This window comes from Stomoxys calcitrans, chromosome 5, assembly GCF_963082655.1.
Source record: "Stomoxys calcitrans chromosome 5, idStoCalc2.1, whole genome shotgun sequence".
NCBI classification, from domain to species: domain Eukaryota; kingdom Metazoa; phylum Arthropoda; class Insecta; order Diptera; family Muscidae; genus Stomoxys; species Stomoxys calcitrans.
This window is the reverse complement of record NC_081556.1, coordinates 28,095,641-28,239,819: the sequence shown is the minus strand read 5'-3', so window position 1 is coordinate 28,239,819 and position 144,179 is coordinate 28,095,641. Positions and strand designations below refer to the sequence as shown.

General features: G+C 35.7%; 5 protein-coding genes across 19 annotated transcripts in view; 3 read left to right on the top strand and 2 right to left on the bottom strand.

The window, feature by feature from the left end:
* LOC106081501 (protein hu-li tai shao) overlaps positions 1 to 7,804 on the top strand; it is a 102,865-nt gene extending 95,061 nt beyond the window's left edge. For 7 of the 10 annotated variants that reach the window (XM_013243501.2, XM_013243499.2, XM_013243500.2 and 4 more), the window contains 2 exons: positions 3,242 to 3,309; positions 4,979 to 7,804. In XM_013243501.2, the coding sequence (XP_013098955.1) occupies positions 3,242 to 3,309; positions 4,979 to 5,092 (182 nt within the window). In that variant the 3' untranslated portion in view covers positions 5,093 to 7,804. Of the gene's footprint in view, positions 1 to 3,241; positions 3,310 to 4,978 lie in introns of those variants that run through there. The other 3 variants (XM_013243505.2, XM_013243503.2, XR_001220375.2) reach the window with 2 other exon arrangements.
* A 12,256-nt stretch (positions 7,805 to 20,060) lies between these two features.
* Positions 20,061 to 25,215, top strand: LOC106081512 (U4/U6.U5 small nuclear ribonucleoprotein 27 kDa protein). The gene is made up of 3 exons (XM_013243518.2): positions 20,061 to 20,189; positions 20,271 to 20,691; positions 24,414 to 25,215. The coding sequence occupies exons 2-3, from the start codon at positions 20,432 to 20,434 to the stop codon at positions 24,703 to 24,705; spliced, it is 552 nt and encodes a 183-aa protein (XP_013098972.1). The 5' UTR covers positions 20,061 to 20,189; positions 20,271 to 20,431; the 3' UTR covers positions 24,706 to 25,215.
* LOC106081511 (eukaryotic translation initiation factor 6) lies at positions 20,888 to 22,107 on the top strand. Its single transcript, XM_013243517.2, has one exon. The coding sequence runs from the start codon at positions 21,170 to 21,172 to the stop codon at positions 21,905 to 21,907; it is 738 nt and encodes a 245-aa protein (XP_013098971.1). The 5' UTR covers positions 20,888 to 21,169; the 3' UTR covers positions 21,908 to 22,107.
* A 14,061-nt stretch (positions 25,216 to 39,276) lies between the features above and the next one.
* On the bottom strand, positions 39,277 to 44,444 carry LOC106092191 (1,4-alpha-glucan-branching enzyme). Its single transcript, XM_013258968.2, has 5 exons — positions 44,242 to 44,444; positions 41,912 to 42,081; positions 41,078 to 41,846; positions 40,334 to 40,505; positions 39,277 to 40,263 (listed from the first exon to the last, which is right to left on the bottom strand). The coding sequence occupies exons 1-5, from the start codon at positions 44,331 to 44,333 to the stop codon at positions 39,397 to 39,399; spliced, it is 2,070 nt and encodes a 689-aa protein (XP_013114422.2). The 5' UTR covers positions 44,334 to 44,444; the 3' UTR covers positions 39,277 to 39,396.
* Positions 44,445 to 50,807: 6,363 nt separating this feature from the next.
* LOC106092188 (uncharacterized) lies at positions 50,808 to 138,566 on the bottom strand. Of its 6 annotated transcripts, none has more exons than XM_013258960.2 (11): positions 138,395 to 138,563; positions 138,027 to 138,271; positions 84,494 to 85,025; positions 82,385 to 82,723; positions 82,135 to 82,283; positions 81,892 to 82,059; positions 81,489 to 81,799; positions 80,901 to 81,392; positions 75,703 to 76,389; positions 65,920 to 68,395; positions 50,809 to 54,634 (listed from the first exon to the last, which is right to left on the bottom strand). In XM_013258960.2, the coding sequence occupies exons 3-11, from the start codon at positions 84,938 to 84,940 to the stop codon at positions 53,131 to 53,133; spliced, it is 6,573 nt and encodes a 2,190-aa protein (XP_013114414.2). In that variant the 5' UTR covers positions 84,941 to 85,025; positions 138,027 to 138,271; positions 138,395 to 138,563; the 3' UTR covers positions 50,809 to 53,130. The 6 variants fall into 6 exon arrangements, 5 of the variants coding, with proteins under 5 accessions (XP_013114415.2, XP_013114414.2, XP_059224879.1 ...); XR_001222117.2 differs by lacking the exon at positions 50,809 to 54,634 and adding exons at positions 58,061 to 58,140; positions 61,180 to 61,547 and having other exon boundaries at positions 138,027 to 138,566; XM_013258961.2 differs by having other exon boundaries at positions 50,808 to 54,634; positions 80,919 to 81,392; positions 138,027 to 138,563.
* Positions 138,567 to 144,179: the final 5,613 nt, after the last annotated feature.

The window sequence follows — 144,179 nt, the reverse complement described above, 5'->3', positions numbered from 1 at the left end:
CACCTCCAATAAAAGAGAAAATTATCTACTCGTCCACACAATCCCTTAGATCGAATAGTGGTGATAATAGACATGTCACCCTAACACTAAACTCTTTAAAGCGCCGTGCCTCTTCGCTTTCGACGGATCGCAAGGAGAAGGCAAGAACACGTCCCAAATCTTCTCAGATAATGGCTTCGTTTAAGACTCCCTCAAACTCTAAAGCACCGGATGGTGGAGGACTTTCATCAAGCGAGAGCAGTTCGGCAGCAACAGCCATAGAAATACACATCAATGTCAACATACGCAATAGTGACTGTATGAAAAATATACAAAACCACGAACAAGAATTCAAATTGAAACTCGAAAAGGTTATAGACAATGAAATTAATCTCATAACACGTCAACTAGAGTCTCAGGAAAATGAGGATGACGAGCATCTACAACTAGGGGGTGGAGCTACGCCCACCGCTAACACCGCCAACATATTTATGTTAAATCCCCAACAAAGATGTCTATCAGCACCAGATGCCATAGGCCTATATGGCAATCAACCAAATTCAGCCTATACGGAGGCAGATCGTCATTATACTTACGAAGATAATTTTAATTCAGCAGCGTCTACGCCATTACCCCAAACATCTGTGTCGCAGGATAATAAAAATTTGCATAATTTGCGCTATCGCCATACCTTAGCTTTGTTGGAACATGAACTGGAAATGCTGCTTAATGGCATTATACGTAATATGTGCGATTGTAAGACAAAAATCTCCCAAATATCAGAAGAAATTCGAACTGCCACCTTACATGTGGGCTCTTTGAGCAGTGCATCTCATATAAGAGATAAACGAAAACGCCAACCGACTGCTGTTGCAAATGATTGGGCACAGTAAATGATAGATATACAGATAGATTATTGTGATTGTTTAAGAAAGTTTGGGGTTTTTTGATAGAGCTGGCAAAATATCCGATGGATACTATCGCAACACTAAACAAACATAAGCAATTCGACACTGAATGTATGCTTTAAGATACATTGCGCCTATAGAGGGTGCAATTTTCATCCAATTTGACTAACATTTTGTACAATGATTTCTATCATGACTTCCAACAGACTTTATTAACCTTAGTTTTATTTGGTCTGTGTATTGACACCTCGAAATATGCGTCTAAGACACTGTAAAGTATATATATTTTTGATTGTCGTGACATTTTAAGTCGATCTAGCCATGTCCGTCCGTCTATATGTCGGAAGCACGCTAACTTTTGAAGGAGTAAAGCTAGCCAGCCCCTTGAAATTTTTCACAAATACTTCTTATTAGTGTAGGGATTGTAAATGGGCCAAATCGGTCCATGTTTTGATATATCTTCCATATAAACCGATCTTGGGTCTTGACTTCTCGAGCCTTTGGAGGGCGCAATTCTCGTCCGATTTGGCACAAATTTTGTACAACGGGTTCTCCCATGGCCTTCAACATACTCGGCAATATGATCAGAATCGATCTATAGCTTGATACAGCTCCCATATAAACTGATCTCCCGATTTTGCTTCTTGAGCCCCAAATCGGACTATAACTTGATATAGCTCCTCCTCCGTCCTTATTCATTATTCTTTGTTTGCCTAAAAAGAGATACTGCGCAAGAACTCGACAGATGCGATCCATGGTGGAGGGTATATAAGATTCGGGCCGGCCAAACTTAGCACGCTCGTACTTGTTATCGTTTGAAATATGGATGATGAAAAATTAACGATAGAATCGATATTTATCATTAAAACTATCGAATGTTGCGATTATCGATCGTTTGCCAGCTCTATTTTTTTTTTTTGATGAAATAATATATTTAAGTTGCCTTTAGAGTTTCATTTTAAGGTTTTGATTTCTTCTCATTTTGAGAAATATATTGTCTTAGATTTTAAGGTTTAAGGCACTGCCTAGGATTACCATATTTTATTTTTTATAAAAATTTATAAAAATTGAAATCAAGGATATAATAAACCACATTGTGTTATATGTAAACGAAATCACAAAGTTTAAAGTCTTAGCAACAAAGAAAGCTGAAAATGGTTTTTATGTTTGTTCACAGCAATATATCCTAGATTCTCTCCCATCAGAACATTTATAAAGTAAAAATTGATTGAACGAATATGTTGTTCTCAATCGTTTATAAAGAGTATTCTAGAAAACAGAGCTACCATATTTTTGTTTAAAATAATTTTTTAGTTTTTTATTTACAATTTTTGAAGAATGTGTTAAGTTCTTTTCTAAGCAAACATATTTACAAATTGTTTTAAAATAATATATATACATATTTTGTTGTCTTAAATAATAAAAAAAGTTTCCAGAAACGAATTTTTGTTGAATGTTAATAAAAAGCTTCAAAGAATGCATTTTGAATTTAATGGACTAGGCCAATGAAATTATTTTGTTTTTTAAATATATAAGCCTTGGTTTTGTTTTTCTAAAGTATATGATGGAGATATGAAGCTTCTAAGTTGGGAAGCCATACCAGCATTCTAACCAACAAATGTGTCATACAATCCCTTTGAGTTCTAAGTTTAACAACCCGTTTCAAAGCTGTTCTGAATTTAATTTCTAAGATAAGTCCATTTTTCGTTTTAATTTAATCAAGGTAAACCTAATTTAATTTATTGTTTTTTTTTTATTTTGTGTAAGTTTGTACTGTTTTGTTAAGTATATCAAATGTTAATTTGAAAATATAGATTTTTAGTTTTAATGTAATTAAGTTTTTTTTTTTTTTTGTTGTACAAAGAAAAACTAGATACTCGTAAAAGTTTTTAGAACTAACAAAGCTTTTGGCTTCTTGCATAAAACCCCGTTTACACTGCACTTTAAATCCGGACTTAATGGCTCGATCATCTGTTTCCCCTTTAATAAAATCAGCTGACGAGAGCCTTAAATCCGGATTTAATGAGCAGTGCAAACGGGGTTTAACACATTTTGTTTAGAGATTAAAATATTTTTTTCTTTTTGTTTTTGAAATATTAGTTTTAATTAAACAAGCATGCACTTATCCTTTTGTTCTACATTGTTTTGTTGTTTTTCCCTTAGAGACCATATCATTTCCTAACACTCCATCTCATATAATCGTTCATTCATACATCTTTCGCCTACATGTCATATTTTTGTGTTAACTATTTCTCCATCTATAGCATTCATTAACACTAATTTACAACAACAACAAAATAATAATTAAAATTAATCAAAAAACATTTTTTTTTCTATTTCTCTCAAATTTCTAGGCGAAAATGTACAAAACGGCGATCATTCTGAAGCTCATTTGAGCACTTTTTCACACAGCAGTAAAGAGGTAAGTGGATTAAGCGCAATTTCATAAACTTTTCTTGTTGGCTTTTTTTGGACAGTATGATTTTGAATGAGAATAAAGTAGATGCCGGCGAAACCGCATGCGTGCAATACGCACAAGTAAAAAAATCCCCCTTAAATGAAACATGAAAACTTGGAAAGAAATGTTTATTTTTTGGTGTTGTTAACAGCAAAGAGGTTCTTCTCACTCTCTTTGGTTCACAGCAACTGAAGTCATTATTTCCCTTGTTGTAGAAATCCACAAAAAGCGTTTTTTTACAATAAAAAGACATATATGTTCTACCACCAGCGTTGTGCTTTGTTTTTGATCAACAAAGAGAGTGAGAAGAAGAGGAATGGTACGGGTGATTTACGGGATCTCAAGAAACCACTTTTAAACACAATACATGTATGAATCAGGTGTTTACTTACTTTTCCAGTAAAAATTTGCAGGAAAGTAAGAGCCATTTTACTCTCTTTAAAATATTTGCAAGCAAAAGTACGCGAACGACTTCCAGCGAAAATTTGCATAAAAATAGCTGATTTTTGTTTTGGTTTGTTTTTTTTTTTTTTTTTTTTTGCTTGCTTGAAAACATTTTTTTTAAATAAAAAATGCTGGCGATATTTGTAAGGTATTTTCCTTAAATAAACGTCAATTTATTGACCCAAGAGTGAAAAGGCTAGAAGGGGAGCCATTTGGTGCATATAAGTGATCTCGATGCCGCTGTAGAGCCATAACAAATTACCGTCAATCCCATGGCAGCCGGTTGTACGTACCGTATTGGCCCGATGGAGTCTTTCAGTGTATAATACACTGCTACAACAACAACCGTGCATTATCCGTAACGTCAAGTCGAGCAAGGCGCTGGTCCCAGACCGAATCTCTACACTGATGCTGACGAATCTGGATCTGCCTGGAGTCGAGTAACTTACAACTGTCCTCAGCCTGTCTGAACACTGTTATAGTACCCGATGTTTGGAATATGGGTAGTGTGATCCCACTACTGAAACCTGGGAAGGACACGAGCAAGGGGAAGTCGTACAGACCGATCTGTCTTCTTTCATCAATAGCCAAGACGAATGAGGGACTACTCCTTCCGATCCTCCCGTTGGACAATTTCCATTGGTCGAGCATCTTCTGCTGGAAAATAAAGTACGCGAACGACTTCCAGTAAAAATTTGGGCAAATTTGCACAACACAGCTATTATTTTCATGCTTTTTCCTGTATTTTTATGTGGCGCGCACATCTTGTTTACTTTTGATTTTTGACAAACGTCAAAATTTGTCAGTGTAAGAAAAAATGGTCGATTGGCACAGCAAAATGAAAATTTTTTTCTCACCAGTGTAAAAAACAACCCCTACGTCATTTTTACATCTTACCCTAGGAGATTGCTATCATTCGACACATGCTCTTAATGTTCAAACAACTTATACTAAGTTCCGATCACGTTTCTTTTGAGCACTTTTACAGGATCTGTCGTATTGTATTCGTATAAACTTGTTCTCATTCAAATCAACTCCTTGTTTTCATACATTCTTTATTTTATGCTCTTAATCATGTTTATATCTAACCCAAAATTCATCCATTGCTTCATTATCTAAGACACTTTTGCGCGGTGTTGTGTACTAACAAAACCACAAACGATATTCTCATTGCAAATTTCTATTACGGTTCCAGGATATTTCAACGGACGGTTCGCCCAAGAAAGACAAGAAAAAGAAGAAGGGCCTCAGAACACCATCCTTTTTGAAAAAGAAGAAGGAAAAGAAGAAGGCTGAAGCCTAAATGATGATGTATTACGACCACAACAACAACACCACGCCCTTAAAACATCCTTTTTATAGGAAGAATAAAAAAAATGATATTTTTTTTAATAAAAAACAAAAAGAAAAACGGAAACACATAAGAAATACATATAAAAAAAAACTACCTAAACACACTGGATATAAAAGAAAGTAAAAAGTGGAAGAAAAACGTGTTGTTCAATGCCGCTAAACACACGAATAAAAACATAAATAAGCGAATGCGCAGTTACCGAGTGCCGACAACATTTTCAAATAACAAAAAAAGGAGGAACAAATAAATCCACGGGATTTATTATTTCAATGATTATGTACTAGTGTTTAAGTATATGAAAACGTGCAAAACAAATCAACCCCCCCATACACGCCCATACCCTTTTTATTATGTGTTAAAAATTATTTTTGTTTTATATCTAAATATATATATTTATATATATATACACACATACTTTATATATATTATTATATTTTTTTTTGTTTGTTATCCTAAAAACAAAAAAGTGCAAGCTAAATATTGAAAAAAATTAAAACCTAAACGTATGAAACGATTAACGAAAAGAGAGGCATAATAGCGAATAGGAAAAACAGTGGAAGAGACGCAGTTGTAGAAACCAAGGTAGATTAATAGAAGGTAGAATCTATTGCCTAACAACAAGTGCCGTTACTCCAAGTATCATATACGTCTGTGTGGCCTGGAATATAAATTTAGTTGTTTCAGCTTGTATCTCGTGGTATTGTAGTATTTTCTCATTAATATAACAATATTGTGATGCTTTTTATTGTGCAAGAACAATTATAGGTCGATGGATGGATTGCAAACCCAACTTCAATTGTGTTGCCATCAGGCAAATTTGTTACATCTATTTTCCATATCTGGAGCTGAGAAAATGTCAAATTTTATACTTATTTTTATTTCATGGTTTTATCTCCTGGCAGCGCACCTCTAGTTAAGCAATGGTCCATGATCCTCCCCTTAAGGCCTGGTTATGCTCTCGTAAACATACCGTAAATGTAGGAAAACGAACGTCTGTCAACCGTAAACCGAAAGTAGAATTCAGTAAAAACAAAATTTTACGTTCCGTTTTCGTGTCAGGTGATAAAATTTGAAGTTTGAAGAACAAAAAATGTGGCAATTATTACAATTTATTACAAATAATAAAGCTTAATTGGTTAGCCCACCATGAAAAGGTGGCCAGTCTGAACTCTTGTATAAAGTAAATGTTGTGAAAAAAGTGAGACATATGTGATAACAAGAAATCACAAGAAGAGAGTAGGAGTAAGCGCCAATACGGCGGTATCGTATTCGCTAATGCATGTTATCACTATGTCATGAAACTAAGGTTTATTCAGAGATTCCCCCTCCACGCACTTCGACCTCACTGTACTAGAGCCCACGACCTTGAGGGCCGCCATATACACATACTGATTTCGACCCGGCACACGATGATTATAAGCACCACATCAATTGAAACTCTGAGCTCCAATTTGTTTGGTGTTCATTGTCATTGCGAGAAGCTCAGCTTAGAGCTACCGGGGAGTCCACAGGTTGCGATTAATGAAAGGTTTTGTATACGGAGTAGCTGCAATTGAAGTCGTGGACAATCAGCGGTATCGAATGAAGAGTCTAGGTCGGAGGCAGGGCGGCAACGGCTCTTGCTTAAATACGGAGAGCCTGTGATACGCCATCTATTGGCGTCTTTTAATAACCAATAGCCATAACGTTCCCGCGGCGATCGGTGACCGGAACGAGCTTGAAGAGAATCACTACCTCCACATACCTACAAATGTGGCTACAACATCATCAACAACAACTGATTTCGAAAACTGTAAATCCCTTCCCAGAATTTCTTTTGCGTCTATCGTAATGACCATAGTTCTCCCTGAAATGTTGTGTTGTCGCAGTATAGTCCCAATCCGGTCCCTGTCTCCTGAAACTCTCCTCAGTCGGACCACCGCATCCATAGTGCCGTATTCTGTCTCCCCGTGCGGCAAAGGGCGGTGACTGTCGGACTCACCTCTTCGTTGTTAAATGCCCTCTCAATATTGGAGTAGGCCGCCATTGCGAACTCCTTCAGTTGGAGAGACGTCTCAACTTCAAGCATCACTGCGTGGAGGGCCGTCTTCTCCGACATGCCCTTGAGTTATGCCTGAAGTCAGACTCTCCCACCTTCAAGTCTTTTTTTGTTAAAAAAAAACTGTTTTGTTTGAAATGTCAAATGCTACGTTTGGTAATAAGCATAATTGCCTTTTTACATTTATAATACATTTGTTCCACATTTACACTACATTTGCGAGAGCATAACCAGGCCTTTAGAGTTCTGGCAAAATAAAAACCTTTTGGAAAATGGCATTCAATTGAACCTGCCATCTATTGATCTACCTTGTATTGAAACGAAGAGCAGCTTATTAATTTAGTTGCCAAGATGCCACAAGGTTTATGTGAATCGTTCTAACGGCTTTTTAGTTACTATTAAAACAAACTCAACAGTCTAGGGCTTTTATCTTTAAATTCAGCTCAGAAGGCCTTTGGTTCGATAAACTAAGCTTATGTGGTACTGGCATACGTTTTTTTTCGGACAACAAACCCCATTCTATTTAATATAATATTGACAGATGATATAAAAAACAACAAACATATACATACAATCACCCACCCTCACTTACACACCGCCACCCCCTAAAACCCAGTAACAAATGAAAAGAAAAACACAATTTTTTATATAAAAAAACAAAATATTCAAAAACAGTTCAGCATAAAACACACAATGTAGTAGTTCTAAAATACATACAAATGATACCATCTTTATAACGAAACCCAGCATAGGAGTATACATAATGAGAAAAAAGTGAACAATTGAAATAAATTTATTCTATACAAAAAACACAAACACACACACACACACAAACAAAACTGAAAAATTAAATGATTATTATTATTACATATATATTAAAAAAGAGAGTATATATTTAAACAAATTATTAAGATTAACAAACAAAAATGTATAAAACAAAACAATAAAACAAGAAAAAAAAAGTACGCTTTAGATATTTTTTTCAAAAAAGCTCTAACAAATTCAAAATAACAAAATCCAATTTCACCAACAGTTTGAAAAATTATAGCCCAGAATGATATAATACCCCACAATATTAAAAATAGACAGTTAATAATTCGAAATTAAATTCCCTTTTCTACATTTTTATCGTTCCCTAACACTCTCTAAATGGCCATTTCCTTAAAACTGCAGCTAGAAAATACCCCGCCAGTCACATAAAAAATACACCCTTTGACACAATCACTGAATGCCCGATAAGTATACATATATATATATATGGAAGAAATACATATATATATTTAATAAAGGAAAACATCTAATAAAAATAATTTAGTGTATGTAATATATGTGCTATTTTAAGTAAAACCGTGAAAAATCATTAAATTTTTGCAAATATTTATATATTAAATAAAAAAAAACAACAATCACATTTTTATATATTAAAATCAAATGAGAATTAAACAAAAAACAAAAAGAAAAAAAATAAATAAATATTTTTTTTGATGCTTCAAAAACAACAATTGCAATAATTTATATAGTTGAAACTTTTAATTTAATTTGCCCTGAATCATTACTAGTTTTGATTTTTTGTTTTTTGTGGAGAAAACAATTGATTGCTTTTTAATAAAATTTTTGTTGTTTCTCTAACTGCTATCAGTAAAAAATACATTGTTTGGTCAGTTGATCATCGTCGCTCGGTTATCCCGACTTTTTGTGGCCGTACCGAGTATACCGGTTTTTGAAATACTGTATACTTAATATTGTTATGATACAACGGTTTATGGTTAGGTAGGTTTATAGTGGCAGTCGCCAATCAAAGTCCCTTGATAAGTTAAGTCCATAATGATAGCTCAGGAACATGAGATGAAAAAAAATGCCTTCTAGTTTCTAATATAGAACAAAACACATCGCCAATTCAAACAGGGCCTTATTCTCACATCCGTTATCAGCTAATACTAATACTAATTGGTTTATGGCTTATGGCCATTTTAGACCGTACATCATGATCGTACTCATTGTGTGTACGTGATGATTACAGCTTTTGTCTAAAACGGTACATCGATTTTTTCTTTTCTTTGATTTTATTTAATTTTTCATACTTTACTTCTCATTTCTTAACCTGATTTGCCACAGAACGTGTTTTTCAATATCTGTCAATTAATGATTACACACTTATTTGCAAACGGTAGTCAATTGACGTCATTCATCGAAAAAAATCAAATGATTTTGATTTTTCAGCCATGACTGATAGTTATGTGTACATGTGGCGAATACACCTTTGTTTTCACCAATACTATTACAATGATCATACATCAGATGTGGTCATTCAATTGTGACATTGAATCTTCTTATTTTCGATTACATTGGGATGTAGTGTTTCGGTTATCGATTACTTCAAAGAAACTTAGAAATATGGTTATTGCATTCTAATACACAATGAATTAGTCTACTTGCTACATGCTAACGTATATGAATAAAAACCAAAACAAAATTAATAATTGAAATTAAAGACATCCTCTTGGTCTTTACTATCGCTTACAGAGCATGGTGGTCTGTAAAATATAAATAACTTATAACTAAATAACATTTAAAACGAGATAAAAAAATACTCTTTTACATAACGTTGACGTACAGTGCGGTATGGTATTACCAAATAATGAAAGAAAGTTTAAAATATGTTAATATCGCAGATGTGTGTGTGTATATAAGCAATCGAGGGCTTACATGCATAAGGCAGTTCGTTCTACAACTTTGTTTTGGTTTTTAATATAGATATAACGATGTAAAGTTGTCAACTGACAACGCAATTGAAATATGGTTGCCATCCATAATCGATAAAAAAAAGATAAACCAAGCAAATGGTGGTTGTTTGAAAAAGTTACAACATGTTTTAAACAATATGCTAGTGTTTTTTTAACGAAATGTAATTTTTTACAATAAATTGTTGTTTTAACTGAAAGAGAAGTGAAACACATGAGGCTTACATGGCCTTTATCACAGCCAAAGGTGCTTCTCCAAAGTAAAATGTATAACTGGATAAAGTTAAGCCTTTTCTTGAAAAATATCCTACCGCAACAAATTCAGTGGGTAATAGACACGTTTTTTTTTTTTTTTTGTTTGCTTTGTTCATGTTTGTAGACTGTTTTATCATTTGGTTTGCCAATTTTTGGGTTGTTTTATTAACTAGTCTAGCGGATTCGCTAACTTATGGATAAATAAAACGCTCTTCCCGCTAAATGCTTTGTACTTCAGCGTTGGCTACACTGACACACATCAGAAATAATCGGCTGTGTTCTGAAACTCACTTTAGCTAGTAAAACGAAAACTTTTCACTTTGAGTTGTAAAAAGAAAAATCATGATTTAATTTTTCGAAGGGAATTCGACAAACTGCTTTTCCCCGCTATCACAGAGCAGCAATTTTGCCTTTCCAGAACGTTTTGTCATACACAAGTTTTAGTTTTGTCATACACAAGGAATGATGACACCATTAACGGTGATTTCAAGGTAAATTCATTTACAGGTACCGTACCGCAAACAGCTGAGTACAATTTTTGTTTTCACGGAGTACACTAACTGTCAACGAGTTTTCGTAACATTCGGTTGCATGTGTGCATTATAGTAAAGAGCCATAACACACACAAACTCAAAATCAGAGTTGCACCAAACACTTATTTTGACACTTGTATGAACATCCATCTATACGCATGTACGCTTGTGTGTGTCACTTAAATCCCCAATAACTCAGTGTAAACGGATAAGATTTGTTTTTGGATTTAGTTAAATCCAAGTCATAAAATTTTCAATGTAAACGTACTATAAGTTAATTTTTGTCCAAAATAATGGATCAAAAATGTAAATATTTTATAATTTTTTTTTTATTTTCAAAATAACTACCTCAATGTCCTATTTTTTACCTCATTTCTCGAAAATAGTCGAAAATTGGTTGTAAATTGTAAATTGGTGCTGGCAAAAACTCGCACATTTCTATTCGAAGTTTCGTATAGAATTTTTCGATAACGATCGCAATAAGTCGGTTACGGATTCGGGAATTAGGTCTAGGTCTTTCTTGAATCGAAAGATTAAAGCTGAATTAATTCTACTTATCGATATGGGGCTCCCGGGGCTCTCCTGTTTACATCAAAATCGTGCAAGTATGCTTCGCAGATGGCATCTGTACATTTCAGAGTGTATCTGTACATTTCAGAGTGTATCTGTACATTTCAGAGTGTATCTGTACATTTCAGAGTATATCTGTACATTTCAGAGTGTATCTGTACATTGCAGAGTGTATCTGTACATTGTAGAGTACAGATGTACATCATAGGTGGTATCTGTACATTTTAAAGTGAGATTTTTGTTTGTCTACAATTGGCTTTGCCTAATCGGCTCTCTCAGGTATAGACGATTTTTTTTCCGAAAAAAACATCCACCACTGCCGTATATAGATAGCTTTGCAAAAACCTTTGTTTCTGATCCACTCAAGAGCACAGCTAATACGTGTGTATTGTATAGTGGGATAAACTACTTACTTAGTCCAAAATAGCATCTAGCCAATGTGGTTCTCCTTATTATCTCAAAACTGATGTCTTGTTTTTTTTTTTGGTATTACCAAGATGAATAATGTCACTGCCTATCTCAAAGTTCTAGTTGTCAACATTCTGTGTTTGCTTGGTTCTAGCTGACGCATTGAGAGTGTTTACACTAACTATAGTAGATATTTACGAAACTAAGACCACAGGCACACTAGGCAAGTTTACTTGAAGCAATTCTCGTGAATTCTTTTGTGAAAAAAGATAAAAGGAAAGGTTAACCTTTCAAATCACATTGCAAATTGCAAATTTTGCCCACGCAACACTTTTTATACCCTCCACCATAGGATGGGGTATACTAATTTCGTCATTCTGTTACTCCTCGAAATATTCATCTTAGATCCCATAAAGTATATATATTCTTGATCGTCATGACATTTTAAGTCGATCTAGCCACGTCCGTCCGTCTGTCGAAAGCACGCTAACTTCGGAAGGAGTAAAGCTAGCCGCTTGAAATTTTGCAAAAATACTTCTTATTAGTGTAGGTCGGTTAGAATTGCAAATGGGCTATCTCGGTCCATGTTTTGATATTGCTGCCATATAAACCGATCTTGGATCTTGACTTCATGAGCTACTAGAGGGCACAATTCTTATCCGATTTGACTGAAGGTGTTTTACTATGTTGAGTTTGGTTTAAATCGTTCCATAACCTGATATAGCTGCCATATAAACCGATCTGGAATCTTAACTTCTTGAGCCACTAGAGGGCGCAATTCTTATCCGATTTAGCTGAAATTACGCAAGACGTGTTTTGTTATGACTTCCAATAACTGCCAAAAATGTTTCAAATCGATCGATAAACTGATATAGTTGCCATATAAACCGATCTGGGATCTTGACTTCTTGAGCCTCCAGAGGGCGTAATTATTATCCGATTGACGTGTCAAATATGGTCCGAATCGGTCTATAGCCTGATACAGCTCCCATATAAACCAATCTCTCTATTTTACTTTTTACCCCCGTAAAGGTCGGCCGAAATAGTATACAACGACTTCTACTATGGTCATCAATATTCAATTCAATTATGGTCCGAATCACCATAGCTTGATACAGCTCCAATATTATAGCAATTATTTTCTTTAGTCCTTTGTTTGCCTTGTATGGCTCTACCTTGAACTCATTTTTCAATATATATTGCATCCTTTAACGGGATATTTTCAAATCTTTAGCTATTAGATTGCCACAATGGTGTCGATTGCGTTCAACTCCAGCCTTCACTCGCCACACCGATTCAGGTGTTGTTGTTATTTGTTTTAGACATTATTATGACGATTTATAGTTGAAATACACAAACATTTTGTTCACTTTGATATGTTAAAGTTCGCCAACAAAAGCCGGTTGTGATTTTCCAGCCAAATATAACGCAATCACACTTTTACGCTTGAACTCTTTTTTTTAATTCAGAAACAAATGCTGTTGGTGTCTTGTTAATAATGTAATGAGCTGTCAATAAAACAAATATCATGTAGCTGTAATTTCTAGTTTGAACTTAAAATTTCCACAAGTAGAATTGCCTAGTGTGATGAAAGACTTGGCAAATCTATCAATCGATTTAGGATAGTTTTATTTGTGAAAACTTTTTATAAGTCGTCATTGAGCGCTTCGCTTAAAGGCTGGTACTATAATCGCTTTTCGCGATATTTTTCACCGATAAATTTTTTTTAGTTAATAGATATTAAGCTGATTTCATTCAGTAGGACTTTCCCTCTTTACTTATGGTAAAAAATTTAATAAAATTGTTATTTTATCATTGTTCTTGTGTATCGTTCAAAAAAGTAATCATGAAAAACCTGGGTTTTCAACGGTGAAAAACGAACATAGTACCAGCCTTAAATTGATAATATCCAAAAAAAAAAAAAACAAAGTAAAATGCTATAGTATCCAAGATATATTCATTTAGAGGTAGTGGCAGTTGCCCAACAACAAAATATTGAGTGCACTATCTGTCAAAATCAGCGATTAGTGCAACTCTGATTTTGTGTATGTGTACGCGCCATTTTTCATTGTTTGTGTGTGGTATGGTTCTTAACTACAATATAATACACACACAACCAAAAGCTGTCGAATATACCTTACCTAACGCATATTGTAAACTCGATTTAGCATTAGTTTTTTACGTTATGATATCAAAGGAGAAAGGTCACTTTGCAATAACGTTTGGTTTTAAATAACCAAATATGTTTCCATCTTAAGGTTATTAAATCCATTCTATAACTGCCATAGCATGTAATTTGAGAAGAACAAAAATCCATCGTGTTCTTGAAACCGACAATTATTAAAATATACATACCTATTTTAAATTTTAGAACTATGGAAATTGTGTTTTATCAAAATTAAAGAGCAACAAAACAAAACAATTTTCTTCTTTATTATTATTATCTTTAGGTAAGTGAGAATAAATCATAATAAAGATTTCAAAAAGACTAATACAAAGCATTTATATTTATTTTGCTTAAAGGTGGGTAGGTATAATAATAAAAAATTAAAAAAAGAAAAAAAAAACTATGAAAAAGTTTATATTTTTGTGGGGAAATTTGGCATTAATAGTGCTAGCACATGCTTACAAGCTCCTTTTTCAATTTATTCACGCAAAACTTTATGCCTTAAGCTGAATATTCGGTTCTGCTTTTCAGGCGGAATGCTGTCAAACTCCATATAAAAAAAATCGGCGAAACGTTGGCTACAAATAGGCGGAAAAGTGGTACTCCGCTTATAGTGAGGAAAATGGTAAAAAAAACTATTATAGTGGCATCACTTAAAGCTATTGCGGGCATCATTTCTGTGTGTTTCAGTGGTTGCTTTTCTTTTTTTATTTGATACAAAGTATATAAAATAGAGAAAACAATAAGTGCAGATAAAGAAAAGTGTTTTGGTAAGGAAACAAAAAACATTTGATTGTTGTTGTAGCAGTTTATTGTGTACTATCTTTCGTCTGCTTGATTCTGTTGAGTGTCAAGACCCAGGAACTCCGCGACTAAGATGGGGTGCGTCCACAGGGATCTGGGTCTGAGTCGAGTGGGTCTGGCCGGGCATTTAAACAGGTGACGTGTATCGTGCGGTCCCTGGTTACAATCGGGACATACATCTTGCACGTCGGCATCAATCCTAGCTCTGTGGGAATTGAGGCGGCTGCACCTGCCGGAACGTAATTGAGCCAGAACCACTCTGGTTTGCCGGGGGAGGTCGATTTCTTCGGGTGCAATGGGTGGCGGTCGTTCTCCAAGGACTTCTTTCCCCCGGTAGCTAATTAACGCGTCTGCTACCGTGTCTGGTATTCTAATTTGCTTTCGGAAAAGCCGCTGACATTTTTAATGGTTTCGCGAGCGAAATTTAACAGCAATCAAACACGTCCTCAGTGTACGTGTACGTGTTTGATTGCTGTTAAATTTCGCTCGCGAAACCATTAAAAATTTCAGCGGCTTTTCCGAAAGCAAATTAGAATACCAGTCCTTACTGCTGAAAATGCTGTACTAGAACCACTTACAATGTTATATTCATATAAGAGATTGGCAAAAATATGCTTACAATACCAATACCCGGCACGGGAAAACTATTAGTAGCACACGGGCTGGAACTCTGAGCCCCGATTTGTGCGGTGTTCATCGTTATTAAAAGAAGCTCATCTAAAAGCTGCCGTGAGCGTCCACAGGTAACTGCAATTGCAGTCATAGACAATCAGCGGTATCAAGTGGACGGGGTGACACCGACCATTGCTTAAATACTGAATGCCTTATAAAAATAGACATACCTATTTTAAATTTTAGAACTATGGAAATTGTGTTTTATCAAAATTAAAGAGCAACAAAACAAAACAATTTTCTTCTTTATTATTATTATCTTTAGGTAATTGAGAATAAATCATAATAAAGATTTCAAAAAGACTAATACAAATTCCCACTAGGCAGCCAAATGTCTGGACATTTCCTAATTGACATTTAACTTTTTATTTGCAGTATCATGTGTTTATTTCCAGACATATATGGCCTAATATAGACTTGAAGAGGTCTACTGTTTTGCTGTCATTGGCTATAACAGACGTCTCAGTCATTGCGCCCGTCATGACAGGTCACTGTCTAATCGTAATAACATGCTGACAGACTAAAGGTTGCCAGCAACGACTTTTGCAGAAGCCGTAGGAACATTGAAGAAGAAGAGACTATAAAACACCTTCTGTGTGTGTGTCCCGCACTAGCAGTTAGGAGTACCACTTTAGGTTCTCATTTCTTTGGGAACCTGTCTGATTTTGCGGATCTAAACATTCGCAATTTATTGGGCTTTTTAAAGCGATCCGGGTGGTTCAACGGTAGTAACTAGAAGGCATCTCCCTTCTTCTATTCCTGTGGTATCACAATGGACGAAAACGTCTAAGTGAGTCTGGTGGCAGACTGCCACTTAAACCTAACCTATCATGTATAAAAGCCACAGGAACAAAAGATTCATGATTATAAACGTGTAAAAAAAATAAGCCAATTAAAATTTGAAAAAATGAGCAAAATGTGAAAAAATGTTATAATCCAAACAAAGCAACTCTGTAATTGGAAAATTCCATCAGCTGGGCAAGTGAGCCAACCTTGTTAATTCAACCATGGGCAAACCGTTTGTTTTCTGTCAGGTAATCCGTACTTCGCAGTTATTTAGGCCGAAATTAAAAACAGCAATCATATTTCCAAAAACTTGGTAACCCTGATTGTCATTTTATAAATCCTGCATTTTAAACGAAATATGATAAAAAATAAAAGTATATATTAATTAAAAGCAAAAACTCGACGGCAAATGAAATAACATTCTACTACTATCGGTAAAAAAAAACTACATATATAGCTATGAAAATTGAGGAAGTCGGAGCTGGAGCTGATTTAAATGAATTGGCGCCAACAGCACGGCATATGATATTGTGCCAAGATATAAAAAAAGAATTAACATCACAGCCCCAAGATGTAAAGCCAGTAGTTATATCCGATATAATAATATCCCAAGGAGATATTGATATTCAATTCAAATTAAAAGATACTAAAGATTTTAACAGTGTTGCAACGTCTCAAGTGGAGCTTCGAGATCTTATTAGTATTCAAAATATAAGCAATCCTACAAACCAAAGCGATCAGGAAAACACCATTGCTACTGAAAATAGTTGCAAGGTCCCTACAGCTGTAAAAAAGTCTCGAAGACAAAAATGTAATGAAGGACAGGGCGAGTATTTGGAAAAAATGTCTGTACGAGGTCTAAGTATTCAGCAGTACCAATGTATAATAGATGGTGTAGCTTATTGTTTGCCATGCTACCAAAATAATATGTTAAAGTCTTTCAAAAATAAATACAGCTTTCAAAGACATGCTTATCTCTTCCACGAGGGAAATAATAGAAAAATTTTTGCATGTCCAATATGCAAGACTGAGTTCTCTCGACCTGACAAAATGAAATTGCATAAAAAGGATAAGCATGGCGACACAGATTCAGAAACACCATCACTAAATGTTCCAAAAATTTCCATAACTGGCAAAACTCGTAATAGGAAAACTAAAAAATCGCTACAACATAATGGAGAATGCGAGGCAAAGAATAATCCTGAAAAATACCATTCAAATGTGGCCATGCAAGGGCATACACACCAAGCATCCATCTCAGAGCCTTTATTTAGTGCTGGTGTTTTACCAGGAGGAGCAGAAATACATGTTGCATTGGGTAATGCTTTAAATCAAGACCATCAAGCAAAGAGCATAAACAACGTGAACCAAATGGCTACCGTAAGTAGTAATTCTCCTTCATCCACTCAACGCCAATATACAACCTTGTCAAATGTGGCATATTTACCAACACAAAATGTAATGAGCAGCTCATTGCAAAACTATCATGTTGTTGCAACAAGCCCACTTCAACCCAAAACCCTAAACCATCAAGTGCCCAACACGATTCACGCCAATTCATACAATATGCCAAACTTAATGCCTACATACACAATCAATCAAGTTCAGACTCCAAATGGAGTCCAGTTGTTGCTGACCTCGGCTCCATTAATTGCTTCGCAAAACCAGAACATCACGAATGGATCTCATTTGGGGAACAATATTGTCGCCAATGTTTCATCGCCAACAGCTAATGCTGTTATAAAGATAGAACCCGAAACACAACACGATTTAAACAACTATATTATGGTATCCAATGATCAGTTATTGAAAATCGACAATAGAAAATCTTCATAGGCAATTAAAATTTCTCATACCATATATAAGCATCAATTAAGTATTAAGTCCTTGAAAAAATTGACTGTAAAATTATATATTTTTTTATTATATATGGCTTTAATAGATTCTCAGGTTAATACAGCTCTAAGCTGGATTATATTTTCGCCGAATGTTCTTTTAAATAAACCAAATTCTCTACAAAGTATTTTAAAAATAACCTCAAATAACGACAAACGAAGTTAAAATATGCATATTAACTAAAACAATTTTCGAAAAAAACATTATAAAATTGGAAATGTTTACTAGAAATTAGATAGAAATGGCTTCATTTGTTAATAAAATCGTCTGCGCATGAATCTTTAGAGGAAATTTCGTTTGTGCTGCACTGGGGGTTCGTAGATTGGACATTAAAGTACTGTGAAAGATCACGCTATCAGTAGCTATTCAGCACAATGTTGTACTGGATAGCTCAGTAGAGAGTCCATCTGACTTGGCTCTGCATAGAAAAGCGATCGGGGCTAAACTTGAATATTTACCATGAATTCTGCCTCAAATTCATACAAATTAGCATAGTAAAATTAAAAAGGTGTGCTTTATAAAGTTCAGACGCTTTTTAAGGAATAGCGGGGTTATATTTCTCTCATATCATAGAGTGCTGTCCGATAAAAGTAAAAGCTCAATGATAAGAAACCTTTTTAGAGTCGAGTCTGAACGGCTTGCCGGAGAGCGACACCAAAATGTAATCACTTGGCTTAACCTTATTCGGCGAATCCTGGTTCATGGCTGAATTATTGAATCAATGCATTATAAAGGCAAAACGAGTCGTTTGCCTTTATAATTTGTGTGTTCATGTACTCAAAAATTTCTGCAAATTTATACAAATTGTTACTGGAAGTCGTTCGAGTACATTATTTGCCAGCAGAAAAGAGTCGGAGATTGCGTGAGCAAAAGAGAGTAAAGGCTGTTCTCACTCTCCTGCAAATTTTTACTGGAAAAGTACGCGAGCAGACCTAATATCAGCTGACTAGAGCCTTAAATATGGATTTTATGAGCAGTGTAAACTGAGTTTTTGATCTGAACAATGGCTGAATTATTTAAAAGTTGTCTCATAAAAAAAAACCATATGGTTGGTCTGTTCGCGTACTTTATTCGTTCGAAATTTGTGTGTGTGTGTGAGTGTATACGTGTGCAGAAAGTTTGCATACATGAACAGAAAATATGCGAGAAAAAAGATAACAAAGAGAATGCAAACAAAAATTTTACATCTTAATACGATGATTGAATTAAGAAGGTTGGGTCACTTGGCCAACAACAACGAAATCAACGATACAACCCTATAAGGTCCCACTAGGCTGTCAAATTTCTGGACACTTTCTATTTGACATTCTGGTTTTTTTTTTTGCATTATCATGTGTAGCAGCCACGATTATAAACGTGTAAATTATAAATTAATACAGTTAAAATGTGAAAAAGGAACAAAACGTGGATACAATTTTGGAATTAGACGATTCCATCTGCAGGGCTAGTGACCTAACTTTCTTTTGTGAACCATGCTTCATACCACCTAATCTCGTTGGCTGTTAACAGCTGCTCGCTTAAAATAAGCTTTAAATAATTCAGCCATGGGAAATGCTCCAAACGGTCCATCATCTTCACCACATGCCCTACACATGGTATCACTTGCCGCACGTATTCTCAAAAATACGCGAATGAACTCTATACAAAGTTTAATGGCTAAGGTACTATGTTCGCTTTCCGCGAAAATTTTCACCGATTACTTTTTTTAAATATTACATTTTAAAGCAAAAAAACTTAGTGATTTCATTCAGTAGGGCATTCCCTCATTACTACTAGAACAGTATTATTATTTTATCATTTATATTTGTGTTGTATTTCAAAAAAGTAGTCGCAAAAACGTGGGGTTTCAACGGCGAAAAAGGAACGTAGTACCAGCCTTAAGACGGAACTCGTGCAAGCGATTTATCATTCGATGTGAACGGTACATAAATGCGCTATAATACGCAATAAATTAATGCGCTCCACGCAAATGTTTAGGCTTACTTAAATTCTTACATTGGCAACACTGTAAAATCATATGGTTTGTATTAGTTGTACTTCTTCACTTTATAATTTTATAGACCGCTGTGAAAACGCGCGTGTAAGCTGTAGCATTATTATTTATTAGTTTTAAGTACATTCCTTAATTAATGCCGGTGTCATAAAACAATTCTGTGGGACACGCATTGAAAGAAAGGTAAGTTTAATTTTGTAGAAATGATTATCAATTGCAAAATTTAACTTTTGGCTTTCCTTCAAATTTTATATGGCTTATCAGAAGAGCATAACAATACGAAGAACACAACAAAAGAAGCAGAACAAGCATAAACAAAAGCAACCAAACGTTTACCTAAACGGCGGCAAAAGCTGTGGCCTGCCAGTCTGTATTTGCAGCAACAACAAGAACAATAAAACCCACCACCATACATATTCAATACAATGGGTCGCAGTCCCTCCCCTTCACACAGACGGCGTGAGAAAGAACGTACGGAACGTAAAAAAAGACGGGAACGTCGTTCACGAGAACGCGAACGTGGTGGCACTGGTGCTGATAGCGATGTGGAAATAGTGGCATCCAGTAGCACCGGTCGTAATTTAAGACGTCGATCACCACATCATCGTGAAAGGGAGAGGGGGGACAATAGAGAACGTGATCGTAGCCGTAGTCGTAGCCGTGGGCGTGGACGACGACGTTCGAGGTGAATAAAGCAAAGTGTAGTGTATTGAAAACCAAACAAAACAACGATAAGTATACTGATTTCCTTTTATATATATTTATATGCATGGATACACATTACTGTATATTTAAAAACATTTGCGCTTTAACGGTATTTAACAGGGTAACCCAGGTTTTGAAAATATTTCTTTTAAAACAACTCTGTAATTGCCTGTGTTCAGTGTTGGAAACTGTAAAGGTTTTGTTGTGAAATTTAAATTTCATCAAATTGCGAGAGAGAGAGTTTTGCATTTACTCTCTTGTCTGCTCTTCAGTGTGTCATTTATTCAGTGTTGTTATTAAATTGGACCGCCTCGGCATTACCACGTGAAGTGAAAATACACTCAGTTTTCCTTTAAAATACATAAATTGTTTCCCAATTGAATTTCATATCAATTGGAAAGTTTATCTGAAAGCGGAAGGACAAATCAGCGTAGATTTTATTTTGGAAAAGCATCAAAATGGCTTTGCGTGTGCAGTTTGAAAACAACGACGACATTGGCGTCTTCAGCAAATTAACAAACTCTTATTGTCTGGTAGCCATAGGCGGCTCAGAAACATTTTATAGCATTTACGAAGGTGAATTAGCCGAGACGATACCAGTTATTCATGCCAGTATCGGAGGCTGCCGCATTATTGGTCGTCTTGCCGTTGGTAATCGTAATGGGCTTTTGGTGCCCAACTCTACAACAGATGTGGAACTGCAGCATTTGCGAAATAGCCTACCAGATGCAGTGAAAATTCAACGTGTCGAAGAACGTTTGTCAGCGTTGGGAAATGTCATAGCCTGTAATGATTATGTGGCTCTCGTACACCCGGATCTGGACAAAGAAACAGAAGAAATTATAGGAGATATTTTAAATGTGGAGGTGTTCCGTCAAACTATAGCGGATAACACACTTGTTGGCTCATACACAGTTTTAAGCAACCAGGGTGGCATGGTGCATCCTAAAACAAGCATTCAAGATCAAGATGAACTTTCATCGCTCCTGCAAGTTCCATTAGTTGCCGGCACAGTGAATCGGGGAAGTGAAGTACTGGCTGCTGGCATGGTAGTTAATGATTGGATTTCATTTGTGGGCATGAATACTACTGCTACAGAGATTTCGGTGATCGAAAGTGTCTTTAAGTTGAATCAAGCACAACCTGCTACAGTCACAACGAAATTGCGTGCTGCCCTTATCGAAGACATGTCGTAAAATGTGTACGGAGATCAATATTCATGGAACCAAAGGAATGCAAGTTTTTCCTTATTTTGGAATTGTTTTAAATAGATTATGTTTTCCTTATATATTGATATAATTATACATATGACTTTAAAATTTCTGTTGTAATGAAATTTTATTTTGTAGAAAACAAATACTTTAAAACAATAAAATGTTGAATTTTTCTACTTCAATCTTGTATGTATGTATAACAAGTTCTGTTACTGTTTATTTGGCTATCCAATATTTAGCGCTAATTTTGGCACTTATTAAAGACCGGTTTTTTCATTTATTATGAAAAATATTTTATGTATTTAACCGAAAAGATGACCCTTATCTTCGTAAAGATTGCTTAGACATATATCCAATATTAGTCATCCTATATATATCGTGCTGTTTATTATAATACAGCTACTCAGTTTATGCTGAGTCGCAAAAAGCATGTCTGTCCTTGAAGTGGATTCCTGGCCTCGAATACTGTCGGGGAAATCAGCACTGCATTAGCTGGTGTGCTCAAAATGTCACTTTCCCCACACTCCTTGAAACAACTAACGATATATTTTTAGGGAAAATGTGAAAGCCAGAACACAAACGTATATTTATTTTATTCTTACTTAGATTACACCAATTTTTGTACAACTACGTTGTATTCGACAAAACTATCTAATTTTTGTGTAGACAATTGGGCTGGAGTGTCACCAATTACTCGCCTTGTTATTACGATTGTCTTAAGCATTCTAAATTGGACCCGGCCTCCCACAAAGATCAACCACTCTATACCGCTGACATTCTGCGACCGCGACTATCCCCTACTTTTGGACTGTAGCTCTCTGTTGAGCTTCCCATGATACCGATGAATAGTCAGGTCCGGTACTGCCGAGATAGAGCTATACAACATATACATATCGCCGATTGGCTGTTGTGTCCTGCGCATCACGTTTCATTACATTCTCACCTTGGTAACGACCAGCGGGGCATAGTTTGGCAGAACAGATTGAAGTCTCTTCGTTTTGCGCGATGAACGAGGATGCCCCCGCTAGGATTACGAGGAGGTGCAACAGCTCACCAGACATTTCCATTTCATCTCCTGATCTCCTGGGTGAAGTATCTGGGGAAGGCGTCATTTTTTTGGGATCAGACCACCTCCCCATAATATTCACCAACGATCGACCACTCGACTTCATAACCTCTGAGCACCGGATGTTTATCAATCAGAAAAAGGCCGATGGGGTCGGTGTCACAGAGTACACCAATTGCCACTTTAGTGACCTGATACTCCCCTCAGATGTGCTAATGGCTGAAAGAAAATTCCGAGAGATCATTAACACAGCAGCCTCTAGCTTTATACCAGCCGGCCATATTCTCCAAGTGCGGCCCAATTTCTCGGCGCAGGCATTGGTTCTCGCGGACGAGCGTGATGTGATTCGTTGCACGGCCCTACTAACCCCATAAAGCCAAAATCAGCGAGCTGAAACTGGAAATTAACAGGGTAGTCAACGAACATAACGGAATAAGTGGCTGGAACACTTGAAGGAATGTAACTTAGGTACCGTTTTAAGCAAGTTTAGGTCTACTGTTAAGTCAATATCGAACACCGGTAGACATGACAGGACAGGACCTCAGTCACTTTTGGCGACGTAACTGTGAGTGACCCGTAGAGATCCGTAGGTGGTTCAACCGTCAATTAATTGAGCATCCCGAGAGTCAAAGAGGTGATCCATCGATCGTATCCGTGGTCTCCGAGCCGATGAGCAGGCATCACAATTTACCGAGAGGAGTCGTACATACCGATTCTAAAGCAAAAACAATATTTTGATAATTGTCTCTATTATTTTTCCAAGTGAATTCATCGGAGATTTCACCATAATGAATTAAATTAGATTTTATGTACAAATTTAGTTCACCATTCTGAAATCAACAGTTCTACGAATACTCTGGTTCAGCCTTTCATTGAGATATAAATATTTGCCTTATCTTTTTTGTTCAATATAAGTGACCATTGTTCCTACTGTTTTGTCCACCACATTCTAAGTCGATCTAGTCATGTGCGTCTGTCTGTTAAAATCACGACTGCGGTCTAACGCGTAAGGCTACCCGCTTGAAATTTCGCACACACTTCTTGTCGATTACCAAAATTCAATATAATGAAATATAAATGAATGTTAAACAAGGAAAATAGAAAATGATACTTAATCTACTTGTACGGTGTGCTCAACATTATGACTTCTAACATCCATGATAAGTATTGTCCAAATTTGTTTAAAACCTTATAAGGCGATCTCCCAGTTAGCTTTCTACGGCCCCTAGAAGATTTAATTTTTGCCTGGTTTGGCAGAAATTTGGTATGTAAACTACAACTATTTATGTCCTTCAACGAAGTGCATTTTGTGTAAACTTTAAGCAAAATCCATGGTTGTGGGCTCCCAAGATTCGGCCCGGCCGAACTTAGCACTCTCCTAATTGTTTTATAATTCCTTTTTAACTTTAATTTCTATTGTAGATCACGTTCATACGGACGAGGTGGTTCCAGCTCAGCATCAACATCATCACGCCGCCGTGGTGGTAACACACGTACCGAACGCCCCAAAATCAGTGAAGCTGATTTGGAGGGCAAATCGGCCGAAGAAATTGAAATGCTTAAAACCATGGGTTTCTGTACGTTCGACACAACAAAAAATCGTAAAGTCGATGGCAATGATGTCGGAGAAGTACATGTAATCCTTAAACGCAAGTATCGTCAATACATGAATCGCAAGGGAGGTTTCAATCGTCCCTTGGATTTTGTAGCATAGCATTGCCATTTATATGGCATTTGTATGGCTACAACTATACTCATTGCTGCTTAATAGTTTTAATGTTATTTTTTGTTAAAGTTCATATCAATGTTATTGGCCACAATGGAATTTCTTGGTTGCTTTTATATTCCGCTGTGGCCACTAGCATTGTTGTGAACTCCCATAACAGATTACCTGCAATTTTATGCAATAGACCGGTTTACAAAATTTATCCATTTTTTACAAATCAAAATTTCCACCACCATACACACCTACCTCTCCTTCTCTCATAGTTTTATAGATTATAAGTTAGGATTTATTACTGTTTTCATTGTTTCTCCACAAAATTGTCTGAAACAAAAGAAAAAGTTTGATATTGATTTTGTTTATATTATAGTTATGTTATTTATATATATCGACTTAAATATAAACACGAATATGGATAAAGCGTCAAAGAATTGAAGATGAAATATCAAAAATTATATAGAGAATTGAAAAGAAATATTGAAAATTCCTTAGAGCGCACCTCTTTTTCTTTACAAAATTCGTAAAAAATGATGAAATAACTTTTGGTCTGTGATTTACTTTCTCTTCTCCCCTCAAATCAATTTGTTATTATCATGCAAACAAAAATCCCAATTAATTATTTGTTGTAAGATCCTTTTTTGGTTTTATCTACGAAATCTCATGATGAAAATTTGGGAAATTTTGAAACTTTATTAACCTGATAATAAGCAGTTTATTTTAGGGGAAAAGCGAAGCCCAGAACACACAAGACTGTTTTTTTTGACTGAAAAAATGCAATTATTTATACAAAAAAGTTGGATATTTAATTCACAAAGATCATTAGGACAAAGAGACAATTTTTAATTTCTCAAAAGGTTAGCGGTGGTACCAGCTGTTACAACTTTCTCGTTTGTTTCTCCTTTGAGACGAGCTTAATGATCGAATATTTTTCTTGCTATGTAAAAGGAAAGCCAGAGATCACAACACACCAACCACTGTGGGTGATGCGTTTCGTCCTGTATAAGGGAACTTTTCAACCATATTAGGTGTGAAGGAAATACGTGTGCAGAAAGTGTGCGTACAGGAGCAGAGAATATGCGAGAAAGAAGAGAACAAGAAAGAGAATGCAAACAAAAATCTTACATCTTAGTACCGTCAAACCTGGCCGGCTGTTAACAGCTATTCGCGTGAGACCACCTTTTTGAATCCGCCTTGAGTGATCAGATAACTTTCATGTAAAGCCCAGTCCCAGTTTTTTGGAGCATACACCAAAACTCACATTACAATATAATTTGGTACCGCCTAAGTGAAGGCTAAAATGTAATCTTTGGCTGAATACTCTTTGAAAAATCATTGAAATAATAATATATTTATTTTTCATCAAGTTTAAAACATTTGTTTTAAACAAGAACAACTGTATTCAAATACGTTGAATGATTGAATATCCTTTTTTGAAAAGAAGGCTTAGTAAATTTTGACAAGCCACGGCTCAATATTATATCCAGTCGTTTATTGTTACAGAACTATGGTATTTCATCTTTCAATCTACTTCAAAGGCTCTTTAAACATATTGTTATTAGACGTTACAGTAACTTTTTAAACATATTACTAACAAAACAATGCTAACTTGTTTTGAATTAACTGAAAATATGTATTCCGAATACAAAACAAATCGGTACTAAATATTACTAAACACTTACACCACATTACATTTCCACTTTTTTTTTTTACAAACAACACTAACCCCTCACCTTAACTCACACATCTCTAACAGTTACATACACACTCACACACAACACTTTATCCTCCATACACTGCAATAGTACAATTTTTTGTTAACTAGATTTTAATAAAATTGTGATCTTTTTACATATTTACACACACAAACCCCCATCCATAATCCTTAAATCCTACCCAACATCTTAAACCCATTTTCTCCCAATCATCATACACCACACCTACAATAGACCAAATATGCAATAGCCAGGGAATTTTTATATTTATACACACAACAACCATTGTTAAAATAGATGAAAAGATTTTTTTATATAAAACCACAAGAAGAAGAAGAAGAAACAACTAAAATATATTTACATAAGATATAACTTTCTATACTTTGCAAAAGTAAAAAAAAACTGAATATCTTATTGAAAAAAATGTTTAATATTGTTAAATATAACAAAAAAAAAAATAACAGTTAATTCAATCACAAGTGCCGTTCAATTTAAGATTATAAGAATATGCGGTAAAAATCAACTTGAATTCTTTTTAGGGTTTTCTTTTTTTATTAACTGATATATAGAGTGTTTTATTTTGTCTTTTGTTTTCCTTTTTTTTACGTATACACCACTTCACAGCAATAGTTATTGTTTGGCTTAAACAGGGATATTAACAAAATTTAAAACATTTGGCTTTATCCACACACACACACACATAAATAGTAATTACATAGCTTTTAAAACGAAATTGCAGGGATTTTTCATGAATGTACTTTCTATAGAATATGTAAAATGTATTTTTTCTATTCTGCTCAATAAAAACCAAATAATTACTAATTATCATTATAAATATTTTTAAATATTTTTTTTTGTTGCATTTCAGTTTGGAGACGAGTCAAATTTTACTCTCAATAAATCACTCATTACAGGGACATCGAAGCAATTTAAGGGGTATCGGAGGCAACTGATGTAATTAAAGGAAACAAGTGAAAAAAAGCAAATTTTACCCATGAACATTCCACTAAGGAACAGGGGCAAACTTCTCGCATATCAATGAGTGCAGTCCGATTCAAGTTTAAGCTCAATGATAAGGGGCCTCCTTTTTATAGCCGAGTCCGAACGGTGTGCCGCAGTGCGACACCTCTTTGAAGAGAAGTTTTACATGGCATAGTACCTCACAAATGTTGCCAGCATTAGGAGGGGAAAACCATCTCTGAAAATTTTTTCTGATGGTCTTCGCAGGATTGGAACCCAGACGTTCAGCGTCATAGGCGGACATGCTAACCTCTGCGCTACGGTGGCCTCCGGAAACTTGTTTATTTAAGAAAAAAAAAAAACACTAAAATTTGTATATAAAAACAGTAAAAACCTGTTACATCAAATTTTTTATTGAAAACTGTCTTCGCTACTGGGTGCAGGAACTAACCCATCGGCGGAGAGATTTGGTAATAAAATCAGAGCTAAATTTTGTAATGCTTGCCAACACTCCTAACCCATCGGCGGAGAGATTTGGTAATAAAATCAGAGCTAAATTTTGTAATGCTTGGCAACACTCTATTTAAAAGCCGACCCAAATGTTTCAAATCTTTGAAAATGTGCTCGTCCTTGACAAAATGTTGCCATTGGCCAAAAGTTTGCCATTTACATATAAAAACCAGTAAGGAAAGGCAAAAGTCGGGCGGATCCAACTATATAATACCGTACACCTACCCAACAATTATAAATTCGGGCAATATATAAATATACATGTACATGAGGGCTATATCTAAATCTGAACCGACTTTCAAACAGATCGTTTGAAAATTGTTGTTCCTACGGCCATATATGTAAGTGCAAATCCGGCAATAAATATGTATGGGATCTACATCCAAATTTGGGCCAATTTTAATGAAATCTCGCAGATATGTTAAGATCAGTAACAAAACAATTCGTGCCAAATTTTGCGTAGATCGGTTACAAATTGTGTTTATTGCAGCATTATAAGTGTAAATCGGGCTATACACATACATGGGAGCTATATCCAAAACTGAACCGATTTTGATGAAATCTTGTCGGTATGTAAAGATCAGCAACAAAACAATCTGTGCCAAATTTTGTGCATATCGTTGGAAAATTGCTATGGCCGTTTAAGTGCAAATCGGGTGATACATATATATGGGAGCTATATCTAAATCTGAACCGATTTTGATGAAATCTTGCAGATATGTTATGATCAGTAACAGAACGTTCCATGCAAAATTTTGTGCAAATCGGTTGAAAATTGTAGCTTCTACGAAAAAAAACAACATCAAGCAATATTCACTCCGATTTATCCTAGCCTTTGCTAAAAAATGCAAAAAAATTTGAAATTTTACGTAATTCTGTTAATTGTACGAATCGTATTTCGAAGTGCCGAAGTTCCAGCTATTGCAAACTCACGTTAATTTTTTTGAATTTTTGGATATGAATTATGCGATTTTAAAGCAATACTTTAAAGTTTTCAAGGAAATTGGAAAGAGTATTGCTTCGTCCAGCACCATTATTTTTTTATGAATTATGCGATTTTAAAGCAATACTTTAAAGTTTTCAAGCAAATTGGAAAGAGTATTGCTTCGTCCAGCACCATTATTTTTTTTAGCATTTTTCGGATATTAATTATGCGATTTTGAGCTTATTTTTTGAAGAAAAAACATAGGAGTTGCACTAAACCGAATTTTTTGCCGTAATCTTCAATACTGTATACTCAACTCGAAAAATGTTTTCGCATCAAAAATTGAAAATTTTCAAAAATTGAAAATTTTTGCTAAAAAAATGCAAAAAAAAAAATAAAATGTGAAATTTCAAGTAATTCTGTTTATTGTTCGAATCGTCTTCGAATTTCGAACTGCGGAATGCTAGAAAATTTTCGAAATTCGAAAAAATGAAGGAGTTACAGCATTTTTGGGCTCAAAAACGACCTTGAATTTTTACGCCCAAAAAATATTAGTTTTTGCGATGTTTTTCACAGAAAACTTTACAGTATTGTTTGGAAAGAGATTTTCCTCACGAATCCAACGATGTCTGAAAACTTTTGAAGATTGCAAAACTAAGGAAGTTCCAGCTATTGCAAACTCACGTTGCTTTTTTTTTGAATTTTTGATATGAATTATGCGATTTTGAAGCAATACTTTAAAGTGTTCAAGGAAATTGGAAAGAGTATTGCTTCGTGCAGCACCATTACGGAAAGAGATTTTCTTCACAAATCCAACGGTGTTTTCAGAATTTTGAAATTCGCAAAACTAAAGATGTTGCACCAATTTCAAACTTCCCTTTATTTTTTTAGCATTTTTCTTCATGACATTCGCAAAACTAAAGATGTTACACCAATTTCAAACTTCCCTTTATTTTTTTAGCATTTTTCGGATATTAATTATGCGATTTTGAGCTTGTTTTTTGAAGAAAAAACATAGGAATTGCACTAAACCGAATTTTTTGCCGTAATCTTCAATACTGTATACTCAACTCGAAAAATGTTTTCGCATCAAATAGGAAAGAGTATTGCTTCGTCCAGCACCATTACGGAAAGAGATTTTCTTCACGAATCCAACGGTGTTTTCAGAATTTTGAAATTCGCAAAACTAAAGATGTTACACCAATTTCAAACTTCCCTTTATTTTTTTAGCATTTTTCGGATATTAATTATGCGATTTTGAGCTTGTTTTTTGAAGAAAAAACATAGGAGTTGCACTAAACCGAATTTTTTGCCGTAATCTTCAATACTGTATACTCAACTCGAAAAATGTTTTCGCATCAAATAGGAAAGAGTATTGCTTCGTCCAGCACCATTACGGAAAGAGATTTTCTTCACGAATCCAACGGTGTTTTCAGAATTTTGAAATTCGCAAAACTAAAGATGTTACACCAATTTCAAACTCCCCTTTATTTTTTTAGCATTTTTCGGATATTAATTATGCGATTTTAAGCTTGTTTTTTGAAGAAAAAACATAGGAGTTGCACTAAATTGAAAATTTTCAAAAATTGAAAATTTTCATAAGGGGTTAGCCTTTGCTAAAAAAATGCAAAAAAAATAAAATGTTGAATTTCAAGTAAATCTGTTTATTGTTCGAATTGTCTTCGAATTTCGAACTGCGGAATGCCAGAAAATTTTCGAAATTCGAACAAATGAAGGAGTTACAGCGTTTTTGAGCTTGAAAACGACCTTGAATTTTTACGCCCAAAAAATATTGGTTTTTGCGATGTTTTTCACAGAAAACTTTACAGTATTGCTTCATCTAGCACCTCTACGGAAAGAGGGTTTCCTCACGAATCCAACAGTGTCTGAAAACTTTTGATGATAGCAAAACTAAGGAAGTTACAGCTATTGCAAACTCAAATTGGTTTTTTTGCATTTTTTGGATATGAATTATGCAATTTTGAAGCAATACTCTAAAGTTTTCAAGGAAATAGGAAAGAGTATTGCTTCGTCCAGCACCATTACGGAAAGAGATTTTATTCACGAATCCAACGGTGTCTTCAGAATTTTGAAATTCGCAAAACTAAAGATGTTACAGCAATTTCAAACTCACCTTAATTTTTTTAACCATTTTTCGGATATTAATTATGCGATTTTGAGCTTGTTTTTTGAAGGAAAAACATGGGAGTTGCACTAAACCGAATTTTTTGCCGTAATCTTCAATACTGTATACTCAACTCGAAAATTTTTTTCGCATCAAAAATTGAAAATTTTCATAAGGGGTTAGCCTTTGCTAAAAAAATGCAAAAAAATAAAATGTTGAATTTCAAGTAAATCTGTTTATTGTTCGAATTGTCTTCGAATTTCGAACTGCGGAATGCCAGAAAATTTTCGAAATTCGAAAAAATGAAGGAGTTACAGCGTTTTTGAGCTTGAAAACGACCTTGAATTTTTACGCCCAAAAAATATTGGTTTTTGCGATGCATTTCACTGAAAACTTTACAGTATTGCTTCATCTAGCACCTCTACGGAAAGAGGGTTTCCTCACGAATCCAACAGTGTCTGAAAACTTTTGATGATAGCAAAACTAAGGAAGTTACAGCTATTGCAAACTCAAATTGTTTTTTTTTGCATTTTTCGGATATGAATTATGCAATTTTGAAGCAATACTCTAAAGTTTTCAAGGAAATAGGAAAGAGTATTGCTTCGTCCAGCACCATTACGGAAAGAGATTTTCTTCACGAATCCAACGGTGTCTTCAGAATTTTGAAATTCGCAAAACTAAAGATGTTACAGCAATTTCAAACTCACCTTAATTTTTTTAACCATTTTTCGGATATTAATTATGCGATTTTGAGCTTGTTTTTTGAAGGAAAAACATGGGAGTTGCACTAAACCGAATTTTTTGCCGTAATCTTCAATACTGTATACTCAACTCGAACATTTTTTTCGCATCAAAAATTGAAAATTTTCATAAGGGGTTAGCCTTTGCTAAAAAAATGCAAAAAAAATAAAATGTTGAATTTCAAGTAAATCTGTTTATTGTTCGAATTGTCTTCGAATTTCGAACTGCGGAATGCCAGAAAATTTTCGAAATTCGAACAAATGAAGGAGTTACAGCGTTTTTGAGCTTGAAAACGACCTTGAATTTTTACGCCCAAAAAATATTGGTTTTTGCGGTGCATTTCACTGAAAACTTTACAGTATTGCTTCATCTAGCACCTCTACGGAAAGAGGGTTTCCTCACGAATCCAACGGTGTCTGAAAACTTTTGATGATAGCAAAACTAAGGAAGTTACAGCTATTGCAAACTCAAATTGGTTTTTTTTGCATTTTTTGGATATGAATTATGCAATTTTGAAGCAATACTCTAAAGTTTTCAAGGAAATAGGAAAGAGTATTGCTTCGTCCAGCACCATTACGGAAAGAGATTTTCTTCACGAATCCAACGGTGTCTTCAGAATTTTGAAATTCGCAAAACTAAAGATGTTACAGCAATTTCAAACTCACCTTAATTTTTTTAACCATTTTTCGGATATTAATTATGCGGTTTTGAGCTTGTTTTTTGAAGGAAAAACATGGGAGTTGCACTAAACCGAATTTTTTGCCGTAATCTTCAATACTGTATACTCAACTCGATGCTATGCAATTTTGAAGCAATACTCTAAAGTTTTCAAGGAAATAGGAAAGAGTATTGCTTCGTCCAGCACCATTACGGAAAGAGATTTTCTTCACGAATCCAACGGTGTCTTCAGAATTTTGAAATTCGCAAAACTAAAGATGTTACAGCAATTTCAAACTCACCTTAATTTTTTTAACCATTTTTCGGATATTAATTATGCGGTTTTGAGCTTGTTTTTTGAAGGAAAAACATGGGAGTTGCACTAAACCGAATTTTTTGCCGTAATCTTCAATACTGTATACTCAACTCGAAAATTTTTTTCGCATCAAAAATTGAAAATTTTCATAAGGGGTTAGCCTTTGCTAAAAAAATGCAAAAAAATAAAATGTTGAATTTCAAGTAAATCTGTTTATTGTTCGAATTGTCTTCGAATTTCGAACTGCGGAATGCCAGAAAATTTTCGAAATTCGAAAAAATGAAGGAGTTACAGCGTTTTTGAGCTTGAAAACGACCTTGAATTTTTACGCCCAAAAAATATTGGTTTTTGCGATGCATTTCACTGAAAACTTTACAGTATTGCTTCATCTAGCACCTCTACGGAAAGAGGGTTTCCTCACGAATCCAACAGTGTCTGAAAACTTTTGATGATAGCAAAACTAAGGAAGTTACAGCTATTGCAAACTTGGTTTTTTTGCATTTTTTGGATATGAATTATGCAATTTTGAAGCAATACTCTAAAGTTTTCAAGGAAATAGGAAAGAGTATTGCTTCGTCCAGCACCATTACGGAAAGAGATTTTCTTCACGAATCCAACGGTGTCTTCAGAATTTTGAAATTCGCAAAACTAAAGATGTTACAGCAATTTCAAACTCACCTTAATTTTTTTAACCATTTTTCGGATATTAATTATGCGATTTTGAGCTTGTTTTTTGAAGGAAAAACATGGGAGTTGCACTAAACCGAATTTTTTGCCGTAATCTTCAATACTGTATACTCAACTCGAACATTTTTTTCGCATCAAAAATTGAAAATTTTCATAAAAATGAAAATTTTTGCTAAAAAATGCAAAAAAAAAATAAAATGTTGAATTTCAAGTAAATCTGTTTATTGTTCGAATTGTCTTCGAATTTCGAACTGCGGAATGCCAGAAAATTTTCGAAATTCGAACAAATGAAGGAGTTACAGCGTTTTTGAGCTTGAAAACGACCTTGAATTTTTACGCCCAAAAAATATTGGTTTTTGCGATGCTTTTCACTGAAAACTCTACAGTATTGCTTCATCTAGCACCTCTACGGAAAGAGGGTTTCCTCACGAATCCAACGGTGTCTGAAAACTTTTGATGATAGCAAAACTAAGGAAGTTACAGCTATTGCAAACTCAAATTGGTTTTTTTGCATTTTTTGGATATGAATTATGCAATTTTGAAGCAATACTCTAAAGTTTTCAAGGAAATAGGAAAGAGTATTGCTTCGTCCAGCACCATTACGGAAAGAGATTTTCTTCACGAATCCAACGGTGTCTTCAGAATTTTGAAATTCGCAAAACTAAAGATGTTACAGCAATTTCAAACTCACCTTAATTTTTTTAACCATTTTTCGGATATTAATTATGCGATTTTGAGCTTGTTTTTTGAAGGAAAAACATGGGAGTTGCACTAAACCGAATTTTTTGCCGTAATCTTCAATACTGTATACTCAACTCGAACATTTTTTTCGCATCAAAAATTGAAAATTTTCATAAGTTAGCCTTTGCTAAAAAAATGCAAAAAAAAAATAAAATGTTGAATTTCAAGTAAATCCGTTTATTGTTCGAATTGTCTTCGAATTTCGAACTGCGGAATGCCAGGAAATTTTCGAAATTCGAACAAATGAAGGAGTTACAGCGTTTTTGAGCTTGAAAACGACCTTGAATTTTTACGCCCAAAAAATATTGGTTTTTGCGATGCTTTTCACTGAAAACTTTACAGTATTGCTTCATCTAGCACCTCTACGGAAAGAGGGTTTCCTCACGAATCCAACGGTGTCTGAAAACTTTTGATGATAGCAAAACTAAGGAAGTTACAGCTATTGCAAACTCAAATTGGTTTTTTTGCATTTTTTGGATATGAATTATGCAATTTTGAAGCAATACTCTAAAGTTTTCAAGGAAATAGGAAAGAGTATTGCTTCGTCCAGCACCATTACGGAAAGAGATTTTCTTCACGAATCCAACGGTGTCTTCAGAATTTTGAAATTCGCAAAACTAAAGATGTTACAGCAATTTCAAACTCACCTTAATTTTTTTAACCATTTTTCGGATATTAATTATGCGATTTTGAGCTTGTTTTTTGAAGGAAAAACATGGGAGTTGCACTAAACCGAATTTTTTGCCGTAATCTTCAATACTGTATACTCAACTCGAACATTTTTTTCGCATCAAAAATTGAAAATTTTCATAAGGGGTTAGTTAGCCTTTGCTAAAAAAATGCAAAAAAAATAAAATGTTGAATTTCAAGTAAATCTGTTTATTGTTCGAATTGTCTTTGAATTTCGAACTGCGGAATGCCAGAAAATTTTCGAAATTCGAACAAATGAAGGAGTTACAGCGTTTTTGAGCTTGAAAACGACCTTGAATTTTTACGCCCAAAAAATATTGGTTTTTGCGATGCTTTTCACTGAAAACTTTACAGTATTGCTTCATCTAGCACCTCTACGGAAAGAGGGTTTCCTTACGAATCCAACAGTGCATGAAAACTTTTGATGATAGCAAAACTAAGGAAGTTACAGCTATTGCAAACTCAAATTGGTTTTTTTTGCATTTTTTGGATATGAATTATGCAATTTTGAAGCAATACTCTAAAGTTTTCAAGGAAATAGGAAAGAGTATTGCTTCGTCCAGCACCATTACGGAAAGAGATTTTCTTCACGAATCCAACGGTGTCTTCAGAATTTTGAAATTCGCAAAACTAAAGATGTTACAGCAATTTCAAACTCACCTTAATTTTTTTAACCATTTTTCGGATATTAATTATGCGATTTTGAGCTTGTTTTTTGAAGGAAAAACATGGGAGTTGCACTAAACCGAATTTTTTGCCGTAATCTTCAATACTGTATACTCAACTCGAACATTTTTTTCGCATCAAAAATTGAAAATTTTCATAAGGGGTTAGCCTTTGCTAAAAAAATGTGAAATTTCAAGTAATTCTGTTTATTGTTCGAATCGTCTTCGAATTTCGAACTGCGGAATGCCAGAAAATTTTCGAAATTCGAAAAAATGAAGAAGTTACAGCATTTTTGGGCTCAAAAACGACCTTGAATTTTTACGCCCAAAAAATATTGGTTTTTGCGATGCATTTCACTGAAAACTTTACAGTATTGCTTCATCTAGCACTTAATTTTTTTAACCATTTTTCGGATATTAATTATGCGGTTTTGAGCTTGTTTTTTGAAGGAAAAACATGGGAGTTGCACTAAACCGAATTTTTTGCCGTAATCTTCAATACTGTATACTCAACTCGAAAATTTTTTTCGCATCAAAAATTGAAAATTTTCAAAAGGGGTTAGCCTTTGCTAAAAAAATGCAAAAAAAATAAAATGTTGAATTTCAAGTAAATCTGTTTATTGTTCGAATTGTCTTCGAATTTCGAACTGCGGAATGCCAGGAAATTTTCGAAATTCGAACAAATGAAGGACTTACAGCGTTTTTGAGCTTGAAAACGACCTTGAATTTTTACGCCCAAAAAATATTGGTTTTTGCGATGCTTTTCACTGAAAACTTTACAGTATTGCTTCATCTAGCACCTCTACGGAAAGAGGGTTTCCTCACGAATCCAACAGTGTCTGAAAACTTTTGATGATAGCAAAACTAAGGAAGTTACAGCTATTGCAAACTCAAATTGGTTTTTTTGCATTTTTTGGATATGAATTATGCAATTTTGAAGCAATACTCTAAAGTTTTCAAGGAAATAGGAAAGAGTATTGCTTCGTCCAGCACCATTACGGAAAGAGATTTTCTTCACGAATCCAACGGTGTCTTCAGAATTTTGAAATTCGCAAAACTAAAGATGTTACAGCAATTTCAAACTCACCTTAATTTTTTTAACCATTTTTCGGATATTAATTATGCGGTTTTGAGCTTGTTTTTTGAAGGAAAAACATGGGAGTTGCACTAAACCGAATTTTTTGCCGTAATCTTCAATACTGTATACTCAACTCGAAAAATGTTTTCGCATCAAAAATTGAAAATTTTCATAAGGGGTTAGCCTTTGCTAAAAAAATGCAAAAAAAAATAAAATGTGAAATTTCAAGTAATTCTGTTTATTGTTCGAATCGTCTTCGAATTTCGAACTGCGGAATGCTAGAAAATTTTCGAAATTCGAAAAAATGAAGGAGTTACAGCATTTTTGGGCTCAAAAACGACCTTGAATTTTTACGCCCAAAAAATCTTGGTTTTTGCGATGTTTTTCACAGAAAACTTTACAGTATTGCTTCATCTAGCACCACTATGGAAAGAGATTTTCCTCACGAATCCAACGGTGTCTGAAGACTTTTGAAGATTGCAAAACTAAGGAAGTTCCAGCTATTTCAAACTCACGTTGGTTTTTTTTTGAATTTTTGGATATGAATTATGCGATTTTGAAGCAATACTTTAAAGTTTTCAAGGAAATAGGAAAGAGTATTGCTTCGTCCAGCACCATTACGGAAAGAGATTTTCTTCACGAATTCAACGGTGTTTTCAGAATTTTGAAATTCGCAAAACTAAAGATGTTACACCAATTTCAAACTCCCCTTTATTTTTTGTAGCATTTTTCGGATATTAATTATGCGATTTTGAGCTTGTTTTTTGAAGAAAAAACATAGGAGTTGCACTAAACCGAATTTTTTGCCGTAATCTTCAATACTGTATACTCAACTCGAAAATGTTTTCGCATCAAAAATTGAAAATTTTCATAAGGGGTTAGCCTTTGCTAAAAAAATGCAAAAAAAAATAAAATGTGAAATTTCAAGTATTTCTGTTTATTGTTCGAATCGTCTTCGAATTTCGAACTGCGGAATGCTAGAAAATTTTCGAAATTCGAAAAAATGAAGGAGCTACAGCATTTTTGGGCTCAAAAACGACCTTGAATTTTTACGCCCAAAAAATCTTGGTTTTTGCGATGTTTTTCACAGAAAACTTTACAGTATTGCTTCATCTAGCACCACTATGGAAAGAGATTTTCCTCACGAATCCAACGGTGTCTGAAAACTTTTGAAGATTGCAAAACTAAGGAAGTTCCAGCTATTGCAAACTTATGTTGGTTTTTTTTTGAATTTTTGGATACGAATTATGCGATTTTGAAGCAATACTTTGAAGTTTTCAAGGAAATAGGAAAGAGTATTGCTTCGTCCAGCACCATTACGGAAAGAGATTTTCTTCACGAATCCAACGGTGTTTTCAGAATTTTGAAATTCGCAAAACTAAAGATGTTACACCAATTTCAAACTCCCCTTTATTTTTTGTAGCATTTTTCGGATATTAATTTGTATGCGATTTTGAGCTTGTTTTTTGAAGAAAAAACATAGGAGTTGCACTAAACCGAATTTTTTGCCGTAATCTTCAATACTGTATACTCAACTCGAAAAATGTTTTCGCATCAAAAATTGAAAATTTTCATAACGCAAAAAAAAATAAATTAAATGCGAAATTTCAAGTAATTCTGTTTATTTTTGAATTCTGTTGAATTTGTACGCCCAAAAAATATTGGTTTTTGCGATGATTTTCACAGAAAACTTTACAGTATTGTATCATCTAACACCACTGCGGGAAGAGGTTTTCCTCACGAATCTTATAAAGCCCTCATATTAATAGATTTCTTGAACTGATTACTTGAGCCTCTAGAGGGCGCAATTCTTATCGGATTTAGCTGAAATTTTGCAAACCAGTATGACCTACAATATTTTAGCAAAATTATAGTCCCAATTCCTCCATAACCGTTTATAGCTCCCACATAAACCGATCCGCCGATTGTACTTTTTGAGCCCCTGAAGAAAGCAATTCTAATCCGATTTGATTCAAATTTTGCGGAATTTCTATTACGGCCTCCAACTCACGCACAATTCGACCTTCCTAAGCGTCTAGAGGGCGCAATTATTATTCGATTTGACTGTAATACATAGTGATTTTTCCTTTAACCTTCAACATTCATGCCAAGAATGGTCTGAATCCGTCTTTATTGCTTATATATAAATGGACTATCCGCCTTTACTATGTAAGCATATACCAGAAGCAATTCCTAACCAAATTTTAAAAAGTAAGTTAAAAACGCATTAAATTCAACCGTGCCCACCACCATAGATATATTTTTTTATCCTACTTTATTATAAACCTACCATATCTATATTATTTCCAAGTATGTACCGATTTAGATCATATTCAGTTAAGTACTGAGAAGCCTTATATAAGTCACAGTTTAAAACTTCAAGGAAATCAGGTTATAAATTTGATGGCTTTAGATCGCAGATCTGGGAAAAAATAATAACTTAAAAATCTTGCCTACTTTAACAAATTTCCTAACATGTCCCTTCCTATTTTAAAATTTTTTGTAAACATGTAGTGGGATTAGTGTCTTATTTGAAGCATATTTGAAAGAGTTTATATTTTTTAATGAATTTTGTAATTTATGACATTTAACGTTTATTTGCTACAAATTTAACAACTCTAATTTTTTAATAGAAGTTTTTAATGCTTTCTACGCTACTATACAATATTTCTTGTAATCAAGGGTTGACCTTTTTTGTTGTATTTTTTAAAAGAAAAAAAAAACATTTTTTATATCAAAAAATATTCTATAAACATAGTTTATAAAAATACATGTATATTTTCATTTATATACCAAATATAACAGTTTCAAAAACAAAATTGCTCATATCACTTCCATTGGAATAGGGCTGATGTTTTTTTTTGCACAATTCCTCTTAATCACTAATATGTTCATATACTACTGCAGTACGCGCTGGAGTATATACTTCGAAGAAATTTTCCCTTCCACCATAGTGTTCGTTTCTGGTAACGTGTTTACAGTTCTTGTCAAGCCGATTGAAGCCGCCAAATTGTTCATCGTCCGAGGAAAGAACAATCTTATAGGTGCCAGCCCAATTAGTGCCAACGCGATAGCCGGTGAAACTTTGTGTGGGATGAAAATTGAAAACAAATACCAAGCCACCTCTTTCAAAGGCTATAATTTTGTCACCCTCGTGCTTCCAGCTAACATAGGCTGGATGTGCATGTAACCAACCAACACGTTCTTCCAGCTCATTCATGGCCTTATCGAATTCATTGAGAAATTTATATTTTAATAAATTATCATCGACCAAATTCCATTGTCGGCGAGCATAGTGGTATGAATCATTGTTGCCTGCCCGTGGAAAATCCAACCATTCGGGATGACCAAATTCATTGCCCATAAAGTTTAGATAAGCCTCTCCGCCCAAAGCATGTGTAATCAGCCGTATCATTTTATGCAAGGCCAGACCACGATCAATAATTAGACTGGGATCTGACATAGTGGACATGTGCGTGTACATCTCTTTGTCCATTAGCCAAAAGGCTATGGTTTTGTCGCCCACCAATGCCTGATCGTGGGATTCGGCATAGGCCACAGTGTTTTCTTTCCATCGCCGATTGGTGAGAGCATGAACAATATCACCCATTTTCCATTGATCATCTTGGAATTCTTTTAGTAATTCAATCCATTTGTCAGGTATTGCCATGCCCAAACGGAAGTCAAAGCCTATGCCACCCTCAGCAATGGGACGACAAAGTGAAGGCATGCCAGAAACGTCCTAAAAATTTGCAATAGAAAAATTAAAAGAAGTTTTCACACAATATTTGCATAGATTTGAATCGCCTTACCTCTGCTATGGTCACACATTCATTGTTAATATTATGCAGCATGTGATTGGCTAAAGCTAAATAATTCAGGGCATCCGTGTCCACATTTAGACCGAAGTATTCATTATAATCTCCACTGAAACCCTCGCCAATGCCACGAGAGTGATACAACATAGATGTAACGCCATCAAACCTATATTTAAAGTTTTAAAAAGAAACAATTTTTGATATGTCCTTTTTTTATTTGTTTGGAGAATCGCTGCATATAACACAAAGCAGAGATTGTTCTCAAAGTTCATTTGAAAACAATTTCCCCTTTGTGTTTAATATTCGCCTGGTAATTAAAAGAGTCCGGATTTTTATGCAAACTCGAATTTTGACATCCATTATTTGTCTGTTAACCGACAGCAGTCGCTCTACAATTCACTATTCTCATGCTTTGAATTACAGAGCATGTGCAGACCAAATATGGAGTGGGAGCAATGATATTGGTTGGGTGGTATGCCATTTACTTATATTGTAATAAAATGTAATTTTGTAAACATATTGTGACATATAGTCTACATAAAAAACCGAACTCTACTCAAAAACATTAAAACCCCGTTTACACTACTCTTTAAATCCGGATTTAATAGCTCGATCATCTGTTTCCCTTTATAAAATCAGCTGACGAGAGCCTAAATACGGATTTAAGGAGCAGTTTAAACGGTGCTTAAGATATTTTTCGAGAAATTTAAATTTATCATGAAATGTTTTCTTACTCACCTATAGCCATCAAATTTATACTCATCATGCCACCATCTCAAATTTGACAAAAGGAATCTCAGAACTTCATATTCCATATAGTTGAATAGGCGACTGTCCCACAAGGTATGTTCACCACGACTGCCATCGTGGAAGTAACACGCGTTGGTGCCATCAAATTGATTCAAACCATCTTGGACATTTTTGCTGGCATGTGAGTGCACGACATCAAGTAGCACATATAAACCATGGGAATGGGCCACATCGATCATGCGTTTCAACTGCTCAGGTGTACCATAACGGCTGGAGGCAGCAAAGAAACTAGTTACTTGATAACCAAAACTAGCGTAGTAGGCATGTTCCATTATAGCCATAACCTGTATGGCATTGTAGCCCTGCTTCTTAATGCGCGGTATAATATTGTTGGCAAAATTGTCATAGGATCCAACACAAGGTTCCTGAGAAGCTATTCCAACGTGACATTCATAGATTCGCATAGACTTTGGTTTTTTTGCCTTGGGATACTGAAAATGGTAACGTTCGTTCTCTGGTGGATTCCAAACATATTGCTTGAAATTTACACCTTGATTGGCTTCTTTGGGTGGCTGTTTAACATAGACGGCCCAGGGCGATAAACGATCCAGAAGATGACCAGCTTGATTACGCACAATTACTTTGACCTCACTCAAATGTTTAATAGGTGCCGAACCATCAGGATTGGCAGGTAAGTGCAGTTCCCATTTACCAAAATCAAGTTTTTTGTATGGTGTTGCTTCCCATTGCCAATTGTCTTTTTGGATAAAGAAGATGCAGTTAGAATGGTTTATTAAAATAGCCATAATTTAAAAGACTTACTAAAATCGCCGGTAAGATAAACATCTTTAGCTCCAGGAGCCCATTCACGAGCCACCACCGAGTTGTCGGGCAAAAAGTGTAAACCAAAGTATTTATAACCTTGACTAAATGTTTCCATGCCACCTTCTAACTTTTCAATTTTTCCAACCCAGTCCTGAAAAACACCATGTCTAAAAATCGTATAAATTTTAATTGCAAGAAAAAGAAAGAGAAAGAGAAGAGGGGTTAGAAACGACGCTATCCTTTTATATGTGGCTTAAACTATGTTTAGTGCCAAGGCGGATTTAAAAAGGTGGTCTCACGCGAACAGCTGTTAACAGATAGGGGAGAAGTTTTTACATGGCAAAGTACCTCACATATGTTGCCAGCATTAGGAGGGAATAACCACCGCTGAAAATTTTTCTGATGTACCTGCCAGGATTCAAACCCAGCCGTTTAGCGTCATAGGCGGACATGCTAACCTCTGCGCTACGGTGGCCTCCAAGTAAAGCGATAGACATATTCAAGTATAGATTGGGCCACATTATTTTGCAACTATCACAACCCGAACTTTCGGACCATCTATGATCCAGAAGACTTGCTTATATGTCGCTAGAGACATATTCACAGATTCCACTTGTCCGGGAATGGCCAACTCGTCTACATTACAATTATCAGATGAATTTTCAACTGTTCTACCAACTCGTTAACAGATCTTCGAGTGTCGTGCGGGGTTTGAATCAAAAATTATCGAACGTTAGAGCTTTGTTCTTTCTTTTCTTCTCTTAAATAATGTATATTTTTACTTTTTTTTTATGGAAAGAGCAACAGAATACCAGCCCTTAATATAAGTATATACAAAGTTCTACACGTTTTTGCCTATTTTTGGTTTAGTATTTCCTGAAGAGTGTTGAGAGATAAAATATTAGGTCTCCATCCCTCTTCGTTGTATGAGAGATAAAAGTTAAAACATACGCCAAATCCCTGCAAACATTTTCTATCGTGCGAGTCACTAAATCTGCACTCAAGGAAGTTGAAAACAATCTGAGGCGATATCATTTTTTACTCTAATTAGTGTCTCGGTACGGGAGAAAACGTGCCACTTGACGATATATACCCATGAGTGACTAAATAGGGACTAAAAAGAGTTTAAAATTCGATTATCAACGTCATTAATAAAAATAAATTTATATTCTCTAATATTTTTTTACCTTCTAGAGTGAGGCATATTTTTATTTGTCTTTCTAATTTATTTCTTTTCCAAATTACCGGCTTTTCTTCATATCAGAAGCCTAAGTAAACATACATTCTGTTGTGTGGGGTTTTTTGAGTTAGTATCCAAAACAACAACAAAGATCTATCTATTCTGTTTTGATTCGGGCATTCGTTCGAACATTTTTTCGTATTTTGCTTTGTTTCTTTGCAACCGAAAGTTGGAATAAAGGAAAAAGGAAATATAGCAACCAATGCAAACATGTTGTGTCTTTAAAATTTTCCACTTGTCTACCCGTATTGGGTTCTAACGCCAGCTCTTACTATTTCTTACGCTCTTTGTTTGATGCCGGCACACATTCTCTCAATTGTTTATAAACAACTTTCCATTAATTGAGATTTGAAAGGAATTAGAACCAAGCAAAACAAAAACAATAAAGAGATATGCGAAAAGCAAACCGATAATTATGTTTTGGACTTTGTTACTTCGTTGCACTCTTTGTGTTTCTTAGCCACCCTACCACATTGGCGGCTTCTTTATGCAATGTACCGATACATGATCACGAAGTAATGAAGAAGCGTCGTATTTAAAACACAAAACAAAATTCAATTAAGGACGTATGTATTTGACCTTGATAAGAAAAAAAATGCCGGGCCTTACATACAAAACTAAATAGAGGAGATAAGTCTATAAAAGAACAAGATTAGGATGCAAAACATTTTTGAAGTGGTTTGTATTTATTTAAAAAAAACAGGCAGGAATTTCTGCCAACACAGCAATGTTCGTTTTAAAAAATCATTCATATCTTTGTGCTCTGGGCTTTCAACTATTGCCATTAACCCCAAACCTCAGAAAATGTGTATGGCATCTACAGTTTTGTTAAATTTCTTTAACCTTCACTTGACATTGTCCGTAAGAAATAAATGCCTTGGTGCATAAAAATTACACAATTTGTAGAATTTTCATCTGCAGCGAATTTTTATATTCATATTCTACTCATTTCCATTTTCATATTTCAAACTGTTGCTTTCAGTTTATTTTTTCATACACAAATTGGCGCTTAAACTATTCCTTTCGCCAAAGAAAAAACATCATTACGATATCCGCCCTATTCACTTCCAAATCTGTTGGTTTATACCTGCGACGTATTTCCCTTTCGAAGGGTTTCAAATATGGATCCAAATTGAAAAGACTTTCAATTTCTTTAACTTCCACCTTCATGGGATCCATAACCAATTTTCTTTTATTTTATTATACCGTGCAACCGAATGTTTGAACTTTATTGATGGCCACACCGGCGACCTTAACGTATGAGAATTTGTCGACGACTAGCAATGAATAAAATTCGTTAGTTGTCAGGCATCATCAATGCTTAGTGTTGTGGTGTGTGCTTTCTATCTATCAGCTGTTTATTTTTCGTTGTTTTTTTATTTGTGACTGCGAGTCTCTTGATAAAGGTAGACTTGAATATACACTTCATAAACATAGGGGTTGTAAGAAATATTGTTATTTTTGGGGTAGTTGGGTTTGGAGAGTAAGCAAGTCATTATATTTATAACACCTCGAAGTATTTATCTGCATTCTGAAACATTCTAAATCATGCTAGGCATGCCTGCCGAACCGTCCGTCGGTCGAAATCACAAAAGCCAATCCCACGTCGGCCGGTTGTACATACCGGATTGGCCCGAGGAAGTCTTTCTTTGGCAAGGGCTGTCGCCTAAGTGTACAACACACTGCTAGAACAATAATAACAACAAAATCTATTACACGTAACGAAATTATGTGCCCGAAATGTTCCACAGATACTTCTTATAAATTAAGGTTGTTGTTGAACTGAATGATATGAGTTCAGATTAAGCTTACCCCTAAATAGGTGTCGCACTGCGGCACGCCGTTCGGACTCGGTTATAAAAATCATTGAGCTTCAAACCTGCATTGCACAGCACTCATTGATATGTGAGAAGTTTTACCCCTGTTCCTTAATGAAATGTTCATTTCCTCTGAACCAAAAAATATTCAGCCCAATTCTGAATACTCTCTGGAAATAAACTTCCAGGGAATAAATTTCTCCCTCGAACATAATCCTCCTTTCTGATTGAATGGGTAGAGGGAATTTCGAATTTTCGAAAACAGCTGTTTTGTCTCAGCAATTTTATTGTGGCTAAATATTTGACTATTATTTTTTTGGAAAAATTATCATAAAATGGAAAAATGAGCAAAACGAATTTGTAAAGGTTGCTAAAAAAGTTTAGAAACATTTTTAGTGTTGCTTTTGTAATGTTTGTTTTAATTTTTGTTTTGAATAGTATACAATTATGGCCATATTTCTGTGTTGTGATAACAACTTTCCGTTTTCATCCAACAATAAGATACTTCCAGAGTGGTCTGATGGGCAGATAAATAGATTAATTGTGTCGGGTTGAGTTGCAGTTACTCCGCATGGAGCATTTCACTATCCGCAGACTGTGGACGCACCCAGTCGCTCGCAGCGAAGCATCTCGCGAGAGTAATGAACAGTACACAAATCGGAGCTCAATGTTCCGGCCATACACACCTACCGGATCGTTCTTGGGCAAAATACTTTAGTGTGTAGTATAAAGGTTTGCTTCTCCTTCGTCGTCATAAATGCTGTGGTGGTCTGCGTGATACGCCGCTTTATCTCAAATCCTATTTTATGGAACTACAATAGAACTTGAAGATCTATTCAACATTTCAGGGCGGCGGCCGCTTTCTTGGTAGTTGGGACGGCTGCTGAACATATTGCTTCTGAAAAGCGACTTATGGATTTATTCCTACTCCTGTGGAGTAAATGGCACTGCTCATTAAATCCGGATTTAAGGCTCTCGTCAGCTGATTTTATAAAGTGAAAACAGATGATCCAGCCTTTAAATCCGAATTTATAGAGCAGTGTAAACGGGGTTTTACGCCGTCTCTGAGGATGGCATGATTCGCATCGTATGGTTGACGGGTCATAGCGGAGTAACTGGGAATGAGAAAGCAGACGAGTTGGCAATGAATCCCAGAGAACTGCCGTCAATAAACTTGGTTTACCCGAAGCCTTTCGGGTCGACGCAGTCCGAGTCAAGGGCGTGGGCGACGCATACGCATGTAACGCTGTGGAACAGCGAAACGCTCGGTACGACGGCGAAAATCCTATGGTGAGATCAAGATCGTGAGAAGGCGAGGCTATTACTGAAAGGAAGTAAGAAGGAGGTATAGCTTTTGGTATCATAACGGGACACATAGGACTACGAGCTCCCTTTTATAAAGGGAAAACAGATGATCGAGCCTTTAAATCCGGATTTAAAGAGAAGTGTAAACGGGGTTTTACCGAACAGTCTTTCAGTGCTTTAATAAAACCAAAGGTGTTTTTTTGCCACGAGGAATTAAGGGGTCAATTATGGGTCGCAACCTAACTTCAGTTGAGTTGCCAACGGGAAAATTTGTTATTATGTCTCCATATATATTTACCTTAGTTGTTTTTCATGATTTTTTTGTTTAATTTATTGATTAAGATTTCAAAAAGTAAGTTTCGTATATAGTGCAAAGGGAAGTGTGTATGCATGCATCATAAGAGATGTTGTGTTGTATATTGACGATGCTACGAGTTTAGGGATTGGAAACTCATTGGTTGTAAGCATCGTTATTCAAATCAGGTATACCTTATTCTCCATACACATATGTACTGAGATTAAGTTTTCCACAGACAAAAACAGCTGGGGAGACGTTTAAATCTCATGGGTTATTGGTTAAGATTATAACTTGAGTTTATATATACATAGCTATAATTACCTTATCAATTTTCTGTATGTTTGTTTGGCGGGCGCCTAAAGACTGAGTTAATATTGAGATTAATTAATAGTATAGTTGATGTGTGAAGATGCAATAATACAAATAATAATTCTTTAATAACACGAAATTTTAAAATAGTAATTAGTTGTCTGTTTCTCTTTAGTGGACGCTACAAATATCAGGTCACAAGTATAGACTAAGCCAAACTTTCGATACCCTATATCATAGAGGGCATAAGGACGTAAAGTTTATTGGATCGATTATGGATAGAAACTCAACTATATTTGAGTTGCCAGGATATAAAATTAGGAAATAAAACTTAGTTTAATGTTGGAGATTTTTGTCACTATCATTCAATATCAGTTTTTTGAATGGCACGGAAAAACTGTGAGCACCACACGGGCTGGAGCTTTGAGCTCCGACCAAAGCCCAACATCAGCGTCTGTTCCATTTGAAACAAAATAATAGTAAAAAGGAACTCCCCTAACGTTGACTACCCACGGAAAAGAAAAAAGAATCATGATCTGCGGATATGCACCTGAAATTTCCGGACATTTGTTGTTGTTGTAGCTGTTTGTTGTGTTCTATTTTTCATCTGCTTGATTCTGTTAAGTGTCAAGACCGAGGAACTCTGCGACTAAGATGGGGTGCGTCCACAGGGATCTGGGTCTGAGTCGAGTGGGTGGGCAGTTAAAAAGGCGACGTGTATCGTGCGGTCCCTGGTCACAATCGGGACATACATCTTGCACGCCGGCATCAATCCTTGCTCTGTAGGAGTTGAGGCGGCTGCATCTGCCGGAACGTAATTGTCCAGAACTTCACTGATTTGCCGGCGGAGGTCAATTTCTTCAGGTGCAATGGGAGGCGGTCGTTTACAAGGACTACATTCACCCGGTAGCCATTTACCGCATCTGCTACCGTGTCTGCATGAATGTTGTCTAGATCTGCTTCATATGCCGCTTTATCTAAAGGTTCTCTCTTGTAGCGCTGAACCTCTCGCTCTAGATCATGTAGATCTACCTTAAGGCTTATGGGCGGTGTATATCTAACCACAAGATGGTTATTTGGATGTTCTCTGCGATAACAGCCCAAAAGTTATTGCTGAGACAGCATGTAGTTATGTCTTCGCACTGGTAGGATCTTTGTCTCCTGAAGGAGGTGTTTCACATGAGAACTGAGGAGACAGCCCGTCACAGTTCGGAGGGCGGCATTCTGACAGTTATGAATATTATTCCACTGCGTGTCACAATCCTGACGATACCACACTGGCGCTACATAACTTAGCACAGACCGGAAAATTGCTTTGTACGTGGTCAGCAAGGTTTCTTTGACTGCATCCCAAGTGCTGCCAGCAAATGACTTGAAGACCTTGTTTCTACTTTGACTTTATCGCAAATTGCTGTGGCATGTGTGCTGTCAAATGTGACCCCAAGAAATTTGAGACACTTAATGGTCGGAATCATTTCTCCATCGACCATCACAGTCAGCTCAGTATTCATCTCACGCGTATTTGTAGTGAACAATGTGGCTGAAGATTTGATGGCAGATATCTTCAGATTAGCTGAAAGCGAAATAGGAGGCAAGTTCGTTGAGGTAGACGTTCAACCTATTACAGATGTCAACAATGGGTGGGGGCCTGATGCCATGATCGTACAGTCGTCCGCATATGATACGAGCTCTATGCCTTCTGGAGGGGATGGAATGGAGGATAGGTAGAGGTTTAACAGTGCCGGAGATATCACCCCATCTTGGGGAACTCCATGTTTCACTCTACGGTGCTTCGACTTCTTATCCCTAAATTCCATAAATGACTGGCGACCACACCGATAATTCGCGACCTAGCGTTTCAGGCCTGGCTGGAGGGACGTGTTGGCGATGTCCTCAAATAGTTTGGCATAGCTGACCGTGTCGAATGCCTTCGATGGGTCCAGTGCTGATTGAAGCCACGGCAAATGTGTGCGGTGATGGCATGCAAAGCAGTTGTTGTGCTATGCAGTCTTCGAAATCCATGTTGATGCTCGGCGAATGGAAATTTTTCTACGAGGCTCGGAAGGAGTAATGCCTCAAGCGTCTTTGCTACTGGTGGGAGAAGGGAGATCGGTCTGTACGACTCTCCCCAAACTCGAGTCCTTTCCAGGCTTCAGTAGCTGGATCACTATAGGTCACATAGGACCCATATACATAGAACGAAAAAATGATTTAGGATTTTGTGAGTAACATGGAATTCCTAACATATACGGTGCTTGCTCCTCAGGCATATTTTTTGGATTTAGAGCGCACGACAAGCCCATTAGTGGCTTAGTTGTGTGTGCATGGGTGCGGACTTTTCAACCTGGCAAAAAATTACTGCAAATGCAAATTTAGCCATTAGCATTCCATTAAGGGCAAACTTCTCACACATGCTGTCCGATTCATGCTTTAGCTCAATGATAATTGGCCTCCTTTGAATAGCCGAGTCCGAACGGCGTGCTGCAGTGCGACACCTATTTGGGTAGAAGTGTTTACATGGCTGCCATACAATTTTTATATCCACCACCGAAGGATTCATTCATTTTCATTTTATTCATTTTATCATTCCGTTTGCAACACATCGAAATATCCATTTCCGCACCTATAAAGTATATATATTCTTGATCAGCGTAAAAATCCAAGACGATCTAGCCATGTCCGTCCGTCTGTCTCTTGAAATCACGCTACAGTCTTTAAAAATAGCGATATTGAGCTGAAAGTTTGCACAGATTCTTTTTTTTTTGTTCATGATCAGGTTTAGTTTAAAGATGGGCTATATCAGACTTTATCTTGATATAGCCCACATATAGACCGATCCGTCGATTTGGGGTCTTAGGCCCAAAAAAACCACATTTATAATCCGATTTTGCCGAAATTTAGGACAGTGAGTTGTGTTAGGCTCTACGACATCCTTCTTAAATTTGGCCCAGATCGGTTCAGATTTGGATATAGCTGCCATATAGACCGATCTCTCGATTTAAGGTTTTGGGCCCATAAAAGGCGTATTTATTGTCTAATGGCGCCGAAATGTGGGACAGTGAGTTGTGTTAGGCCCTTAGACATTGTTCTTTAATTTGGTACAGATCGGTCCAGATCTGGATATAGCTGCCATATAGACCGATCTCTCGATTTAAGGTTTTGGGGCCATAAGTCGCATTTATTGTCCGATTTCGCCGAAATTTGGAACAGTGAGTTTTGCTAGGATCTTCGACATTTTTCTGCAACTTAGCCCAAATCGGTCCAGATTTGGATACAGCTGCCATATAGACCGATATCTCGATTTAAAATCTTAGCCCCATAATAGGCGCACTTATAATCCGTTTTTGTTAGGCTTGTCGACATCCGTGTCGTATATGGTTCAAATCGGTTTATATTTAGATATAGCTACTAAAAAGGCCAATATTTTGTTATACACAATTGAACAATGACTTGTACTTTAAGTATTTGGTACAAATCGGAACATATTTCGATGCTTTGGGGCATAAGGTATGCATTTTTCACCGGATTTTGACGAATGGTGGTTTACATATATACCCGAGGTGGTGGATATCGGCGTGGCCGAACTTAATGTCGTTTTACTTGTTACAAATGGCATAGTTCCTCACAAATGTCGCCAGCATTAGGAGGGGATAATCACAGCTGAAAAATTTTTTCTGATGTTCTCGCCAGGATTCAAACTTAGGCGTTCAGCGTCATAGACCAATATGCTAATCTCTGCGCTACGGTGGCCTCCAACGATACTTACATATTGTCAGTTAAGCGTATACTTTTTAGACGTGGGGTAAACATGAAAAATAAAAGCGACAAACACGTTTTTTTTTTAATTTTTCTTTATTTTTAATTTCATTTATGAAATACGTTGGTTGGTTTGTTTGTTTTGCTTATATTTAAAAATATTTTTAATAATTAAGTTGTAGATCATTCAAATTTGTCTGTTTTATATTTGAAATTTAATATTATTTAATATTTTTTGTTTTCCTCAACAAAAAGAAAAAATTATATCTTGTGTATCATAATGAAAAATATCATATATGCTAATATAGTATGTATATGTTCATATAATTTCCGGGTGTTTTTTAGTGTTAATATTATTTAATAGTATTTCAATAACTTAGTTAAATAGTATAAGTAATAGTATAATTAATATTTTTCTTTTTTACTTTTTTCTTGTTGATGTTTTCCAATAAATAAAAGGGAGTTTTGAGAAGATAGGAATAAAAACAAAATGCAATAAATATAGAGAAAAGACAATATAATTTACAAGAAAAAAACAAAATATTAGAACATAATAAGTAGTAGAAGTTATGTGATGGACATATTCAACATAGTTTGGTAATATAAAAATTTCTCCAAACACCAATAAACGTATGGCTTTTTTGAAAATTTCTTTAAACAAAATTAATTTTGGGGTGTATATATAGGGTTGGTTTTGTTTTACGTTTTATGATGCTAAATAAAGGTTTTTAGATAAAATGAAATTGTATAACTAAAGCTAAAATGAATGATAAAATAAATCCTAGGGTTTTATTAGTTTACGGATGGTATAATGTATGGGTTGTGGGTACGATAATTGTTGGTTTGTTTGTTTGTCTTGCTTAAGAACATAGAGGCTAACTAAGTTATTAATAAAACACAATTGTGATATAAATTATAAAAAATATGTTATAATTATTAAGTTATTAAAAGGTTTTTTTTACAAAAAAATCGCATAAATGATTTTTAAACACAACTACATACATACTTAGCTATAAGCTTTGCAAGCCAGTTTCTCATCTAGACAAAAAGGGGGAACGCCTACAAAAGACCAGTTGGCCTTATATCTATTGTGAATATGATAATATAAGTCAATATGGATCTTAGAAAATCCATCAATTGCAGTTTAGTTACATCAAAAGATATTTTTTTTTCTTAAAAAGTAAAGAATAAAACAACTTTTTCTTTTCTTTTTTTTTTTCTTTTCTAAAACAATAAACATTCTTAAATCTACGAAAATATGTAATAATCCCACATTTTTCTTGCACTGAGGCTCTGGCTTGCCATGCTTTTTTATTTTCGGTTTGGTTTTGAAGATCATTTTGTTTTACAAAATAAAAAGAATACTCTCGATTGAATTTTTGAAGAAAAACAAAGAAAACTAATTTAGTTTCTTTAGTCATTAGCTTAAAAGTAATAGCTAAAAGTTTCCATAGCAACATTATCTGTCTAGAAGTTTATAATACCCACACTCTCTCTATTGATTTAGACAAGTATGTAGGTATTTGTCTTCATCGTCGATCTTATATAAATTTACATTTCTATCATTATTAAACCATCATCAGAGCATTTAGTTACAGGTCTACCCTCATTCATTAAACTTTTTTATGTTTGCTTTTATCAGACTTTTCCAGTTTAGAGATTTTATATGATTTTCAATCACATGTATGGACACCATACATATATATTGATCGCTATAAATACGTATATGTAAATGGTGTGCTTGTTAGTTTACCATTATTTGTTTACAATAAAAAAGTTTCATCAGTTTAACTGAATTCCATTTTTTGTTTAATTTTACAATTGTACACCCCTTGCTTGTATCTACAACGTTTTTTGGCGGCCAAATGGAACGATTTTATTTACATGGATTTAATTAACATATTGGATTGCTCAATATATTTGAGAGGGATGTAACGAGGATTTTTTCAAAGTCTTTCTGATACTATTCTTATTAATTTTTCATAGGTTTACTCATAAAAATTTTTAGTTATTTAAGAAAAATTACGGAAATATTCTTCTTCTTGGGAATAAATTTGAATATAATGAAGAGCAATTGTCTCAATTCCTGTCAATTATATTCATTTTTGTCCTATTTGCACTGGTTAGCTATCTTGCGTTAGGTTAAGCTATACTTAACATAAGCATATGTTAAGTATAGCTTATTTTGACTATACAGTACCAACTACTGTTACTGCATTATATCGATAACTATCCAATTCAATTGTGCTTTGGATACAGTACAATATGCAGTAAATCTCACCTGCCCTCTTTTATGCAAAAGTTGCAAGACGACATCGATATCATGTCATAATCGATTAATTGCATTAGCATTTATCCAATACCAGAGAATATTTCAGTAAAATTTGTAGAAATAAAAATTTGGTTTTTAGAAAAAATATGTTGTGGGCAATATAGTTGCGGGGGGATTTGTTAAAAATCGTGCAAATTGGCCGCCGCCATTAAGTAGACCCTACGCCAATATCTGTTGTTGGGCCTTAAGCAGTGATTCGCTGGTAGTGGTAATGACAGCCGGATTAGAGGATGAGGCATTACTGCTAACACCACCCCCACCACCACCACCACTGATAACCGGTATTGCCGTACCATCGGCGGTTAGTATAACCGTTGTTGTTGCAGTTGGTGGTGGCGGAGGTGGTGGGGGTGGTGCCGTTTCTGTGGCCGCTGAGTTTAAAGCATTTAACTGTGCACTTAGACTTTGTATGGCCACAATTTGTTGCTGTCCCGGCTTGGTTGGATGCGGTGCTGTCGTTGCCAATAAGGGTCCCTGGGGAGATTGTAGTAATATGGTATTGGCGGGCAGCTGGAAACATGTAACCGTACCATTAGGCTGAACTGCTTGTATTATTTGGCCATTGTTATTGCCTACTTCTTGTTGGCTTCCTTCTAGCAGAACTCGAGACTGACTATTGTCATTTGAAGTCTCTATGAATTCTTCAGATTCACCACCGGATATTAACAACTCCTGCTGTTCCGATGACTCAACTTCTTCGATAAGTTCATGTTCCTCAATCTCATGCAACATCTCATCTTCCACTCCTTCCTCTTCAGCATCCTCAATAGTTTGTTCTTGGTATTCATGTATCTCACATTCTTCCAATTCTTCAACAGCTTCTCCCTCATCATCATAGATTTCCTCTACGTATTCCACTAAGGCCGAAGAATTGTCGTTTTCATCGTTCGACGTCAATGGCGGTGACATTAAAGTGGTAGGCATTTGGGCAAGTGTGGCACTTGTATGCTCGGAGGTGGATATTTCTATAGCATTGTCACTCGTTAAGCTATGGGCAAATTTAGGTGTAAGAGCTATACCTTTAGGTATGCGGAATTTTTTAATTATCTCCTCTGTGGTTATAACACCACCAGACGATGAGCTGTTGTTTGGCGCATTTGAATTATTTGAATTCGTAAGAACTAAATCATTGTTAGCGCTTTTTATTATTATTGAGGAGGGGGAGGAATCATTTATATGGTGATTCTGATTCAGAATAGTCGAATGCTTTTGTATAACTCCTCCAGTTTTAGTTGAAGTTATTATTGTATGGGGATGATGATGTTGCTGTTGTATAGTTTGTATGTGGTGGTGGTGGTGGTTAGTTGTTGTTGTAGTTGTAGAGGTGCCGGTGTTGCTGTTGATCAAATTCTCGTTGTGACTGTTGCTGCCAATTTTGCGGGTTAATAAAATTTGCACTGGCTGGCATGTAGATGCTGATGCCGCTGCCGCCGTTGATGTTGTTACTGGCGTTGTTGACATTTTCTTGATGCTGTTGATTATGATAGGCGATTTGTGGATTATATTGCTGCTGCTGTTGTTGTTGATGTTGTTGCTTTTGATTGTGGCCGGCGAACCTGTTGTTATTGCTTTGATTACTTTTATGCTGTTGTTGCCGCTGCTGTTGTTGGCCACCACCAAGGGGGTTGTTGAAACAATGCTGCCTATTGTTTGATTGGTATTGCTGGGTGTTGTTTTTTTTTTTTGTTAGAATGATAGCAAGCAAAAATATATCATGTTAGAGAATATGCTTTTAAAAGTTAAAGTTAATACTATATTTTTTTTCTTTTTAAAGGGCCCATATAGGAGAAATTTGGATAATGAGAACGTCATTTAAATTAACTATACCTATATACAGTTGTATAGGGAAATCGAGTTTTGAATGTAATGCATGTTAAGAAACGTGATAAGTATAGTACTTGCCTCAAATTTTCTACACTGTTGGTGTATTCAAAGATATAACCGTTAAATATTGTTTGTTCGTTTGATGACAACAGCTGTTCTAATTGAATTTTTTGCAACCTACTTGATACTATGCGCTTTACCGTTATACATAAATTTGAGCAGTTGATATACATAAGGTCTGTTCGGGTACTTTCCAGTAAAAAATTGCAAGAGAGTTCGAACAGTCTACTCACTTTTGTTTATTTGTATTAAACATCCAGCTCTTCGATATTGCAAATTCTCCTATCGGATATGGAAGATTTAAAACAGCAATTTCGGTTTATTTTACTACTTTGCTTTCGAGTTGTTGAAAGATTAAAGGGTCGATTATGGATGGTCACGCAACTATAGTTACGTTGCCAGAAGATGAAACCATGTAATAAAAATTAGTACAAATTTGGAAATTTTTATTGCATGGTTTCTTCAATATTAGTGTTTGGGCGTTTAGCTCCTAAGTTAATGTAAAAAACATTTGCAACCTAATACAGCAATGGAAATTTCTATAAAAAATTTGGCCGTTTGAAGTTGAGTTGCAATTCATAATCGAAGCGTCTATGATTAACTTTGTTTTTATGTTCTCACAGAACGAAAATTGCAGCTGTGATTTTCTAATCAAACGACAAAAAAATTATATACTTTGACTGTTATTGGCGACGTAAAGTAGGTTGTTTACAAAAATATAAACCCACTTCAAAGGCATATATTAACCAAAACACTTTATGTTGTCCAGTGATGACAACAATTTATCAGCAAAAAAAGTAAGAAAAACTGTAAAAATGATTGTAATTGTTTTTAAGCATTTGGATTGTACTAGAAATTATAGTATCAATAGTATCAAAAATTCAAGGAACTTATGACCATTGTAAGAACTTATCCATGGTACATGTCACCATTGAATGTTTCTGCTTCGATCGGCCATCCAATCGTTTATTCGATAAATTGTTCCACCGAGTTCAAAAAATATGGAAAATCATAAAGGTTTTTGTCATTTTGGAACAGCCGTTTTTGATAAAAATTTGTTGTATCCACATTTGCAAGTGGAGGTCGCGACTCTCGTAAAGTTCCTGTAGTGGAGCAAGCTCGTCCCGGTTCAAAGGACCGACCGCCGCAGGAACAAGGTCGTCATTGGTTATTTAAAGTCGGCGATAACTCGCCTTGTCATGTCGAACATTTTTAGCATTCAGTACTTATGCAAGAGCCCGTGCTGCCCGGTCTCTCACTGAGACCCCGCTCGATACCGCTGATTGTTCGCGATTGCCGTTGCAACTATTCCGTTGAAGTATTCCATTACCCGCATCCTTAAGACGCATTCATTAGCTCGCAGCTAAGCTTCTCGTGACAACGATAAATACCACACAGATCGGACCTCAAAGTTCCAGCCTGTGTGGTGCTCACAGCTATCCCGTGCTAAGGATAACTTCAAAATATTGAGCTGCAAGTGAAGTTTAAAATTTAGCAAACAATATTTAATTATTTTGGCCGAGCTGACGTCAACGATATGTAAGGGTACACTTATTCATATTACCATGAATAATATAAAATAAGATAATGCTTAAAATGCAAATTTTGCCTTGCCCATGAACATTCCACTAAGCAACAGGGGCAAACTTCTCACATATCAATTAGTGCAGTTCGATTCAAGTTTAAGTTCAATGATAAGGGGCGACACCTCTTTGGAGAGAAGTTTTACATGGCATAGTACCTCACAAATGTTGCCAGCATTAGGAGGGGACAATGGTATCTACAATATAAAATTTGCAAAAGGGTAAAAAGCGCTAACAAAAATGCAAACAGAGTCCGCTTATTGCCTTTTTCGCATTAGACACCAGTTGTACTCATACGAGTTTTACATGTCCGAAAAAGCATCAAATCTAGTGCGAAAAGCACTAAGTTGGCATCACTGGTACTGTCTGTAGTTGAATGGGAATCATTTGCTTTAGTTAAATGATTCTAAAGTGTATTACGATCAGCTGAAGAAATTGGGTGTTGCACTCAAAAAAAAAAAAAAAAAAGAGGTCAAAATTTATCAATAGAAAATGTGCAGCGTTTCAACAGCATAATGCGGTACCTTAAACAGGTTTTTTAACTCTCCAGCAACTTTTGCAGCTTACATGGGATATTCTACCACTCAATAATCTCCGGACTTGGCACCGTGGAATATAACTTGTTACGGTATCAGCAAAATTTTTTGAGTGGGAGAGAATTTCCATTAAATCTAAACGTCGTAAACCACGTGGATCAGTTGTTTGCCGGCAAGAATTAAACATTTTATGGTGACCCAACCATCCATGACGAACAAAAATTATTTAACTATTTCTAGTCAACCACTATATGTCTGTTCTCTAGCTCGAAAAAAAAATATTTTTAAGGAAAAACTAAAAGGCATGTGCCGATATATAGTTTAAGGACGAAATCTAATTATTCTAGACATTGAAAATATAATTTTTCTAAACATTGGCTAAAAAGATAAGTGCAAGCTTTTCAAAAATTTTTTGTATAACATGGGTATGTACACAAAAAAAAAAATGCTTAATAAGTATGACATATTAATTACATTAATAAATAATGACACAATATGAGCCCTTTGTGTTTTTTAATAACTTAAAAAAGTATTAGTAGAAAAAAAATAATGGGAGTTGAATAAAAAAACACCTACAAGGTTGTTCATAACAAAATCGTTAAATTTTTCACTGAAGTCAAAGGAGTTTGGCTTCTTTTTTTGATTATAAAGTCTGGCTTGAGCTGCTGCCTTTCTTTGCTTGGCTAAAACTTCTTCATAGAAGATTTTAGAGTCATCATTATTTGAGGAGAAGGTGGACGAGTTTGGCAGCGATGATGTTGCAGCAAATGCTTTCGATTTATCATTGTTGCTACTACTATGACCGTTACTATCCAATAATTTAGTATTAGTTACTGAAGAGTATATCAATGGGGATGATGATAATAGTGGAGGTGTTGTGGGTGGCGGTATACTTATCGATGATGATGTTGATGGTGTGGTTGGTAACAATAATGATGATATTGATGTAGAGGAACAAGCAAATAAGGACGATAATGGTGTTGTGTTGTTGTTGGTGGTTGTGGTTGTTGTAGTGTTATTATTTGTGTATTTGTATTTGGATGTTGATCCATTTCTGGGCATAGGCATTTCTAAAGGCTTAACAAATTCATGGTGTTGGTTGTGGTTCTTGTTGGAGTTGGAAGTGGCGATGGTATGGTTGTTGTTTGTGTGATTTTCAGAAAAACCTGTTGGTTTCAAGTTTTTCATACAAACAACGTTTTTTTACAATTATTTTGACAGGGGTGGCATCCAATGTGATGGCAAACACACATACATGTAAATTATATGAAACCATAAAATGGAAATTATACATGAAAATAAAAAGAAGAAAGAAAGAAAAATTGATTTTGGATTAGATTTTTTGTACTTAATATAAAGACAATTTTTACTACATTTAAACTGGCTTATAACAAATAAAACACCTAACGTAAACAAATTTAAAAAACAAAAAAAAATACAATTTTCAAAAGTTTTTAATGGGGATGATTAAAACGAAAATAATTAAATCAAAATAAAAATATATAACATTTGTGCCTAAAATTGCTTTGAATAAAAAAACTTAAAAATTGATAAGCATGGGCTTTTTTAATATATTTTGAATAGTTTTCTCGGTATGAAAATAAAAAAATTGCTTATTTTGAGGCAAAAAAGGCAACTCAAAATGTACCTCGACAGCAACAGCTAAGACAGCATTGAGGTATGAATTATCCACACCGCAGTTTCCGTCTAGCAACCTAAGGAAGAATGATGTCACCGATTTATCTACTTCGCCTGAATGCGTTAGGAAACTCATCATGACATATCAAACGAATCTTTTGAGGATTAACTTATGTTGGGCATAGTCAATGAAACTAATGCAAAATTGGTGTAAAATCGGAACCATGTTTTATACAGATCTAAACAGATTTGCAAGCGTTGCTCGTTAGTAAGTCTATTCATCATGAAATGTCAAAGCATACTGAGCATCTTTCTCTTTAACACCATGTCTGAAATCCCACGTGATCTGTCAAATACTAATGCATGAAAATCCTAACCTCAAAAAAATCACCCTTTATTTCTAATATGTAGCCAAGCGGGTCACTGACGCCTTGAACGACCCGCTTGAGTCTCCATGCCCTAGGACTAAACCATAATGGTCCCAAGAACTATTTGACCTAAAAAAAGTTTGCAAAAAACTTCTATAGGGCGAAAGTCACAAGGGCATCACTGAACTCGTACATCTTTTAGACTGAGTTAAGAAAATACAAGTGTGAATTGAAACAAATGTTCTGTCATAGCCAATTGAAGAAAGAAAGAAGAATTGAAAAATATATTTTCCAGCTTCGTAGAAGATACATTAACCCTAGGTACACAAGGGTACATTGTGGAAAACTTGTGAACGATAAAAAAGGGCGTAAACACTAGAATTAATCCTGTATACATATATTCCAAAATAGAGATCCTAAGGCTACAGCTACATCGTCATTTAATTACTGGAGAACACATTTTTAAATCAAACAACCGTCCTCAACTATCGCAGGTCTTACAACGAGGTGCTTGTACAGTTCACGCTATACGGATGAATCTAGATTAGAGGACAACGGGTCTGGGCGTCTATATTGCGGACCCAGAGACTGATTTCTGTTTCGTTTGCATGATCATAACACAATCATGCAGGCATAAATTCTGAGTATGTTGTTGTAAGCACATATTCACAATCCTCTTCAAGCTTCATAGGTGAGCAAGGTTTTATTGGTCCATAGAACCGATCGACGTGATGTCAATTAATTATTTTAAAGGATGAGGTGGGACGGTACGGCACGGCACTCGATCACGTATGCGGTAATTCGGCCTCAGCATGGTTTTCATTATCATTACGGGACACATAAGACTACGGACGCACATTTGCAGAATAGGTTGAGAAAGTGCCAACGTAGGTACGTATGCAATAACGACACGTTGAAACATTTTCTAAGCCAATGCCCGGCTTTCGGGGCTAACAGACTTAAGTAGTAGTGAAAATCTTTTAGTTAAAGAACGATAACAGAAATTTTAAAGAATTTGGTATTCTGAGTCACTTTTAACGATAAACGTAATTTTTAAAATCAGCTGTTTTCGCCAATGAAATCAACTAAACTACGAGCAATTATTTGGGATTTACATTAACGACGAAAAAAATCATTATTTCCAGTGGCTCTTGTTTTTTTCTTAAAACATTTCGGATGGGTGTACACAATCTATTAAAAAGCGTGTCAGCGTTGAAAAATATGAAAAAATTTCCGCAAAAGTTTTATACAAATAAATTGGTATTGATAACACTTTTCCTAAATAATTGTGTACATTTTATTAAGATATTTATTGTCGATTCCTCTTTGTGTTTTGGTTTTTTTTTGTAGAGTTGCCAAAGGGAAAAAAAGGAAATAATTTCTGTTAACTAGGAATTAGAGAATAATATAATTGTTAGCGCAAAAGATTTTTTGTCGGCAAATGGAACTAAACGATGTTCGTTAAAAGTTACAGAATTGCAGTACAGAACTACAGAATATCGGTTTTGAATCATCTTGGGAGTATATAATGAAAAACGTCAAGGATTTTGCGAGTAGCACGGAATTCCTGATTCTTTCTCGTTAACGTATCATTATTTAGAGCGCGCAACAAGCTGATTAGTTGTATATCTATAGTGGCATACCCTCTTCAATCTAACCTTACACTTCTTGTTGTTTTCAACATTTTCATGGCGCCTGCTAAAAATAAAATAAGTTTAGTGATGCGAGCCAATGCTATAACAAGTACCGTCGACAAGAAAATATCTCGTGGTTATTGTTTTTTTTGTTTAGTTTTTTGATTTTAGTACAAATGTCATATATTTGTTAAATAAATAAAATAAATTAAAACAAAATAAAATAAAAAAAATCCACATACCTTGTCTATATAAATAAGTCATATTTGATAAAGAAAAAAGTTTGTTTTGTGTTTAAAACAACAAAAAACAAGCCTTAAAAGTATGATAACCCATGTGTTTCTCACAGCATACGCACTGTATCAGAGCTGCGCTTGAAGAGAATAGGTTGTCGTTTTGAGATGACGCTGATGATACTGATGATGGTGGTAGATGATGATGGTGTGGTGTAAAAGAGGTGCTAATGTTAGGTTTTTGGGAAGGATGTGTTATTTTAGGTGAAACAAATAATTGTTGACCACCACTACTACACAAATAACAAATTAAGCTTACGGGACATACACACATTTTATAAGGTTAGTAGATGTTAGGAACTGGTCATCACTTTCAGATGGCTCTGGTGTGTAGTACAAAAAGTGTGGTGTGGAAATTTCATGCCACTTGTAGGTGGCGAAATAATTGGACTGGTTGTTTATTCGTTGGTTTGTGTTCTAATATGAAGGAGAAGTTATTTTTATGTACATGACACTACATATTTTCCTTCAACACGAAAAACTTAAGACAAAATGTTTGGAGAGAAACGCTACAGAAATCCAGTCGCTTAGATAATAAACCATTTTCATGATTTCCCAGGCACGTTGATGGGAAGTTATCCTAGAAAACACCTATGTATCTTTTTAGAGGGCTAACAGCACGGCTTCGTTGATATCGTAGCTATTTAGGAGTTACAACGTTATGTCAGAATGTTAAAAATTGTTGTATTGTGGTGGTATTGTGAATTTTTTGATTTGTGGTAAAATGAAAAGAGAATAAAAAAAGAAATGAAAAACAGAAAAAATAAATTAAAAAAATATTTTTCTTTAAAATAAAACAAAACGTAAAATTATAAATATTTCTTAAAAACAAATTGGTGAACAAAAAATGAAACTTGCCAGCTAAGGAAAAAATTAAATTGAATTTCATCAAAAAGCATTGCCAATATAAATTCTAATTTCAAATAAAATGCACAAAATTTTACAAATTAAATTAAAAAAATTAAGCATTTGTAGATAAAACTAAAAATATATATGTATAAAAATCACTAAAATACTTATAGAGAGCAGATGGTGAAACTTTTGGGCATTGCAGATTTCTTTAAACACTTTCCTGCTAAACCTATTTAGGCTCTAAACAATGGCATACAAGTTCGATTAACAGTGAAAATTTGTTTATTGGTCTTTGTAAATGAATGTCATTAACTAGATGCCAATATTTTCAGCTTTATTTTTATTATAATATTGAGCTATGTAGATTAACAAGTGGAAATTTTAGGTTGTATTATTTCCAAAAAAAAGTAGTAGCAACAGTAATACGTTATATTGTTGTGTTTTTTGATAAAAGGCGTTAATATACTTTGTTTATTTGTTGCCACAATGTGGCAGAAAATACAATTTAATACATTGAAATGATAATTTAAACATGTATATATAGTAAATTAACTAAAATTTAAAGACATTGTTTAGATTTGTTATTAAAATGTTTGGAAACCAAATTTTTTATAATATGTAAAATAGACAAACAAATCTGTCATATGCATCCTATTTGTATTATCTTTTCTTAAAACCCTAATCTGGTCGCTGAGACTTGAGACTTAAGTCACTTGCGCAAACTTAATCCTCTTGCCATTCTTTGGCAATCTAACTATACCCATCTCTCAAAAGCTTTGTAAGTTCAAATTGAACGAAGCTTTCTACTTGAAATATTCCGCAATACACATTAAACTTTCGGGCACTTTTTATCCCATCAAAAGAGAAAGTAAGATAAAGAGAGAGAGAGCTAATTTTGAAAATTTGATATTGCGAAGCTGCAAACTCAAAACACTGATTTACTTAAGAGATGTCTCTCAGGTTAGGTAGTAGAAAAATCAGACAGCACTGCAAATGGAATGTTCTTTTAATGCCCAGTTTACACGGCGTATCATGATGTATGGTCATTATAATAGTATTGGTGAAAATAAGGGTCTATGCGTCACATTTACATATGACCATCATTCATGGCTGAAAAATTAAAATCATTTGATTTTTACGATGATTGGCGTCTATCGATTACCAATTACACAGAAATGTGTAATCAATACTTGACAGATATTGAAAAACACATTCTGTCCAAAATTAAATTAAATAAATTCAAAGAAAGAGGGTGTTTCGAATGATAGCAATCTCCTATGGCGAGATCTAAAAATGACATAGGGGGTTGGTGAGAAAAAAAAATTCATTTTGCTGTGCCAATCGACCATTTATTCTAATACTGAAAAATTTTGACGTTTGTAAAAATTAAAAGTTAACAAGATGTGCGCGCCACATAATAATACCGGAAAAAGCCAGAAAATTATAATTATTTGCGTAATGAATATTTTTCAAAAATATTTTCCATTACTGCTAGCAGTCGTTGCAATATGGAGATATTTTGTTCTTGCTTTGGAAAAGAGGAAAACACGGACATCTGTATTAATTATTTCCTAATTTTAGGAAGTTTTGTACATGGAACCTTCTTTACGAACCATTACTTCACGAAAAATGAATGCAAATGCAAATTTGCTTCTATTTTTTTCTATTGCATGAAAATGATGAACGAAACTCATGCCAGTTAAACAAACTATGGACGCCGTTATAGAAAAATCCCTAAACGGCGGCACCATCATTTCAATAAACTATTCGTTGTTTGTGTGTGTCATGGTTCGTAACTATAATACACACACAACCAAAACAGGTTGACAGATAGTGCACTTCGCGAGAGAAAATTGTACTCAGCTGTTAACGGTAGACTACCTGGTAATTATGTTATGATTATTGTTAAATAACAACCTTTTAGAATCACGTTGCCAATGATAATAAACAATAGGTTTACTTATTTTATGCCAAATAAGTGGATTAAATTTAGTGACTTCTGCCTACATTGCCTACATTGTGGTAGGCGGCTAAGTTATGCCGCACGCAAGTTGGTTACCAAAAGGCAAATGAATTAAACAATTACTGACATGGGACTTTGCTCAATGAAACGTCAAAATTTGCTGTGCTGTCAAAAATCTTACTAGCCCCTGGGCTACTCAAAAATTATTCACCACGCTTAACGTCATATTTTTACTATCCCTGCAACTTTGCTACCATTCGAAACACAGCCAAAAGAAAAAATCGTGGTACCGCTTTTGTCAAAAGCTGTAATTGACACGTACACACGATGAGTACGAACAGATCACGAGATGTGAAATTGTACATGTATAAGATAGACTTTGTTTTTAGTCCATTAGGAGGCATAGGCTTTAGTCCATCGTACTAAAGCTGGAAATGTTTCCAACTATTTAAGGTCGGCGAAGATTGCGGAATCTAAAATACTAAGATAAAGTTTATAACCAATACCATAGGATGGGGAGTATACTAATCTAGTCATTCCGTTCGTAAAAATGCTAATTTGCCCATGAACATTCCATTAAGAAACATATCAATATGTGCTGTCCGATTTAAGTTTGAGCTTAATGAAAAGAGTCCTCCTTTTTATAGCAGAGATCGAACAGTGTGCCGCAGTGCGACCCCTCTTTGGGGAAAAGTTTTCACATTGCATAGTACTCCACATTAGGAGATCACCACCGCTGGAAATTTTTTCCTCATGTTCTCAGGATCGGTTGGTTACACCTCGAAATATTGATGTTCATACCCATTAGTTGCATATATTCTTGATTGTCTACATTCTAAGTCGATCTATCCATGTTCGTTCGTCTGTCAAATCACGACAATGATCGAACGAATGAATTTATCTCCCTGAAATTTTGGGTCATTTAGAAATGGATGGTTCAGATTCTATGTAGCCAAACCTGTTTGTAACCTGATATAATAGCTCCCGTATTGCAAATTTTGCCCATGAACATTCCACTAAGGAACAGGGGCAAACTTCTCACATATCAATGAGTGCAGTCCGATTCAAGTTTAAGCTCAATGATAAGAGGCCTCCTTTTTACAGTCCGAACGGCGTGCCGCAGTGCGACACCTCTTTGGAGAGGAGTTTTACATGACATAGTACCTCAAAAATTTTGCCAGCATTAGGAGGGGAAAACCACCGCTAGAAATTTTTTCTGGTGGTTTCGCCAGGATTCGAACCCAAGTGTTCTGCGCTGCGGTGGCTTCCAAGCTCTCAAATATACCGAATAAAACTATCTTCCTATTTGACTCTTTGAGACCTTGTAAGCCGCAATTGTTATCAGCTGACATTTTGTACGTTGTTTTGTTGTGGTTAGGGGCATAAAACTTTTTTTCTTTAGGGGATTTTCTTAGGGGAAAAGCATTTTAATTGGGGATTTTTTGGGAAGTTTGTTTGGAACTTTGGGGATATGTTTCAAAAAAAAAATCTGGCAACCGTGAGTGCGATCATGACGTACCGTATAAATTGCCTATAAAAGTATATAATACTCGCAGTAATGAAATTTTTCATGGTTCAGCTGCTGCGCAGTACGGATTTACATGCTCTTTAACCTCTTGTAGCAAACATGGAATCCAAACATTTTATAACAAATATTTTGTTCTTTGTACGCCATATGAAAGTTTAAATAAAAATTAACAGAAAAGACTAATATACAAAATTTAAATAAATATAATATTTAAATAAATATAATAAAAATTAATTTAATTATAAATAATAATATAGTGACAATTTACTTTCTATGGCAATGTTGTTGCCTTCTAGCAACAACGCTTCAAATCTACTCAAATACATCAAAATCTACATTAAATCAATGGTAAATCTCGGCAAATTACTACAACATTACACAGCCATTTTCTTTCGCACAAACTTAATCGTAGTAGAGTAGAGTGGAGTAGAAGTTACGGTTAAGGTATTCGTAGATAGATTTGATGATGCAACTCTACATATTCTACAGTTCATACAATCTAGACTGCTTCTGATGTTCACTTGGCGCTGTTGGACAGGTGAACGAACGATCGCAGCTGGTGATCGCTTGTGTTTTTTTATTTTTTTGGTTCGATAAGAAGTCAGCGAAAGAAACGCAACTTGTACTCAAAAGTAGAATTAAATGATGGAAAATCTGTTCAAGCTTTACCTAATTTCTTTGGTTTCCAACAGTGAGGATGAATTAACATCGCTCACTGCGTTTATCATGGATGTGGGGGAGAAAGGCAGATGATACATAGAGGTGGCTGCATCCAATGAATAGGCATCTGTACTTTTGATCAACAAGTCGTTTTTGAGTTCCATGAATTGATGGTGTGGTCCCGCCAGCGAGGGCAGCGCATGGTGATGCGTTGTCGTGTGATGATGTTGTTGCACTTGGTGGTGATGATGATGATGCTGCTGATGCTGGGCGGTTTGGTGATGCGTCGGTGGATGGTGGTGTATAGTTTGATGTGGTGCCGTTGATAAACTATGTTGAGCGGCTGCCCCACTGTTATTTGTAGTTTGATGATGTTGCGGGTGCAACGAGGGGTCCGCGTTTGATGTCAGGTGACTGCTGAAGGAGTAGTGCGGAGTTGTGGTCGCCATGGTATAGGGACCTAATTCCAGTTCATTGGATTCCAGTTTTGTGGCCGCCTGATAGCTTTGTAGGCCATCGGGTGTAAGGATTTGATAGCTTTGTACAGTGCCAATCACATGTTGTTCAGGTAGAGCCGTAGCTGTTGGAGTGGCTGCCGTCGAGGAAAGATAGGCAACATTTTCCAATTCATAGTGGTGCTGTTGCTGCTGTTGCGACTGTGTAGCATGACTAGCTGTATTGTTTGAGGTTGGGGTGTTATTGCTGCTCTGTTGTTGTTGCTGCGTTTGGCTTGGTGCTGTGTTTGTCTCCACTTTAATATGTGCTGGGTGTGTTGTTGTGGCACCGCTGGCAAGTAAGGTTTGGTGTGTACTTTGCTGTGGTTGAGTTTGTGTTTGAATGATCTGCTGTCGTCCACCAGGTGGCGTCTGTGATGTCGTCGTATAAATTGTCTGTGTGCCATCTAGTGTTTGTAGCGATTGCAAGGGTACTAGATTTCCAGCTTGATCTTGTATCATTATGCTTTGGCCATGTAATTGTTGTTGCAGCAATGCTTGTTGCAAATCAATCTGATTTGAGTAAATCAAGGTGGTGGTGCCTGGCGAATGATTCTGTGTGGCAACTTGAGCAGGTTGTGGAGCGCTTATCACTCTTTGTTGGGCTTGCATTATGCTGGGGGTGGCACCTGGATTAGCTAAAGCTAGTTGGGCGCCACCGGGCAAAATCATGCCACTGAATTCCAATGAAGGTAATTGCTGTTGCTGCTGCGGCTGTTGTTGTTGCTGCTGTTGTGCTGGCTGTTGCTGATGTGGCGTGGCGGGTGGTTGGGTTGCAGTGGCAGGCTGTATGATTGTGGTTTGCTGTATATGTATGGGCCCATTTGACTGATTCGAATCGGCGTTTTGAACCTCATCCAGTACACTATCGATTTGGGCGAGACGTTTTTTAACAGCTGCATCTTTATTTGGCACTGGCAAATCACTGGTATTTGCCAAACTGTTTCGTGGCTTGCGCACCCTGGGGGTTTTAGATGCACTACCTCTCGACCGCTTCGATGGGGGTGGAGTGTCGGCGTTATTCTTTACCGGCGTGCCGCCACCATTTGCCTCGGGCACTGCCATATCACCATGTTTGTCTTTTTTATGCATCTTCATTTTGTCCGGGCGCGAAAACTCTTTATTGCAGATGGGACAGGCAAATATTTTCCTATTGTCACCCTCGTGGAAAAGATAGGCATGCCTTTGGAAACTATATTTGTTCTTGAAGGTCTTGTATATGTCATTTTTTGCACATACCAGACAATAGGAAACCCCATCGATAACATGTTCATAACGCTGTATGTCCAGGCCACGCACAGACATTTTTTCCAAATATTCCCCCTGCTCATCGGCACAGACGGAACGGGTTTTCCGTTTTCGTTTTTGCTTAGCTGGAGGCACAACATTCGGGGTATTATTCCCATTGGCGGGTATGACTATTGTTTCCGTTATTATTTGATTGGTCTCTTTGTCGTGATGAGTTATGGTTTGATAGGTTACACCACTCTGTTGTTCCTTTTGGGGTGAAGTAACACTCTGAAATTCTTCATAGCTATCATCGTCCAAACTTTGATCTTCATATTTTACAACCACCTCCTGTTGCTGCTGATGTTGCTGCTGCTGTTGGCTCGTCTGTATCATATGATTATCATTCACTTCACTTTTGATCACTTCATATTCGCCACCTTCAAATTTGATAATCGTGCTGCCAACATCTGAGCCCTCTTGTTGGATGACCTCACCCTCGTAGGGCTCATAGACAATTGTTGTTGGCGTTGAAGACGTGTGCTGTGTAATCTCTCCATTAGCAGCTGTGGTCGTGGTAATATAGTGGTATTGCGGCTGATGCGCCTCTGCGCCCGACATCTCACTGATGTTGGCAGCAGCATTATTCGATGAGGTTGAAGTTGGTGTGGGTGGCGGCGCCGGAGATGTGGACGATGTTGGTGTGGCCGACGTTGTTGTGGTGAGCAGTAGAGGGGACGAACTAATAGTGGTGACCACATTGTCTTAATTTTTAAAAATTTGTTTATTTTAAAAATTAAATGTGTATTTTTTCGAAATAAATTGGAAAAAAGATTGAATTTGTTTCATGTAGAGAACCGAAGAGAAAAGAATAAAACAAATTAATATACAACTCAACAAAACACAATAAAGATTGAGATATATGTAGGTATGTATGTTTCTCTTTTTAACTAAAATCTTTGCAAAAATCTGCGTTTGTTCGAAAATTCATGGAAACGTTCTTCTGCGCCTTCTTCTTTTCCATACATTTTTCGTTTGCAGTAATCATGGTCATCGTCTGTCAATTCTAGTCCACTTTTTTTTTGAATTTTGCAATGAACAAACACGACGACTTTGGTAATTTGAATTGAAAGATTTTGTTGTTGCTTTGTTTGTGTTGCTAAAGTTATAGAGTGTACAAAATTAAAAAGAAAAAGAGTACTACAAAAAAAAACTTAAAAATAAAATATTGGCAAATAGAAAACAGGACCAACAAATTTTTGAAGAAACATTTCTCAAGGGTGCGCCTAAAAAAATCGGCAAATCTTCCATAATACTCTACACATCATCCTTATCTAAACGGTCAACAATAGCAAATTAGCAAACAGTAAAAAATCATTTCTCATAGAAGTAAGGGACAAACTCAATGAGTGCTGTCAGATTCAAGTTTAAGCTCAACGATAAGGGGCTTCCTTTTTATAGCCGAGTCCGAACGGCGTACCGCAGTGCGACACCTCTTTGTTTTTGAGAAGTTGTCTTTGAGAAGTTTTTACATGGCATAGTACCTCACAAATGTTGGCCCGGCACAGGATATCTTTGAGCACCACACAGGCTGGAACATTGAGGTCCGATCTGTGTGGTGTTCATGGCTGTTACGAGAAGCTCAGCTGCGGACTACTGGGCGCGTCAACAGGTTGCGGATAGTGGAATGCTCCATACGGAGTAGCTGCAACGGCAGTCGCGGACAATCAGCGGTATCGAGCGGAGAGTCTCAGTGAGAAGCCGGGTGGTCACGGCTGTTGCTTTATACTGAGAACCTATGATGCTCGATATGACAAGGCGGGTTATTGGCGCTTTTAAATAACCCATGGCCACGACCTTAATCACCGACAGGAGCTTGACGAGGATCGCCACCTCCATGCCAGGTTTTGAACCCAGTCGTTCAGAGTCATAGGCGGACATGCTAACATGCTCTTGGTATAGAAGTTATATTGAAATACTTTAAAACCCAGTGACCAACCTCATAATCATCACCCCTGGCGATGATGAGATCGTTAGTTGATTATCGGTTGTCATATGAACCACGATCTGTATCACCTATTATACACCGACATATTTTGACAACAGGGAAGGCCAAAACTTGAATGAATAAAGTGGAGGAAGACTTGTCGAAAAAAGATTTGTTAAAATTGGAAAGATCGAAAGGAGAGGCACAATTTCCTTCGCTCGCCCAGTGGCAATCTTGGTATAGCAAAAGTTCTTACATATACGGGAGATCGGTCTTTATACACACTCCTTTTATGGATCGAGGACCACATTTATCATATATGTATATTGAGAACTCCTATACAACTCAACACTGTACTGAATCGGATAACTAACGTGCCTTTTACGGGACTAAGACCTAAGTCAGGAGATCGGTATATGCAGCATCTATATAGGCGTGGAATACAAATCGCCGTACCATCTTGTTGTTGCTGCTTTTGTAGCAGTGTGTTTTACACTGAGGCGGCAGCCCTTGCCGATGAAGGTTTTCATCGGGTCAATCCGATACGTAAATCCGGCTGCTATGGGATTTCCGTACCATATTTCAGTGAAAACGGTTAAAAACGTCATTTTTGGGTCCAAGGCTTCAAATCGGAAGATCGGTAAATGTGGGGAGTATGTCCAAATGCATTTCAATCTGAACCACATGCGGCAGGGATATCGACAAGCTAATACAACGCACTGTCCCAAATTTCCCTATGGAGGTGCAAGAGCTTAAATCGGATAGTCTGTCTATGTTGAGGGCTATATTCAAATATGACCAGATCTAGACCATATTCGCAAGGATATGAAGAGGTCTAATAAAAGCCACACTACAAAATTTCAGCGATATCGGTTGTTGTAGCAGTGTGTTGTACACTAAGGTGGCAGCCCTTGCCGATGAAGGTTTTCATCGGGTCAATCCGATACGTACAACCGACTGCCATGGGATTGCCGTGCCATATTTCAGTGAAAACGTTTTAATGTGCCTTTTTTGGGTTCAAGGCTTTAAGTCGGGAGATCGGTAAATGTGGGGACTATGTCCAAATACATTTCAATCTGAACCATATGCGATATGGATATCAACAAGCAAATACAACTCACTGTCCCAAGGTGCAAGAGCTTAAATCGGATCGTCTGTCTATTTTGAGGGCTATATTTAAATATGGCCCAATCTGGACCATATTCGCAAGGATATGGAGAGGTGTAATAAAACAAGCCCTACAAAATGTCAGCGATATTGATAAAAAAAAATGCACCTTCAATTGATACAAGACCTTAAATCGGGGGACCGTTCTATATGTGGCTATATCACGATATAGTTCATCATTGAACTTAACCTGTCTTTGGTAAAAAAAATTGCCTTTTCATATGCTAGAGCTCTGCAAATAAACTGCGAACAATTTTTCTTTACATGGTAAGGCTCGATGTAGTGCAGATAATTATTGTGTTTTTTATTTAAGTACTGGATGGACAAGACGTGAAGGGCAAAAATAAAACGCAAAAAAAATTTCCAGTGCAAGTCTGTACTGCAAGTACTAATCTAGTCATTTCGTTTGTGACACCTCGAAATATTGATATGCGACCCCATAAAGAATATTCATTCTTGATCGTTTTGACGTTCTAAGTCGATATGGCTATATCCCTTCGTCCGTCCATCTAAATGTGGAAATCATGAACGCGTAAAGCTAGCCGCTTGAAATTTTGCACAGATACTTCTTATTCATGTAGGTCGTTGGGGATTACAAATGGGCCATATCGGTTCAGATTTGGATATAGCTTCCTATAAACCATAGATGAGCAACAACATACAACCGCAAATAAATTCTTATGCCTGCGGGCATAGAAAAACCAAATCGAAGCCCACGGATAGTGTAAGCAGCACATGTGCCTTCGTTCAGTTGACGTATTGTTGTAATTTTACATAGCATTGTTGTTATTTTGTACTGGTTTCGATGGTCGCGATTAACTGTCTCTATAGGTTAGGTTAGGTTGAAAAAAGGGTGCAGATATTAAACTGACCCATGCTACTATAGACATACAACTAAGCCAATAATCGGTTTGTTGTGCGCTCTAAAAACTAAAAAGTAACCTCGAAAAAGAAAATTTTAAGTTAGGAATTCCATGCTACTAACAAAATCCTTAATTTCCATACCCTAAGTTGGTTCATGTCTGGTACCGTGTCCCCACCTAACTACCGGTGTCTGCCCCTATACAAACACAATTTATTATTTATAACTGTATTAGTGTATACATCACTGCTATAAACCCCTGGAAGCTGCAATTGTTGTCCGATTGAGCTACAATTTTGCACGCATTGTTCTGTTACGACCTCCAACAATCAATATAAGTATGGTCGGAATTGATCTATAAGCTGATATAAGTCCCATATAAACAGATCTCCCGAGTTGACTTCTTGAGCCCTTAGAAGCCCCAATCGATATTCGATTGGGCTGAAATTTTTCACGAAGTGTTTTGTCACGACTTCTAACAATCGTGCCAAGTATAATCCGAATCGGCTTATAGGGTAATATAGGTCCTTTATAAACCCATCTCTCGATTTGACATCTTGAGGCCTTAGAATCCGCAATTGTTACCCGAAGTTTTGCACGTACTGTTCTGTTACGACTTTTAACAATCGTGCCAAGTATGTTCTAAATCGATTTATAATTTCAATTATTGCCTGATTTGCTGGAAAAATATTCTTATGTAGAAGTTATTAGCAGAATCCAGGGTGGTGGGTTCCCAAGATTCAGCTCGGCCGAACTTTGTACCTTTTACTTGTTCTTTCTCATTTGAAAAAAAGAAGAATCATAGAAAAGGTAAATAAAATACGAGTTATGGGATTTGGTTTTGTGAAAATTACAGTTAATAGCAAATATATATTTCAGTAAAAAATTTTCAAATTTGTGGTCCAATTTATAACTACAAAAAATAGTAAAAAATCTACAAAAAATAATTTGTTGTCTTAAATATTAAAAAAATTACAAACAATTTAGCAATTTTATGTCGATTGATATCATAGCCAATACATTGTGATAATGATAAGGACTATAATGCCTATCTTTCGAGTTTACATAATACATTAAAAAAACTAAAAAAAAAAGAAAATTAAAAATAATACCTAAAGAAATAATAATAAAATAAGGTACATTCATGTTAGAGGGCTACATAAACTTATATTAAATTTAAAAGAAATATATATAAAAATTATTACAAAATTAAGCTATTTAAGAAAAAAAAAAATAATAGTTGCCTTTTGTTTATTAAACAGTATTAAATGTTCACAACTCCCAACCAATTTTCTTGTGCATAAAAATTCAATATGCTTTGGAATCGTTTCGTTAGTCAGCTGTCGGTATGAGAATTTACTTATGATGTTTTCTTTTCAATTTTCTATCATACATATTTCAATAATAATTTTGTGCATTTTATTTTAAAAAAATCTTTAGCATATGGTTGTTCCTTTTCGTTAGCGCTTCATTGACGAAAGCATTTTATTTGAAATTGTTCAGTTCAATGACGACAAACACCCAATAATGTAAACCAGGGGGCTTGCTTTTTGTAGATTTCACAGATTGCAAAAATATTTCAATGAATAAAAAAAATTATTAAAAAATACATTATGTAGATATGGAAGAGAGCAGGTACTATTTAAGTAAAAAATGGAAAAACACACACAATGGAAAACAATAATATTACGGGGATTTTCTAGGGATAACTTAGGAACCATTTACATACAGTGGATGAGAGAAGGTTCTGTGAGTGGGGCGGTAATGAAATGAGAAATATATGTTGTGGGAATCTTGTGTGGAAATTTCAAACCAATTTCAAATGTAATTTTGTAATACATAGATGCGTTAGATGTTAAAGGAGAAAATGAATTATGGGATTACTTTATACCCTCATGCCTAGTGAAGGCGATCTTTAACTAACCTTTTACATATTTATATGCAAAAATTTGGCAGAGTCCCGCCGGGTTTCGAACCTGACCACACGGAGCAACAGTGAGACCCGTTGCCGTTGTCTAGCGTTCGAAGCCATCAATACAACTTCCAACAGATGCACAGAATCATGTGCACCATGGAAGTAGTGTAATTGTCGCAGACAAAAAATCTGTCATTACACGAAAATACTTGCATGGGGAAAAGTACACCTAATAGAGACGGATATTGAGCGTAGTTAATGTGGTATTTGTATCATAGAGGCGTTTTCACAATAAATACAATACAAATACCGCATACCAACGTACTGTACTTGAAGCCATCACACCTTATATGGTTGAAAAGTCTTCTAACCGAAGACCGTAGACCATAGTGGTTGGCGTGTGTTGAGATCTCTGGCTTTCCATTTCCATTTGCAAAGAAATTCTCCGATCATTGTGCTCGTCTCGAAAAAGAAACAAACAAGAATTGTGAAATTTAATGATCTTCGCTCTAAAAGACAAAAAACTTGTAAAATGAAAGATATTGCAATCATTTGTTTAATTCATATTAAACAAAGTTCGAATCTTATATACCCTCCACCATGGATCGCATTTATCAAGTTATTTGCCCGGCATCTTATTATAGGTAAACAGGTTCTTTGCCCGGCATCTCTTTATAGACAAACAGAGCATAATGATAGAATCGCGTCCTATATGGTATCAAGAAGTAAAATCAGGAGATGGGTTTATATGGGAGCTATATCAGGTTATGAACCTATTTAAACCAAACACAGTTGTTGAAAGTCATAACAAACAAAAATCTCATACAAAATTTTACCCAAATTGGATAAGAATTACGCTGTCTAGAGGCTCAAGATGTCGTAATCCATATCAATTTATAATCAGCTATATCAGGTTATAGACCGATTTCAACCATACTTTGCACAGTTGTTGAAAGTCATAACAAAACAGCTCACACCCAAATCGGATAAGAATTGCGCCGTCTAGAGGGTCAAGGTGTCATAATCCCCGATCGGTATATATTGCAGCTATATCAGGTTATAGACCGATTTCAACCATACTTTGCACAGTTGTTGGAAGTTATAACAAAATAACTTACACAAAATTTCAGCAAAATTGGATAAGAATTGCTCCGTGTACAGGCTCAAAAAGTCAAGATCCAAAATCGGTTTATATGGCAGCTATATCAAAACATGGACTGATATGGCCCACTTACAATCCCAACTGACCTGCACTAATAGGACGTATTTGTCCAAAATTTCAAGCGCCTAGCTTTATTCCTTCGAAAGTTAGCGTACTTTCGGCAGACGGACAGACGAATAGGCGAACGGAAATCGCTAGATTGACTTAAAATGTCATGACAATCAAGAATATATATACTTTATAAGGTCTTAGACGAGGTGTTACAAACGAACTGACGAAAATTGTATACCCCCCATCCAATGGTGGAGGGTATAATAACCACTGGTGAAATTTTTAAAAAAGACGCCTATAAGTAGGCAACAATAAATGTATGACGATTGAAGACGTCACAGAATATTTTTTTTGTAAAGGTTCCTTTAACCTCCTTTCACAACTAAAGTAAGTGCAGTCAATCTGGCTTAAAATAGGAAAATTCTTTATTGGCAGTTTCCTAACTCATCGTAGAAGCCTTCTTCTAAGCATAAGGGTAGACAAACATCGAGGTAGACCCAATACTAATTTTAGCTTTTTTTATGTGGACAAATGGTTTTAGATTAATTTTCTAGGGTAAGGGAGTTTTTTGGTGTTGTGATTTTTTTCTTGAATAATTGTAGGCAGTTTAAAAAAAAAACAAACAAAAATGGCTAAATACAAATCAGTTAAGTACAAAAGGAAACAAAAATTGTTAATATTAATTAACGATGATTTATGATGAGTGATGACTCGGAGAATTGTTAAAATAAAAACAAAAATTGGTTAATGCAACACATTGTTAGTATATACAAAAATTAAAATGAAACATATCAAATACTCAAGCATACTATCTAAAAACGAAACGAAATGAAAACACAAAACTCAATTGAAACAACAAAACTTATTCCTTTTCACATTTGTTAAAAAAGACATTTTAATTTTAAACTGAGACAAGTATGTTCTTACCTGATTGGCCCACCATCACCTCATGCGAGGTGCTAGTGTGTTGTTGTTGTTGCTGCTGTTGCTGCTGCTGCTGATACGTTTGACTATCGCAGATAATTTCGGATTTATACTGATAGACAGTGCCATCAGTAGTGGTGGCTGTGGCCGACATGGGACTAGTTGTGGTATGTGATGAAGGACTTAAAGTCGTTGTGGCAGCTGCCTGCATGGTAATATACTGAGGCTGATGGTGGGATGGAATGCCATTGAGTGTGGTCACGGCTGGTAACATGGTGGCAAAAACAATGTGGGAGCTGTTGGGCGTGCTAGTGGTGGATGTTGTATATATTGTTTCTTCCTTGCTGTCACTCTCGTCTTTGACTTCTACTTTCACTTGACTAGAATTTAATAATGGATTTATTACTGATACGTTGTTGTTGGTGGTGGTGGTGTTGGTATCAGTAATTGTTGTTGTGGCAATGATGTTGCTGATGTTATTATTGAATGATGCGGTAGCAGTAGCTGCAGTAGTTGCTAGTGTTGTAATCGTCTCAACTGCGGTCATTGGTGTTTGTGGGCGTTGCTGCTGCTGTTGCTGTTGGTGCGGCTGCTGATTGATTTTTGGTATTTTCCCTTCGAATTTACGTTGCTGTTGCATAAATTGTAATGAAGGATGGTCGTTAGATGTTATTGTCGTTTGTGATTTTTCTGTAATAACGTTTCGAAAGAATTCTATTAAACGAAAAAACATTACATTTTGGTGGAAAATAAAAAATAAAGCAAAATAACAAAATAAAATCACAAATCATAAATCATAAAAAGAGCAAAATAATTGTGTGTGTATTGAAATGAAACAAAAATCAAAAAGAAAACAATATATTTTAATAACAAGCATAGAAAGTTAGGATAAAAAGGAAAAGACATGCAACAATAAAACCCATATTGACTTGGTTACCCAAAAGATATTGTTAGATATTTTATGGTGGCCAAACACTTTAGTCTTATAGAAGTGGCCAAACGTAAACCACTTGTCCTTAAAAATTATTGAATTTGTACATTTTGATTGAATATTATTGTATTAGATTAATTGCCGCACCGCTCTTATTTAGTTGTAAGTTTACGCCAGAATTGCTGAACTATGGTGAATTGTATAACGTAACGTCTATTATGAATTACTAAAATAACTTGTTAAGAACTATATGAGTGCTTCGGCCACTTACTAAGCAGACCGAAAGCGGTAAGCATCTCCTCTCATTTTAAAACTACCTCGTACTTTCATTTTTAGTACCTTGTACTTTCATTTTTACTTTTGGGAACCAATTTTGACATCTTGATCTTAACATTACCCCTTCTTCCCGTAAGGAGTAATATTAATCCACCGTTAAAAAACAGTCCACTTCAAGCAGAGCATTCCATTGGAAAGACACTTTGAAACGTCACCACTGTCTAACATCTGCCTCCTGTCATCCTATTGGAAACCCCTCAAGTCTCTTCAAGAAGTGATGGGCAAATATACACACACCATAACAAAATATTGTGTACATATAGAAGACCATAAGCCCATGGGTTTGAAATTCATTTGAACATGCTTTGGTGTGCCCATCACTGCTTTATAGCTTAGGCAAAGTTGTGCAGCATGAATTAAATTTAATGTAAGATAGGCCTGATCATCTCCTTCCATTTTCTAAACCAGCAAATATCGTTCTGGCTGTTCGTATTGACACTAACTTTAAACAGAATATGTTGTTGTACACTTGAAATCTTGTACGGTAGGTTTGAGCCTTTATAAAGCAGAGTTTTTAACTGATTTTAATGAAATTTGGATTGATCCATTATAATCCTAGTAAGTATATATGGCAGCGCACAGTGAGCCAAAAGTAATGCAAATTTACCCATGAACATTCCATTAAGGAACAGGGGCAAACTTTGCACATATCAATGAATTATGCCCGATTCAATTTTATGTTCAATGATAAGGGACCTCCTTTTTATAGCTTTGTCCAAACGGCATGCCGCAGAGCGATACCGCTTTGGGCAAAAGTTTTTACATGGCAAAGTACCTCACAAACGTCGGCAGCATTAGGAGGGGATAAACACCGCTGAAATTTTATGTTGTTCTTGCCAGGATTCGAACTCAGGCTTTTAGAGTCATATACGGACATGCTAACCTCGGCGTTATGATGTCCTCCGCGAGGGATAACCACCGCTCAACCCTGGGTTTGAAATAATTCATACAATTGGATATTGTTCGACTGGGCCTCGAAAAAATGTAAGACGTTCTGAAATAGTCTACAGTCTTTTAAAATTAAGATATTGGGCTCAAACGTTGCACAGATTCTATGGGACGAAACGCGTCCCATAGTGGTTGGTGCGTGTGGCTATCTTTGGCTTTCCTTTTCCATTTGTAATCTCCGATCATTGAGCTCGTCTCGAAAGAGAAGCAAACGATATTTGTAAAATTTTATGATATTCGCAAAAAAATTTGAAAAATTAAAAAAAAGGAAAAAAATAAATTCGGCAGAGCCCGGCTGGAATTCGAACCTGGTCTAGCGTTCGAAGCCATCAGTACAACTTCCAACAGATGCACAGAATTATGTGTACCACGGAAGAAGTATAATTGCCACAGGAAAAAAGTCTGTCATTATACAAAAAACACACGCATTGGGAAAAAGTGCAGCTAATAAACAGGGTTGTCGAGCGTGGTTAATGTAGTAATTGTATCATAGATGCGTTTTCGCAATTAATACGATTCAAATACAACTAATAGGGTTGAAAAGTCTTCTAACCAAAGACGAAACGAGTCCCATAGTGGTTGGTGTGTGTTGCTATCTTTGGCTTTTCTTTTCCATTTGCAGTCTCCGATGATTGAGCTCGTCTCGAAAGAGAAACAAACGAAGATTCTTTCTTTCTTCATAGGAAGGTTAAATTCTAAGATGGGCTATATCAGACTATATTTTTATATAGCCCCATATAGACCGATCACCCGATTTGGGGTCTTAGGCTCATAAAAAGCTGTATTTATTACCCGATCTGACTGAAATTTCATTTGTGTTTGGATGCACGACGTCTTTGCCCAATATGGTCCAGATCAGTCTGTATTTTAATACAGCCCCCATATAGACCGTTCTCACGATTTCAGGTTCTAGGACCATTAAAACGGCATTTATTTCCCGATTTAGCTGCAATTTGGAACAATGATTTGTGTTAAGATGCGCGGCATCCCTGTCGAAAATGGTTCAAATCGGTTTGTATCTTAATATAGCCCCCATGTACCCGATATCCCGATTTAGGGTCTAAGGCTCATAAAAACTGAATTTATTATCCGATTTCGCTGAAATTTTAAAAATTAAGCGGTACTCGACGTCCGTTTCGGTATGGTTTAGTTCGAACCATTGTTGGATATATGTTTATAGCCCCCATATAGACCGTTCTCACGATTTAAGATCCTAAGCCCATAAAAGCCGATTTATTAGATGATTTCGCTGAAGGTCCAAGGACCATAAAAGCAGCATTTATTATCTGATTTCCTGAAATTTGGCACAATGATTTGTGTTAACATCTGTGCTAAATATGGTAACGACCGGTTTGTATCTTAATACAGCCCCGGTTTGGTCCGATCTCCCGATTTAGCGTCTTAGGCTCATAAAACTGAATTCATTAACAGATTTTTCTAGGTTAGGTTTAAAAGAGGGTGCAGATATTAATCCGCCCCATGCCACTATGGATTTACAACTAAGCCAGTTATCGGCTTCTTATGCGCTCTAAATACTAAAAAAGTAACCTCGAAATAGAAAAATTTCTCTAAAATTTAACACAGTGAGCTGTTCGGCCCTTTGACGTTTGTGTTAAGTACGGTTAAGATCGAACAATTGTTGGGTATAGCCCTCATAAAGACAGATCACCAGATTGAAGGTCGATTTTGCTGAGATTAAATGGAGTGAGCTATGCTAAACACCTACACCTCCTCAAGTATGGTGCTGATCGGATCATATTTGATATAACTACTATAAGTATCGATCTCCCGATTTACGGTATTGAACCCCTATAAGACTCATTTATTACCCGATATTGCTTAAATTTGAACAGTAAATTGTGGCGTTTTTGTGAGTTTTGTCCAGATTGGACCATATTTCGATATAGCTGCTATAGGTTCAGAAATGTTTATATATACCAGAGGTGGTGGGTATCTGATCGAATTAAATGCCTTTATCTTGCTTTTTTTCTACTCTAAAGAGTAGATGGCAAACTATCGATAATCGCAACATTCAATATTTTCGATATATCGATAGTATTGATACAATCGTTAATTTGCCATAACCTATATTTCAATCGAAAATGAGAAATAAAAATCAAGAGATCGAAGTCATGAAAGAAATCATAGTACAAAATTCTAGCTCAATTGGATGATAATTAGGCCCTCTATAGGTGCAATGTATCTTATAGGTTACATTTAGTGTCGGATCGCTTATTTTTGTTCAATTTTTGCAAAAAAATCGATATTCTGACAAAAAATAAAATACCGATAGTGTCATCGATATTTTGCCAGCTCTACCAAAGAGCTGTTGGAGAATCAATGACTTTATAAGTTCAAGATATATTTCCCAAAATGAAATCATTAAACGGAGTTTTATATAGTCTTCCGTTTACACACAACTGAAATGAATAGAGAAATGCATCTTTCCAAAAAAAAAAAAAAAAAAAAAAAACTTAGTAAAAATTACTTAACAAGAAATCATGCAATAATTTATAAAAAAAAATAAAAACAAAACAATATAAAACAAACTAATCAAGAAATATATCTAATAGCTAATATGAAATGAGGGTAAAGTGTTAGCTACATATACATAACAGCACGATAGTGATTTTAGAGATGAAAGAAAATTGGACATACACGAAGGAGTTAAATGTGTAATTAAATATGAAGGGGCGTTAATATGTTAATTACACAGGAGTGGAGAAACTGATTGTGGACATGTTTTTTTTTATACAGAATGGTATAAGAAATGGATGGTTGGGAGATGTGATGTTCATGGTGGTAGTGGTAGTGGTGGTGGTGGTTTTTGTGGGATGCTATCATGATAATGTGATTATAAAAAGCTTAGAATGTTCCAAATCGTTTTCTATATCTTTTCTTTGGTCACTGGAGTTTTTTTCTTTTTTTGAAAGGAAACACAAATTCCAATCACACTATCAATCGGAGGCTTTCAATAAGCTCTCACCTCCTCCTATGCCATTACCACATGATGCTGCTGATGTTGATGATGATGCCAAAGCGCTGGTTGTTGCTGTTGTTGTTATTGTTTCCGATTTGGCCAATGTTGTTCCTGATCCATTAAATGTCGATGACATATTGAAACATACAGGGCTTGTAGAAGCCGATGACAATGTTTTCTCCTCATTTTTCTTTTTCTTCACCGGTGTTTTGCGTGGCGATTTTCCGGGTGTTGTAACTGTGGATTTTTCGGTTTTAGAATTTGTTCGTCTTCGGTCACCCTTACCCGTTGTCGTCGTTGAGGACGATGTGGACGAGGCTGGTGATATTGAACGATCATCTTTTGTTTTGTCTTTGCCACGTGGACTGCGGCCTTTACTGCTGTTACGTGAAGTGGATGTGCGTCGTTTTGAGGCCAACCAATCATCATCGTATTCAGCGTCGGTTTTACGTTTATTCCTACGTTTCTTAAAATTTCGTTCTTCCTCATCATCTTCATCTAATAGATAGGAAAAATAAAAACATCAGAATAGAGCATCCGTATACGACACAACTTGCTCAACTAAACAAAATATAGCCTATAGCCTATGCCTACCATCATCTATATAAGCTAAGAGTTCCTTTTTCGTTTTAAAATGGGCAGGACTTTGTAGACTCATATCTGGTACTGCTGTTTCCACTTCATCACCCACAATTGCTGGTTCTTCCTCATCTGCTTCCAAAGTCAAGACACTCTCCTTTAGTACGGCCTTAATATCATCCGGTATATTGGGATTCTGTTGGATCTCGTCCAAATCCAAGTCAGGATTGCGTTCCTTAAATGACTTTGTTTTTGTAGGATTGCATTGCTTTTTCATTCTTTGTAAGATATGTAAAGGTAAATCGTCATCATCAGTACCCCCATTACTAAAGGGGGCACGCAATGCATGCGAGCGAGGCAAAGAAAAACAAACAACGAGTTAGGATTGACACATGCAATTTTCAAAATTATAGCATACTTTTTATTGCACATAACATCCACATGATTGGGCAAAGGGGCAGGGACAATGGCATTGGGCGGATCCTCGGGATGTTGGCCATAATCGGTGCCCTCCAGCCAGGCCTGATAACGGTCCGGTTGAAAACGTTTCACAAATGTGTCCATGGAGATTTTTACCATATCATTGCTACAACAAGGAGTTTTGGGGGAGTTATTAAGAGGGCGAACCTCTTTGGAAAAAAACACGAAAGCGACTTCTAACCTGCAGGTACACTGTACGGCCCTTTTGCCATATTCAATCCAACGTTCCATTGCAAAATTTGTCGATTCGGCACAGTTAAAGCCATGATTAAAACCGGCATGATAGCCAAATGGAAATGTTATCATTATTTCACCCTTTTCTTGGGTTATCTAATAAAAAGGAGACACAATTCCATATAAGTTGACCCAATAGAAAGACATGATAAACATGAGCGTCGTATGCAGCTCCTTTAATAATTAAAGCTCCTCACCTTATTAACGGGCACATCGTGTTGCTTTAGAATCTGTGGACTTATCAAAGTCATTTTATGCCTCAAATAGGCATTGCAATTCTTATAGCTGGCTGGAAAATACTGATTGGCAACCTTTTCTAATTTGCGTCCATGTTCTGGTGGTACAGCATACCAAGTCTTGGGAGCACCAAAGTGCAAATAGTTTATGGAATACAAATCCATATCTTCGGTGTGCCAAGCAAATGTTGTCTTCCACATCCCAAAATATAAATATGCTGTATTTACGCCATCGATTTGAATGCCATAGTCTTCATTTACATAATCAAGTATGGTGCCCAAACGATTTATGTTCCAACTCTATTGAGAGAATTATTAAGAAGAAAAATGCTGAGCACAATAGCATTGGTGTGATGAGCAAGGTGCAAGGGTTATCATAGAGACAATGCAGCAAGGAAGGACAGCAATTATATAAATGCAAGAGGCTGGTCCAAACTTGGAAATATATCGTGAAATGATAAAAAATCAACCTTTCTGTGACAAAATGTAAATTGTTAGTTTATTGTTATTTTTAGGGTTGCCATAGCATGTTTTTTTTACAAAATATTGAAAACAACGGAAGGCATATTGCCAGTCAATCTCTATTGTGAATTGTGTAGGTCAGTTATAAAGCTGTTTTGAGGAAACGACTTTTTCATTTATAAGGCTTTGAAAACTAGCTATTGTAAGGCCTATGAACCTAAATAAAATCTAAAATTGTTCTTACTAAATACAATTCAGTTAATGTCAACCAATACAAATCTTATACACCACTTCACTTTACTTTTTGATTTTTTTGCATTAGCAAACGATAATGCCAACTCAGACCATAATTGATAAAATTGTTGTTTTTTTTTTGCACTATGCATATCGAATCACCACATAAGTCGACGAGCAAAATCGTTGGAAACCTCTCTATTGTGATTTATGCATTTCTTTATTTAACGAGAATATTTTGAAATTTAGGAACGCGAATGTTCAAATCATTCATAATTTATTTGACATTAAAATGACTATACAAGTGGTATAATATCATTTAAATACAAGATGAATTCGCATTCGATACAAAAGAGCACGCGATCACGTATGCGGTAAGTCGGGCCCTGTAACGATTACAACTAGTAAAAAATCTGCTCATAATGTTGGTTACCTCGGACTTTCAAAAGTTTGTATAGTCTGCCAAATCTTTATTTGTGGTCCGATTTGTTATTGGCTAGCCTACAAAAAAAAATTGGCTTGTGGCCCAAAATATCTCTTCTGGTGTCGGAGATATACCAATTTATATTTTTTCTATTTTTAATGTTTGCCGATTTGGCCTGTCATTTGATTTCATCTATTTCCCCCAAAGGGGAGCTACGGACTGTTCGACCACGAAAATGAATATCACTGGAATGAAAGGTGTTATTTATTACGAAAAATAAATTGCCTGAGGGGGACAGAGAAAGCACGATAGTGTTGATAATGGTAACCAAACTAACCACCAAAACGTCTACAAATGGTGTGTTTGATCTTTATATGATCCGCCTGCGTGTCTGGCAATTTCTTTTCTGTAATCAATAAAGCATTTCATTCCAGTAATATTCATTCTCCTGATGAAACAGCCCGTAGCTCTCCTTTGGGAGATTAATGAAAAAAGGTATTTTTTGGTTTGGAAGTTTGGCCGAGGCAAGCTTCTTATTCGATTCTTTTTGATTACTGACAAAATTTGCAATAAAATGGATTTTTTTCTCTATTGTCAAATCTTGCTTAAATACCTTAATATTTTCTTTTTTTATAAATATGCGTTTTAAATGCTATTTGACCAATATATGTCAACTTTAACTATATGATCTTCTAAGTAGGTTTTTTTTTTTAATCAAAATATTGGAAACCCTCTTCGATTTTATGTTTTTCTGTTTTATCTCAACTTCTCTGTAGGACAGTGCTTTACATCACTATTGTGAATTAACATGTTGTTAATGGACCTATTGTGAATGAAATTTTTTTTATTTTTTTATTCTTTTTATACCATTACACCATCTTGCCAATTACTTGCTTTGTCTCTATGCATTCATCCTCTCACTTTTGCTATCTTTTAAGCGCATAACTTACATCTTGGTCTGTATCTGTTATACTCCCACTAACATCAGCACCGTATATGGGTGCCACATATGTGATATTTTTCCAATACTTTCGCTCCAAATCCTCATAATCGAAATGTTTCGGCGCACAATAACGCTCGGTATTTGCCAATTCACTAAATTGTTTTACCGTCAATGGTTTCTTTTGTATATTGATTTGTTGATAGAGGCCCTGTTTACCAGTGACAACTTGGCATATCGGTGCAGGTATTGTTATTTTCAGTGCGTCTAGATCATCGTAACCCTGTTTCCGAGGTACCCATTCGGGTGGCGGTACCACCTTGGCCAGACCAGCTTTGTGAGCACCTTGAGATTCCATATAGGCAACGTATTTGGGAAAATCTTTGAACTCCTCCCATGTAGGTCGAAATACCATAATTCGTGGTACATCAGACGAGGACATTTTTTGCATTTTCATTTGTTTGCGTTTTTAAAGTAAAATTAGAATAAAAATCCTCAAGTCACAAGGATTTCATTTGGCATGGGTAATTAATTTATAAAATCTGCAATTGAGAGAGAGAAAAAAGTGGAAGAAGAAATCAAACACATAAATATTTAATTGGCAACTCTAGCAACGGAGAGAGTACGACGACCAAACGAAATCTTTTAAAGCAATGCAATGTTTCATATACCTAAATCAAGAAAAAATCTCTGCACAACATATTCAGGTAAATATTTCTTTATTGATGAGCTCTACCATAAGTAGGTATTGTATTCTGTGACCTGCTTAACTTTATAGTGGCAAGGTCTTACCTAATTTTCACAGAAACATTTTTAAGTATGTAGTATTTTAATTCCAGCTTTGAACAACTGACATTTTACAGCAGCTGCTAGTACTTTCGTTTCGGTTTACTTTGTTGAGAATTTGTTTCGTTATATGCTTACATTTACGCCTCCTAAAGCAATAAGAGGCAGACAACTGAGTGCTCAAGCAAACAGCAGCTGCTCCTCGTTAACGATCTTTTTTCCCAGTTCATTGTATTTACAATGTCAAACACAATTCAAGCCTAGTGGTTTGGATGGACTAGACAAACAAAATATATACGTTGTTGTTGTTTTTGTGCGAGCAAACAATGAAAAGGGATTATGAAAAGGATCAAAAGGCAACCTAGCAGTGAGTGCATACGCTTGGGGCCTTGCTATGCCTTTTAAGTCTCACATTTCTATCAAGTATGCGAGCATAGGAGAAACACAGAATAAGAAGAATGATTTTAATGTTGCCCAGAAAATCATATAAATTGCATCAGAGAAGACAATTTTAAAATGCAATGCAATGAAATTAGTATGGAAATTACATTAATTCAGCGGCCGATCTACAGCATACGCGAACAGGTAAAATCGTTTGAAATCTCTTTATTGTGAATTATTGAACGAGGATTTTTGAAATTCAAGAATGCAAATGTTTAAATCGATCATTAAAAAAAATTACATTAAAATGTCTATAAGAGTAGTGTAACATCCATTATACACAATTTTGAAGCAAAACTTGAAACAGAGTGCAGAGTGCATGTCACGGAATTTTATCTTTCAAAAGGACAAAGATCCCAAACATGCCGCGCTAGATTTTAGACTTTAGATTGTATATAACTTTCCGAAATATCTCAAAATACCACTCGAATCTCAATGCAATTGACAATTTGTGGTCAACTAAGAAAAAATACAAAAGTGCGACTTTAGAAACGTGAAGGGCCCTAAAACGGCATGGGCTGAAATATCTCCCATGTAAACATCCAAACTAGTCGAATTTCTGCCAAGACGTCTAAATGCGGTCATAAAACCAAAAGGATAACCAACAAAATATTAACTATTATTATAGTGCATTATAGCCTTATGGCCGTTTTCACGAAACTTAATGAGGACTACAAATATGTTTATTTGACAGTTCTATAAACGAAGTTTTATCAAATAAACCTATTTTATATCTATATAAGTTTCGTGAATACCGGTGTTAATTTTTATGCTTGTTGCTCTGTACGAAATACAATAATGTGAATGCTGTGCCCTCTAGGGATTTATTTATGAGTTAAATACACACAAGCTTGTTTTTCCCCTTAAAACGAATAAATTTATATGCAATTTTAAAAATTGTGCTCATGGGATTGAACATTTTATCAATTTTCAATTTAAGCGTAATCAGAGTTTTGAAATTTATTCATAACTTATAATTGTACAACTTCATATATTTTACCACTAGCACTATTTTGGTAAATTGTGTTGTTTGCGTGGTCTTTTCACAAAAAATAAAAGTCACAAATCTATATTAGCTAACAACTGATGTTCCTTTTCTTTTTTTATCATGTTGGCCCAAATTAAAAAAGGTTTTAACAATTTTCATATGGAGTTTCACTGTGAGAACTGAACTTAATGCCCACCTTAAGCTGAGTGTGTTACTCTAGCGAAATTTTCGGATACAACCAAGACATTTATGTCGCCACTGAAAAATGGCTGTGTAGAATACAAGATAACGACAAATTTTGGACGAATTTTAATCATTTTTGGCTAATAAAGTACATATGTGCTGTAGTCAATCGTTTTTATTTTCAAAAACTTTATTTCATGTTGCATGGAGTTTTTTAAACATACATTTTCATTCGTAGTTGAAAAAAAAATTGCCAAAGCCTATTATGTCACCCTGTTACTCAAAGAAAATTTCATTTGAGCTGCGTAAATGCAAGCGAAATTTTCGATCATGGTACCGGTTACGAAAATTTGCATGTCAATGCATTTTTTGAGCCCAAAAGAGAATAAGCACGTTGAGCTTTTGAGTAATTGCTTCTATAAAAATTGAAGAAGGGAAACAAATTTTATGATTTGATTAAATTTGTAATTTTTCTTCAAAAAATTTAATAATTATTCAAATTTTGAAAAAAAAATAAAAATTTAATCAAATCATAATTTTTTTCATATTTCAGTTTTTATAGTAGCAATTATTTACATAAATCAATTTTCCTTTTGTTTTTTTTCTATTAGTATGTTATCACAAAAGCTATGATGTAGCATTCCATTATATTGACGAAATGAATCATCAAAACCTTTTTTGTGACATTCAAAGCCTAGGCGAAGTAAATAAATGCGGTTAATCCGTTTTTTTTTTTGTTGAAATCTTTTAATTTTATCCCAAATGGTTTAAGACAGAGAAATAAATGGAAGACGCAAGGACAATACCATACCAAACAATGAATCATGCGAGAGAGGAACGGACCAACCATAAATCAAAACAAGCACACACAACCTAAATCACATTTAATTGAAGCACTCTCACTCTCCGCTGTTCGGGAATACGGCATCATCAAACACACAACTTTAAGAAACTGTGGCTGATGAAGAAAAGTTTACCAATGTAACCGTTATATCGTTAAGTCTTATACATACATAACTATGTATGTATGTGTAAATGCACATTAAAAAGATCACGTACCAATAAAAATAACAAAAAAAACGATATACAAATATAAATTGTATTATGTATAACGACGTAGGATGTGAATGCATATACACAAATACGCACCAAGGAACGTATGTATGTACCACATACATACCTACATAATATACGTGTGTATAACAAAGAATTATAAGGATAATTTGCTACGCAGAAAACTGTACCCAACCACCCGGTCGCACTGTTCGGCAGTGTCCTTTGCTTCAAATAAAAGCAAACAATAAAGTTTTTCGTTCTCCTTTGTAAACTATGTACATGTGTATGTATGTATAATACTGTGTATGTATGTATAATGGGATATGGTAGATGATGACGAATAGAGAAAAAAGAGTATCAAATAAAATAAATTCGCATACAATGAATAAAAACAAACAAAACTCAGCAGAATGAAAAGAGAGAGAGAGACAAATAGTGAGCTCCATGCAAAATTGTACGATGAAATTTATAAGTTATATGAGAAAGAGAGCATACAACTATTGAGTATTGCCACCGTTTTGAAGTTTTGATAACTTGAGTTTAGAAACTTAAAAAAAATTACCAAATTAAGCAATTACGAGAAAAGTTACCAGAAATTGAAGAAGTGCAGTAGATCTAGACGCATAAAAATAGTTTCGAAGTGTAGCAAGAAGAATCAAACGGCATGTAATTGCCAAAAAATTTACTATGGCATGGTCGAAAGCGAAGTGACAAAGTAATGTTACCATATCGCAAGTAGTGTGCTTAAAATGCGGGAAATGCAGAAAAACTGTCATCAGGATTGCCATGTTGTGTTTTTTACAAATAAGTGTGGCCACGCACAGAAATCCTCTATTGTGAATGGCAGCATAAAATTAAAACCAATTATTTATGCACAAATCTTAATAAATTTTACTTGGCTTCTATGCTCACACAGGTTTTGCTTATTTTATTTATAAATTGGACAATTATTTTCGAGGCTACATTTTTGTATTTAGAGTGCACAACAAGAAGACTACTGGCTTAGGTGTATGCCCAAAGTGACATGGGTCGGATTAATTCCGCATCCTTTTTTCAACCTAAACTAACCTAACTATATATTGAACAAGGCTTATTATAGATATTGACACCATTCGTTCTCAATTGAGCGTTGATTTTTTTATATTTTTGCAATGAACAACAGGGTAGTACATCTGACTTGCGCTCAATTGACATAACTGATAAAGAAAGAATTGGTTGACATAAAATCATCTTCTGCGATATAAAAAAACAAAAATTAGTATTTTTGGGATTTCAAACTGTCTCCCATCAAATAACAATTGAAGGTTGTGACTGAGAGCGTAGCCATCAGAGTTGCATCCCCGCGAACCAAATGTCTAATATCAGACAAATCTAAACAAGACAAGATCTTAACGAGTTGGTTTCGAATTCTGTTCGGCATTCTAATCGAATTTTTGTTCTCACAGTTCTGAAAAAATTCTGAACAATGTCTAACCATGTTTTTGTATGGATTTTTTGAGTTTTTCTTCCGACAGTTCGGAAGGAGTTTTTTGAGTTCTGGGCCTGGTTTGTAGGAATTTTTGTTACGACAGTTCTGAAAGAATTCTGAACATCCTGTCGTATGGGTTTTTTTTTAATTTTTTCGACAGTTCGAAAGGAGTTCTGAACGATGTCTGAACTCCGTGTCGTATGTTTTTGTTTATTTTTTTTAATGCTTGCTTCTTCACATATTTAATGGTTTGAGCCGTTTGGAATTTTTGTTCCGACAATACAGATGAGCATTAACCTTTTCCCCCCAACTATAGCGTCCAGGTAGTCGTACAGGATTCACTAATAGAAGGTGCATTAGCACCATGAACTTCATTAACGATGTCAAATCTTCCGATGAAAATATTATCAAATAGGAGAAATAGTAAACAAAAAATGAATGTAAAAAGAGAACAAGTTGACATACTCAATGCCAAGTACTGCCAAAAATTAAAAAATTTTATGTCGGCTGATCGCTTGGCTAAACCTTATTCAGTGAATCCTGGTAGCGTGTTGGTTTAACAATAGTAAACAATGAGTACATAACTTAATAGACCTTCACATTTGCAGATTAATCTGACACGGTGAGGATGTCAAACTTTTTAAATTTTTAGAACGTCTCGGTAGCTTTGATTTATGAGCTCATATTACTAGTGCTAAAGTTGTAAGTTCAATCCCCAACAAAAGTCTTGGTCTGCCATTATTGTAGTATCACAATGGAATACAAATTGTCTAAGGGAATAAACTAATCTAACAACAAGTAAAAACGTGCAACGACCAGGCTGAATCTTGGAAACCCACTACTGTTGATCCTGCTAAAAATTTACACAAAATAAACATAGTTGGTGGGCAAATTTCTGCCAAACCAGGCAACATTTTAAGCTTCTGGTAGCCGTAGAAGGCTAATCGGGAGATCGGTCTTTAAGGCAGCTAATCAGACTATCTATATACATATATTAAAGAATTTGGGTATGTTTGTTCAGTATAGACTCAAAAACGGATGAACCGACGACGGACGCTCCCTCTTACTCCAAACACCATCGCCCAAAACTCTCTCTTACTCCCTACCACCACCAAAAATCAAAAGTGAACCGATAGGGACAATATGGAACTTAAATGGAAGGTGTTCGGGAGTAGAGTACGAATTTATAATTAAAATTGTCTCCAAGTACCTAGGGAGTCGGCCCAAGACGAAAACCGGCCTAAAAGTACTGGCCGGAAGTATGTTTCGAATATAGCCTAGCCTCGGAAGTAGATTACGAGTAAAGCCTAGACTGACTTCATTCGCTGTGAAAATGCCTATTTAATTATTGCGAAATCGAAACGACTCTATTCTTTGCCAGAACACAAACAAAGTCAAACAACAACACACAACAAAGGCAACATCATTGAAATTTGTATTGGCGCAGCGACATGTCGCTACTATTTTACTTATACTTATATGGACCGATTTTGATCGGATATAAAAGACATCAAATTGGAAGTCGTAACAGAACATTGCGTGCAAAATTTTTTCCCAATTGGATAATAATTACAGCTTTTAGAGGCTCAAGAATTAAAGTCGAAGGACGACTTTATGTGGACGCTATATCCAACTCTAAACCTATATGGCCCATTTGCAATCCCAACTACCGACATCAATAAGAAGTATCTCTGAAAACTCCTGTGGCTAGCTTTAGGCATTGAAGACTATCGTGATTGGGTCATTGCTAGATAGATTCAGAATGTCGAGACGATCAAGTACATATATAAAGGGGTTTTCAACAACTTTGCATTTAATTTGTAAACGCACTCTTATTTTCTCTTTATAATTCTCTGAAAACGAGTTGTTTTTCCTTTACAATTTATAAGGGGAAAACGACCCGTTGGCCACCAAAACGAGTCATTCAAAGCATGTAAGCTCAAATAAATGCCTAAATTGTATCAAATATACACGGACCTCAAATGTCAAAAAATAAACATCAAATTTCTTCTTAAAAAATCATTAAACAAATAAAAATTTTGCAGCAGAACAAGAGGCAATAAATCTTAACAATAATAATCATGAAATTTGTGTTAAAGTGTTTAAAAATTAAATTTGCAAAACATTTCAACTGGTGTGAATGGTTGAGATGTTTTCCAAAACAGCATAACGTCTGCAAATCATAAAAAAAAAACTTACTACCGAAATTCGTAGTCGGTGACTAGGCCAACAAGACGACGAAGTTGGAAGAACTCAGAGCCAACATTGAACGGGAAATAGCTATCATTTCGGCTGAAATTTGTGGCCGAGTCATGGGAAAATTGGGTCCAACATATTGACTGATGCAAATGTGTCCGCGGTGGCCATGTGTACGAAGTCGAGTTTCATTCATAAATTGGAAAACCCGATTCTTTATAGGGTCGAAGAACAATATTTCGCGGTGGTCTAAACGGTATTACTATCCACTAATAAATAAAAAAATTCTTAACACTAAAATTTTGTACGGTTACGAATCCTTTAAGGTTCTATAAATTCCACAATGGTGTCAAATTAAGGTTCTGGACACAAACAATTCATATTTTAGATACGCTAGAGCTCTAGTACAAATCCCGCCCACAAAATATTAATTATCATTCCACTATTTTATACATCGTATTCTTCAGTTCATAGACTCCATCATATTCTTCAGTTCATACACTTTGTAGTGGCAATGAAGTTGAAAATTGTATTCAAAACCAGAATGAATTTTGTCCCATTGAAGTGTAGTTCGATGATAAGGAACCTCGTTTTTACCGACGAATTCAAACGTGCTATAGTGTGTTATAGAACAACACAAATATGTCCATCATTATTATGGGGCAATGAACTTCGGATTAAACGCCAGATTGTGGTTTTCAATCCGGTCATTTTTTTCGGAGTTGATCTTTTTGATAGCCTTCATTTGTTTTATGCTATGTTTAGTTTATCATTTGATAATGAATGGACTTATTAATGGAAAGTCTGAAATTTTTCTATGAAGTTAAATATTCTCCAGCAAACACTCTGCTCAATTTATTTTTTTGAAAATCCTTTTCTCGTAACTCTAACAAAAAGGTGGCAACGCTTTATTAGCGCAAAAACATTAATATAAGAGTTCGATAAACAAGTGAGACAAAGAGAGGGAGAGAGAGAGAGAACGATAGTAGAAACCAGACATACAATTTACACAAAAGGAAACAAAACAAAAGAATATAACCGTTAGTAATGTGAAAAATACATACAACTCAAGGCATTAAGAGAATCAAAGAAAAGCGTGTAGTAGAGGATAGCAAAAAAAAGTCGTAAATGAAAAACGCACTCACACAACTTTGGCAGTAGTAGCAGGAATTAGAAAATTGTTGTATATCCTTTGCGAGGAGTTAAGTGAGGAGCAGTATAGAGAAAACTCCATATAACGGTCACTACTGTCGTCGTAGGGCCAGAGCCGAGCAAGTTTGGCGTATTTGGCGATGATGATAATGACAGTATAAGAAGGATGGCCGTATCATGTGTATGTGTGTGTGTTTTTGTATGTCTTGCTTGGTGATTTCAATGCAGCTTCTGGTTTTTTATGTAATTGCAGATGTTTTTGTATTTTTATTGCACATAAATTATGTAGTTTTTGTTGAGAAGAATTTTTTGCAAGCATAGGTATATATTTTTTCACTGCTTTCCATCGCTGCAGATATTTAAAATATTTTTATACGCCATTTTTATTTTTTTTTTAATTTCTTAGTGCTTTTTTTGCTACAATTTTTATTATCCTTATTTCCTGTATGATAGGAGGAAACTTGTGTAAAGGCGAGGTTTTTCGCTTTGGGTTTTTTTTTATTGCACCAGCCTTGGTATTTTTTGGTATTTCATGTAAAACTTTTTTTATTTTAATTTTCACAAATTCTTTATTTATGTGAACAAAATTTTCGAAGATTGAGTTTTCTTTGGTTTATGGGGAAAAAGGTGTTGTTTGTTTTTATTTTTAAGGGGGTGTTTAATCCATTTTAATGTTGTCCTGCAACATTTTTTGTGTTTGAGAAACTAAACAATATCCTTTATTATCCTTTTTGGTTTGGTTTAGGGTGTGTTTTCTACGTCGTTTTTTTTTCTTCCTTTGTATTCTAAGGTTTCGCACTATTCTCGGGCTTTATCATGGAATATTAGATAGATTAAATCAACTAGACACGTTTTTTAGTATTAAATGTAATATTTGGTTTCTGAGTGTGTATTTGTGAATTATTATTTTTTTAATTAATGTAATTTAATTTTTTTAAAAAGTTTATGCGTTACGTGTTTTGTAGCGAGGCTACGTGCCTGAGATCTGAGCGTAAACTGAAATTTAAAATCCTGGCGTCGCAGCGACAAGAGCCACTGCAGCAAGAAGTATACAGACACACTTACAGATACAGATACATGACGCACATACACAGAAGCTGGTATTCGGCTGTTAACGAACACACAATGTCGAAGTAATGACAAACGAAAGCCTCTAGCTAGGCGAATCGCTCAACCAAAAGGAATTGTGAAAACACACGCACGCACACACACACACTCATAAAGTACACAATCTCCTTAATCTCTCTCATAGAAATGAGTTGCAATGAGAATTAAAGGAGCCAGTACTAAATACATGAGCACTACACACCATGACTGGGCAAGGAACAAATGCTTATTTTTTGTCTCTCTTCAAACAAAATAATTGAGAGAGAATGAAAAAAAGGTTATGATTGTTTGAAGTAAAGGAAAAATTAAACTGCAAGTTTTAGAATTATCTTTTCTTATCAATTCGCTCAATGGGCACATCTATGTATATAAATAAGAAATCCCAACATTATTTAAAGTCATGTAAATATTTGCTTTCAGAGTTTACTGTTCTATGTTTCTTACCACAGGATATCTTAACACCAAGGAGCTGAGAATGACAAACATTTTGGTGTTTACTTAGAAAAACTTTGTTGAAACATGACACGTTTTTGTCAAGAGTAAATATTATTAAAATAATATGGAAGTCCTTTCATTTTGTAATTTATGTCAATAAATAATGTCAATCTTTCCATACTATTTTTGTCTTAAGTTTTCTTAGATTACCGTGTCTAGAATTAAAATATGTTATATATAATTATTTATGGTTCGATTTCGAGACAACTTTAGATTATAGCATAGCTAAAGTCAAAGTCTTAACTAAAGCTCAGAAGTTAGCCATTTCCCAGATTTATAAAACACTCCCCCAAAAAATATAGATATGTTATTTAAATTTGCCTGCAGTTAAAAGGGACATCTTGCGATACACGTACATTAATCCCATCTGCACTTTTACTATGAAAATGTTCTTTGACACTTTCTCGTCCACTAAGCATCCCTTCAAGTATGCGGAAATCGTCCGTTCAGCCGATCCCCAAAAGGTATAAGGCATATAATTCTGCGAATTACCGACAAATTACGATAGCTCTCAGTACATCTACTCAGACGGAGATCTGTATTTTAACTAGGAACTTATAGAGTTAGATAACTGAGAGGGAAGTGATCTTACATAGAAAACTTATTGAAAATACCACATTAAGGGACGCGCGAAGCAGGAATCTCAGAGATGTTGGTCACTATATAGAAGACCTATGAATAGAATCCATAAAAGTTCACCTGATTCACTGAAAGTGTGGTAAGACCGGTGCCAGTACTATGTGCGCTTTAAATACTAAAAAAGAAACCTCGACAAACATTCCCCCTTCCTTCCCCTCCCAAATAATGCGGATGATGTCATCCATAGAGAAGGCGTTAAGCTTCTTCTTGCACTTCAAGACTGTTCGTGACCTTACCGTCTGGTCGTTATATCCTTAATTGCCAGTTTACTGTTCCGTACCAAAGTTCCGGCAATCAAGGCTGTGCCGCAGGCAGCAGTGCCTCGCACTCGACCTGATGTGTAGTTTCAGCTATCCGATCGGAAACCTCTTCCATTCTTTCCAAGTATCCTATTGTCGTCTCGATTATACTGCGATGGTATGACCTGCTCCTATCCTCTATCCATCCCCCCATCGACTTAAGTTTCATAGTAACAATGGCTGCCTCACACTTCATCTGTATGCCTATGGGTTAGATATTTAGAATAGTCTCCAGTGCTCTAGACGGTAGCAGAACTCGCAATCGATCTCAAGTGTCGTCTCAGGTATCCGATCGGAAACCTCTCCCATTCCTTCCAGATATCCTACCGTCGTCTCGATTATACCGCGACCTATCATATATCTATTCTCCCATCGACTTAAGTCTCATAGTAGTAATGGGTCGGATATTTGGAATATTCTCTAGAGCCTATGCCAAGACAACATGTCCTCTGCACCTGTAATCCCAAGGCAGCCGGTTGTACGTACCAGATTATAGTCCAGCGAACTACTTAGGCGGATTGAGACCCCATTTCGAGCCTACGGTCGTCCACATAGTGCCAACATCTGTGAGCCTTTTCGGTAAGATACCGAATGTGACACTTCCAGTTCAGTTTTCTGGCCAGGTTCACTCCTTAGAAATTGACCTTGTTGGATATCGACATCGTGCGTCAAATTGGCCCACCTTCGTCTTCCTTGTGAACCTGCAGATTTCAGTCTTCTCTGGGTTAACATCGAGATCCCTAGGTCTAGCCCAGCCGTATGTCATCTGCATAGCTGATTCGGATCCTTACCACTTAGAAGTATTATAACATCCTCTTCGTAGCAGAGGGTTCAAATCCCCCTCAGTCAGCATCAGTATTTCTGGTAGTCACACTCAGGATTGGTGATAAAATGCCTTCCTGTGGCGTGCCCTGTGCCACTCTTTCCCTTATATTTATGTCATGCAAATTTGCCCATGAACATTCTATTAATGAGTTCTCGACAGGTTTCGAACCCGTCATAGGCGGACATGCTAACCTCTGTCCTACAGTGGCCTCCATTTATGTCATGGGACCTACAATTTAGCCACCTATTTATTATCATTTGGTTTATCCAATCTCTAACGACCCCAGGTCTACCCGGTACTGGTCTAAGAATTGCATCAGTGTACCGATCCGTTTGTTTAAGTATTGTTTAAAGCCCCTCGATGTCAATGCATACCGCCAATGTGTTCATCTTGGCATCGATGGATTCTTCTGTTTTATGCACAACCTCGTGCAGGGCAATCTCCACCGGCCTTCCATTGACTGGCATGGTGTTTGTATTTGTACGTTCCTTGGTTTTGAGTAAAATGTACGTAAGGCTTATATGTCTACAAGTCTTGGGTGTTGCGTAACTTGTCTTGGTTTTGCTTGCCTAAGAATTCCGCAATGCGTTTCTTTGCGAATATGCTGACCCATCCTTCGACTTTGTGCGCTGGGGGATGTTCATGTTTCTCATCAGGTCGAGCTTTGTGCCCTTCCGAGGAGTGTGCATTCTTCCAACAAGCTTTTTAACGGTTTAGATGCATTCTGTTTAGGCAAAGCGGAACATCAAGATGTCTCCTCCATACTCCCAGTTCATAATTTGTATGGATGGAACCTCTTATGAGTTCCACATATGTTCGAAAATCCGCTGGTTAACCAGATCCTATACATGGAACCGATGATCTGGTGGAATCCTTCCGGATGCATTGCTGATATCGATGACTGTATACGCCAGTTCGTTCTATGTGCTTTCTCACCACTTTCGTGTAAGAGGGCGGCTCTTTGCCCTTTCCAGCGACCGTTTTCCCCCTTCCGTAGGGGCTGTGGCTTCCTTTTGGAAGAGTCAGGGGCCGTGCGCGCTTCCTTTTTCCTGTTCCGACTTTGTCTCCCTTGCCAGGGCACTGTCTGGGATCTCCAGTGCGGAAGAGCTGGCTTGGCCTTCCCAGAGTACTTGAAAGCGGGGAGCTCTTTTTCTTTTTCAGCGTTTTAGCAGTGTTAAGCTCTTTGAAAGATCGGATTCTGTTTTCAGCTTCCGTAAAAGTGAAATCCCACCATCACTTAAAGGCTGGGGACGAACTGCACATCCCTCTGTTTAACCACCTCTTCCTCATTTGTTAGACCAACGATTAGTTGTTCCCCCACACCTGTAGGAGGGACGTAAAACATGCTACGCTCTGGTGCCTCCATTCCAACCTTTGTCTTTGGTCTTTGGAGTCAATATCCGAGATCGGTTTATATGAGAGCTATAACAAAACATGGACCCATATGGTCAATTTACAGTCAGGCGCCTAGCTTTATTCCTTCAAAAGTTACAGCGGTTTCAACAGAAAGACGGACCGACAGGGTTAGATCGATATAAAATGTCATGACGACCAAGTACATATATACTTTATTTATTTCTATGTGTTACAAATGGAATGACGAATTTATTATATCCCCATCCTATGGTGGAGGGTATAAAAACTACTAATTACCCGAAGGACCATGTGCAAGCATCCTATTTTCTTCATTTTCCTATCATTTCTATATTCCTCATTTAATTAATTTCTCAATTTCTACAAATAAATTGCCAGCCCCATTATCTTTCCATCATGTTACGAGAGACATGTGACGATGATGATGATGATCATCATCAGCGAAAATAGCAATAAATAAGACAAATAAAAAGCTGAAATGACTTCTATTAATAAAAAAAAAGGTTCATTCAGATCCCACCATCAGTTTTGGCAAATGTTTTTCGAGAGCAAACAAATCAAAAATTCCCGTTGAAAAAACTGCTCTCGCATACACTCATACATACAAATACTCAAAGCCATCTGAGCATTGTACATATGCGTTCTACCTGATTAATTTGATTTGTCTCACTTTATTTCACTTTTATGTCCTGGCAAAAATTCGGTTGTTATGCTTAACAATATTCGTACATCTGTGTCGGCAGACAGCAGGATGTAGAGGCGAGGCTGGTTGAGAGGTTTGTGTGTGTGTGTGTGTGTATGTGAGAGTTACCAGATGGTATGGCCAAAGAGGATTTTCTTATTCTTCGTTATGAGCAATGTGCAAACAAGCACTCAAAGAAATAAATGAGTAAACAGGAATGTGAAGGGCATTCGAGTAGACATAAACATAAATGAAATTTTCTTTAAATATAAAGTTTTTTATAAAATTTTTCCAAAGCCAAAATTTCAATAAAATTTTCTTTATAGATAAAAAAATATATCTTAAATTTTTCTGATATATTTTTCTAAATGTAGATTTTTCATGTTCGTTTTTATTAATACTTGTTATTGTGCAGTAGTTGGAATTCCTATTTTCATCATCGCAACGTATGGTGTATGAGCTTAACTATCTAAGAACATACACATCTGTTTTTCTACGCACACGTATTTGTTGTACCTCTTATTTTACCTTTAGCACAAAACGACTGCATAGAAAAGAGAACGATTGCTTGCCAGGCAGCCTGACTGCGTACATGTATAAATGTTGGTATGTGAGTGTTGTTGGCTTGTGGCCGTATGCATGATATTGAGGCAATTTAAAGGATAAAGAATTTTCATGTACCAACAACCAGCAAAAACATTGACAGCACTAGACTGCACTAGTCTGCAGCGTTCACAGGAAAATCCTCAATAATGAGAGCAGTTGGTGTTAGATTGTCTATTTGTTTGTCCATTTATCAATGTGTTTGGGTGTGTGAGTGAGTTTATGCCTGCTGAGTTATAGTAATTTACTTGCAACTTCTAGTATGATATGATATGAAACCATCTTCCTACCTTAGCAATCATCATAATTTTCATCTTCCTACCTTGGACGTCTAGGTAGGGGAATTATGTTGTTTCTACCTATTGCAATTGTTGTTGTTGTTATTGCGCTATTGTTATTTTATAATTACTATTTCGTTCATCCGTCTGTCGTCTTCCCTTCGGCCTAGTCTAATGGCTTTGCTAAAGTAGATCTCAGATGTTTTTCTTATACTTTATATTCTTTCTATGTATGTGTGAGCGTGTGTTTATTTGCATATATGAAGAATATACATTTTAAAGAACCTCCTTAGCATTCAAACGGATATAATAATGCAAATTGTTGTTATTGTGAGTATTCCATTAGAGAAATGAGCAAAAATGTCCTAGAGTAGAAAAATGCAATGTCTTTTGTTTAACATTTTTGAATAGTAAGTACTTTTAAGGATTCTTAAAGGAAAGTTATTATTCTGAAGTAGTTGTAGCTTAGAAAACTAAACCTAATCCTTCAAGGAAATGCGGACATTAAGGATATCTGTTTAGCTGCGATAATCAGCTAAAACTTATTATTGTAAATGATGTAAGATCGGAGGGTGGAACGCCACACGTTAAGGCTCAGACATAAAGCTGGGCTGTAGGGAAATCTACATATTCTCCATCATTAGTAAGGCAGTAGTCCTAGCATATATCGATTTTTCTATTGTGTTAGGTTCAGTATAACTCAGAAAGTCTCCAAGGTATTTTTTTTTGGCTAGCTAGTACTTGGGAGAGGATAGTGTAATTATTATTTTTTTTGTGATTCTAAAGGACCTGTCTATTGGATTTCCCGGCGCTTAGCAACGCCACTGGCAGAAATGTTTGTTGTTGCTTTTGCTGGTGCTTAATAGTGCATTGCAAATAGTTTTGTTTTGCATTCAATAATGCAACGAAAAAAGGATTTCTTGCTAATTTGCATTCTTATATACCATACATAGATAACGGTTCCTTAATTCTTCTTTCTTTTCTATAGGTATCCTTAACAAATAAGAGCGTGCTAAGTTCAGCCTGAATATTGTAGAAGTCATTGTGTAATATTTAAGTCTATTCGGATAATATTTGCGCCTTATAGGGACTCAAAAAGCAAAATCGGTAGATCGGTTTATATGGGAGCTGTATCAAGCTATAGATCGGTTCAGACTATATTGGACATGTATGTTGAACGTCATGGGCAAAATTTCTACCAAAGATGTAAAGATCCAATATCGGTTTATATCGCACCAATATCAGGTTATGTACCGATTTGAACCATACTTAGCACAGTTGTTGGAAGCAACAGCAAAACCGATTTGAACCATATTTAGCACAGTTGTTGGAAGTGATACCAAAACACAACGTTCAGTCACATCGGACGAGAATTGCGCCCTCTAGAGGCTCAAGAAGTCAAGACCCCAGATCGGTTTATATGGCAGCTATATCAAAACATGGACCGATTTGGCCCATTTACAATCCCAACCGACCTACAATAATAAAAAGTATTTGTGCAAAATTTCAAGCGCCTAGCTTTACTCTTTCGAAAGTAAGCGTGCTTTCAAGACACAAATGGTCGGACATGGCTAGATCGACTTAAAATGTCATGCGATTTTTCATTTATGTCGGAAAAGCATCATTCATACTATTTTGCTAAACTGCTGATTCATCCCAGGGTATACTCATGAAGATATCGATCATTTTTATAATACCACAATAGCATGACCGTCTGTGACAGAAAAGCCTGTATGACAAAAAAACATTTATGACAGAAAAACATTCATGACAGATAAACATTCATGACAGAAAAACATTCATGACAGAAAAGCATCATCCATACTAATTTGTAAGGTATTCACCCATGTAAAACTTCTGTACAAAGAGGCAGTAATTGGAAATCTTATTTTCGACAATCCTGCCTATTAGCTGTACTTTTCCCAATGCATGTGTTTTCGTGTAATGACAGATTTTTTTTTGCGACAGTTACACTACTTCCATTGTGCTCATAATTCTGTGCATCTGTAGAAAGCTGTATTGATGGTTTCGAACGCTAGATAACGCCAATGGCTCTGGCTGTTGCTCCGTGTGACCAGGTTTGAATACCGGTCGGGCTCAGTCGAATTTTTTTTCTTTTCAAGTTTTTTTGCCTGCTAGGGCGAAGATCATTAAATTTTTACAATTTTTGTTTGTTTCTCTCTCAAGACGAGCTCAATGATCGGAGATTTTCTTTGCAAATGGAAAGGGAAAAAGCAATTCACACCAACCACTATAGGACACGTTTGATCTTTGGTTAGAAGACTTTTCAACCATATTAGGTGTGATGGCTTCAAGGGCCATGTGGCACGCTCGACAACCCCGTCTATTAGCTGTACTTTTTCGCAATGCATGTGGTTGTATTGATAGTTTCGAAACGCTAGAAAACGGCAACGGCTCTCGCTGTTGCTCCGTGTGCCCAAGTTATAATCCCGGCCGAGCTCTGCCGAATTTTTTCATTTTCAAGTTTTTTGCCCTTTACGGCGAAGATCATAAAATTTTTACAATTTTTGTTTCTTTCTCTTTCAAGACAAGCTCAATGATTGGAGATTTTCCTTACATTTTTGTTTCAACGATTTCGTTTAAGTTTAAGGTTTACAAATCAGTGGATTTTGATGAGGGTTTACAACATAAAATAATCAAATTCATTAGCTTTTTGAAAAAAAACATAAAATCAAGCTGTCAAAATAGGAGCCCTTACAAGCCGCAAATTTTGTCCAATTTGGATAAAATGTTGCATGCGGTGTTCTATTGCGACTTCCAACAACTATGCCAAATACGGTCCATATCAGTGTATAACCTGATAAAGCTCCCATGTAAGCCCGTCTCTCCATCAACCTTATTCGGTTCCTAGAAGCTTTAATTGTTGCAGGTTTGACAGAAGTTTGGTATGTAAAATAAAATTATGCCCTTCAATTAAATTTATTTTGCACACATTTTTAACAGAATCCATGGTGGTGGGTTCCCAAGATTCCAAACTTAACAACGGCCTTAACGGCCAAACTTAACACGCTTTTACTTGTCTTTGTTTGTTTAGGAGGTCTTTTCAACAAGCACCTCAAGCCTTTTTCACCAAATATCACAAATTTTAACTCATCCGTGCAAATAACTTTCCGCTATTTTTCATGAAGGCACTTTACATGAGCTTTAACAAAAGTCAATCTTCTAGCTATGTGTTTACCAGAAGGGGGGGGGCAACTTTCTTTGACTAAACACATTCAAAGTAGTGCTCCGGAGTAAACGGCGTTTTATTTCTACACTTTTTGGTATATTAAGATATTTTTTAGTTCCTTGGTAAGCGTAATAATGTCTCTATGGATTTTCAAACAAAACGATACTTTACTAAAAGAATGACAATTAGTTTTCAACGTGATTTAATTTTAAACTTGAGCATAAAAGCGTTAAAGATTATTTTGTTTGATTTTCCGTCAGATACCTGCTTTTTGATCTAACTTTGAGGTTTTATCCGTGGAGTGCTTTCCTTGTTCCATTGCAATGTAAAATGGTGAAAAATTTAACTGATTTGTGTTTAACGGGAACAAAGCATTATAACATTTTCCAATTTGTCTATTTATTCAATAAAAATAACGGGATTTGGGCAAAAAGCGTAATGTATTGCTATTATTTTGACTGCGGTAATATTGGCTCCAACATGAAAAATCGATTAGAATATATAAACAAATGTAATGTGATGGACAAATGCATACGTTTTCAAAAGATAACATAATTGTCTATCTTCCCTATAATACTGAACGCAAAAATTTTTTTTAATGTGTATATTGTACACCTTTATGCAGGTAACCTTACTGGTGCTATTATTTTGAGCGGCACTGTATATCCTAATTTTCAGCAAATAATATCCGCTAAATATTTATAACAGATGTTTCTAAAGGAGAAAATTCCAAATATTAAAGGAAATTCTATCTACCATGAAAATATAAAAATCAGTGGTACTACAATAAAATTACTCGCATTTACCAAGAAATTGAACAAATAAGAACAGCGAAAACGTATGTGGTCATAAAGTAGGGACATGTCATTACAAAAATTAACGCCTACTTTTCAATACAAGTTGTGGTCAACCATAGTCTAGGGTAGAGATGCAACTAATTTAATTGAAACAGAGCGTGACTACCAATGATATTTGTCTTATTTAAGTATTACCCCAAAAGTGGAAATGTGAAAACAAACTCTTTAGTTACTGTAGTCCAGAGTCAGAGACAATCATACCCACAAATGCAACAACGGAAGGAAGGATCATTTACATTTTAACTCAGTGGGTTTTTTTTTTCAGAAAGACTACCGCAAGGAAGACGGTAAATTTTGTGGCCTATATGCATAACATCATGTGTGAGAACAAAAACCAATCAAAAGGACAAACTTAAAGCAAACCATAGAGGAAAAATGAAGCAACTGAAACTTGTTTTATGCTTGAAAGTTACTCAAGCATGAAATGCTTCGTTTGTGGGGGGACTGGTTGTCTTATTGTTGGTCAGTCTTGTGAATATAATTGAAACCGGTGTTTAGTTAAAAGTAACCAAACATAAAGAAGTATGAAAGATAAAGTACAAGGAAAGAAGGAAATGTGTAGAAAGTTAAGCAATTATACAGGGAAGCTGACACAAAGTGTTATATAGTTCATACTGGTATATTTGTCAAACTGGTAATTACAACTGCTACATGATATTTGCTTTATTGACAGCTCATTATTGTTAGCGAACTCATACACTTCAAAGTGAACAAAATGATTTTGTATCCCACCACAAATCGTTATTATGATACTGCCAGCGTTGTCAAATGCCATGGTGGTGGTCTAAAAAAAATGCAACAAAACCTGAAATGGTTTGGTGAATGAAGGCTCAAATTCAACGAATTCCCCGCCATAGTTGCCATTAAATAGCTACAGACCGAAAATATCCCTTGAAAAGATGCAACATATATTGAAAAACGAGCTCCAGGTAAAGCCTAACAAGTTCCAAAAAAGCGCATGATCTTATACCAAAGCAAAAAAAAAAAATAGACTAAAAAGAGCAAAGGAGTTGCTGCGCTTGCACAAATGTGATGAATTTCCGAATATTGTGTTTTCTGGCTTGAAAAATTTCCAGATTGACCAATTCGTAAACTCCCAAAATTATTGCGTTTACTTAACCGATTTTCATTTCGCTCTTCAAAGAATAATATCTGTATCTCGGAATAGATACTTTAAAGCCTTTCAGCGGTAGGCTCATAATGGACTCCAAAGACTAAACAGCTGCGGTGGTGGCATCAGACCGTACAAGTTGACCGATCATCCACAAAATGGACTCCAAAAACCCAACAGCTACGGTTATGGTATCAGACCGTAGCAAGTTGACCGACCCTCCTATAAGTGGGGGGTGCCTTGGCACCTGTAGTCGAGAGTTTGTTTCAAGGGCACAGCCGTCAGACTAAACAAGGAAGAGCGTGCTAAGTTCGGCCGCGCCGAATCTTATATACCCTCCGCTATGGATGGCATTTGTCGAGTTCTTTGGCGGTATCTTTTTTTAGGCAAACAAAGAATAATGAATAAGAACTGTTATGCTATTTGAGCTATACCAAGTTATAGTCCGATTCGGACCATAAATGAATTGAATGCTGAACATTGTAGAAGTCATTCTGTAATATTTCAGTCAATTCGGATAAGAATTCCGCTTTGTAGGGACTCAAGAAGCAAAATCTGGAGATTGGTTTAAATGGGAGCTGTATCAAGCTATAGATCGATTCAGAAAGCCGTTGTACAAAATTTCTGCTAAATCGGATGAGAATTACGCCCTCTAGCGGCTCAAGAAGTCAAAATCCCAAATGGGTTTATATGGCATTTATATCAGGTTTTGTACCGATTTGCGCCATACTAAGCACAGTTGTTGGAAGTCATAACAAAACACCTCATGAAAAATTTCAGCCAAATCGGATGAGAATTGCGCCCTCTAGCGACTCAAGAAATCAAGATCAAAGACCGGTTTATATGGCAGCTATACCATGTTATGAATCGATTAGAACCATACTTAGCACAGTTGTTGGAAGTGATACCAAAACACCACGTGGAAAATTGCAGCCAAATCTGATAAGAATTGCGACCCCAAAAAGCTAAAGAAGTCAAGACCCAAGATTTATATGGCAGATATATCAGATTATGAACCAATTTGAGCCAATGGCAATAAGCCGCTCACATTCGCCAGTGTGGCAAGAAAGCTCAACAGCGATGAGTTGACTTACGCAGTCATCAATATCGGCAGTGCATGCAGTAGGATTCCACCAGATCATCGGTCACAAGTGGAGTATCTGGTTAACGAGTGGATTTTCGAACATGTTTGGATCTCTCAACTCTCTGTTCTCTTCTTGACGCTGCGGTTTACATCAGCATATTGTATGATTATGGTCAAAAAACTCGTTCAAAGTATCCACACTCCCTAGCAGTGCGCAAAGCTAGACATTGTGAGAAAGATGGACAACCCCCAGCGCATGAAGCGACGGTCTTCATCAAAGGATGGTGCAGCACATTCGCGACAGAACGCAAGGTTTTGTCGCGAAGAAATTGGAGTTCTTCCAAAGAGAGGAAGGAGCTCTCCTTGTGGTGAGCATTGATCAAGTCTCCGTTGCAAGTTTGGCTAAGAGTAAAGGCTGGCGTTCTACGGGACCAAGGTTGTCATTTTCAAGATTGAAAAGACTAGGATAGGCAAAGATCCTCATATTGAGATGTCAGGCCACCGACCAAGACTATGAAAAGCAAAGATCCTAATATTAAAACATCAGACAGTACAGGGACAGAAGATTAAATGCAGCCTGACGAATAGCGAGCCGACAATGAAACCATCACACAGACTAGGCAAAGATCCTAATATTGAAACATAAGACAGTGCAGTGACAGGAAACTCAATGCAGCCTAACGTACAGAGGAGCCGACAATTAGACCATCACCCACTCCCAAGAATCTATTTACTCAAGATATGGAAGAGTAGGATAGTCAAAATCCTAATTTTGAAATATCAAGCTGTGCAGTGACAGGAAACTCAATGCAGACTAACGAACAGGGAGCCGACGATGAGACTATCACCCAATCACAATAATCCCATTTACTGAAGGATCAATGAATGAGGTCATCCAGATAAAACTCCACGTCCCAACATTCTACATCAGTACGTAAAATTTTAGCTTTATTATTCGCTATGGCGATTGCGACAAAATATGTCGAGATCAAAACAGAATGTCAAGACTTTAAAACTTATAGAATAGCAGATTAATGTTTCGCGGTGCTAGAAACGAAATGACGAGATAAGTGTACCCCAAACCTTTGGTAGTGAGCATTAGAACGGAAAGGATCTGCAACACAATACATTAACAACGAAAAATATAATCACAAAATTTAATTTGTGTCCAGGGACACAGTACATTTTTTAAATTGATGTAATGCCGCCATGATTCTTTCCTTGTATTCTCATTACAATACAGGAATAACAACTAGGAAGTAACACAGAGCATAAAAACAATAAGAAAAACTGACATAAACTGCGTCCCCTCAAACGAGTTACGTCAAAATGTGTTCATAGTACGTTCCACATCGTGAACGGCCGGCAAAGTGTATGACTACATCACTCATCCTTTACGATTTTTTTGCACGACGACAGCAACAATGTTCGTTGTTTGAAGGAACCTATGTATGTTACCTATCACACAGTCCACACATCGCATGTGCATATGTTTCGAACTTTCGTTGGTGTTTGTAACGCGCACTGGAATTAGTAATGCGAACATAAATATTAATTTGATTTGGTATTGCGTCAATGGTATGAGCACACTCAGAAAAAAGGAAAGTTTTTTACCCACCACCATAGGATGGGGGTATACTAATCTCAGTTTGTAACAGCTTGAATTGACCCTATAAAGTTTATATATTCTTCATCAACTTAACATTCCAAGTCGATCTAGCCATATCCATCCTTCCGTCTGAAGTCAAAACGGTCGACAGACACGATAGCGGTCGTACGATAAAGATATGCATTCGAAATTTTGAACAGATACTTCTTTGGGGATTGCAAATGGACTATTTTGGTTCAGATTTGAATATACCTCCCATATAAGCCGATCTTCCGATTTGAGATCTTGAGCCCCCGGAAAGCGCAGTTGTTACCCGTTTTGGCGGAAGTTTTGTACGGAATTCTCTGTTATGACTTTTAACATTTTTGGTCTGTATGGTCCTAATCGGTCTATAACCTGTCATATTTCCCATATAAACCGATATCCTGATTTGACATCTCGAACCTCTGAAATCCACAATTTTTATCCGATTTGGTTGAAATTTCGCACATAATGCTATGTTACGTCTGCCAACAACTGTGCCAAGTAAGATCCAAATCGGTCTATAACATCATTTAAAGTACATATATGCTCTTTAACTAAGTTCGTTTGCATAAATTTTAAGGTCTACTAGAGATTCACGTCCACGGGTCCAAGTTATTAGACTCGTTTTGATCAAATGTTCTATCTTAAAATCGTAGGTCCAATATTTTGATGTTCCTATAAGATCCCAGCTTGAAGCTTTTTTTCTTTAATTTTTCCTTCATACTAAACAATTTTCGAGTGTATCTGTAACTTTGAAATGATGTTTATAATATGTTTTCATTAGTCATTTATCCTTTTTGCTATGGTTGGATGATGGTTGCTTGGTTGGCTCGTCAAAGCAACCAACCCACACACCAATCTATCGACTATGCTACTACAGCCACATAACCACACGAGAGCAGCAGCAACAGCAACTACAACAACAACACCAATATCATACATTTTATAAAGTGTCCTGGAACATACATACGGTCAAAATGTACTAGTTGTACTATGCTATACAAAAAAAAAATACATAATTGAAAACTGTTCATCTACAAAAACAGAACAAAACAAAAACAAACCTATTAAGCAGTAAGGGGGAGAAATACGATGGAAAAGCATCAAAATGAGCGTCCCCTTTTTATGACGGGTTTCGGTTTTCGCAGTTTCTGCACTTATTCCTGTATGTCATCATGTCATGGCTGCTGTCCAATTTTAACTTGACGTTGGTTTGTTATTTTGTTACCGTTTGAGAGAGACACGATACACATATGTAAATATGTATGTATGTGAGAGTATAAGATACACGAATACTTCAATAGTTTAGCTGCTATAACATTCATACGACATGCGGTACGATGACTTTGTTCGAAATGCTTTAGAGCGCACACTCCAAATATCCTTTACACTCGCAGAAACCATAGTCACATACACACACACACACACATATCTAAAAATGTAATTTCATGCAGTTGTTGTATATAGTTATGAAGGAGATGGAAGACAGAGTGAATGCCGCTTGAAACGAGTAGAAACTTGGAAGCGATGGCGGACACAAAACAACTGCAACAATAACAATAACAGACAGGGTTACCAGTTCTCGAAAATAGACACAAAAGCATCACCAAGTTATTTATAACTTTTTAAAACGTCGAATGGGTTGAAACAAAACCCCAAAAAATTCTAGATTGAGTGAGGAATTGCTATTCATCAATGGAAAGTGGACAAATGAACCATTGAAATAAAATTTTTGTCAGATAAATAAAGACTATTTTTTCTTATTTTATGTTAAGTTTTGAAAAAATATTGGCTTGTCAAAAGTCATCACAGAAAAAATTCACTGCAAAAAAATTCAACAACTCTATTTGTATATGAAAAGAGTTGATGCTCAACAGTTTTGGTAACTGAATTAAGGATTTTAGTTGTTGAAAACTTTGAAATTGTAAGGATTTTCAACAAATTTTTTTGGAGTTAGTTGTTGGTAGGACTTTTTTTCAACAAACAACATCTTTATATTGTTGTTAAAAAAAAAAAACAAATATAATTGTTAAACAGCAAATCTGCGACCCGCCCACAAATATTTCGTAATGTTTTGCGCTCAATAAACTATGTAAAACTTTGTTGTTGAGAATTTTTTTATTTGTTGGCTTGCTAAGCGATACCCAATTTTTGCTTTGGGTTGCTAAAATATTAATTTAATTTGTTGCAAGAAAATTGACAAACTTTAAAGTTGATTTCCCAACAAAAGTTGTTGTTTTTCAAAATTATTTGTATCTATTATCAATTTTACAAATCTACAAAATTTTAAACTAAATTGTTGGGAGCAAGATTTCTGGAAACCGTTTAAGAGCCTTGTGCCATGCGGCGTTTTCTATATTAAACCAGTAAGGAATGGTAAAAGTCGGGCGGAACCGACTATATAATGCCCTACACCACCGAGTCTACTTACTAATTTTTATACATAGAATGTCTTAATCTAGTCAGACTTCTATTTTCAATTACTATTGAAATATCGAATAAAACCTTGAAATTTTTCTTTCCTTGTGGTTACTGCAGTTTAAAAAGCGTATAACGAATAAAACATATATATGGCAGTTATATATAAATCAGGAGCGATTTTGATGAAAGTGTGCATAGATGTGGGGACTTCAAATGAAACCCATCTTGCAAAATTTTTTAAAGATCAGAGCAAAATTGTGGCTACTACAGTCTTAAAAGACGCCCGGACCTCCGCTTGCAGGGTCGTATTATGGTCAGACAGTCAAAAACAGATCTTAATCCCTGGGTTCTCAATGTGGACCCCCAGGCCCTCTCTGTCCTCTAGTTTTGATTCATCTGTGTAACATGATCTTCCAGATGGCAATACGGAACCCTAAGGGCGTGGGCGACGAATGCGCATGTAACTGTGAGGAACAGCGATACGGTCTGTAGGACGGCGTAAATCCTATTGGGAGATCTAGATCGTGAGAAGGCTATTACCGAAAGGAAGTAAGAAAGAGGTCAGTATAAATTTCGGTATCATTACCGGACATATGGGACTATTAATGCAAAATCGGGGAAGATGATGAGACGTTGGAGCATTTCCCATGTCATGCCAGTGAGCAAAATTTTTGGAACTGCTTTAGAGCCATACCAACAAGACTCGGCACCATTACATAAAGGCTGTGTAAACCAAGAATAACTTAAAAATCATGTCCTGCACTTCAACGTATCCACCAAGTTGCTGTACAATTTTCCAAATGCCAAGCCGTTGGACTTTATTATTTTGGCCAGCATGGATGCGCTAAAGAAAGCCTTTGTACAGGAATGGCTTGAAAAGTGTTATGGAGCGTTCATCAAAACCGAACGAGCAGCTTCATGGGTTGGATCATAATAATAAGTGAAAAGTGTACAGTTTTAAAAAAAATTGTAAGTTCATTCTGTGTTGAATAAAGATTTTTTAAATGAAAATTGTTCCTCTCCAGCCTAATTTCAATTTAAAAAACACCAAATGGCAACCCTGAAAACTTCAATTATGGTTTAAACTTAGTTTGTCAGAAAAAAGGAAATGGCCGAGAGTACGAAGGCTGATGACGATAACACAATAAAAATGGGAATAACAGTTTGCTTTTTATATCGTGCTTTATTCCTTTTCTTCTCTCTCTCCCTTTTTCAACCACTCTCTCTCTTTCTTTCTTGCTCGTCGTTCAGGTTCCTTGCGTTGCTTTTGCATTTGTGACATGTTCAGTTTACGAACGAAAATTTATGTTTAATCGTTATTTAGATTCATTTTTCATTTTTTTTTTGCCTGGTGCTTCTACTGTCGCTTAGGACAGTGACAGACCAGACCCTTTTGTAGTCATTTTTATTACATACAAAGTCTTAGTCCTGACGCATTGTTGTTGTTGTTTTAATCTTTATTTATACTATTTTTATGAAATAAACGAATATTGAAATTGTTTCTGTTTCTCTATCGTCCATTTTCACTCTCTGCTCTCCATCTATTATGTGATGGGTACATGTGTTGGGGTTTATCAATCCGCATCTATCTGTTGACGCCATTTTGTGAAGCTTTGATGATGAATCGATACGCACAAATAGGAACGAGATAAGTTTTTCAATTTGATTCCATAGCTTGCTGTCTGTATGATTTACGAGCGAAAAATCTTAGTGGAAAATGTAGTACATACTAGTGTGATGTAATAATTTAGAACTTATAGGTATTTGGTATAAAAGAAATCATTGAAGAAGAGAAACACAGCAAAAATTAACAGGCACTACATTCGATTCGAGTGTGATTTTCGAAAGACAGAACTTCGAGGCGGACGCAGTGTTTGAAGAAGATGAGATATCGGTCTGCTCTGATGGTTACAAGATGGAGTTAGGGCCGTATTGGGCTATCTTTGCACACTACATTGGTATCCCGTTGGAACTGCCGAATGAGTATTCGGTAATATGTGCCATTATGATAGCTGCAAGAAAAAACCTGGGTAGAAATTTACCGCCTTCGAAACTCAGAGTTTCTATGGGCAGTAATAAAGCCAATCGGTATTATAAGCGTCTCCCATAAAGAGGATTTATAAGTGACCAATACTTCGTATAGTCACATCTTTATTTGAGGAACTGATAGCTGTCATCACTTCTCACCAAATCTTTTGGAATTCATGCATAGAAATTGCGATGTAGAAACCATTTTAATCACTTTACAAACATCACAAATACTGACATTGAGCTAAATTTTTGTATACATCCTTTTTTGTCCACACGCAGGCTAAGTTATTGAACGGACAAAATTTGAGCATACACAGAAAAAAAAACATTGCAAAATAATTTCAATTAAAAATTTAATTGAAAATAAAATTATTTTCGATTAAAAAATTAATTGAAAATCAAATCGTTTTCGATTAACAATTTAATTGATTTAATATTTGCCATTTTCAATTAAAAAATTTATTGATTCAATTAATACTGTTCACAACACAAAGCTACAACAAAAACAATAAATCTATAAGGGTTTTTTTTATACGGATGCTCCAGGATGTTCCAGGAGGTAAACATCTATGTACCAAATATAGAAATAATTTGGAATTTTCAAAAAATTTAAATTATTTTTAATTTCAATTATTTTTTTTTTTTATTGAATTGATTAAAAAAATAATTGAAAATTTCAAAATTTTCAATAAATTTTTAATTGAAATTATTTTCATAAACTTTGATTGATATTATCATTTTTGTGATTAAGGCAGTTTCGCATTTGATAGCTTCCACATTTTCCATTTTTTTGTTAGGATTTTTGAGCACTATCCAGCCAAAAGTTTTGGATATCGGACCATAATGAAGTTTTGGCAGCCCGAAGAGTTTTTCAAAATACCCATGTTACCAACTATGGCTCTGGCATAAGGTGCCCGGACAAACTAGGAAAAATTTTCGAAACTTTTCACATGATCTCGATAACACCTCAGCTCTAACCATTTCAAAGAGTTATTTCTACCCGTTCTCAAATAACATAGTTTTTACTAGTTTTTTTTCGGTTCTTTCCAAAAATGCGTTCTTTGAATTACTTTTTCACATATACACTGAACAAAAAATTGATACAAACGGTATTTTGATAATAAAATAATACCAAAACAAAACCGTATGGTATGGATGATGTAAATCATAATAAATACCATACCGTATTAAGTATTAATTCATATTAATTCACTGTATTCCTTCAATACCATTCATAGCATACGGTATCAATTTTTCTTTCGGTGTATAAGTACATCTACAGATACAAATGTCATGACTACAAGAAGTCGTAAAAACATACCACGTATAAAATTTCAGTTTATATAGATTATAAACCTATTCGAATCATGATTGGGACGGATGTTGCAAGTCCTAGCCAAATCGGGTGGTAATTGCGTCTCTAGAGACACGAGAAGTCAAATCTAAAGATCTGTTTATATGACAGCTTTATCATGTTATGAACCGATTTGGACCACACCCCGCGCAGTAGTTGGAAGTCAAAACAAATTTTGTGCGAATTTCAGCTTAATCGGATAAAAATAGCTCTCTCTAGAGGATCATGAAGTCAAAATCTCAGATCGGTTTATATGGCAGCTATATCAGGTTATGTATCCATTTCTGGATGGCTGGCTTTGTCAATAAGCAAAATATGCATTATTGATCAGATAGCAATCGACACGTACACCATGAGTGAACATTGTATCCCGAAAAAAATTACGGTTTGGTGTGGTTTATGGGCCGGCGGCGTCATTGGGCCGTTCTTCTTCCGTGATTATCAAGACTGGAACGTTACTGTGAATGGGAATCGCTACCGTTATTTTTTTTTGTCCCAATTGGATTATATGGAATTTGAGGACATGTGGTTTTAACAGGAAGGTACTACAAGCCGCACAGCGAATGTCACAATCAATTTATTGGAAACCACGTTTGCAAAACGTGTTATTTCAAGAAATGGTCCAGTCGATTGGCCGCCTCGATCGTGTGAGTTGATGCCGTTAGACTATTTATTGTGGGGCTACGTCTGTGCCAACAAGCCAGCGACGATTGATGAACTTCGTACGAATATCGAACGCAAAATTGCAGCAGTATCGGCCGATATATACTTGAGAATTGGATTCAGCGTCTGAACTTCTGCAAACGTGCCCTTGGTGACCATACAAAAGAAATCGAGTTCCGTATAAAAAAAGCATCGAACGTACTTTCGCAGAAATAAAGAATTTCATTGTTATTTTTGTTTTATTTAAAAAAACCCGTTTTACATTTTATTTTATATCCGTTCCGGATATACAAATCGGATAAATCGGGCCATATTTCCATATATGTAGCTTTCGAACCGAGCCATATCAAAATTTCTATTCTTCGAATGTTAGCGCAACATACTTATTACTAAATACCAAGTTTCCCATAAACATTCCATTAAGGAACAGGAACACTCATATTAATGAGTGCAGTCCCATTAAAGTTTAAGCTCAATGATAAGGGGCCTCCTTTTTTATGTCGAGTCCGAACGGCATGCCGCATAGCGACACCACTTGGGAGCGAAATTTTAACATGGCAGGATAACTCACAAATGTAGCCAGCACTAGTAAGAGGATAAGCACCGCCAAAATTTTTCCAAATGTTCACGCCAGGATGTTAACCATGGCATTCGGGGTCATGGGCATTCTAACCTTTGCGCCTCGGTGGCCACACTTATTATTGTTTTATAGTTCTAATATGATGCCCTACCCTACCCTCTGAAGTATGTTTATTAGCCGGGTTGATTTGTATGGATAAAAAAATTAAAAATCGTATAGCAAAAACGTAAACTCCATATAATTCTAAGAAGTTTCTCCAAAGAAACCACGTCTCTAAAGATATATCCCAAATACATCTTTCTTCCGATATGACATTTTAGGCTCTAGTATCCATAATTTTGGTTCGATCTTTACAAAATGTTTAACAAGATATTCTATGTAATGACCCAACATGTGTGCAAAATTGTTTTGAACAAAAAATTACTGCTTTCCCAACTTCAGCAATCTTTCTACTGTAATAGAAATTTTTTTGCTGTTTTTGCTAACATAACTCTCTGAGTGCATTCATGTCCGTTTGTCTGTCTGTGGAAATCACGCTACAGTCTTTAAAAATTAAGATGATTCGCTGAAACTTTGCATAATCGTTTTTGTTCATAGCCATGTTGAAATCGGACTAAATGGACACTGAAATTCGATATTGCGTTAGGCTACTCGACATTCGTACCGAGTATGGTCAAGATCGGGCTATATTTCGATATAGTTGCAGCACTATAGACAGATCTCTCGATTTAAGGTCTTGAGCCCATATAAGACGTATTTATTATCCTATTTCGCTGAAATTTGGCATAGTGGCCTAAGTTAAACTTTTCAACGTACGTGCCATATATGATTTAGGTCGGTCTATATTTGGATATAGCTGCCATAAGGCCAATATTGTGTTTACAAACTTGAACTGTGAATTATGTTTATTAGACCACTCGACGTCCTCGCCGTGTTTGCTCCATGGTTCGTACCATGGGCTCATAAATGATGCATTTTCACCGTATTATGACGAAAGGTGGTTAAAATATATTAAAAGTTCAGGCCTGCCGAATTTAATGCCTTTTTACTTGTTGTTCTTCTTCTTGAGTATATTAAATAGTCTTAGAATTTGCCTCAACTTATACCCACATATCATTCAAGTTAACATACTTTATAAAATCCAAAAACACCCTGTCAACAGTTAGTTAACTACAAATACACTCTTCCCCTAAAATAGACACTTGTTGCGTTTAGTTCTCGCGAAAATCTACCCCTAACCATGGTGTGGCATTATTCAATAAACCCTCCCTGATAAATATCAAGGTCAAACACCTGATCCATCGACCTGACCATCACCAATGCATTCCACTGAGCTGTCTTAATAACTCATTTAACCCCAAAGTTTTGGATTCATTCATGAATGGAAATTGCAATAGTACGCGACATCGATGGTTAGGTTATAGAGTAGAGCGGTGGTGATGGTGGTGGCAGTGACACCGACAGAGGAGGTAACCACCAAACAATCTAAGACATGTTTGCCCCAGCCAAAAAGATGTAAACAAACCCCTAAAAGTCGGAACATTTCGTAACAACAAGTACTGGGAATTATGTACTCGTACTTGGAACTTTGGTGGATGCATATGCCTACTGTCTCTTGTCAATTTGAAACATAAAGGTGGTAATTGTAATGATGTCAAGGACTTTTGTATGCCCTACTACGTTAGTTGCGGAAAGGAAAAACTCTAAATGCAGGCGAAAACAAAATGAGCGACATACTCCAAAAGTGGATGTTTTCTCCTTGTTTTCGATATGATTTGAAGACGGAAAAGGGGGGGCCAACCATGTATGGTGCTTTTTTGTGCGGAAAATATAGTGGTTGGTGGTGTGTCTGTAGCCCAGATTAAAAAGCCGGCCGGGTAGGACAATCAACTAATGGTGGATGAAAAATTTGTGCCCTTGTCTAGCGTTGGAACAAGTGGTTCAAGGCCACCAGACGTCCTTGCACCTAGAAAACATGCGTGTTACTTTTCCACCCCTTTGTTGGGACGTCATCGTAGGCACTCTGTCTGAAATGAGCCGGGAACCACCGCACCACCTAGAACCACCACCACCACTGCCACCATCACCACCCTGCTGCCCCGAATTGCACCACCAACACCGCCGCATGCCATTACTGGCCGACAAAAACAATATTTTTCAAATACAACAAACAGTATGGTTGCCTCTGAGCAGTAGCACTGGCGCTGGCGCCGGCGACGGTGGTGGTGGTGGTGATTTGGAGCAAGTGCCAGCCTGGTTATAGAAATCCTACACCAGAGAAATAACACGCGCCACGGTGGATGATATCGGTGATGACGACACATTGAGAACTTGAGCTGGCTAGCAGGCTGCCTGGTTGGCTCCTTATTCACATGCATGTTGGTGGATGAAGAGCTCAAGAGTTCCGAGACAGAGACTTAAGCACAAAAATCAACTACCCAACTAATGGTGGTGGTTGTGCCAGCCAGTACTGACGACGTTGGCGCAGTAAATTAACAAAATAAAAATAATATTTAAGAAAACGAAAAACAAAACAAAAATTTGCAAAATACACACAAACACCAGATAGTGAGTGAATATGTAAAAAAAATTACAACATTTAACTTAATATAAAACTAAAATTGACGATAAAAATTATATAGCCATATTTTCGGTTACAGCGGTTGTAACGGATATTGCAAAAAATCTGGTGTTTATTTATTAAAAACAGCTGATGAGTTTTATACTAACAGCTGTTTAGGTTAATATGATAAGCGGACGTTAACCTTTGGATTACTCTCCCGTAAACAAACAAGGGAAGAACAAATAAAAACAATCAATATATACTGGAAGATTCGTAAAAGTAAAAAGATTTGGTGGCAAATATTTTTAAGGATAAAGAAGCTTCAAGCAAATACTGATCTATGCGGCATGTTTTCTTTAAAAAAATGTTAATGGCACACAGGGAAAAGATTTGCTCTGAAATAGTTCAATTACAACTCGAAAACTGTTTATAACTTTTACATAGGATGGGGGTAAACTAACTACGTCATTCCGTTTGTAACACCTGGAAATATTGGTCAAGACCCCATAAATTAAATATTTTCTTCATCATCATGACAATTTACGTCGATCTAGCAATGTCCGTCCGTTGAAAGTAAGTTAGCGTTCGAACTAGTGTTCATGAGCGTTAGAAATATAAATGTATATTTGAAAAACCAAATAAAATCATAAGAAGCTGGGAAAACGAAAAACTACTGAAAAAACTGCAAAAATTATTAAGATGAGTAACGAACAGTAAAAGTTTTCGGATATTAATGTTGCAAATCTAAGAAAAATTATTAAGAAATGTAATCAAGAAGTTATTGAGGGCATCAGTACACTGACCGAAAAAGTTAGAGAGTTAAAGTTACAAAATGATGCTTCGACTCATGAGATGGAGGTGTTGAAGGAAGAAAACAAAATGCTTAAAGGTAGACTCAAAGATTTAGAATCACAAGTAAAAAAGTAAAAATCTTGTATTTGTAGGGATTTCAGCACAGCAATGCACAAAGAACGAAATCCAAAATTTATGCTCATCGTCTCGGGGTGTGAAGAAGACCGTTAAAGCAGTAAAATCCCTATTATAGTGGAGTTTGACTCGATATAATACAAAATATATTTAATATATAATACAAAAGACAAGAAGCTATTGAAATTCAGTAAGAAACACCAAATTAAAGTCAAAGACGACAAGATGCACAGAAAAAAATATTGCAAAATTTATTTTAATTAAAAATTTTATTGAAAATAAGCACGTTCTCAATTCAAAAATTAGTTGAATCAATCATCTTATTAATTAAATCTGATTTTTTTTAATCAAGATATTGATTGAAATTAAGAAAATTTTTTATTAAAAAATTAATTGACTCCAAAATTTTTTAATTGAATCTGAAATTGTTTTCATTTACGATCTTGATTGAAATTTTTACAATTTTCAATTAACAAAGTAATTGATTCAATAACTTTTTTAATTGAATCTAAACGTTTTTTCATTTACTATCGTGATTGACATTTTTGTAATTTTCGATTAAAAAATATATTGATTCAATCATTTTTTTAATTGAATCTGAAAAAGTTTTAAATATAAAATATGATTGAAAATTTTAACCTTTTGCATTAGAACTGTCTGTTTGCGCTTTTTTTTCTTACTTCCCTTATTCAAATCCAACGATGCCAATAGCAACAAACATCTTTTGGAAAACTCTTTTGTTCTTCGCATGGCGATCGCCGAACGGTTGATGCTGCCATTTGAACAATAAGTTCATTTTTGAATCGCAATTTTTTATAGACCCAACAACGTTTTTGAAAAAACCTAGCTGCTCGAAATTTTGATAAATACTTTCTATATATGTTTGAAAAATTTTTGTATGTGAGTTTTCTCATTTTTCGACTATCTTATTTCTTGACGCAATTTTAATCTTATTTATGATCAAAATATGCATATTAATGATATAACATAATGGGTCCATTATCTCCGGACAACCTTTATTATGGACCCAACCACAAACCTGAAATTTGTGTTCCAGAAGTTTAACATATATGAACCAAGTTGTATAGAAATTGATGGTGCGTCCAATACAGGGCGTTTACCATAAAAATTTGAATTTAACATTTGCATATGTTCAATGTTTTCAATAAATTCTTAATAGATTCAAATAAAAAAATAATTGGAAATTTTAGAAATTTAAATAAATTTTTTAATTGGATCAATAAAAAAAATTAATTGGAATTTTCAATCATTATTTTAATTGAATATGCAAGGTTTTTTAATTGAAATTATTTTCAATCACCTCTTTCAAAAACTGTGATAAGTATTATCATTTTCGTGATTGAAGCAGTTTCAATTAAAAATTTAATTAGACCAATTAATTTCGTGATTGAAACCGTTTTTAGTTTTTTTCTGTATACAAATTGGAAATAATTGGTTCAAATGGAATAATGATAAACCAGTAAGGAAAGGCAAAAGTCGGGCGGTGCCGACTGTATAATAAGTAAAAAGTGGAAGCTATATCTAATTCTGAACCTGTTTTAATGGACCTCGTCGGATGTTTTCAGGTGGGATATTAAACAATCCGTATCGAATTTTGAGGAAATATGTTCAAGCTGTAATAACTACGTTTGAGAAATGGCAACATTATTGCAAATTAACTAAATCTGACGAACATATATATGGGAGCTATATCTAAATCTGAACCGATTTTGAACAAACTCTACAGATATTGTGGTATTCGCCAAGGAAAGCATTGGGCAAGATTGGTCAATAAATGCGCTTGCAGTGGCTCTGGAAGTGAAAGTCGGGCGACATACATATATGGCAGCTATATCTAATTCTGAAACGATTTCTATGAATTCACCACTAATATTAAGAGTCCATAAATAATATTAAGAGTCAGTAATATTAAAAGTCATCCTTCCTGCCAAATTTCGAGAAAATCGGTGAACAAATGAGCACTGTAATGCAATATTACTCAAAATCATACGAACACATAAATGGGAGATATATCTAAATCTGGATCGATTTCTATAAAGTTCGCCAGCAAAGTCGAGAGTCATTGCTGCCAAATTTCGACAAAATCGGTTAACAAATGACACACTACTGCAATATTAGTCCAAATCGGACGAATATATGTATGGGAGCTATATCGAAATCTGAACCGATTTTTTTCAATTTCAAAAGGCTTCGTCTCTAGGCCGAAAAACATGCCTGTACCAAATTTAAGACGATCGGACAAAAATTGCGGCTTGTACTTTGTACACAATTTAACATGGAAAAACGGACACAGCTAAATCGAATCAGAAAGTAATTCCGAGTCGATCGGTATACTTATCAATTTATCGATCTCTCTTTCTTCTGGGTGTTACAAACAAATGCACTAAGTTATAATACATTATACCACAGTGGTGGTGTAGTGTATAAAAATGGGTAAGTAATTAAAAGAATTGTATGGAAATAATTGTATTTAACAATTTAAAATATCAATTTATAAGTAAAACTTTGGAGTCAAAATACCAAGGATTAAACGCTTTCTTTCTTCTTTCAAATAATGTACATTGTCCAAGCAATAAATGTCTCTATCTTCTTCTCGTTTATCGGGAGTTTCGAAATATTTGCTCTTATTGACGAACATGTAATGGGAACACTAAAAGAGAGATGGCAAAAATATTTTTCTAATTTTAAACTACGAGTATTTTGGCAAGATGCAAAGAAAACAAATATATTTGAAAGATCCTATGGTGGTATTGCCCGTGGAGTACGAGATAATCTGTCCAGAAAAGGAATTAAACATAAATATAGTGTGTAAAATTCTGTTATCTTGCTACAAATAAAATCATTGGGAACTGAATTCACATATATTCCTACTTATATAAGGGAAGAAAATTGGAACACAGAGTTTGAGATAATTGAGGATATTGTAAAAACATATCAGTGATCTCCTGCATTGTTTTGGCAGGAGATCACTGTCTGCTGGCTGTAAGTAGTAAATTTTGCTGCTATTACATCAGTAGTTCTGCTGTCATAGTTAAATGTACGCAATTTTTTTTCTGAATTTTGCAATTTCAAAACCCTATAAGAGCCCATTCAATAAAATTACAATAAGTAATAGTCTCAGACCAGCAGGCTGCCTGCCAGAAAGTCTAGTTGTTAGTTAATATAGCGGACGAAAATGTTTGTTAAAATAGCAGCCCTTTGTTTGCTGAAACAGCAGTAATGTCTGCTTGCCCATTTTCAGCAGACAAAAAGTTTTGTTTGAGCAAACATTTTTGTTATTTTGAATAACAAATTTTGTTGAATGTATGTATTGTATGTGTATGAATGTAAGAATTGGTAAACTGCAACAAAATCTTAATGCCTTGATGAGAGCATTCGTGGCTGCTTTAGATATTCGAAAATCAAAAGATAAGGCTCTGGAAACAAAAGGCAAAGGGTTTATTGTGTTTTGGGACGACAATGATCTCGTAGTGCAAAATGGCAGAACGGTACGCACCTTATATTAGCACAGTGGGCACTTCTGTTAACAATGTACCAGCAGTTGCAATGGGTACGTTGGGAATAATCAGGAAATTTAGCATCAAGGACAAAATATGGTCAGATCACATGCCACTGTGCCTTGAGATGGATATGGGACAAATCCAGAAAACATTCTTATTTATATTGTAGGTCGGTTGGGATGGGTCAAAACGGCCCATATTTAGATAAAGCTCCCATATTAACTGATCTACCGATTTGACTTATTAAACTCATAGTTAGCACATTTATGCCCCGACGTGACTTGACGCCGCGATAAGTCTTAAAAGCTTCTGTCGATAAGTCTTGGAAGGTTTTTTGTTTAAGGTCTTTTTAATGATGAGTATTTCTTGATACCAGTGATGCCAACTTAGTGCTTTTAAGATTTGGTTGGTGCCTTTTAGGTCACTAAAAACCCGCCAAACGAAAAAAAAAACACTAAATGGATGGTTTTTATATTTTATAACACTACTGTGGTAGGATTACAATATGACGTGTTTCAAGTAGGAATGCCAACATATTACCAGCAGAAAGTATAAAAAACACTACATGCATTCTATGCAAGTATTTCCGGAAGTATCCATGACCTGTCAACAGCTCGATTCTACTTCGTCCACCTTAAAAACAATTTAATAGCTGTTATGAAATTATTGAACTCGTAACGAATATATTATTCTTTAGCACCATAGGAAGTTCAATATTTTCTAAATCTAGTTCATTTGCACTAGTGTTAAGGTTCAAATTTTTTTTGAAAACCCTGCTCTCGGTACAGAGGACGAACTCTTAGGGTTACATCATCATACCGGATAATGGCGTTGCCCGCAGCCCTTGTAATAGTCGGAATGGTTCCGATAGACCTACAGGCCATGGGGGGAGCCAAGCTCTACACCGCGAAATGCAACACCCAGAGAGGACAGAGTGGAATATCACCAGATATATGGGGTCCACCTCGAAGTAATGCGAAACGATTCCAAGGTGAAATTAATTCCCAGGGGTGTCACAGGTTGGGTTTTTAGCCGACACCGTTGATAACGGAGTCCGGCATAAGGCGAGAGACGTACTCATCATATGCGTAAAGCATTTTCCCATCCTGAACTGCAAAAAAATTACCCTCGGTATCACTACGGGCCACATAGAACTAAGGGCGCGCATATGCAGAAAAGGTGCGACAAGTTACAGCGTGTGTTTGACATGTGGGGAGGATAATAAGACTTTGCAACCTTTTCTATGCCAATTCCAGACTTTGGTGCGGATACGATACCGGACTTGAATCAACTTAGAGACACAGAGTAAAGAATGTTTTAGGATTTTGTGAGTAGCACGGAATTCCTGACATATATCTTCTCAGGGATATTTATCGGATTTAGAGCGCACGACTAGCCCGTTAGTGACTTAGGTGTGTGTGTATGGGCACGGACTTTTCAACCTAGCAAAAAATGACTACAAATGCAAATTTGCCCATGAACATTCCATTAAGGAACAGGGGCAAACTTCTCACATATCAATGAGTGCCGGCTGATGCAAGTTTAAACACAATGATAAGGGGTCTACTTTTTATAGCCGAGTCCGAACGGCGTGCCGCAATGCAACACCTCTTTGGGGAGAAGTTTTTACATTTCTTTGAGAACCTGTCTGATTTAGCGTATGTGCCACTTAAACCTAACCTAATCTAAAATACCTCACAAATGTCGTCAGCATAAGGAGGGGATAGCTACCGCTGAAAATTTGTTCTGATGTTTCGCCAGGATACGAACCCCGGCGTTCATTCTCATAGGTGGACATGCTAACCTCTGCGCTACGGTGGCCTCAATTACTGGAGGGAAATAACTGCTGTCCCATATTCAGCAAATTTTATTTTGTTATTCTCTGAGTGTAAGATATAAATGGAAATGTGGGCATATTCAAATGTAGTTTAACAAATCTTTAAAGTTGGAGAAAAAACGTTTTCAGCGTGTAAGGCCCAATATGCTTATTTGGCTCATTCTTTCCCCTTCCTCTACTCTTTAAAGAAGACTTGTTTGAAGTCTATGGCAGTTTAACAAGAAACCCCGATGAAAACTCTTTATAAAATATGGCATTCTATTCGAATTCGGCCAGAAAAAGATATCTGCTTAGATTTTTGCCAAGCTTAAATCGGATGGCGTTCTTAAAGAAGTATTACAGTATATGCCAATTTAACAGCAGAACATTGATGTTATACTCAACTCTCGTTCCTGTGAACCTTAGGCTTTGTACCACTATAAACTAACTATACATCTCTAGAGAACAAGCATTTTTAATTATTTAGCAAATTTTTTTGATAAAAAAAGTAATAATAAATAGAAAATGGGGGGAAAATAGCTAAACCCAAACCAACACCTGCCTACAAATTATTGCATGTGGCACATCGTTGCAAGTCTCTCCAATAACACATATTCGCCCAACAGCTGTAGACATCGAGTAATGGAATAAAATTTGAAAAGGAAAGACGAGCGAACATAAAAACATGGAGCATTGCAGTTTTCCTTGCCATACATCTTTTATTATTTATAGAGGAAAGAGAGTGAGTGTGAGAGAGAAAGAGAGAAAAAAATTTTACATGTTCTTTACCTTCAATTTGTATATCGACTGACTGCATACATATAACAGCCGTTGACATAAAAGGTCCTTTGCCACATCAGGCAGGCAGGCAGTGAAGCAAATATGGCAAGCTGTTGCCAGAGGAAAATATAATAAAAATTGAGAATATAAAGAGGCAGAGAAAAGAATATGAAGCAAAAGAAAATGCCATGAATTAAAATGACATAGAGAAATTTTGAGTGCACCGGGCCGATAAAAAGGGAATTATATACAATAGATACACAAGGCTCATACTCTTATACATATACACAGTACTCTTGCACACACACACACATACACAAGCTATTTTACAACAAAAACATCATTTGAAGTAATAATGTCAGCGACCTAAAAATGTACGCTTGTCGTATATTGAGAGACAGGCAGACAGACAGACAGGCATACACGCCGAAGTACACCGAATTTAAACCATAAGGCAAAGCCGGTGGCAGGCGTTGTCCTCGGCTATTGTTACCATTGTAGCCAACACATGCAAACACCATTAATACACAGGCACGAACGGCAAGCCTGCATGCCTTTTGCCACAAAGAAATATCCTGCTGAAGGAAATGATCGTCACCTAAAACAAAAAAATGCGACCAGATGTTTAAACCATTCAGACGTACTCAATTCTCTGGTCTTTGAATATGTCCATTACCGGTTGTATAAATGATACTAGTAGTGTGGAGCAGGGTTTCCGAAGGAAGGCTTCACAAATACAAATACTGTATCATCAATTTTATTAAAAGCCAATTCAAAAAAATATGTTTCGCTATGAAAGATAGTCTGGCATCATAGAAAAATTATGCGCTGGAGCTTTAGATGATAGAAAAACTACCACCACTTGGTTGAGACTTGTTTACACGAATCGATTAACAAATGGCCACATTATTGGAATATTAGTCAAATCGGACAAAATTATATATATGAGGTCTATATCCAAATCTGTACCAATTTAGACCAAAATCCGCAAGTTTAGTGGCAGTCGGAGAAGAAAGCGTAGCATAAAGTTTTGAGAAGATCGGGTGATAAATACGCTATCTTATTTTATTTTATTAGATTTTATTTCACTTACGCTACAAGGTGTGCTTAAGCCACATTTGAGTCATGTTTTCTGTTGTTTCGTTGTTTTATTTATGATTTAGGTGGTTTTAATGGTCAATGTTTTCATAATTCTTGTGTTTTTTTTTTTCCTTCTATTTTTCTAGCTGACATCAATGCCGCTGATGTTATTTCATGAAAGCATTATTGTAAACATCAGTTGGTGGTCCTTTGGGCTTCACTACATCAACAATTAACTACGATCGAGATCATCTATCCACCATCAGCTGTTGCTATGGTTTGCATGGAATACCTAAAGAAATTCTTTGTGTGCCATGAAATGAAAGGTGTTTCTGATATATGTATGTAGGTAATAACGAATGCTACAATAGATGCATGCATACACCGTAGTGCCATGACTAACATCTGTCACTCCAACGATTATGGGTAAGCCAATGGTTTTGTATGGTTTCCTAGAGTCAAACAAAAACTCACTTTAAAGGATCCAAGTGGTACTTTAAAACTGATAAACCTGTCAAATTTTCAATAAGATGGAGCTGTGTATACTGACAGCTATTTGATAAAAGCCCTAATGTGTGTTCATTCATATAATACACGCAGATGGTGTCATGGTTCTGAAATGGCATTATTTGATTAGACAAACATCATCTGTTAGTGAAAGGATTAGCACCAAAAGTAATACAAAGAAAGAATTAACACATTTCAATGTATTGGCGAGATGAGAGATTAAAAGAAAGTTAAACTTATTTTAATCACATGGAATGATTTTACTAAAATAACATTTCGTTGAAGTTGATTTAACAAAACTGCACTGAAAGTGTCAAGAATTCAAAAGGGGAAAAAGCTTTACCCCTCAGCCATTTCTGCAAAACGAAACCAATTCTTATCATTTTATGATTATCTTAAAAAAAACACAAGATAAGACTGGTGACTTATTAAATATGAATGATCAATAAAAAATTACCAAAATACAGGGGAGCATCAATGCACGACACCCAGAGAAATAAGTTTGCTAATATCAGCAACCAGTTACATCCCCTTCTAATAGTGGCGACATTTGTGAGTTGCTATGGCATATAAAAACTTCTCCCCGAAGAGGTGTGGCACTGCGTCATGCAGTTCAAACTCGGCTATAACAAAGAAGGCCCTTTTTGCAATGAGCTTAAACTTGAATCGGACAGCACTCATTGATACGTAAGAAGTTTCCCCCTGTTCCTTAATGAATTGTTGATGGGCACGTTTGCATTGATATCAGCAAACATTGTTTGCTGATTTTAAATGAATTTTTATAGCCTCCACCATAGGATGGGGGTATACTAATATTGTCGTTCCGTTTGTAACCCCTCGAAATATTCCTCTAAGACCCCATAAAGTATATACGAGAGTTGCCTTTTATATTTCGGGATTGGACAACCCTTGTGTTGCAATCTACCAACTGACAACTCTAACGTAAAACTTGACATTTTTGAGGTTAAACTTACTCAGAACGATTTGACATTCGAGCGCTATTTATGTTGTTTACAGTAACTTAAAATATTCAACTCGCCCAAAAATGGAATTAAATCGTGATTATTTTATACAACTTTCGACGTGGATTAACTCAACAAAAGTGTGGATCGATGAATTTAATTCAATTGTTAGCGATGAAGCTCCATCAAAGACCAGTGTTTATCGATGGTATGGTAAATTCAACCGAGGTCGTAGTTCACTCCAAGACGAATTTTTTGAAGATCGTCCAAAATCAGTCGTTGTTCCAAAAACTATTGATGCTGTGCGCCAACTGATATTTCTAGATCGTCATGTGACCTCGACCACGAGATTGAGACAACCTTAGCTATTAGTGGGACCAGCATACATACATACATTCAATATTGAATGAACATTTGACCGTCAAAAATATTTGTTCGCGTTGAATCCCACACAATTTGTCAATCGCTCAAAAAAAAAACCGAAAAACGATTGGTCGAAAGTAATGCTCCAAAAATACGAAACAACTGCATTTTTGAGCACTCAAAATATCGATTTGATGAGTCATCCGTCGTATAGTTCTGACTTGGCACCGAACGACTTCTTTTTATTCCCGTACGTAAAAAATAAAATGAGAGTTAAACCTTTTTTCGACACCTGAAGAAGCGGTTGATGCATTCAGAATGCATGCTTTGGAGACACCTCAATAAGAGTGGCAAAAGTGCTTCGACGATTGGTTCAAATACATGCAAAAGAGTATAGATCTTAATGGAAAATATTTTGAAGAACAATAAAGCAATTTTCGATGAATAATATTTGTTTTTGTGTTCTCTAATCCCGAAATATAAAATGCAATCCTAGTATTCTTGATGGTCGTAAAAATCTAAGACGTGCCATGTCCGTCCGTCCGTCTGTTTGTTGAAATCACGATACAGTCTTTAAAAATAGAGATATTGAGCTTAATCTTTGCACATACTCTTTTATTGTCCATAGGCATAGGTTCGAAGAACCGATATAAACCGATGTCGATTTAAGGTCTTACGCCCATAAAAGCCACATGTATTATCCGATTTGCTGAAATCTGAAAGAGTGAGTTGTGTTAGGCCACTCGACATCCTTCATCAGTTTGACCCAGATCGGTCTAGATTTAGACATAGCTGCCATATAAATCGATCTCTCTTGGGCCCATAAAAGGAGAATTTATTTTACGATTTCGTTGAAATTTGGCACAATGAGTTGTGTTAGACCTTTCGATATCTTTGTGTACCAACCACCATAGGATGGGGGTATACTAATCTAGTCATTCCGTTTGTAACACCTCGAAATATTTGCCTAAAACCCCATATAGTATTAATTCTTGATCTTCTCAAAGTACCCATGTCCGTCCGTCCGTCTATTGAAATCATGATAGCGGTCGAACACGTAAAGCTAGCCGCTTGAAATTTTGCACAGATACTTAATATTGATGTAGGTCGTTGGGGATTGCAAATGGGCCATATCGGTTCAGATTTAGATATAGCTCCCATATAAACTAATCTTCCGATTTGACTTCTTAAGCCCCCGGAAGCCGCAATTTTTGTCCGATTTGAAATTTGCAGGTAGTGTTCTGTTATGTCATCCAACAACTGTGTCAAGTACGGTCCACATTGGTCTATAACCTGATATAGCTCCCATATAAACCGATCTCCCGATTTGACTTCTTGAGCACTTACAAGCAGCCATTTTTATCCAATTTGGCTGAAATTGAGCATGCGGTGTTTTGTTATGACTTTCACCAACTGTGCCTAGTAAGATCCGAATCGGTCTATAACTTCACATTGCTCCCAAATAAACCGATCACCCGATTTGACTTCTTAAGCCCTTATAAGACTCAATTTTTGTCCGATTTGGCTGAAATTTTGCATGTAGTGTTATGTTATGTCTTCCAACAACTGTGTCAATTACGGTCCACATAGGTCTATAACCTGATATAGCTGCCATATAAACCGATCTTCCGATTTGACTTCTTGAACACTTACAAGCCGCCATTTTTGTCCAATTTGGCTGAAATTGAGCATACGGTGTTTTGTTATGACTTTCAACAACTGTGCCAAATACGGTCCAAATCAGTCTATAACCTGATATAGCTCCCATGTAAACCGGTCTTTAGATCATCTTTGTTCGGTACTAGAAGATTTAATTTTTGCTAGTTTAACAGATGTTTGGTATGTAGAATAAAAGTATGCCCTTCAACCAAGTTTATTTTGTATAAAGTCTAAGCTTCTTGAAGATGGCCCAGATCGTTTCAGATTTGGATATAGCTGCTATGGCAGCATAAATAATGCAGTTTCACCGGATTATGGCGAAAGGTGGTTTACATATATACCCGAGGTGATGAGTATCGGCCGGACCGAACTTAATGCCTTTCAGACGTGTTTGACATTATTGCAGTCAATTAAAAAATGAATTCATTTAATCGGTAAACCATGACCGATTCTTTGATAAATTAAAAATTTTAAAAATTTCAATAATTTTTTTAATTGAATATGCATTTTTTAATTCCTTCTTCAAAAACGGTGTTTGATATTATTATTTTCGTAATTGAAGCAGTTTCAATTAAAATATTAGTTAGATCAATTAATGTCGTGACTGAAACTGGTTTTTATTTTTTTTTTTCTGTGTAGGGGTATATTAAAATTTTATTTCAAGGAAATTTAGGTTTGAAAATAAAAGACAAATTCAAAACGATCACAACTAATTGCATTAAAAGAAATTATGAGACAAAAACCTTAACAAAAAAAAACCAAAATATATAAAACGTAAGATGTAACAGGATATCCCAATGTATGTGTGTGTTTGTATATAAGAGCAATAACTTAAGCTGTGATTATACAAGAACTGGAAGTGCTTCCTTGACAACGACAACAAGAAAGACTCTCATGCACTTAAATATGCCCTCAATATGCCTTTCTGCGTAAAGTGTGAATGAACAATAAAGTGACACTGTCTTTAAAGGAAATCAATAAAGGTTCAAGGAATCGATAGACTATCGATCATGACATTTTATGTGTCATCACTTTGGAAAGCTGAGACAGGAAATGTTTTTGTTATAAGAACCGCTATAATATGATCATAAGGTAAAATTAGTTTTGCGTGACCAAACAAAGCAACTCAATACCTTCTACAAAAGTTGCAGCACAAAAAAAAAGTTGTAAGATTTCCTTAAACACAACAAAGGAAAGAACTTTGGGAATTTCAGGACACTGAACGTAACGAAACACACACACAAGCAAAGAGAAGATTTACAAAAGAGCAGCGAGTATTGACATGATATAAAATTACATTCGTTATGCTGCTTTGGTCTGTGATGATGAAAGCAAACAAACAAGGACAGAAATTGGAGAGGATCCTTTCGAAAGAAGATACACACTCACACAAGCGCACGCATACGGTAGGTGCATATGGCTTATGTATATGTTGACATTTATTATAGACAATATGCACAGCTGGGTTTACTTTTCAAAAATGTGTGGTTTCTGTTTAAATATTCTCTTTGTTTGGTATGCCTTTTTCGATCTCTAGTAATGGGTCGACCCTAATGGTGATGAGTTCATTGAACCCATGTTTTTTTTTAGTTGAACAAGAAAAAGAATGGTTGCATGAAATAGTTTAAGAGACTCATCATTTTGTAACCGTAGACCATTTTTTTACACTCCACCATAGGATGGGGGTATACTAACTTTATCATTCCCTTTGTAACACGTTCAAATATTGGTCTAAGATCTTATAAATCATATATATTCTTGATCGCCATGACATTTTAAGTCCATCCGTCCATCTTTCTATCTGCCGAAAGCCCGCTAACTTTCAGACGAGTAAAGCTGGGCGATGGAAATTTTGCACAAAAACAATTAGTATAGGTCGGTTGGGATAGTAAATGGGTCATCTCGGTCCATGTTTTTATATAGCTGCCATATAAACGGATCTCGAATTTTGAGCCACTAGAGGGTGTAATTCTTATCCGATTTTGCTAAAATTTAGCATGAAGTCTTTTGTTTTTTTTTTTTTCTAACAACTGTGTCTTGTATGTTTCAAATCGGTTTATAACCTGAGGTAGCACCCGATTATATTTTTTGAGCGTTTAGAGAGCTTATATCTTATCCGATTTTGATGAGATTTTGCACTATGACTTTTTCTATGGCATTCTACAGATTTGACAAGTATGTTCTGAATCGGTGCATAACCTGATATAGCTCCCATATAAAACGATCGCCCGATTTGGCTTTTTAAGCCTCTACAGGTATCAAAAAATATGAGAAAAGGTGTATTTCACATGATTTGCCGAAAATTTGGTAAAACCTAAAGCCCAATGGACCAAGTTGGCGTTTTGCTTTTTAATTACTTGTTGCACATTACCTCATTTCGGATATAACATATTTTTTTACTTTTATTTTTCATGTTTTTTTTTCATTTTTTATTATTTATTGCTTTTTTCCAATAAACCAGCTTAAACAAAAATTTTTATTTTATTATTCAGCCCACGTACAAATTTATATTTATAACACTTTTCAACAAGACTTTAGGCTAGGACTCTATCTTCATAGTTAACGTCTTTTTTATAACAATTATACGAGACTTTAATTTTCTGCATAAGTCATTAGCCAAGAAAAGAACGAGACTTTAGCTCGCGGATTTTATCTTCACTCCCTTAAAAGATCTATGCAAGACTGATATCCCGACAAAACAATACAAATCGGAATCAATAGATCGAAATGGTATAAGCAGCTGAAATGTATCTCAATGACGTCACGCAAAAAAAAATTCGTTTGTCATAAAGGAAATTTTAGCCAAGTAAACGTTGAATTTTGTTTACGATAAAAGTACACGTTTTTGCGATATATTGTTGCAAGAATTTGTGACAAATATAGAGTTTTTTTTTACCTCGACAAAAATGTTAATGGCCTTCTTAGCGACCAACAGTCTGGGTTCCGCAGAAATCGCTCTACGGGCGACCTCATGGCACTTCTGCCGGAACGTTGGAGTCTATCAATCCACCAGTTTGGTGAGAGTAAGGTTGTAGCTCTGGATATCTCCCAGGCATTTGATAGGGTTTGGCAGGGTGCACTACTATCAAAGCTTGTCGCATTTGGTTTCGGTAATGGCTTCGTTCGATTTATTTCGAGCTTTCTCAGAGATCGCACTATACGAGTCGTTATAGATGGGTTCTCATCCAATGAGCATAAATTGTACCGCAGGTGTACCCAAGGGCTCTGTTCTTTCTCCTTCCCTTTTTCTTATTTTCATCAACGATCTGTTGAGGCAAACTACGAATTCGATCTACTCATTTGCAGATCACAGTAATCTCTGTAATTCGTACTCATTCGACCATAGGCCGAATTTTCGAGAAATGGAGGACAAGAGGCTCTAACAGGATTTGGTGGCCATTTCTAAGTGGGGTCGAACGAATCGATTAGATCTTAATGCTCGTAAGAGTCGGTGCTGTTTGCTGTCACATAAACGATTCGCTGACCCATTACGATCATATTTGTCTATTAACGGTATAGATGTTGAGCAATCAGAAGCGTTTGATGTTCTGGACATGAAAATACAAAGTGATGTCCGTTGGGCTAAATATGTATGACTTCTTTAAACGATGTAAGAATTACTTCACTCCGTCTGAACTTCTTAATGGAGTACAACTCACATGTATGGGCTGGAGCTTCAAAATCATCCCTGGAGCTGCTGGACCGTGTATAGAGAAGAACGTTGATTGGGGACAGTAGGGTATCTAACTCTATTGCCCCCCTTGAACATCGTCGCAATGTGGGCTGTTTGGCGCTGTTCTATCGGTACTTTTATGGTGTTTGTTCGTCTTATATTCGTCTTCTTATTCCTGATGTCAGGATGTTTGTCAGGGATACTAGACATTACAGGAACTCACACCCGTTTGTAATTGATTGGCCAGCGGACTATACAATGCATTATAGAGAGAATTCTTCGCCCGAAACATTCGTATGTGGAATCGACTTCCGGCTAATATTTTTCCCACCCACTATGACATCCAGAGATTTAAGACAAATGTCAATAAACACTACATTCTTTCAATTCCTAATTTCCATTCTCCAACGCAATGCACTGCATTCATAGGGGACATTCCCTGCGTGTTGGTTGATAGAAAAAGAAAAAATTATAAGCAGATCTTAATTGGTAATTCAAATTCTTTCGTAGTTCAATTATATTAAAAGCCTTCGATTTTCGCACAACTACATTAGGATTTTGTAATAAAACAAAAAGTTGTTGTTTTTGTTGTCACACATTTAAATACCTACTTTGTGATAGATATATCTTTATCGCGTATATGTTACCAAACAATGTATGTGCCTTAGAAATTCTTATTGTTTTTTCTTGTACCTGGCAACCATTTGTGTGTTTCTCTAATGATTCTTGTCATTGGACATATCAACATTTCTGTAACGAGACTCTAAACATGGTCGCTTTCCGAGTTTACTATCGTCCGAGTCAAACCGTTTACTCAGTCAAAACGAAAAATGAAAAAGTGTTGTGTGTGAGAAGGTCTTTATACCAGTGACGAGCACACAATTGCAATAATTTGCTAGCCTATGAGTATGCTTGGGATTATTTTCTTGTGCACGTACAAAGTAATATGCAATAGAGTGAGTAATTTTGCCAACCACTGTTGCCTATTGAAAAAGTTGACGCTTTTATTTAGTTGTTGTATGAAGCTGAAAAATTTGGAATGTCAATCAGCTGGTCTACATATTAATGAAGGGGAGTAAAAGAAAAGTGGACATGCTATAAAAAGGAACTATAAGAAAGAAAGAGATGGACCTTGTTCCATCAGTTCCTTACTTGGATAAGTTCCAATGAACTAGATCCAGCCGGAACTACACAAGTCTATTCATAATCATATAAACCAATCTGGGGTCTTCACTTCTGGAGCCTCTAGAGGGCGCAGTTCTTATCCGATTTGGTCTCGTAACGACTTCCACAAACTACGGTAAGTATGGTTCAAATCGGTTCATAGCCTGATATAGCTACCATATAAACCAATCTGGAGTCTGGATTTCTTGAGTATCTAGATTTTGCAATTAATATTGGATTTGGCTGAAATTTGTACAACGGATTCTCCCATGATCTTCAACATACGTGTGAAATATGGTTTGAATCGATCTATAACCTGATACAGCTCCCATAAAAACCGATAAATCTATTTTACTTCTTGAACATCTAAAGCGAGCAATTCCTATTCGAATTGGCTGAAACTTTGCACAATGACATCTACTTTGGTCTCCAAAATTCAATTCAATTATGGACCAAATCGGAAAATAACTTAATAAAGCTCCAATACCATAGCAATTGTTTTCTTGTATCCTTTCTTTGCTTAAAAAGAGGTACCGGGAAATCAACAAATGCGATCCATGTAAGATTTGTACCAGCCGAACTTAGCACGCTTTTAATTCTTTCTTATACACTTTGTCTTTATCCGTCGTATAGTGTATCACCAAGGCTTTTGGCAGAGATTGTACTAATTTTGTGCAGCTTAAGATGTTGTAAGGCTAATGTGGTTGCTCAGATTACAGTCTTATGCTTAGCCATAAGGAAACGTCATATATTTTGGAGTTTTTGTTAACAATTTTGTAAAATCTTTCTTTGAAAAATTTTAAAAAAGGCCTATATTATTTTGTAGATTTTTTATAATAAAACTATCAGAACAACTCAACCAAAATTGGGCTTATGCTTTTTGTTAAACAGATGTTATTCTCTCACCCATTTTCATTGATGAAGTCATTAACGTTTTACGCCAACAAAAAACACACATGCATCTTTCTTTTCTTTGTATAACCCCACATTTGATATGTTTTGTAACTAAGGTCAGGAACACAACAGCCGGGACAGACAGGCAATGGAAAAAAATAGGTGCGTTTATTGTTTTAAGTAAAGAGTTATTTGTGTGTTGTGTCTTTATGAATGGTTCCTATGGCGTCCTAAGAGCAGCAACTTTATCTTTGAGTTTAAAACGAGTTTCTCTAATAATCACTTAGGGGTGGTTTTAGACACTCATTTTTGGGATCGACTTTGTGTACTGTCATGGTTTCTTGTGATTTGATCAAACTAAGACTTGGGAAGACAACAAATCATGCTAGTACTCCCTTAGCCCTAAGTTATTCGTTCAGAACGCAAAAACGTATTCAAAGACTGGTCCTTCAGTTTATCTTAAACTAGTTTTAAATTTTCATAAATTTATTATGTAAATGAATGAACAAAAAAAAATTAATGTATTGTATTGTTTTCCATGCAATTTTTGTCTAGTGACAAAATTTCTATAAAATTTCCTCTTAGACAAAATTTTAGGGAAAAATTTTTCTGAAATTTTCTCTAGGACAAAATTTCCAAGAAATTTTCTATACAAACCCCCCAATTTTCAAAAACGCCAGATCTCGGAGATTCGTGCACCGATTCAAGCGAAATTTTGTATGCCACCTTATGGTACCCCAAAAACACGAAATTGATATACAATTTTTGGGTCAAATAACCCTGGGGGGACGCCCCATCCCAAAACCCACCCGGACGGACATGTTAACCGATTGGGACAATATGGTTAACAAAGACAAAATTTCCATGAAATTTTCTCTAAAGACAACATTTCCATGAAATTTTCTCTAAAGACAAAATTTCCATGAAATTTTCTCTAAAGACAAAATTTCCATGAAATTTTCTCTAAAGACAAAATTTCCATGAAATTTTCTCTAAAGACAAAATTTCCATGAAATTTTCTCTAAAGACAAAATTTCCATGAAATTTTCTCTAAAGACAAAATTTCCATGAAATTTTCTCTAAAGACAAAATTTCCATGAAATTTTCTCTAAAGACAAAATTTCCATGAAATTTTCTCTAAAGACAAAATTTCCATGAAATTTTCTCTAAAGACAAAATTTCCATGAAATATTCTCCAAAGACAAAATTTCCATGAAATTTTCTCTAGAGACAAAATTTCTATGAAATTTTCTCTAAAAACAAAATTGCCATGAAATTTTCTCTACAGACAAAATTTCCATGAAATTTTCTCTAAAGACAAAATTTCCATGAAATTTTCTCTAAAGACAAAATTTCCATGAAATTTTCTCTAAAGACCAAATTTCCATTAAATTTTCTCTAAAGACAAAATTGCTATGAAATTTTCTCTTAAGACAAAATTTCCATGAAATTTTCTCTAAAGACAGAATTTCCATGAAATTTTCTCTAAAGACAAAATTTCCATGAAATTTTCTCTAGAGACAAAATTTCTATGAAATTTTCTCTAAAGACAAAATTTCCATGAAATTTTCTCTAAAGACAAAATTTCCATGAAATTTTCTCTAAAGACAAAATTCCCATGAAATTTTCTCTAAAGACAAAATGTCCATGAAATTTTCTCTAAAGACAAAATTTCCATGAAATTTTCTCTTAAGACAAAATTTCCATGAAATTTTCTCTTAAGACAAAATTTCCATGAAATTTTCTCTTAAGACAAAATTTCCATGAAATTTTCTCTAAAGACAGAATTTCCATGAAATTTTCTCTAAAAACAAAATTTCATGGAAATTTTCTCTAAAGACAATATTTCCATGAAATTTTCTCTAGACAATATTTCCATGAATTTTTTCTAAAGACAAAATGTCCATGGAATTTTCTCTAAAGACAAAATTTCCATGAAATTTTCTCTAGACAATATTTCCATGAAATTTTTTCTAAGGACAAAATGTCCATGGAATTTTCTCTAAAGACAAAATTTCCATGAAATTCTTTCTAAAGGCCATGAAATTTTCTCTTAAGACTTTTTAACAAAATTTCATTGAAATTGTCTCTAAAGACAAAATTTCCATGAAATTTTCTCTAAAGACAAAATTTCCATGAAATTTTCCCAAAAGACAAAATTTCCATGAAATTTTCCCAAAAGACAAAATTTCCATGAAATTTTCTCCAAAGACAAAATTTCCATGAAATTTTCTCTAAAGACAAAATTTCCATGAAATTTTCTCCAAAGACAAAATTTCCATGAAATTTTCTCTAAAGACAAAATTTCCATGAAATTTTCTCTAAGACAAAATTTCATTGAAATTTTCTCTAAAGACAAAATTTCATTGAAATTTTCTCTAAAGACAAAATTTCATTGAAATTTTCTCTAAAGACAAAATTTCATTGAAATTTTCTCTAAGACAAAATTTCCATGAAATTTTCCCAAAAGACAAAATTTCCATGAAATTTTCCCAAAAGACAAAATTTCCATGAAATTTTCCCAAAAGACAAAATTTCCATGAAATTTTCCCAAAAGACAAAATTTCCATGAAATTTTCGGTAAAGACAAAATTTCCATAAAATTTTCTGTAAAGACAAAATTTCCATGAATTTTCTCCAAAGACAAAATTTCCATAAAATTTTCTCTAAAGACAAAATTTGCATGAAATTTTCTCTAAAGACAAAATTTGCATGAAATTTTCTCTAAAGACAAAATTTCCATGAAATTTTCTCTAAAGACAAAATTTCCATGAAATTTTCTCTAAAGACAAAATTTCCATGAAATTTTCTCTAAAGACAAAATTTCCATGAAATTTTCTCTAAAGACAAAATTTCCATGAAATTTTCGCTCAAGACAAAGTTTCTATGAAATTTTCTGTAAAGACAAAATTTCCATGAAATTTTCCCTAAGACCAAAATTTTCACGAAATTTTTTATAAGGGCAAAATATCCATGAAATTTTAACTATTAACAAAATTTCCAATAAATTTTCCCTAAGGATAAAATGTCCATAAAATTTGCTCTAGACAAAATGTCCACAGGATTCGAACCCATCGGCTGTTTATTTAAACATTGCCAGTAATTGCTTTATAAGTTTAAAGGATATCAATGAGGCAAGTGGGCGTAGAGACACTGTCCATTGTAGACTAAAACGAATCAACAAAAACAATAACAAAACAGCATGAATTAAAATTTCTAATGCTTTGGCTATAGTTAGATCTTATAAATCTGCTATCAAATATATAAACTCACGTAAAATCAAACATAGGCATATGAGTACTTTTATGCATACTTTTCATATGAGCAGCTCTTAAAGGGCTGTGGAGTCATTTATTAATGTACAAATTTACTACAAAAATCTACAACTGTTGTTTAATTCCCTAATATTAAGTTCCATAAGAATGTTTACAAACATTATCGATTTACAATATTTTTTTGAAGAAAGAATTAAATTCCGTTACTCTATAATTTTTATCGTCAGTAATTTCTTTCCATGTAGTAGCATCACCAGCAGATATTTGGTAATTGGTAGTTGCTATGTGTCCTTTTTGACAAAAGTTGCGAAATATGTAATTCCAAGTACAATGATTTAGGTGATGAAGGTGGTGTTTGGTGGTTGTAGGTAACCAAAACTCAAATAAAAGACGAGATAAAAACTAAGAAATGCCTTTGCCTTGGCTAGTGTGGGCCAAGGAGAGGGTTGACATAATGACCCAGGGGAGGGAAGAAAAATGTATCGACGAAAAGCTGATGAAAGAAAATGTACGAACAAATGCAGTAAAAAGACACAAATCTATAATGAGATTAAATTTAAACAAAAGTGAACGCCACAGAATGTAGGGGAAGAAAATTAAAGCAAACATAGCCTGAACTAAACTGCAATAAATACTCAAAAAGACTAAATTGCTTGCATTTTCTAGTGGCTGGGCAAGAAATCGATTTTTTTACCTTAATTTTTTTAATTGCTTTATTGTTCTCTGCAGTTTGCACTTTTCCAAAAAAAAAATTGCGATAAAGATTTCATTTGGTCGTAGTCGTTTTCATTAAAATTTTCATAAATATACACATAATTTATTCCCCCAAGCCCCATGGATGGAGCTAAGGGGCACAACTTACCCGAAGCCCCAAGAAGCCAATTGCTTTGCCTTTTATTTGCTCTGCGGCAGAACTTGTTTTAGAGTCATGTAGTACACTTTAATAACGATTTAATTATTACAACATATTACCACACACTAATACACTTTGTTTGTTTAACACATATCTAATGTTGCGGCATTAACAAAATTATTAATTTTACATCGATTTAATTTGCAGTACATTTGTTTTAATTGTTTAATGCAATAAATACACTTTATTTGTAGCTGATTTGGTGAAATATAAAAAGACGGTGTACGTGAGAAATTGCAGGCCAGAGTTGTTAAAATGTGTACACATTCACAATGGACTATTAACAAGCGCAGGGGGTACAAGAATTTTGTTTTTACATCATTTTTCACTTATAAAATCAAGAACTTCCAATGCACTTTCACATTAACGATACTATTAGATTTTCATTTTAATATTTTGCACTTTTTTAAAGTCTATAATTAAATTTAACACGAACAAACGGACTATTGAACGATTCCTTCTTGTTGATTTTTTTTCTTTCAGAGTACAATGTCAATCGCTTGAACGGCTTGTCGAATTGGGTCTTTATCGAATACCGGCTACTATTACCTAGTACTCAAGGTAATCTTAATAAACACATCTGTATGTATTCGTTTTGAAAAGAAAAGATAAATTGAACGATTTTTTTTGTGAAAAACAAATAAAAATAACTGGAATCATAGAAGAAGATAGGAATCATCAAAGATTATTTGGTAAAACGATAATGTTCCATTTGAAATGCACTGACAATTAATCATTTTTCGTTTATAAACGTAAAACGACTTGTTTCCACATTATCAAGCTGCGCAGAACATGTGCACCCAAATAAATAACAAAATTATGCTTAGTAAAGACAGCTCCAATTATTATCTACCAATACAAAACCAAATTCATTTAAAAATTAAACGAAATATACAAAATTTAATAAAAATTTCAAGAATAAATAATAATAATGTGAAATTAAATTGAGTTTGGTAAACAATGTTAAGATTTATATGGGTTCACATATCATTTATACACTAAACAATATGTACTACTACTAAATTTCCCATGAACATTCTATTATAGAACAGGGGATACTTCTCTCATACCAAATAGTTCAGTTCTATTCAAGTATTAGCTCAATGATTAGGTATCTCTTTTTTTGCCGAGTCGAACGGTGTGCCGCATAGCGACACCACTTAATAGAGAAGTTTTAACATGGCAGAATACCTCAAAAAAAGTAGTTAGCATTAGCATTAACAACCACTGATGTTCACGCCGGGATTTGAACCCTGGCGTTCGACGTCATAGGCGGATTGCCAACATCTGCGCCACGGTGCAAAAAACGAATAATATTGAATATTATACACACACAATCAAAACTCGTTGACAGATAGTGCACTTCGAGAGAAAAAATTTTATTCAGTTGTTAACGGTACACTACCAGCAAATTATGTATGTATGTATGTATGTATGTGTTTATTTGAGGCTTATTCTTTTTCGATTACATTTGAATACATTTATCGATAACTTAACATATATTTAGAACTATTATTGTCTCGTTCTAACACACGATGAGTACAGGTACTTGGCTACATGCTTAACAATGTGAAGAGTATATGAATGGAATACAAAACAAAATGTCAAAAATAAAAAAAGGCTTGCTCACGGCCTTTACTATTGCTAACAGAGCTTAAGAGAGTCTGTTAAAAAAAATAAATACTTAGAACTAAATAACATATAAATCGAGATAACAATTTCTGTTAAAGGCAATAACAAACAGAGGGTAATGGATGAACCAATTAATGAATGAATGTCAAAATGTAAATATCACAGATTTGTAGATGTATTGGTATAAACTAACGAACGTTCATACTATAGAAGGCAGAATGCTAACATGTTTTGATTTCTTATTTCTTTTGTTAACTTGATTTGTGCTATGCACGTTGTTATTTTTTTTTTTGGAAAGCAATAGTATTGCTTGTTAAAAAAAGTGTTAATATTAAAAAAAAATAAATAAATAAATTGGTAAAATTTTATACAAAACAAAAAAAGGATAAAGTGTATAAGTGTATATCATCCTCTATGTGATCCAGGTGTGGATTTTTTGTAAAATTCTGGTGTACTGTGACGGGCTGATTCGTTGTCATCAACTTGGGTAATTATGGCAACAGGAGAAAGATAGGCTGAATCAGCCCATGATGAAGTTTCTTGCAATTCATATATTTCTTTTACTAGGTCATTTTCGTGGGTGGCCAGGCGTCCGACAAATAATTTCTGGAGCTTGAGCGCGTATGTGCATAAAGGTTCAATGCCGGATATATCATAAATGTAAGTATTAGAGTATTTTTTGGTGCGACTTTGGTAATGTCTGTTTACACATTTCCTTAGAATTCTACGTTCGTAAATTTCCAATTCTTTGGCTACTGTCGGGGAGATAGTGAACCATATTGGAAAACCGTAAGTCAACACGGGTCTGATAGCAACCTTATAAAGCAATAATTTCGTAGCCTGAGGTAAATGCTTGCTATTCAATATATAAGAAAATGAACCTAATATCTTTTTCGTTTTTTGTAATGTTGCTCGAGCGTGGGAATTAAACTTCAACATCTTGTCGAATGTGATGCCGAGGTACTTGACGCTTTGTTCTATCGGAATATTGACTCCATCCAATGTAAGTTCCAATGTCTTGCTTTGAGGTACAACAAATTTCGGGCATTTACCAGATGGATTCCTGATGCAGATGGCCCGGGATTTGGCTGCGTTAATCTTTATGCCCCATGTTTTGTAATAATCATTTATGACGCTGAGGTGTCGTGCAGCTTTAGCCAGGGCAATTTCTGGAGAAACATCATGGGCATAAATAAGGCAATCATCTGCGTATAGAATGGCCTGGGAGTATTGTGTTGTATGTGGAAAGTCGGAAAGGAAGATATTGAAGAGATGGGGCGCAAGGACGCTTCCTTGAGGCACCCCACTGTTGACGAAGCCAAAGGATGATGCTGTGCCCCGAATATCGACACAAAATCTACGGTTGGCGAAGAAATTTGACATCAATTTAATCAGGTAAGGGTCCATATCTACATCGATTAATTTATACAGTATTCCGAGGTGGCAAACGGAATCAAATGCCTTCTCGATGTCCAGGGATATTGCAACTGTACAAGTTTGATTCCGCAGATTTACAATAATGTCATTTTGGAATTTTAAGAGTGCATGTTGCGTGGAGTGCCCTCTCTTAAAACCAAACTGATAATTCGTAACGGGTTCAATGATAAATCCATTTTCAATTTTGTCTTTCAGAACATGTTCAAATATTTTTCCAATGTTTGACAACAATGAGATCGGACGAAAATCAGACGGGGTTTTTGCATCGGCTTTCTTTTTTATTGGGATAATTTTTGCAACTTTCCACTCAGATGGAAAGTACCCGTTGTTGATGCAGTGGTTGAATATAAAGGTGAGTAATTTCAAGGCAGAATTGGGAAACCTTTTTATTAAAAAATTGGATATACCATCCAGACCGCTAGATTTTTTGTTGTTTATAGATTCAATAATGGCCTTGATTTTTGCAGGGTTGGTAAAATGAAGATCGTCATGGTTATGAAGGGCGTTGAGATCGAGATCAAAGTTGAAGATATGGCGTGGAATGACATCGACACAGTTTGATACTTTTGGTAGTAAGTCATCAACAGGATTTGTAGGCAAACGTTGGCAGAATGTATCAGAGTAAAACTCTTGGAATTGTTGGGCGATGTCTAAGCTATTGGTAATGGTGTTATTGTTGCGGACTAGTTGTTGGCAAAAAGGCGCCTTAGTTTTACCAGTAATTTGATAAATTTTTCTAAATGCGGAAGGACCAGGTTTAATATCTTGTAACTTCTTATTAAACCTTTGAGCCTCTTCAATGTTGACAGACTCCTTAATAATAATTTTCAGCAGTTGTATCTGTTTTGATAAAACGTTGTACTCACTGTTTGTTCTGTTTCCAATTCGATGGAAGATCTTTTTTAGCTCCTTTTGCCACAAATGTTTAATTTTGTAAAGCTTCTTGGTTTTTTCCGAGAGAGGGAGCTTTTCGCCATTGACTGAGATCTGTTTACTATGAGAATTGTGGATTGTTGTAAATGATGTATTAAAATTGTTTATCAAATCATCTATTTCATAATTTTCTAGGTTTGATGGCGAAGATGGCAGTAGTCGGCATGAAGCATCGTTGATATCCTGGATGAACTCGGCCCAGTTCGTGTCTTTATAAGATGTATAGGTGCGTGGAATTCTCATTAGCAATTCCGGGTGATCTACACGAAGAGACAGTTTGATGGGGAAGTGGTCCGAGAAGGACGGCAAGGTTGATATTTCGAAATTTGGGACATTTCGATTTAAAAGATGTGGGCTAACGAGGAAATGGTCTAAATATGATAGACCATTCGGATATGATGGGGATGAGTCACAGATTCGGACAACATCTAGACTGTTATCCTCAAGCCAATTGCGCAATATTTTACCGTTTGAGTTTTCAAGGTGGTCACCCCAAACTGGGCTCTTTGAGTTTAAATCTCCACCAAGAATGAATCCATCGAAGCTCTTACAAAGTTGGATTAATTTGGAAAGGTCTGCCTCCAACTTTTGTGCCGGATAATTACATTGGACGTAGAGAGATCCAATTAAAAATTTGTTGTTGTTTGAAAACTCTATCTGGACAAGGGAAACATGTATGCCAACATCATTTAAAAAGACTCGATCATACCCAATCTGGTTCCTGATGACAACGGCGACTCCAAGAGGTGAGTTGTCACATATAAAGTTATATCGATCCAATTTAATCTTCTTATTTCTTTTTAGGTGGCATTCCTGTATGAAGCCGATATCAATTCTGTTGAGGTGCAGTGTGTCCTTAAGATCTATTTGACGACTGATGTCAGTGAGGGATCTTACGTTGAAGGTTAGAAATCTCAAGAACCTATGGTCCATAACTAACTCTTATTTTATTTAGGAGGCGCAAAAACTCTGCTTTGGCCTCGACCTTGGTCATGTTCGCATACTCAGAGAGAAATATATTCACCTCCTGTTCCAGTGTCAACTCTTCGGGCTCCAAAAAAAGGGAAGCCAGTTTCAAAAACTGGTCTATTGCTGGCGGCTTTTGTTGCTGTGCTCCAGGTTGCGCTGAATGCTGGTGAAAAAGGTTCGAGAAAGTCTGCCCTGGGGTTATTGCGGACATACCGACAGCTCTGTTAACATTGGCCTTTGCGAGAGATCTCTCCTCGATGGCCTTTGAAATCCTTTGCCTACGAGCAACAGCATATTTCTTAAATGTTGGACATCCACGCCAGTTTGCCGGATGACCTGCCTCACTACAATTATTACAATAGGGTTCTGAAGAATCCTCTTTTCTCCTTTGACACTCGCCTGGGCCATGATTCTGGTCACATTTAACGCATTTGTACGCAGAATTGCAGTTCCGCGAAACGTGACCCCACCGTTGACACCTATGGCACTGAATTTCCGAGTCCTTCTTCTTCGGCCTCTCCCATGTAATAATTTGGTTTTGTAGCCCTTTGATATTAGCAATATCAGAGAGTGCTTTTCCTGGCAGTAATGAAACTAAGAAAAGACCAGTGTTAGTATTTCTTTGTGTTCTAAACCTCGACACACTTGCCACCGTATCTGGGACAATTTCATCTAATTCAGCCTTTATCTCTTCAATTCCAGTGTCTGCAATGAGACCTCTCAGTACAAATGATGGTTGTTTAAGTTCTTTCGGTGTAAATGAATATGAATGAACTCCCTTTTCACGCAATATCGCCATCATTGAGGAGTGGACGGAAGAATCAGCAAAAAAAATCTTACTTTTATTTTTATTGATATTCTTTACCTTAAAAGAAAATGTCGGAATTGTTTTCCTTAAGGAGTCGACGAGAGTTTTAATATTTACATTAAAAAGGAAGATAGGTGGACACCATTTTGGCTTTTGTCCGCTGTTGTTGTCATTGTTGTTATTATTGCCCTTATCGGCTTGGGCGGGTTGAGTTGCAGTAGTAGAGGCGGCAGAAAAATCAACTTGGGTAAGAACCCCAAGAATGCCAAATGGGTTATCATCAGTTTGTTTATGTTTCTTAAGCCTCTCACTAAGATCCGGAA

Bases quoted from the DNA above. Each gene is read 5' to 3' on its own strand.
- LOC106081512 (XM_013243518.2), top strand. From the start codon at position 20,432: ATGGGTCGCAGTCCCTCCCCTTCACACAGACGGCGTGAGAAAGAACGT. The intron at 20,692-24,413 runs GTGAATAAAGCA...TTTCTATTGTAG, and splicing joins CGTGGACGACGACGTTCGAG to ATCACGTTCATACGGACGAG.
- LOC106081511 (XM_013243517.2), top strand. From the start codon at position 21,170: ATGGCTTTGCGTGTGCAGTTTGAAAACAACGACGACATTGGCGTCTTC.
- LOC106092191 (XM_013258968.2), bottom strand. From the start codon at position 44,333: ATGGATCCCATGAAGGTGGAAGTTAAAGAAATTGAAAGTCTTTTCAAT. The intron at 42,082-44,241 runs GTATAAACCAAC...TACGATTTTTAG, and splicing joins GAAAGGGAAATACGTCGCAG to ACATGGTGTTTTTCAGGACT. The intron at 41,847-41,911 runs GTAAGTCTTTTA...TTATCCAAAAAG, and splicing joins TTATCTTACCGGCGATTTTA to ACAATTGGCAATGGGAAGCA.
- LOC106092188 (XM_059368896.1), bottom strand. From the start codon at position 84,940: ATGAAAATGCAAAAAATGTCCTCGTCTGATGTACCACGAATTATGGTA. The intron at 81,393-81,488 runs GTAGGCATAGGC...CCTATCTATTAG, and splicing joins CTTAGCTTATATAGATGATG to ATGAAGATGATGAGGAAGAA. The intron at 54,635-65,919 runs GTAAAGCTTGAA...AACAACACCCAG, and splicing joins TTGGAAACCAAAGAAATTAG to CAATACCAATCAAACAATAG.